At 59.5% G+C, this 106,288-nt stretch overlaps 9 protein-coding genes across 23 annotated transcripts; 4 read left to right on the forward strand and 5 right to left on the reverse strand.

Moving 5' to 3' along the window:
- Nucleotides 1-3,327: 3,327 nt before the first annotated feature.
- Nucleotides 3,328-16,056, forward strand: SAPCD2 (suppressor APC domain containing 2). 7 transcript variants are annotated; one of them, XM_085239475.1, is made up of 10 exons: nucleotides 3,982-5,039; nucleotides 5,452-5,642; nucleotides 6,557-6,713; nucleotides 8,573-8,706; nucleotides 9,596-9,785; nucleotides 12,243-12,389; nucleotides 13,066-13,167; nucleotides 13,710-13,832; nucleotides 14,271-14,345; nucleotides 14,498-16,056. In XM_085239475.1, exons 2-10 carry the CDS (start codon nucleotides 5,605-5,607, stop codon nucleotides 14,576-14,578), a joined length of 1,047 nt encoding a protein of 348 aa, XP_085095601.1. In that variant the 5' UTR covers nucleotides 3,982-5,039; nucleotides 5,452-5,604; the 3' UTR covers nucleotides 14,579-16,056. The 7 variants fall into 7 exon arrangements, with proteins under 7 accessions (XP_085095597.1, XP_085095595.1, XP_085095598.1 ...); XM_085239471.1 differs by lacking the exons at nucleotides 3,982-5,039; nucleotides 5,452-5,642; nucleotides 9,596-9,785 and adding an exon at nucleotides 3,328-3,921 and having other exon boundaries at nucleotides 6,644-6,713; XM_085239469.1 differs by lacking the exons at nucleotides 3,982-5,039; nucleotides 5,452-5,642; nucleotides 6,557-6,713 and adding an exon at nucleotides 3,328-3,921.
- An 11,630-nt stretch (nucleotides 16,057-27,686) lies between these two features.
- ENTPD2 (ectonucleoside triphosphate diphosphohydrolase 2) lies at nucleotides 27,687-35,282 on the forward strand. 3 transcript variants are annotated; one of them, XM_085239476.1, is made up of 9 exons: nucleotides 27,687-27,947; nucleotides 30,884-31,001; nucleotides 31,370-31,520; nucleotides 31,647-31,806; nucleotides 31,897-32,124; nucleotides 32,615-32,881; nucleotides 33,068-33,187; nucleotides 33,470-33,604; nucleotides 34,182-35,282. In XM_085239476.1, exons 1-9 carry the CDS (start codon nucleotides 27,837-27,839, stop codon nucleotides 34,380-34,382), a joined length of 1,491 nt encoding a protein of 496 aa, XP_085095602.1. In that variant the 5' UTR covers nucleotides 27,687-27,836; the 3' UTR covers nucleotides 34,383-35,282. The 3 variants fall into 3 exon arrangements, with proteins under 3 accessions (XP_085095602.1, XP_085095603.1, XP_085095604.1); XM_085239477.1 differs by lacking the exon at nucleotides 27,687-27,947 and adding an exon at nucleotides 30,618-30,686; XM_085239478.1 differs by lacking the exon at nucleotides 27,687-27,947 and adding an exon at nucleotides 30,661-30,803.
- A 1,444-nt stretch (nucleotides 35,283-36,726) lies between these two features.
- TMEM141 (transmembrane protein 141) lies at nucleotides 36,727-38,387 on the reverse strand. Of its 2 annotated transcripts, none has more exons than XM_085239487.1 (5): nucleotides 38,254-38,387; nucleotides 38,111-38,177; nucleotides 37,936-38,019; nucleotides 37,585-37,716; nucleotides 36,727-36,975 (listed from the first exon to the last, which is right to left on the reverse strand). In XM_085239487.1, the coding sequence occupies exons 1-5, from the start codon at nucleotides 38,305-38,307 to the stop codon at nucleotides 36,896-36,898; spliced, it is 417 nt and encodes a 138-aa protein (XP_085095613.1). In that variant the 5' UTR covers nucleotides 38,308-38,387; the 3' UTR covers nucleotides 36,727-36,895. The 2 variants fall into 2 exon arrangements, with proteins under 2 accessions (XP_085095613.1, XP_085095612.1); XM_085239486.1 differs by having other exon boundaries at nucleotides 36,727-37,005.
- On the forward strand, nucleotides 38,330-40,297 carry PAXX (PAXX non-homologous end joining factor). Of its 2 annotated transcripts, none has more exons than XM_085239479.1 (6): nucleotides 38,330-38,465; nucleotides 38,528-38,602; nucleotides 38,698-38,885; nucleotides 39,254-39,319; nucleotides 39,676-39,769; nucleotides 39,868-40,297. In XM_085239479.1, exons 1-6 carry the CDS (start codon nucleotides 38,362-38,364, stop codon nucleotides 39,905-39,907), a joined length of 567 nt encoding a protein of 188 aa, XP_085095605.1. In that variant the 5' UTR covers nucleotides 38,330-38,361; the 3' UTR covers nucleotides 39,908-40,297. The 2 variants fall into 2 exon arrangements, with proteins under 2 accessions (XP_085095605.1, XP_085095606.1); XM_085239480.1 differs by having other exon boundaries at nucleotides 38,701-38,885.
- A 219-nt stretch (nucleotides 40,298-40,516) lies between these two features.
- On the reverse strand, nucleotides 40,517-43,264 carry CLIC3 (CLIC family member 3). The gene is made up of 6 exons (XM_085239485.1): nucleotides 42,973-43,264; nucleotides 42,715-42,824; nucleotides 42,290-42,415; nucleotides 42,063-42,169; nucleotides 41,736-41,911; nucleotides 40,517-41,351 (listed from the first exon to the last, which is right to left on the reverse strand). Exons 1-6 carry the CDS (start codon nucleotides 43,078-43,080, stop codon nucleotides 41,190-41,192), a joined length of 789 nt encoding a protein of 262 aa, XP_085095611.1. The 5' UTR covers nucleotides 43,081-43,264; the 3' UTR covers nucleotides 40,517-41,189.
- Nucleotides 43,265-45,338: 2,074 nt separating this feature from the next.
- On the reverse strand, nucleotides 45,339-76,682 carry ABCA2 (ATP binding cassette subfamily A member 2). Of its 4 annotated transcripts, XM_085239467.1 has the most exons (50): nucleotides 76,426-76,682; nucleotides 70,999-71,092; nucleotides 68,639-68,750; nucleotides 68,068-68,234; nucleotides 67,781-67,908; nucleotides 67,469-67,573; nucleotides 66,831-67,016; nucleotides 66,514-66,732; nucleotides 65,593-65,924; nucleotides 65,184-65,343; nucleotides 64,826-64,954; nucleotides 64,389-64,556; nucleotides 63,985-64,081; nucleotides 63,429-63,602; nucleotides 63,240-63,342; nucleotides 62,411-62,525; nucleotides 61,575-61,765; nucleotides 61,065-61,215; nucleotides 60,558-60,762; nucleotides 59,742-59,906; nucleotides 59,335-59,515; nucleotides 58,845-59,057; nucleotides 58,343-58,539; nucleotides 57,824-58,006; nucleotides 57,181-57,365; nucleotides 56,757-56,877; nucleotides 56,292-56,582; nucleotides 55,999-56,106; nucleotides 54,909-55,127; nucleotides 54,458-54,560; nucleotides 53,777-54,102; nucleotides 52,955-53,168; nucleotides 52,698-52,803; nucleotides 52,239-52,350; nucleotides 51,798-51,858; nucleotides 51,394-51,568; nucleotides 51,199-51,314; nucleotides 50,799-50,946; nucleotides 50,351-50,474; nucleotides 49,309-49,441; nucleotides 48,988-49,105; nucleotides 48,707-48,885; nucleotides 48,365-48,506; nucleotides 47,890-48,024; nucleotides 47,504-47,607; nucleotides 47,129-47,221; nucleotides 46,775-46,877; nucleotides 46,474-46,611; nucleotides 46,067-46,273; nucleotides 45,339-45,854 (listed from the first exon to the last, which is right to left on the reverse strand). In XM_085239467.1, the coding sequence occupies exons 1-50, from the start codon at nucleotides 76,489-76,491 to the stop codon at nucleotides 45,819-45,821; spliced, it is 7,638 nt and encodes a 2,545-aa protein (XP_085095593.1). In that variant the 5' UTR covers nucleotides 76,492-76,682; the 3' UTR covers nucleotides 45,339-45,818. The 4 variants fall into 4 exon arrangements, 3 of the variants coding, with proteins under 3 accessions (XP_085095593.1, XP_085095592.1, XP_085095591.1); XM_085239466.1 differs by lacking the exon at nucleotides 55,999-56,106; XM_085239465.1 differs by lacking the exons at nucleotides 45,339-45,854; nucleotides 46,067-46,273; nucleotides 46,474-46,611; ... (2 more) ...; nucleotides 70,999-71,092; nucleotides 76,426-76,682 and having other exon boundaries at nucleotides 47,125-47,221; nucleotides 68,639-70,056.
- Nucleotides 76,683-76,846: 164 nt separating this feature from the next.
- FUT7 (fucosyltransferase 7) lies at nucleotides 76,847-82,710 on the forward strand. The gene is made up of 2 exons (XM_010720675.4): nucleotides 76,847-79,710; nucleotides 81,412-82,710. The coding sequence occupies exons 1-2, from the start codon at nucleotides 79,122-79,124 to the stop codon at nucleotides 82,479-82,481; spliced, it is 1,659 nt and encodes a 552-aa protein (XP_010718977.1). The 5' UTR covers nucleotides 76,847-79,121; the 3' UTR covers nucleotides 82,482-82,710.
- Nucleotides 82,711-84,307: 1,597 nt separating this feature from the next.
- LOC100544777 (POU domain, class 5, transcription factor 3) lies at nucleotides 84,308-88,097 on the reverse strand. Its single transcript, XM_085239482.1, has 5 exons — nucleotides 87,464-88,097; nucleotides 86,197-86,308; nucleotides 85,898-86,028; nucleotides 85,474-85,638; nucleotides 84,308-85,283 (listed from the first exon to the last, which is right to left on the reverse strand). The coding sequence occupies exons 1-5, from the start codon at nucleotides 87,971-87,973 to the stop codon at nucleotides 85,032-85,034; spliced, it is 1,170 nt and encodes a 389-aa protein (XP_085095608.1). The 5' UTR covers nucleotides 87,974-88,097; the 3' UTR covers nucleotides 84,308-85,031.
- A 3,498-nt stretch (nucleotides 88,098-91,595) lies between these two features.
- Nucleotides 91,596-106,065, reverse strand: NPDC1 (neural proliferation, differentiation and control 1). 2 transcript variants are annotated; one of them, XM_085239483.1, is made up of 9 exons: nucleotides 105,895-106,065; nucleotides 98,405-98,548; nucleotides 95,086-95,193; nucleotides 94,642-94,818; nucleotides 94,483-94,549; nucleotides 93,978-94,062; nucleotides 93,792-93,871; nucleotides 93,518-93,614; nucleotides 91,596-92,907 (listed from the first exon to the last, which is right to left on the reverse strand). In XM_085239483.1, the coding sequence occupies exons 1-9, from the start codon at nucleotides 105,974-105,976 to the stop codon at nucleotides 92,830-92,832; spliced, it is 918 nt and encodes a 305-aa protein (XP_085095609.1). In that variant the 5' UTR covers nucleotides 105,977-106,065; the 3' UTR covers nucleotides 91,596-92,829. The 2 variants fall into 2 exon arrangements, with proteins under 2 accessions (XP_085095609.1, XP_085095610.1); XM_085239484.1 differs by lacking the exon at nucleotides 105,895-106,065 and adding an exon at nucleotides 96,080-96,218.
- Between the last annotated feature and the right edge of the window lie 223 nt (nucleotides 106,066-106,288).

The following is a 106,288-nucleotide window of genomic DNA, read 5'->3' on the forward strand; positions in this document are numbered from 1 at the left end:
CCTGGGAGACACTGGGAGCTATTCCCTACAGCTTCAGGGCTGGGGGAAGGTGTTAACACAAACCGTGCTTCATAGTTCAGCAGCAGAGAGACCCAGAGCCAGACTGCTGTTGGCACGGCTCATGGTGTGGTTTTAAGCAACCAGCAGTTCCAGGGCATTTTTTGGATGTGGCAGTGCTGGAGCTGGCAGCTCCCCCCACCAGAAGGTGCTTTCCAGTACCTTGAAGGAAGGAGAACCGAGTAACTAAGTTGTTCATACTAAAACTTAAAAATAAATAAAAAATATAAGAAAGATATCTCTTGTCAATGAAAAGAAACTTGGCTGGCCCTAAAATAAACTATTTGCTGAGAGAAGGGGGGAAAAAAACCACCAAACCAACCAACCAGACATAGAACATACAAAGTCCTTTCCAAGAATTTTCCAAATCTGCTTCCCTTTGTTCACCCTGCCACTGTGAGGAAGAAAACATGAACATTCTGTGAGTCTCCTGAAGTCACCTTGATATAGAAAACATAGCAAGGCTGCAGTGAGCATTCACGGCTCAGCTTCTTGTTGCCAGAGCAGAAATTTCCACATGGAGGAGAGAGAGAATTTCACCTGTACCCCAATATACGGTCAGTGCCAGGAATAGTTTCTGGTATTTTCCTACTAAGACTTGGCAGGCAGGGAAATTGGACAGGAGTCATTAATGTCATTCAAAATTCAAAATCCCACAGTTTGGGTCAGTTTGAAATACCTCGACTTTGCTGCAACATGTGAGGCTTAAAGCCCTGTGGAGGCACACAGCCTCACCTCTTGCTGTTAGCAGAGCTGAGCAGTGTGACCTTCAGTGATGCACCAGAGACTTCTGCCTGTATGCTCCACAGCAGTGAATGGTTTTGGTCCAACATGGCCAAGCCAGACAGAGATTGCAAAACAAGCAAGAAGGCACAAAAAATTGATGAAAAGAAATGGTTTAAAGAAGATCTGGCTGTGAACAGCCTGGCTGTGATGGGGAGAGCAGAGCCAGCAGGCTGCTGATAGGGAAAGGACTGGCAATGGTCTCCAGAGGCTGTGATGGTTCACTTGGCAGCCTCACAGGGCTGACAAACTCCATCCAGAAGAGGAGTGGCAAGAATAGGCTGAGAAGCCAGCAGGACACAGCTGCTGAAGGTAGCAGACATGTCTGCCCTTAGCAGGGAAGCTAGCAGTGATGGGCGAATAGCAAAGGCCTCCTTGACAGGAAACCACGAGGGCCAAATCTCTACCCCCTTCTTCCTTTCAAACAAACTCAGAGCCACCCTGACAGATGGCACAGGAGGTGTCTGTGACACAGGCAGCCTCACAACATGAGCACCTGCAGTCACTAATCGCCTTTTCTGAATACAGGGTGAATAAGTGCTCTCTGGATCCTCCCAGGTGCTGATGCCCCACTTGCTCCTGACAGTGCTCTGCTGTCTTGTGCTGCCAGCAAAACAGCACCCAAACACGTTCCTGTGCCCACACGAGCCATCCCTGTGCTCCAGGGCACTCACTCGGTGACTCTCAGCAGCACAAACATCAGATGAGGTTGGGGTCCCTGCAGGTGCCCCCCTGAGGCTGCCAGGGTGCCCCAGGCGGTCACTGTGCCAATGGAGGGGGAACAGAGGCAGTGGTGCTCCAACTGTGCTTTGTTGCAGTGCATTGTCTGACAGAGGGATGTTGCAGAGAAGGGTAACGTGTTTCATTAGGGCTAACATGCAGATGTAACTGACATAGCAAATTTCAGGTTATATTAGAGAAACTCTTTCTCTTAATATTGCTGATTCATACTAAGTTCACAAAAAGAGAGGACCCAGACCTTGTTTCTCCCACATTTATCAACCACCAGCACCTTTCTTCACCTTTCTCCATAGCTGTGGTAGCTTTGGGCTCCTCATCTCTCAGCAAGGTTCAGCTCGATGGCAGTCAGTGCTGCTGCATTGCCCACAGCCCCCGGGGCACACACTCAGTTCTGCTGCAGGCACTGTGCCTCTGGGGGCATGAGGCAAGTCAAGCACGTGGCACCTCTCCGTGCCTTCTGCAAAAAGCAGTACTTCTCACTCCTTTGGGGATGCTGCCAAACTGAGAAAGCTGGGCTGAAACACAACTTCTCACCTGCTTCTGCAAAGCTGACAGTGAGAGTCATCTCACATGCTGGACGTTTTGTGCCTGTTCACTAACCTAATTTGCTCTGGACTGGCTGGCAATGCAAGGTCTTCAGGTCTCCCTGCTTCTAAAGAGACACATTTCACTTCCCACAAGGTTACAGTGTCTTTGATGTGGAAGAGGCAGACATTCCAGGCAGGGAGCTGAGAAAGCCTCCCAGGAGAAGAACGTGCACTCACCAACCTCACTAAGGCTGTGCATCCCTGCACCTGTTCAGACGGGTGGGCATCTCGGCTTCAGAAAAGTGCAAAGCCCAGCAGGCACACAGACCTGTCCCTGTCAGAATCTGTCACTGTAAGAAGCAGAAAAAGAACAGAGTTTGAGCACAGGTAGCAGAGTCCTAGTTCTTCCGGGTAATAAGCAGATTTACAGCAACAGGAGCAGCAGATGAAGGCCTGTGCTGTGAGAAAAGAGGATTTGTGCCTGTTAAAATAATAGCGCTGCCCAAGCCAGCATTGCTTTTCATGGGACTCCCTCCTGCTGGGGATGGCTGCAGAGGTCATCAAACCACTCCTTGGGGCCCTTACACCACACAGCATGGAGTCAGCAGCCATGGGATGGGATGGGAGCAGGAAGGGTGAGCCCCATGGGGAGGCGGCCCCCAGGGCATGGAAAAGCAGGGAAGGACTTCCAGAACACCCTGAAGAGGGCTATGAAGATGGAGAAGGGTCTGAGGGTGCCGTGTGTGAGCAGTGGCTGCAGTCCCTTGGTTTGTACGGCCCAGAGAAGGCTGCAGCTCCTCATGGCCCGCAGCTCCTCACAGGGCTGGGCAGCGCCAATTTCTGCTCTCTGGTGACAGCGACACGGCCCGAAGGAACGGCACGGAGCTGCCAGGGGAGGCTGGGGAACAGCTGAGCTCCATAGGGCTGGGCATGGCACAGCTCCCAGGGCAGCGGGCACGGCACAGCTCCCAGGGCAGCGGGCACGGCCCCGAGCCGCCAGAGATCAGGGAGCGCCGGGACACCGCTCTGTCCCGTAGGGCTGGGTAGTGCCGCGCGGGGCCGAGTCGGGCTCGGCGATCCCCCCAGCTCGGGGCAGCCGATGGCGCGCCGACCCCCGGCACCGCGGAGCGCGGGAGGGGCGGGGCCAGCGCGGGCCGCCTCGTGCCGCGCGGAAACTCAAACCGGCGGCCGCCCCTGCAGCCAATGGGTCCGCGGCGCCGCCCGCCGCCAGCCAATGGGAGCGCGCCGCCGGGGCGGGGCGGGGCGGCGCGGCGCTGCCGGGCGGCGGCAACTCTCGGGGCCGCGGCGGCGGCTGCGATGGCCCCGGAGCGCGGCTCCCGTCCGTCCCCCGCCGGGCCGCCCCCCGCCGGCACCGAAGGGCTGCCCAGGGCCTTCCTGCAGAGCCTGCGCACCCTCTTCGACATCCTGGACGACCGGCGGCGGGGGTACGTGCACCTCCGGGAGATCGAGTCCCGCTGGCAGGGCGCGGAGGCCCGCGAGCTGCCCTCCGGCGTGTTGGACGGGCTGCGGCGGGCGGCGCCGCCCAGCGGGTATCTCACCTTCGAGCGCTTCGTCCTGGGGCTGCGAGCCGCGCTGCCTGGCGCCGACGGCGGAGTCCCGGGTAAGGGCAGAGCACCGGGGCGCGGGGAGCCGCGGGACAAGGAGCGGGACAAGGAGCGGGGCCGCGGCCCCGCCGTCAGCGCCTCGCGGAGCCTGGAGAAGCTGCCGAGCCCGCATGGCAACGAGGAGCGGCGCGGGCAGAGCGGCGGACACCGCGAGCCGGAGCCGGGCCAGGGGCAGCCGCGCGGCCGAGGTGAGCGGAGCGGAGCGGGGCGGGGCGGGCGGACCACCGGTCGGGCTGCCGGAGCGGCGGGTTGGGCGGGGCGGGCGGGCCGGTTCCCAGGCGGCACCGACCTGTTCTTCCTTTGGCATTTAAAACAACGGCAAATTCTTCCCCCGGGCCTGGTGTGGAACTCTGAGGAGTCGCCGCTGCTTTTTATTTTGGCTTCTGTGAGCTTTGTTTCGAGCTCTAGATAAACCGGAATGGAGAGCGCGCTGTTTGCAAATCGTGCTGTTTGCAAATCCTGCTCTTTTCCCAGGCTCGTTCTTCCCTTTGCACTTCTCCTCGTGTGGGTGCTTGTCTGTTTATAGTGGTGACAAGAAGAATTAAGGGCTTTGCAGTAACATGTCCGGAGTTGTCCTCTGGCACCGAGTCTGTAGGTGACCTCCCCGTGGGGTGGATCCGATCCTCAGCAGGAGCTGCTGGGCGCTGTGATGGAGAAATGAGCTGCTGCCGGTCGGTGCCAGAGCCCAGCAGCACTCAGCACTGCCCCCGGGCCCTTCCCCAGGATCCGGGTCCACTGTGACAATCTGCTCCTGCTATGGCTCACAGAGCTGTCAACAGGTCGTGCCGTCCGTCCTGTGTGGCTGTAGGCTGGCATAGAACCCCCCACAGGGCATCTGCATCCTTCCTTGCCTTAGCATGGTGGCTGGGAGACTCTGGTGTGAGCCGTTCAGTCAGCTGGACAGCTGGCTGTACGTGTTCCTTGATGGTTTGACAGACCAGTGGGATTTTGGGGCTGACAAAGTCAGGAGAGGGTGAGCACTGCTCCCGGCACCTCCCCTTTCCACTGGGAAGACTGCTTCACCGACCTCTTGCCTTGCTGCTAGTGTGAAGGAAATGCCATAAGGACTACAGGACCTCCTGGCTGCTCTTGTGCAGTGCTTTGAGGTCTCCTGACACGGAGCTCTGTGTGAGAACTTGGTGTTTTGCTGTTTCAACACTTGAGCACAATGCCTTTCTTTACCTCGGAAAGGTGCCCAGGCTGGTTTGCCTTCCCTTCTCCACCCTTTCCTTCCCTGTCCCTTCTGCAGGGTGGAGAAGAAATGTTAAATGTCCCAGAGGTGCTCTGCTTTCCATTTTGCCTCCAGGTAAATCACAGGAATTTCTCCCAGGGGAATATTATTAAGCAGGCTGGGTTTGGGGGTTTTTTTTTTTTTTTTTTTGGTTGGTTGTTTTTGGTGTTTTTTGTTTTTAGCATTAAGAGTCTAAATCTGGAAAAACCTGAGGGGAGAAGTAAAATCCTCCTTGATTAAATAATCATATTGAAAGCTCTCCACTAGCTGAGACAGAGCAGATGAGTACTGCAGAGCATAACTTTCTGATTCCTGAGGATCATTGCATTGTAGGCAGCTGTTTTGTTGATGTCCAGAGGCTGCAGGTCTCAGCCCTTGCTGCCAGTTTCCCTAAAAGCAGGGCAACTTTCTGGCAACAGGCCCAAATTCCAGGTTGATTCAGCAGCTCAGTGACAGTTATAACTCAGAGTTATCTTCTCTCTTTTAGTTCCTGATCCCACGTGCCTGCTCCAGTGATGCTTTGTACCATAGAGGGCTTTCCTAGCATGAAGTGGAGCTTTGGATGCTCTTTCCAGCTGGCTGGGAAGGAGTCAGGCCTCAGCACAGCAAGACCCTGGCTCTCAGCTGACTGAAGAGAGACATGCCTGGTGCTGTTGGTCCGGAGCTGCTGGGGGTCCAGTAAGCCTCAGCTTGGTTAGATTGCAGAGTTTGGGCTCAAGGCTGTTCCAAGGCTCTGGCTGCATGATGTGGCTCTTGGGAGAACTTTGTCCAAGAGTGGGGAGGTGGTGATCAGTGCTCGTAGTCATCAAAGACTTTGAGGGAGTTCTCCCTGTCTGTGCTTCTGGGGGGGGGGAGCTTTTTGCAGCACGCTTCCCACCTCTGCTTCCTGACCCAGGTCACAGCCATAGCCTGGGTGCAGCCACAGCACCTGGGAGCCCCCAGCATCTGTTGGGAAAAGGAGGGAAAATGAGGCTGAAAGCAGAGGAGTCACTGTGACAGCTTCCCACTGCTGGCTCTTAGCTTGCCTCTCACAGCAGTATCCAAGTGTCTCGGTGTTTGGGGTCTTTACCCCTATGGTTTCCAATGGGAAAGCTTTTGTCCCTTCTGGGAGCGGGGGAAATGAAGGTGCTGGATGGTCTGTGCTGTGCCTAGGGTGGTGCTCCTGGGCACTGCCTCCTCCAGCACAGCCAGAGTGGCCTGGCTCTAGAAGCTGCCTGGCACCAGCAGGAAGGAGCAGGATGCTTTGCAGGCAGCAGTTGTTGCCCAGGCCGCTGCCAAGCATGAAGAACAGCTGCCAGGTGTCTGGGAAGTCGCTGTGTGCTGAGGGCTGAGTGTGTGCCCAGCAGGGGTCCCCACTGGGAGGTGGCCCTGTGCCCAAGAGGAGCCGATCCCGAGTTGTTAGCAAGGGTTCAGTTTTACCACTGCATTGATAACTCAGGTGTGTGGAGCTCTGCTCTTTGACCAGGGAGCACCTTCTTATCAGAGGTTCACTCCAAATCTGGGCTCTGTACTTTTATCATACTACACAGGCTCAATAGAGGTGCTTCAGCAAACAACAGCAAAAAGTTTTAACGTATTTTTTCCATTTGCAGCTCTTCCCACAGGTTTCTTCCTGGCTTTGCTTTGGCATTCCGCTTATTGGACTTGGTTTTGAGACTATCCTTCCACTTCCCATTCAGGTTGTGCTGCAGGTTCAGGAGAACATGTGCTCAGTTGTGCTGGTCATGCTGGCTTGGCTGTTCCTCCCAGGTAGATATGGGTGTTTGAAACCAAAGGTATCTGGTAAAACAGATAAGTGAGTAATATCAGACTTTATGTTAAGTGAGATGGTAGAGACCTGTCTGTGCTGGAGCCCTTGATGGCAAGAGAAGTTGGATGCTATGGTGTGCCAGCAGCAGGACTTCTTGTGCGTCACTCTGGTACCTTTCCAAGTAGCAAAGTAATGGTTTAAGTGAGGTGAGCGTGCAGCTGTACCGCTGCTGGGGTGTTGCTGGTTGCTGCTGTGTGCCACTTCCACTCCTGTTGCTGAACTGATAGGTGCTGGCAGCATAGACGTCCTCACAGTTGTGCAGGTCTCCCATCTTGCTGCCTCTCAGCTCCCTCCTGTGAGCTGGCCTCATCTTCCAGGTGAGAGGTGACTCCTGCAGCCTCGGCTCGCTTCTCCTGCCCCATATCCTGTGCCCTTTGCATCTGCATGTCCCGCTGAGAACTGGGCAGACCTCACACCCTGCTTAGTGCTTCTGTTGCTTCTGCCTGCCAGCGCTACAGAGCACACTGCATGTGCGCGGCTGGTCAGAGAGGATTGCAGTGGGTGGGGGTGCCTGGGAGGTATGTGGGCAGCAGGCACAGGGAGTGTCCTGCAGCTGCGTTGCTGCCTGCTTTCCCTTGCCTGCCTCCCTGCTACTATTTTCTGATTCTTGTTTGGATTAACGAAGAAACCCTTCAAGAAAGCAAAAAGCTGTGACCAGAGAACAGAGGGAGCTGCAGGAGTGAGAGGATGAGCACAAGGCAGGCTCTGCTGGACACTTGGCAGGAGCCTGGAGCAAGAAGGGAGAGTAGCACGCCTGCTGCCCAGGCATGTTAGCAGAGGGTGCTGGCTGCACCCCTGGGTGCCTTGGCGCCGTGGTGCTCAGCAGCAGGGTGGTGCTCTGACAGCATGTCCAAAAACACAGAGCTGAGCTGGCTTGGACATGGCTGCAGGGCTGCCTTTCTGGCAGGGTGTGCAGCACAGGGGATGTGCTGACTTGGGCAGCTGCAGGTGCTCAGCCCATACCTGCTTCTGCACACAGTCATCCAGTGCTGACAGGAGGCGTCTGATCCTGCTCAAAACCTGGCAGCCTGAACTTAATCTACAAAAATAGGTTACGTGTGGATTTGGACCAGTGTCGTGTGTTTGTAGTAGATCAGCTTTTTGATAAATAGGATGTTAGGATTTTAATAAAATTTTGGAAACCCCGGAGCCAGATTTTCTGTGTGTTAAGACCATAGGCATGGGGCTTCTGGTCAACAACAAACCTTGGACAAAAAACACATATATGGGTGGGGAAGGAAAGTGTTTGCCCTGTAATGAGCTAGTCTGCTCTTTGTAGCCACTTCCAGAGCAAGCTCCTTGTGAGAGCTGCGATGTGTCCAGAGATGGAGCTGCTCTCTGATGCTGCCAGGCTGCTGCTGCTGCTGGTGCAAATGGCCTGTGGGAGCACCTGTTTGGTGATGGGCTCAGCCACACAGCTGCCTTCAGGAGGAGATGAGTGCCCTGCAGAGCCTGTGCTGCCTGAATGGGAGTCAGGGGTCCTGTGAGGACAGAGCCAGGGCAGGCGGTGTCGCTGGTGGTTTGTTGTGCTGAGACTGAAGCAGCACTGCCTGGAGGCTGCCTGCTTTATTCAGAAGATGACTACAGAGGGCACTTGCATGCCTGGCACAACCAAGTGAGATATTACTGAGGTCTGTCTTGCCTGTACAAAGATTTTTAGCAGATGCCGTGGCTGATGCTTGCTCAGCTGCTCCCTGCCTGGCCGGCTTGCAGGAGTGCCATTCAGACAGCCCCTTGGAGGGGCAGCGGGAGGCTTCTGTTGCAGGCAGCTGGTGCCTTATGCTTTCTTCTGTTACAGGTATTGATGTTAAGTCTGCTGGGCAGTCCCAGGGAGAGGGTGGCCACGCAGGCCCTGGAGACATTCGGAGACATCAGAGGGGACGTGCAGAACACCGGAGACACACTATTGCCAATGGTGTGGACTTTGGCATGGTAAGAGAACAGCCCTGTTGTGGAGTGCTGCCCCAAGTGAGGGTATTGCAGAGGTCCCTCGCTGCTGATATGAGCGCTGTGGGCTATTGCTCTGTCCCACCCACCTTCCACATGGGAGTTGTAGGATCTTTGGATGTCAAGAAGATCCTGGTGTTTCTGTTACAAAGCTTTGTTAGTGTACATGATGTCCTTGCAGTTACTTCCAAGGTATTCTGCTTCTTGAAATGTGCAGGGGAAGGAGGAGGTATGTATTTCCAAGAGCCAGGTCACTCAATGGAGTTGGCACTTGTGCAGTCATACATTCTCCATGGGCAAAAGCTTGGGCTGGGAGAGGCAAAAGTTTACCTTGCAGTGTTAGGAGGGGGCCGCAGTGCTGCAATGGTCTCGGTAGGTCGGTCTCTGGGCCTTTCAAGCACTCCAGCAGAAGTCACGTGTGCGCTGTGCTGGTGACTAGTGGTGCTGAGGCATGCTCTGCTGCAGCCTGAGGACCCTGAGCAGCCAGAGCCAGCACTGCATGCTTCCCTTCCACCAGAATGTGGACAGAGCATGGGGGAAGGGCCTTGCGCTGCGACCTCTGCCAGATGATGTAGGTCAGGGCTCTAGTGTGCTGATCCTCATGGCTCCTGAGAGATTTTTTGCAGACAAATCTGAACTGAATTTGGCTGGGAAGCCTGGAACCAAGAGATCTGCTTCTCTCTCTATTGCTAAGTGGAGAGGCTTAGATCAGGTTACCCAGACCAAGGGATCTGTGCTGCTCCCAAATGGAATGTATAAGCTGACTGGGCATATTGCCCAAAAGCTCAAGCAAAATTTGACTGGGAAGAGAGCCAGGACCTTGTCTGTAGATTGAATGATCGTCCAACTTTCTTTGCTTTGTCTCGTGGCTCAGGAGCTGCTGGCAAGGCTGCATCTCTCACATCTGCACTTCCCCTTTTTGCACCCTGGTGTCACTCGCTGCCTGGTCTGGGCCAGAGGCAGGCTGCATGGACTGTCCTTGTGCGGCATTGACTGCAGCATCGCCTGGCTTTGGGAAATATAACATGCTCTGTTGCCTGGCCTGGCCTGACCTCCCTGGGAAGGTAGGATTACGCACATGTGGGAAGAGGTCTGCTGGACTTACAGCAATGTAAAGGACCAGTTCTCTCCTTCCGTTTCAGCTGAGAGTGTTGCTCTTACCTTTGTTTCACCACACTGCTTAGTTGCCATGGGGGATATGGGAGTCAGGTGTCCCACATTTCTTTCCTCCATCCCCTTTATATCCAAGTGCTGCACTGCCTTTGTGTTCCTCCTCTCAGAGATGAGATGCCTGGCACTCTCCTGTAGGGGTGAGAAGCCTTCCCCAGCACCAGGGCACAAACGTTTGGGTGTCAGTTCCACATTTGAGTATGCAGAGACAGTTGGAGCAGGTTTGAATCTAGCAAGGAGTGAGTCTGTGTGCAGGACAGTGCTCTTGCCTGGCTATGCTTCCATCATCCCTGGTGGAAGATGCTGGGCCCTTCAGATTCAGGGCGCACAGCTAATTTTCTCCGTTTCCAGAGGAGTGGGAGTGGAAGGGACTGATGTCCACTTGGCAGCCCATGAGTACAGTAGGACCTGTTAATCTTGATCAGCAAGGCAGAGGTTTGGGGGCTGTGCTGCAGCCCAGGGATTTAAGATGGACAGCTAATGTTTGCTCAGATGGTGTTTTTTCTTGTTCTTTTTTCAATGAGTCTATTGATTGGCCCCATTTCCCCGTGGCCTTAGGGTAGTTGGGAGGAGGCCTGTGAGAGACTGAGCACTTCAATTTGTGGGCAGCTCAGGGCATGGCTCCCTCTCCCCTCCCCTTCTACCATAGGCAGCACCAACCAAGACCTGCTGTGCCCACTCCACCTCCCTGTTCTGGCTCTGCCCGAGATGCTGTATCCCATCCCACTGCCCCTAGGGAGATGTCATCTGTCCCTGCAGCCAGCTGAACTGCCTGATGTTCCCCAGCTCAGTGGGTTGCTGCCCCTTCCTCCCATCTCCTTGCTGACCAGCAAGTCAGGTGGGATCAGGATGGGACAGGCAGTCACAGGCTGCAGCCAGAGCTGGATGGAGGTCCTTGCCACATACAGCACCTTCTTTGTGCCCCTCAGCAACAGCCTGTGCAGTACCAAGGCTCTGCGGTTCTTCCTATGGGTATGTTCCCCCCATCTGTCTGTCTGATCCTGTGTGTGTGTTGCTGCTGTATTGTCAACAGCATTTCCAGGAGTGGAGGGAGCAAGAACAGCCCTGGTGTTATGGGGAGGCAGGTGTGTGACAGCTGTGGGCCTTCCGGTGTGGAGTTGGGGACAGGGAAGTGCTGCCATCCTTGAGGAATGTTTGGTACATCCTTGTCTGTCTGCTGGAGCTGGGTCTGCCTGGGTCACTTCTAAGCTGAGTCTCCCTCCAGATGGCAGGAGAAGTTCCAGGCTCACCGCTTGACTCTCTTTGGGCATGGGGAGAGCAGCCTGCCCTCCATGGGGGCAGCTCCTGGTGCCCAGTCTGTGCCACAGGCAGTGGAGCTCAGGTGGCATTGTGGCAGAAAGGGCAGGTGGCTGCTTGCTGAGGGGAGGGCTGCGGCTGCTCTTGGCCTCTTTTCCTCTGAGCAGATGCAAGGATGTGAGTGGGAGGCACAGCTCTGGAGGAGGAGGTTGGGGGGGAAGGCACAGGCTTGCTGGGCAAGGGCTGATGGTTTGCTGTGCTGAGGATGCTCTGTTCCAAGGGAAACAGACTCCTCTTGCCAGCTCTGTGACTTCTTGGTGGCAGTGCAGTGCCAAGGGGCCAATGGAGAGGGGGTGCTGGTGGGAGCCTGAGCTGGGCCTGAGGGCAAGAGCTTCAGGTACTCTTGTAGCCTCCCCCTGACACCTGAACACACCTAGTCCCTCTGCAGATGGCTCTGGAGCTCGAACCTGAAGGCTAAGCAGAACCAGTCAGCAGAAAGGCATGCTTTGCTCAGCTCAGAGATGCTTCAGGCAGTGAAGCAAAGGGGAAAGCAGAGGGCTGGGTAAGTAGGTTTTGCCCAGGCTTCTGCTCTGTGCAGGTGACGTGGTTGCTTCCTGACAGCAGTGTGAGTTGCTGCTACTTACAGGAGTGCGCGGCCTGAGGAGTGGCTGCAGGCCCTGTTCTTAGCATGTGCTCAGATAAATGACAAAGCAGAGAAACCTGTTTCTGTAGTGAGAGCTGATGGGGAGCAGGCCTGGTTCCCTGGCCAGGAAAATAGAGATGACCTGATGGCCCTTTGACTGTTGCTGTTGCTCTTCCAAATTGGAGAACGTACCCCAAGTCAGGATCAGCCAGTGGCCGTCACCCAACTCCTCTGCAGCTGCTTGTGGCAAGAGGGGCTGCCACAGCTGCCAGTAACCAAATTTCTTTGTGCCTCATGAAAAAGACAGCTCCTTGGGCTGGGCTGCAGAAAGGGGCCTAGGTTACATTGCTCCTAGGGGCGTTCAGATGGGAACTGACCAGGCAGTGCTTCTCTGAACGTTTGGCTTGGACTGGGTAAGGAGAGAGTAACATGTCTGTGCTCTGTTCTGCAGCTGAAGCATATGAAGGAGCTGGAACAGGAGAAGGATTTCCTTCTTCAGGGTCTGGAGATGGTTGAGCGTGCCCGTGAGTGGTACCACCAGCACATCCACTTCATGCAAGAACGCCAGAGGCTTTTGGGGAAAAACAAAACCAGCACTGTGAGTCTGGGGCTTGTTCTGGTGGTGCGCATCAGCTTGGGAGAATCTGTGGGCTAGAAGAACTGGGCTGGGACATCTTGTTTCACCTGGCATTGGCCTTGCTATGCTGTTTTTGTGTGCCTGCATTTTTGGCCTGGGGATCCCAGATGGGTGGGGGGAATTGGAGCAGCCCCCCCCCAGCAGAAGAGGGGGAGAGGCAGCAAGCATATCCCTCTGTTCTCTGTTTATCCACCCACTTGATGCAGAGCTGAGACATCATTGCAAGGAAGGGATCAGGCCTGGCCACGTGGCAGTTGCTTTCCCAAGTGCAAAAAAAAAAAAAAAAAAAAAAAAAAAGCTGACCCTTTCCCACTGTCTGGGATGTTCTGCTGCACACATGCCAGCCACGGGGCTCTCCCTTGGGCCTGCTGAGAGGGATCTGAGGCAGCATGCACCCTCAGCACAGCTAGCCAGCCCTACTCATGTCCTGCCATGCTGCACACAGGATCAGGATCCCAGCCTGACAGAGCAACCACAGCCTTGGCCCTCATGCTGGCTGTGCTGTGAGGCAATATGCATCCTATGGCATCTAAATGCGTGTGCATCACAAGGCTTGTGTGGGCTCCTCACTGCGCAGCGTGGTTCCCTGGAAGCTGGCACTGAAGTAACACCTGGACCCTTTCTCCCCATCTGCCAGGACTTCCTTCCTGATGGCAGCCAGAGCCACCTGGGACGACTGATCCCAAAGCTGCAGGAGGTGAACCGCTGCCTGGGTGACCTCTTGTCAGCTGTGGGCAAGGTGAGAACAATAAGTTAGCGGCTTGCAGTCCCTTGTGTGAGCCAGCGGCCTGCCCTCATGCTGGCAGCCAAGCTGGCATAGGGGCTGCCAGAGCTTCCCTGGGCTGTGGAGAGGCTGTGGCTCTGTTGCCAAGATGGGTCAAGAGGGAAGTGCATCTTGTCTGGGCTGGAGGATGCTCAAGGCATATGGAAACCTAATCCTGGAGGTGCAGATCTTTGCATGCAAACAGGGAAAGGATCCTGCTGAGGTGCTGAGTCAGTCCTGTCAGAACTGACTGTCCTGGACGCCAGCTGCTGCATGGGCTCCTTGCAGGAGCAGGATGTGCTGCAAGGAGTGCTTCCACTTCTGTCTACACTACTCTGGAATAACCTTGCTAGAGACTCTGCATTGGCCTGTGCTGGTGGATCTTAATCCTGTGCTGGGTTTCTCTCAGCACCCAACCCACTAGTTCCCTTGTGCCACAGAAACCTGGCTTCAGAGGCAGGTTGAGGAGGGCCACCAGAAGGTCGTTGTCTCATTCTTTCCCTTCATCCTCTCCGCAGCCAGGGAACTCCACCTCAGCGCTGAGCAGGCTGACCCCCACTGCCCCTGCAGTGTCCCCAGCCTCAGCAGGCTCCCAGCAAGCCATCAACATGCTGAAGGAGCAAAACCGGCTTCTCACGAAGGTGAGCAGGGATGATGGGGAGGAGAATGCTAAGAGAGGGGACCATTGGAGAAAGCATATGTGGCTGTGGAAAGTGATCCTTCAGCTTGGCCAACTTTGGTCATCGTGGAGATGGGCCACGGGCTGCACTTTGAGCCCTTCCTTCTCACAACTGAATGCCCCTCATGTGATGGGCTTGGGCTGTTTGCTGCGTATGGGACCATGGATGTGGACTTCATTGGCCCTGCGGTAGGGAAAAGACTGTGACAAACGAAGACCACAAGAGGGTGCAGATGCTAAGGATGCCCCTGCCTGGGTAGGCTCTGTGCAGGGTTTATGTTCTGACATCTGCAGATGTCAGAAGTAGTTTGCAGGGGGCATGGAGCAGCTGGGCCTGGCCCAGGTCACGGAGGCCTCAGCACAGCACAGAGCTCTGAGCAGCATTTATCTCCTCTTTCAGGAAGTGACTGACAAGAGTGAACGCATCACCCAGCTGGAACAGGAGAAATCTGCTTTGATCAAGCAGCTCTTTGAGGCACGTGCCCGCAGCAATCACGAAATGAGCCAGCTGGACTCCACCTTCATCTAGCACGTGTCTCCCAGCACTCCTGGCCCCATATTGAGCTTCTCCAGGGGGTTGGTGGGGCTGGGGCTCTTGCCCTAAAACCCTTCTATCCATTGCTCCAGGTGTTCATCTCGAGGCCTGTGGAGGCCTGGAACTGCCCGTGGTGTTTCTGTGGGAAGAAGCTGAGGACAGTGCTTCCCTGATCTGCTTGGGCAGGCCTCGGGAGTCCCCTCCCTGCCATGCTGCTGCACATGACTGGCAGTGCTGCTCACAAGCTGCTCCTGTTCAAAACTGACTGCAGTTGACTGCTCCCCCACCTTCTAACCCCCAGTGTGTCGAGTGGAAACAGTTGCTGCCCTTACTGTGTGAATGGGGAGAGCTGCTGTACCCTAGGCCTCACCTAGGCTGAATTCTGGCTGCTTTTAGAAAAAGATACTGCATCTTTAACATTCCATCTGGCATTCCCAGGCAAGCCTGGCCACTGAAGGGCATCCTGTCTGCTGCTTGTCCCTCTGTCAGAGAACAGGATTGAAAATCTGTAACGGGGGCGTGCCTAGTTCCTCCCTGCTGCCTGTGTTCTGCCCGCTAGTCGAACCAAACTGGGCTAGAGCAATGCCTGAGCTGGTGCTCCTCCTGGGATAACCCTTTCCAGTTTGCTGTAGTGATGCCATAGTCGCTGTTTACACGTTTGCAGGCTCCTGTAGTTATTGAGCCATAGACCTGGATCAGGTAACCTGCACCTCTGAGCTGCTCTCTCAGGCTGTTTGCAGATTGAGGCAGATACCTCTACCTCTCTTTATCTTCCTGAACTGGCAAACATTTCCTTGTGACTGCCAGACCTATATTTTTTCTTGATGACTTTAAAAGGAGAGTTTATGTCTTGCAGCATGAGCCTGATTTCACAGTGGGGCTTTAGGACTCATTTTCTTGTTTAACTGAATGTGGGTGATGGAGAAGAGGCTGATGGTCTCTTTCTTTTGCACATCTCCTAGTGGAGAAATGGCAGCTTTGCGTGGTGGTGTAAGCATGGGTCATGTTAGACTGATGTGTCTCAGGATACCTTCTCCTTTCCATGCAACTCAGTGATGGGGCTTGACCTGAGCAATGTTTTCCAGTGTGGCTTGGTACTTGTTGTTGGTACATTTGTAGGTGATCGGTATGAATCCCCACCTAGCACAGCCCTGGCCTTTCTCCTCAGCATTGTTTCGTGTTCAGACTCCTGGCACAGTGTTGTAGCACAACACACTGGCAAAAAGTGTTGGCCTGCCCTGCTGTGCCAGCTTCAGCTGTGTTAGGCTGGGAACCGTGCAGACCAACTCCTTGCCCACTCCTGAGAAGATCCTTTTACCCATCCAGTGTGGTTTGTCTCACCCAACTTTCTGAGCCTGACCTTGACCTAAAGCTCACTGCATGACGTTCAGTCCCTGCTCTTTTCTTGCACCTGCAGCCAGAGTGGGGATCAGCAGAACGCGAAGGAGAGGGAGGAAGAGCAAGGCCAAGGGAGTCATTGCTTATCTGCAGGAGTAGGGTGTTAGTTATCCCCTGGGCATCAGTGCCTGCCAGCCCTGTCCTGATGCCACCTCTGGTGTCTGGTACCTGTTTTACCTGAGGCTTAACAAAAAGTGACTCTCCTCGTAACATGTCTTTAGGGATAATAAAGTGGGGTGATCTATTTAATTTATCTTTCTGTCTCTGACTGAATCAGTCCATCTATTGCTGCAAGCCTTGCAGTTCCTGCCTGTCTTGTCTGGAGGGATTGCAGGTGAGCAGAGGTTGCACAGCCCTGAGGAGTCCAGTGGGTCTGTGCTCCAGGTCATGTTCCCATGCCCTTTCCCTTCCCATCTGGGCATCTCTGTGCTGTTGGGCTGGGGACACTCCTGGCCTTTCCTCACTGCTGTGCAAAACACCCACACCCTGCAACCCTTGGAGCCTGTGGCTGTTCCTCCAGGAGCTGTGCTGCGGGGCTCCTGCTCCGGTGGTGCTGGTGTAGTTCACAAATCTAATGCTTTTTTGCTTTTTTTTTTTTTTTTTTTTTTTTTTTTTTTTTTTTTTTTTTTTTTTTTTTGAGCAGTGCCCTCCTCCAGCACAGCTGGGATGCTGCTGTACCCTGCAGGGGCTGACCTGCACTTCTGTGCTCTGCAGCTGAGCTGTCTGTGCCTCCATCTCTGGGATGGGAACAGAGCTGTGCAGGAGGGTCTGAGCCAAAGTCCTCCTGTGCTTGGGAGAGTGATCTTTGCAGCAGCTCCTTTCAAGTGGTGAGTGGTGTAGCCACAAGTCCCAGACAGGGCAAGGAGGGAGTGATAATTGCCATAAATGCCTCAGTTTTCGCTAAGATGTGGAGTCCAAAAGGTCTTTCAAAGCAAAGAGGGGATCATTGTCTCTGCTCAATGCCCCTCTGTGTGCAGAGCCAGAGCAGCTCTGCCCCTGCCCTGGTGCTGGGCCTGCCTGGCTGCAGGGGAACATCTTGTCCGCTGTCCAGACAGTGCTGGCCCTGGGCCCACTCAGCGCAGAGAAGTCCTGGGAAACCTGGGAAATAGGAAGCTCCTGTTGGGCGCAAGGCCTCCCTGGGGTTGGGAACCACTGGCACTGGGCTGGCCGTGTTGCTGTGGGCTCCTTGGTGGGGCTGCCATGTGCCTGACCCTCGTCTCCATGCCTGACTGTTCTGTTACTGAGCGTGGTGGTCTGGTGTCAAGAGAGCTGGGTTTGTGGCCAGGGCTGTGAGCAGTGCTGTGCACCTCTTCCCTTCTGTTTGGGCTCTGGTCTCACTGCGTTTGCACAGATCTGTGAACGCACAGCCAGGGGTGCTGCTCACAGCTGGAGGCTGCTGTGCACAGCTGCAGCACAGCAGGTCTTGGCTATGCCCAGTCCAATGAGCTGCACTCAGCCCTGACCCTGAGATGGTCAGAAAGGTGCCATGCCACCTAAGCACTCAAGCCTTAAAGTATCTATCACAGGTCCCAGAACTGCTGGCTTCAGAATGAGACAGCACAGGGGGGTCCCCCAGTACTGGAGTCTGATGTTGGGGCTGTTACTGGGCAAGAGGCAGCCCTACAGGGGTCTGGGCTCAACCAGAAGTCGCATCTGGCCCCCAGCCTGCCCCAGGGCATGCAGGATCTCATCCTCTGTGTCCCCAGTGATGCTGTTTGAGGAGTCCAGTCACCCAGGTCTATTTGAGGTTTCTGTTTTCTCCAGTCTGGTTCCATGCCCTTCTTATGCCCTCTGAGGCTGGGCTGTGCGCCCAGCAACCTCCTTAGAGAAGGGGCTGCTCTCTCAGCAGAGCAGTTATTCCAAATGCCAGCAGGAACAGCCGCTTCTTGGGACCCCAGACCATATGTTCTGTGCCTTTGCTTTTCCTCCCTGTCATACAGAAGCTGCTCTCTGCCTGGCCAGCTTCCCTTCTGCCCTGGGCAGTTTGCAGCAGCCCCCGTACCCAGTGTGCAGTCAGACTGCCCACATCTTGCACTCTTAGGCCCTCTCTTTCCACTGCAAACCACTGGGATGTGAACTGAGGACCTGGAGAAGCCACTGTGTTCTGGGACAGGTGGTCCCCTATGGGACAGGGAGTGGAAGCAGGCAGGGTGTGCAGCTAGTGCCTGTGTTTGCTCTCAGCTGCACTCAGTGCTTGCCTGGTGCTTCTCAGCCCTGTGACCTGGCACCCAGTGCAGTGCTCTTGTTCACCTCCATGGTCTCTCACTGCAAGGTGCTCTCTCCTGCCCCAAATCACCTCTCTGCCTCCCACGTTAGCAGCAGCAACCCACCTGTGCTCAGTGTGCCTCTTCCCCCCATCCCAGCTGAGCCCACAGTCACAGTGCAGCCTGCTGAGTGGTGAAGGACCGGCTCTGCCCTGACCATGGCAGCCTCTGCTGCTCCATCCCAGCCTGTGCCCAGGGGATGGCATTGCCCTGAGGTGTTCATCAGCATAGCACTCCGGGCAGGTCCAGTGTCTCTGCAGCATGACCTCGACCTGGCACATGCGCTCATTGCTGTCTGTACGTCTGAGCCTCTTCCAAGGTACAGATTATTGAAGACAGATGCTCCCTCTGCAGGGAGACCTGGCAGGATGGGGAGGGGGTGGAGGTGGCGCTCCCAAAATTCCTACTTTCTTCCGCAGCTGCGTTCCATGGGGACCGTGACTTTACTCTCCCCATTACATCAAGCACAGCTGCCATGGCGGATATCCGCCCCGCTTCCTCCCTGGGGGAGCAGCAGCCATTGAGGAGCAGTGCGGTGCTGGTGGGGCCTCGAGGTGCACAGCAGCAGTGCCACGTGTCCCTGGGAGTGCAGGGGGAGGGCTGAGGTGTGCTGTGAGTGACTGCACCCCACAGGGCTGCTAATGGGCAGCTCCTGCTCGGTGCTGGCCTGACTGGAAGAGGAATGTGCTTTCTTCTCCTATGGACTAAACAAAGCAACCCCAAAGGCATTGTCTCAGAACCAAAGTTTTCTTGAGCCCAAAATGCTTTGTATTGGTTTGAGTTCACTTTGAACGTTTTAAAATATGCTTTTCTTTTTCTTTCTGTATTTAGGGACAGTTCAAAGAGGCCATTTCTAAGTGACGTGCAGATTTGGTTCCATCTTGGTACCTCTGGCATGATCTCCCTGTGCAGAAAAGCATCAACTGCTTTGGGATGCTTCCGAAGTCTTCATTAGATCTTAATGTCTTCCAAAATCCCCATCAGTGCTCAAGCCAAGGCACTTTGCAGGCGGTTTGGTGTGCTAGGCTGGGAGCTGCCCAGGGTTCAGCAGTGAGCCCAAGGCAGCCTGGAGAGAGTTCAGCCACGAGGGCAGTAACCAAGTAAGTAATAGCAGGACAAGGGAAAATGGTTGTAAGTTGAAGGAGGGAAGATTCAGGTTGGATGTCAGGGGGAAGCTCTTTACTATGAGAGTGTGAGGAGCTGAGGGCAGAGGTAGCTTCCTCCCGATGGCTTCCCCTGCCATCCAGCACATGAGGCAGTGCCTCTTCCCCCTTTGCTTCTCTGCCCAAACACCAAGGGCTGTTTCCGACACCGCCGCTTTGCACGTTTTCCTCTGCTGAGCTGAGTCAGCTGCTGTGCCATAGCCAACTCTTAGAAACCCATAAATCTCCTCAAACCTTCTGAAATCATGAAAGCAGCCAAAGGAAGGGAAAAAAAAAGGAGGGGGGGGAAGGAAAAAGAAAGAAATCTTTGTCAATAATACATTTAGGAAAGGATTTTTTCTTCTCTGGGGGGTTCAGTGTTCATCACTCCCATCTTCAAGATTCTTCCTCCGGCCAGCGGGGCTGGAAATGCTGCAGTCTGCTTCAGTGTGAGCCCAGGCTCATGTAACCAGGAGAGCTGCGAGAATACTGCAAAACTTCAGAGGACAGGTGAAACTGGTGGGTCATTGCAGCCACGTGTTTCCCCACATGCTGCAGCCTGGTGCTCATCATGGCCCCTTCTTCTCCCCTTCCCCACAGGTCTCCGAGCCCACCTGCCCCACACCTTGCTGGGCTGTCCCCCAGCAGTCCTCAGCTCCATGCTGGGGGTGAGTTGCCGTGTCCCCACCTCGTGGCAGTGTCACTGTGTCCCAGCTGTGTGCACAGTGCGTGCCGTCCCAAGCGCACAAGCGCATCTCTGCTACTGGGATGAAGAGATGTGGAGAGTTTGGCAGTTGGACACACACCATCCTGCAGGAGCCTGGGAACGACGAATCAGGCATAAAATTAGCTGCAGCTTCTATTGCTGGATTTTATTTTTAAATGCAGTAGAAAATACTGCTGGAGGGGAAATCAAAGGGGTCTAGTCTTGTGCGTGCAGCCTATGGGATCATGGTACCCCAGTCCTATTGTGTATGCCCTGCTCATCCCCAAGCAGCGTGTGGGGCAGGAGCTGGAGGGGCTGCAAACCCACTATCCTTTATGGTGTATCCCCAGGACATGCAGCCAGGCAGTCTGGAAATATGGGGCTATCATGGAAAGCTCTGGGAGGGGCAGAGCCACCGCCTCTCCTGGTGCAAGAGGAAGGTAAATGTGTAGGAGCATTGCAGCAAGGGGTAACAGGAGCTCAGTCTGAAGGGGGATGCTGATGCCAGCGGTTTGCATGAGCCCAAAGGGAGATTGCTGGCATTCCCAGAGAAGAGGAATCCGGAGGCTGTGAACACAGCCTGCACAGAGTGGTTAGCTTTTAAAGCAGTGCAACCTGTACCTGTAATGATGTCATTTGGAAGCTAACACCATTTCCAAGGGCAGAAAATACCAGAATGCTGGATTTCCAGGTGAGCTTCTCAGCACCAGCTTCCCAGTGCCTCCCAGTGACTCCAGAGACAATATGCATTGCCACTCACATGGACAGCACTGGCTGCAGCTGCAGCTTTTGGTATCATGCTGCCATGTCCCATGGATCAGCAGGAGGGAACACTGGCACGCTGCAGCCTGGACCAGTCTCTGCCTCAGCTCCTATAGCTGTGGCAGCCCAGGCCAGCACCCAGCAGCCACTCGGCTGTGGCATTTGGGTTCTGTTTGTAGAAGTACCTCTGCAGTCAGCCACCCACCCAACCGCAGCAGAACCGAAAGCAGGGATCTTAGGGTTCTCTTCCCAACGAAAGCACTCAGTGGGACGTTTGGAAGGGAAGCTGAGTCATTTAGCCAGCACTCATAGGGCTCCAGGTGGTGCAGGGTGGGGGCAGAATGGTGCAGCTCCCAGCTGCTCCTGGGGACCTTGGCTGGGCACAGAGCTGGGGAAGCATCCCAGGACACCGCTATTCCCCACCGTGTTTTCCCAGTCCATTCCTCTGTCCCCTGCTCCAGCTAAGGAACCCATTTTTAGTGAGCACCACCATGCCCTGCTTTCTCTTCTGCTTTGCATTGCAGAATTACAGGCTCATAGAGTGCCATTATTTCCTCCAATTGCAGCTGTTGGCAATGCGTGGTTCAGCTCAAAACTCCAGCTCCCACTAAAAGACAAAAAAAAACCTCCAGTTTTGCCACTGTGTTCAAAAACTGAAAACTGCAACATTATTCTGCAGCTCGTTAGCTGTCTCTCTCTCTCTCTCTCTTTTTTAATCTATTATTTAATTGTCATGATTTTGGAATATCCAACTCTCATTTTTGAGTTCTGAGTCATTTGAGAAACAAAGCCCAAGAGACACAGGGCAGAGCAGGGAGGCAGGAGCTCTGCAGGCGGACTCCCACCAAAGGTCCTGGCTTGGGCAACCAGGAGGGGTGAATATGGAAAGAAATGGCTTTAATCAGCTGATTAGAGCTGATTTGTCCCTGGCCTGGGTATGGGTCAGGTCAATAACCTGACCTCGGCGATAGGCAGTTTTGCAGCAGCTGCACAAAGCTGCTATTACCCCGCACATCCCTGGGTTTACTGGAGGAGCTGAGCCCAGATGCGGCCCAGAAGGCTGCATGGAGGTGGATGTCAAGGCAGTGGCTTAAGGAGAGTGCATTTCCAGCATTCTTTGCCCAAAGCAGTAGCTGGAGCGATCTCCCACCCAGTGCCCAGATGCCTGCAAGTGTGGAACTGGAATCCTGCAGGTTTTGGGCACAAAGCTGGCTGTGATACAGCCCATGGCAGCCACCAAGCTCGGAGTGCTGAGATGGGGAAAGAGGGACTCACATGGCCAGTCCTAAGCCTGGGGGCTTCACTCTCCCATCCTTGTGCCTCAGGAAGCTCACTGTGCTCTCCCTGCAGTCTGTCCTGTGAGTGTCTTCATCTGCTTTGCCTGCACCATCACACCAACACTGCTCTGCTGAGCACATGGGTTCTGCTGCCAGGAGTGATGACACCTCAAGGCAGGATGAGTGCATGCAGGGATCCGGATGGCCACGGACCGGCTCGGTGGGAAGAGGGTGGGAAAATACAGTTTGCACAAAGAGCTCCTTTCCCCATCACTGGGACATGCCCTAGGGCGACAGCTCCAGCAAAGGAAGCGGCTCTCAGGGGGTTTTCTCCTTGTGTTCTGGGGTGTGGGAAGGACTGGAAACATGCCTGCTGGCTGCAGGCACTCCCCTGGGGCCGTGTGCCTCTACAGACAGACAAAAACCATCTATCGAAAGGAAACTCTGTTGCTAGGGTGAGAAACAACAATGCCAGCACACTTACACTGAGTGACGAGGCCAGTGCTTTCCCTGTGGGACGGGCAGGACGTGGCAAGGAGAGGGCACGGGGTGGGGGGCTGCTCCGGGGAAGCAGGGGCATTCTCTGCTCCATTTTTCTGTAATTATATCTCTATCTTGCATAGTTTTTTTTCCTCTTTATCCTTATTCTGTACGAATATGCCTTCATTCCTGAAAGGCTGTTTGGGACTTACAAAATAAAACCCTACAAACAAATAATCAGAAATAAAAAGCACCTGAATCATGAGGCTTAGGAACTGTGAGCGCCCATCCCTGGAGGTGCCCCAGGCCATGGATGGGCCCTGGGCAGCCTGAGCTGGGGGGCAGCCAGCCCACAGCAGGGGTGGGGCTGGGGGCTACGAGGTCCCTCCAACCCAACCATGCTGTGATTCTGTGATTTTGGCATCCCAGCAGAGCAGCCCCATCCAGGTGGCCCAGGGGCAGCTGACAGTGCCACCTTGCAGAGGCGGCCCTATTTCCTGGCTCTTTGGGCACTGGGAATGCTGCTCCCACAGCCAGGGACCCCTCCGTGAGCCTCTGGGCCAGCGCTGCCCTGGGAAATGAGAGAGGGAAAAGGTTTTAGAAAAGAAGGCAAGAATGGAGACTTGTGCTCGGGTTTGGTCTTCGCTTCCAGGCAAGCAAACCTTGCCAGGAGCAGATTATAGCCTTGGATACGCGGGTACATTACTGGTGAGAGGAAAAGCTTTGGGCTCAGAGCTCAGGCTCAGGGCCATCGGGTTGAGCTCCCACCCGGGGGTGCTGCAGAAATTGGCTCAGCAGGAGCTGTCCTCATTTACGCTTTGTTCCATTGCACCTCTTCATTTCTTCCTATCCCAAGGGAACATGAATCTGCAGCCTCATTGCCCACAGATGGAACCCCAGACAAAGCAGCTTCACATTTGTGTGCTGGTGGCTCGATGCCGGAGCCCAGTGCATGCATTGAGGAGAGGTTCAGCAGTTTGGGCAGCCCAGATGCCTGAGTCGTCGGGCTCATGCAGAATTCAGAGTGCCCACGGGTTCTCGAGGAGGATCCCCGGGCTCTCAGCAGGTCAGCATTTTGCTGTAGCAGCTCTTGAGCATGTCATGGGGCTGTGTGAGCCCTGCTGAGCTGTGCTGGTGGTTCGTCTTATCCCACTCGTCCTTATCTCACAATCACTGGGCGCTCCAAGATACATCTCCCTGCACTCACAGATGGGAGCAGAAAATCCCATCACTAATCCCTCCCTTTGGAACTCATCCCATTGCAGTGACTCCAAGCTCATCCCATCCTTCCTGTTATTTCCCAAACACATGTGGAGCTGCAAAGCCGCCCACCAGAGCCCCCAGATGTCTTCTCTTTCCCATCCAGCGAAGATGTGGAGAAGCCCGCCCTGGGCAGCCGGCAGCCCCCATCCCACACACTCCATTCTTCCCACCAGTAAGTCCTTTTGTTCCTTCCAGTTCCTCCACTTGTCACCCGTTCAGCCCAGGCAGTTCGTGCCCAGGTGGCCCCATGTCACCTGCTTTTGTTGGGACAGGTGGATTAGATAAACCTCTTTCCTTTGCCTGGGAAATGAGCTGTCCTGAGGTTTGGGGTGAGCAAGGCGCCCTTCCTTTCCTCGTCTTTGTTCCTCACCTGTTGCTTTGTCCTCAGCAACTGTTTTGGCTTTGAGTTCCTCAGGGTGGGGACGGGCATTGTAGCACAGCTGGAACAGGGGCACAACACCAGGACTGCTTTTCCTGGAGCCTCACCTCCCAGGCAGGAGCTGTGCCTCCTGTGGTTTCCCTGAGCTTGGCAAAGAGCTGAAGTCAATGCCCATGTCAGCTGCTGGTGATACAGACGCTCAGCCCAAGAGCCTACAGATGTGCTGCACGTGCTTGGTGCCAACTCCTAACTCTCCTAACTCAGATTTATGTGGGACCACCACCCAGTGTTTACCCAGACATGCGGCTAGTAAAGGCACAGCTGGAGCTCTGGCTCTGCCCTGCCTGTGCTTATTGCATCCATCCATCTATTCCTCAGGGCTCTCTGGGAAGCAAAGCTGCCATTTAGTGTCATATTCTGCTCATTCTCTGCCTGGCCCATGTAGTGAAAGTGGGCTGTAAGCATGCAGGATTTGCATTAACTCATGGCAGTGTTATTGTAGGGCAGCACAGCCCTGGCCCTGCCTCTGGCTGATGATACTCAAGGCTACAATAGCAGCAGGGTGGCAGGGTGGCGAGGGGGTAGCGTGGCAAGGCAGGAAGACGACAGGGCATCAGAGTGACGAGGCAGTAGGATGATAAAGGGGCAAGGTGACAAGATGGCAGGGTGACAAGGCAGCGGGGTGGTCAGGCTGCACCAGGCTGGCTCCCTGCTGAGCTGTATACTCATTGAACCTGCTTACTCAGGCAGATCTTTTGCTTCAAAATCTGGGTCCCTGCAGAGGTGACATCTGTGCCACTAGAGTGTTCCTTGCACTGCTGGTGTCCAGAACCCACATGTCCTTGGTTTCCTCAGACAAACAAGGCTGAACTCTCTTCTTCCCATGGCATTAGGAAATCCCCTGCTCTATCCTCTTCTCCCTTTCTTTCCTTTTTTCCTCTGATTTCATTCATGCCTGGAACTTATTATGTACTCCTCAATACGGATTGCCCATCTGATATCACCAATTCACTGCAAGCACTGTGTCCTCCTGGGGCCATAGCTGGAATGTCCCTGTGGGGCTGGTGCTGCCTGCACAGCGTGGGTAGAGGCACAGCTGCCCCACTCTGACCCACAGCCCCAGGGATGGTCAGGATGGGAGCTGCTATTCACCTGGCAGCGGGCCTGGCTCCGGGTGTAGCAGTGTCACTGCACTGCTTGCAGCATCACTGGATATTTCTCTGGTTCGATGTGAGTTTGTGTGTCTGTAATTCCCCTTGCATGGCTGGGACTGCGTCCAGCCCAGGGGAATGTCCCAGTGCTTGATGCTTCCCTGCCTGTGCTGGAAGATGGGTCTCCCGAGATGTCAGCTTTGGCTTGAGGCTCTGCTGAGGCCCTGAGGGCTGTGATGTGAGCAGCACTGCAGTGGAAGGGTGGTGGGTGCACGGCTGTATTGAAGTGCTCCAGAGATTCCTCACTCTGCAGCTCCCTGGAAAGCAGTGCCAGTGCGAGGCACACTGGGAATCACAGCAGCTAATGGCCAGGGCTGGCCATGGGCTCCCTCAGAGCTCAGTTTGAGCTATTCCAGACATTCCTCATTCAACACTGGTCAGAAGAAAGCTTAGTTCCTCTTCAAACAGCCTCTGAAGACCTCTCCTCACTGCTGATTCAGCCAGGAAGAGAAATGCCAAGTTTGGCAGCCATCGGGGGAAGAGTTACGAGTGATCCAGAGGAGATCCTTCTGCCTCTGTGTTCATCCCCAGCGTGCTGTGCCTATGGCAGCTGCAGGAGTGCACCTCAGGAGTGCTATGGGGTGAGGAGAGCAGTGGGAAGCAGCAGGAGCAGTCCAGACAGTTGAGACGGAAAACTGAGTGGAGCCTACAATGCCATCAGTGGGGCAGGAAGGTGGAGGTAACTGCACTCTGCTAATCCTTGCACCCAGCGCTTCTGGTATTAGCAGCAGTAGACTTAAAGGAAAGGGGAACACATAATTCTTTTTTTCCTACATAAATCTGTACATGAATGTCTTGAAGTTCATTGGCATAGGTTTTCCAGCAGCTAAATACTGAAAGTGAGGAGTTATCCTCATCTGCACAGACAGATGAGGTAATGGTGGAGAATCACAGACTCGTAGAATCCTAGAATGGCCTGGGTCAAAAAGGCCCACAGTGCTCATCCAGTTCCAACCCCCTGCTGTGTGCAGGTCGCCAACCAGCAGCCCAGGCTGCCCAGAGCCACATCCAGCCTGGCCCTGAATGCCTGCAGGGATGGGGCATCCACAGCCTCCTTGGGCAACCTGTTCCACTGCCTCACCACCCTCTGCATGAAAAACTTCCTCCTCATATCCAACCCAAACCTCCCCTGGCTCACTTTAAAACCATTCCCCTTGTCCTATCACCATCCACCCTCACAAACAGCTGTTTATCCTCTCCCTTCAAGTACTGGAAGGCCACAATGAGGTATCCCTGCAGCCTTCTCTTCTCCAAGCTAAACAAGCCCAGTTCCTAGGCACACTGCCCTCACTGTGTCCCTGTAGCAGCTTTCCCTTCCCCAGCCCTGCTCCAGGCACTGCTGCAGCCCCAAGCAGAACAGAGGGGTGCTGGGGTTCCTGCTCTGCAGCCAAAAGGCCGAAACAAATCATAGAACGGCCTGGGTTGAAAAGGAGCACAATGATCATCTAGTTTCAACCCCCCAAAACAAAGCCCGTGTGGGTCTGGTGAGCCTCCCTCCCACTGCCTCTCCTGCATAGGGATGGTTTCCCCCTCAGCAGTGGCACATGGCGGTGGGAGCACTTCCTCCTTCCCCATCACGCAGCGGCTCACCAGCGCCATAGAGCCCCACAGGCTGTGAGCAGGAGCCGGGTGCTCTGCTGGTTCTCCTGCAGAGAGAAGCTCAGGAAGGAGTGGTGCTCGGGGGTACAGCGCTGGGGCTGCCCCGGTGGATTCCCTTCCAGCAGTGGAGCTGCCACGATGTGCAATGAGCATCTTGCTTCAGAAACAAGCACTGCGAGGAAGCCTGCAGGGAGCTGAAGGAGCCCTCCTGCACAAAGCCCAGCTGGGGCTGGAAGCTGCTTTCACTCCTCTCCTTGGTGATATCTCCTTGTTTATTATTTTGCTCACTGTTTGATCCCTCCTTGTAAGCAAGCTCAAAATGTCCTTCTCAGGCAGGGCCCCAGCCTTGCTTGGCTTGCTGCTCCATTTGGAAACGCGTTACATTATTCACTTGTGACCATATTAAAAACAATCCCAATATATATCTGAGCTCCTTAGGGCTGTCATAAACTTGCAATGATTAAAAGCAGAAACACGTTGGTAACACTTAATCTTGGTAGGCGAGACTCTTCAGAGCTTTCCATAGCATTCCATAGCTATGGAATTGCACGCACTGAAACCCTCGGGGTGTTGGGGACGAGAGGGTCCCCCTTTTCCCAGAGCCCAACTGGGGATGGGGGCGCGGGGGGCTGAACCCACGGGAGCGTGATGCCCGGGGGCCAGGCGGGGGCTGCGCCCTGGGACAGGGACAACGCCCGGGGCGGGGGGAGATGGAGCTGAGTCCCGTGAGGGGGCGTAGGGCTGCGGGGGGCCGAGAGCCCGGGGCGGGGGTCGGCGCGGGGCCGAGCGGCACGGCAGAGCCCGGTGTCCCGCCCGGGTGGGCCGGGGCGGCGGTGACTCAGCCGGGAGAGGCGGGCGAGGAGGAGGAGGAGGAGGAGCGGCGGCCGCCGCAGAGCCGCTCACCTGCCCCCACCGAGCAGCGGCAGCGGCAGCGCCCGCCCGGCCCCGCCATGGCCCGCCGGGCCGCCGCCGTGCTGCTGCTGCTCGCTCTCGGCTGCCTCCTGGGCATCCTCCTGCTCTGCCTCGGCTCCGGGGACACGCGCGGCCCGCCGAGCTTCAAGGTGAGCCGGGGGGGACCGCGCTGCGGGGCGGGGGTCCCGGGAGTGCCCCGAGAGCCGGGCGGCCCCTGCGAGGGGGGGCGGCTCCGCGATGCGCCGCTCCCGCTGCGGTCCTCGAGCCGCTGCCGCTGCTGCTGCCGCGGGGTCGGGGCGGGGGGGCGGCGCGCCGGGCGCCTCCAGCTGCACTGCGGGGCGAGGAGCGCTCTTGTCTGTGAGAACGAGCTGCTCTTTTTTCTTTTTTTTTCATTGTAAATTCAGGCACTGAAGGAAGTTCCAACCAACTCCTTGCTGCGGAAGTGCTCCAATTCACTCTTTTGCTGCCCGGATCTTTTGTTTTAAAAAAAATCCCGTGTCCTCCAGGGACAGACAGCTAGTGCAGGAGGAGCAGGCTCCTGTCCTGGAAAGTGGTTCACCCAAACCTCTTTCTCACCCCGAGCTTTCTGAGCCAGCCTGGATGCCAGCTGTGTGTCTTCTCTCTGGGTTTGACCGATGCAGTAAAGATTAGGTTGAGAAAATGAGCTGGTTTAGCTGGGGTGATAGTCCCCAGTTGTCAGTAGACTTTAATAATTAACTCTTTCCCTGTGACACATTGCTCTGCTGTGTGCTGTGGCATTTAGGACTGGGTTTATAGCTGTTTTCCAGATGGATTTCGCCCCTTGGGACAGAGGGGAAACAGATGGACCCCTGCTGAGTCCCACCTGTGTTTGCAGCGCTTTGGTTGCTGTGCAAAGCCTGTTCTCCTGCAGTGGAAGCTCAAAGCCAGCTGTGCTCAGGGGATCCCTTTCCACTCCCTGCAGGTTGGGGCTGCACACAGGTTCCCGAGGTTGAGCCCAGGGACCCGGGCTTTGCCCTGTTTCTGGATGGAGCAAGCATAGACGTGATCCAGCACAGTGACCACAGTGGGGCCATTGTCACCGCAACACTGCCCCACAGCCACCCTGGAAGCCAGCAGCTGTGTCCCCAGCCCCACTTGGGGCAGGAGGAGGCTGAGGCAGTGAATCAGGGGGTGCCAGCCCCACAGCCAGCCAGCAGCTCCCCAGGCTGTGTCACACTGCTGTGAGACGAAGGTGCCCTTGGGGGAGGTGGGATGTGAGTGCCTGCTGGCCTCGGGATCAGCGCTGGGATCAGGCTTTGGGCAGTGGCAGGAGTTGTGCCATGGCCCTGCTCTGTCGTGGCTGTGAGTGCGGGCTGCAGGCCCATCCTGCCGCCGTACTTGGTGGCTTGGTTGTCTCATTAGCAGCAACTGGTGGATGGTAGCTCGGCTCACTGGCGAGCTAAGGTTAACCCATAGCTCCACTTCTCCTTCCAGCTCCTTTGCTTGGAATATAGCCCTAAAAATACCCCAGATTATTTATTCTGCTGCCAGAGGGACTGATCTTGGGAGTGTGCTCTTCTCCTTCCCTTCTGGGTACACAGCTGAACTTACAGCATCGCAGCCTCACAGCTCCAAGCTGTTTTCTTTCCTTCTGTGGGATCAGCGGATCCCGTGGGTACACAGCTCAGCTGTCACGGTGCCACCAGATGCTGGCGTTGTGGGACTGTCCCACGCCCTGGGGCCAGGTCTGTGGACATGTCTGCAAAGCCATGCCAGGGTGCTTGTGGCCAGGGCAGGGCACAGGAGCTGGCACCATGGCAGGACTTGTCCCCAAGTGCCATGCAGAAGCTGTTGGTACATGTGTATCCCAGGTCTAGAGGGCTCTGCCCAGTCTGAGAGGAGAGGGTCTGCCCTCAGAAGCTTTTGGAGCAGAGGGCACAGGGACAGCCCCATTGGGAGCAGTGGGTTCTGCAAACCACACAGATGCAACCCCATGCAGCAGCTCCAGGCTGCAGCTGAGCACAGAAATGGGGGTTCAGTGCATGTCACCAGATAGACATACCTCTCTCCAGCTCCTGCTCAGGGTGAGCACAGAGGAAGCGAAAGGATGAAATGTGGTTAAGAGGAGGGTGTGGGTGAGATGCAGCCTCTGTCTCCCTCACCCTCACAGAGCTCAGGTCTTGCTCTTGGTGTGGGCTGCTTGGTCCGGTTTGCCTTGCATGGCAGTTGGGCCACAGCATCTTGCAGAGTGTGCCCTGCTCTCTGCAGGCCCCAGCAGGCAGAGCAGCTGTCCCAGACATGCACATGCTCACCATGGGGCACACACATGCCTATGCACATACATACATGCAAGCACATATTCACAGGCACTTAAATGCACGTGCACATATCCACACAGGCACCTGCATGCACAGACACAAGCCTGCACGCTTGCATGCATTTTCTCACCCCTACATCTATATCTACAGTAAACGTGCCCACACATCTATGTGTACACATGCACATACCCTCCTGGGGACCCTCACCTGCAGGGCCCTGTCCCCACCAGCAGCCCGCAGGCAGGGCCGGGACAGAAGCAGCCTGTCTGGGGGCCACATGGGTGGTGGAGGGCTTCATGGCATGCAGGTAAAGCCCTTCTCCATCTCCAGGTTTAGGATGGAGGTGGTCTCACCCTGGGGAAATGCTCAGCTGGGGCAGCAGCACAGCCCCAGCCAGTGCAGGAACCCTAGCGATCCCACGCCCTCAGAGGGGTTTGGGGGCTGTGGCTGGGTGGGACGGGGTGGCTCCTCCTGGAGCCGTGTAACCGTGCTTGGCAGGAGGAGAGGGGTTATTTATAGCCGGAGAATGGCCGAGCCTTACAAGGGCAGGCAGGGATGAGGTGGCGGACTGCCCTTCTTTGGAGCGTGGGGTCCCGGAGCAGCTCCCAGGTGTCCTCCCGCCCGGCGGGGAAGCACTCGGCCAGCGGAGCGCTTCTCCGCGTCCCCCCGCCCTGAGCAGCGCCTGTTCCGCTGCCCGCGGTGCCCCGGGCCGGGAGGGAGCGCGGTGTGCGTGGCGGGGCCGTGCTGGGCGCAGCGCTGCTCGCCTGCGGGAAGCGCCCGGCTGACCCCCACCTCTCCGCCTGCAGTACGGCATCGTGCTGGACGCCGGGTCCTCCCACACGGCCGTGTTCATCTACAAGTGGCCCGCGGACAAGGAGAACGACACTGGGGTGGTCAGCGAGCACAGCATGTGCGATGTGGAGGGTAAGGGCTGTCTCGGCAGCGGCGGTGGCACGTCCCTCGCCGGCCCCGCTGCCTCCCCGTGCTCCCAGCAGGAGCAAGGAGGTCCTAGCAGGGGTCCTGCTCTGCTCCCTAAACCACCCCCGTTCCCAGGGAAGATGTGCTCGGAACACGCCAACGGTTTCTCTCCAAACCCAGGGTGGTTGACTGCCCAGCAGAGAGTGAGCTGTGGGCAGGGAAGTGTAGCTGAGCCCCATTTCGCTGTCGTTGTGTCCATCCACAGCAACCCTCATCCTTTCTGAGCATCCGGGAAGGGGGGAGGCAAAGCCACTCCCCGAGCATCCTCCGCCCATCACCATGGCTGCAGGGCGATGCAGTTTCCCTCTCCGCAGGTCCTGGCATCTCCAGCTACAGCTCCAAACCTCCGGCTGCTGGGAAAAGCTTAGAACACTGCCTGAGCCAGGCTATGAGAGACGTGCCCAAGGAGAAGCATGCAGGCACTCCGCTCTACCTGGGTGCCACGGCTGGCATGCGCCTGCTCAGGTGAGTGTTAACCCTGCTGTGCTGCCAGGGGGTCTGGGGACGCCCCTGAAGGGATGTGGCCCTTCCCCACCTGCCTGCAGCTCTCTCTCTGTCCCTTGCACTGCTGTGTCTCTGTCTCTCCTGCAGAATTGCAGACCCAAAGTCCTCAGACGCCGTCCTCAGTGAAGTGATGGCCACACTGAAGTCGTACCCCTTTGATTTCCGGGGAGCAAAGATCCTGTCAGGGGAAGAGGAGGGGGTGTTTGGCTGGGTCACAGCAAACTACCTCCTGGAGAACTTCATCAAGGTGGGCAGGGGCACACAGTGGGGCCAGCAGGGCAGTCAGGCTGTCCTGCAGCTCATCACGTCCCACACCCACCGCTGTCTCCTTGCCTAGCGTGGTTGGCTTGGGGAATGGATCCAATCCAAGAAGAGGACCCTGGGGGCCATGGACTTCGGAGGCGCTTCCACACAGATCACCTTTGAAACCAGTGATGCCATTGAAGATCCCAGAAATGAGGTGATGCTGAAGCTGTATGGCCAGCCATACAAGGTGTACACCCACAGCTTCCTCTGCTATGGAAGGGACCAGGTCCTCAAGAGGCTGCTCTCAAAGGTCCTCAAGGTACTGGCATGTGCTCGCCTGTCACCACCCCAGCATTCATACAGAGTGGCAGGCACCAGACCTGGCTCCTTTCAAGCACCTTGCTTTGGACTCGTGGCTGACCCTGGGTTCAGCAGTGGGGGCTGGGGAGGGATGATTTGCAGAAACCCAAGGGTTGCCAGGCATCCCACTTCCCCTGCAAGCATCTCTTAGCCCTGTTCACTAGGACGGGCCAGCTGCACACATTTCCCAGCCAACTCAATGCAGCTCAACTCAAAAGCCAATACTGGCTTTTGCCCCTTAAGCCTCTCCCACAGTTCCAGGGCTTCCTCCTCTCTCCTTAAGTCTGTGTCAATCATCTCCAGACACTGGTGGCAACTGCTGGCTTCTGTGCTCCTCTGAGTCCCGCTGCCCAGGCTCATCAGAACCTCCCCAGCAGGAACCGGAGGCAATGCAGCACTGGGGCTGCGGCACAGGGGAGCTGGGATGACGTGTGTTGCTCCTCCGGCAGGCTGAGAACTACCAAGAAACTGTCGCCAATCCTTGCTGGCCCACGGGCTACCACAAGAGTCTGTCACTGAGCAGCATTTATGACAGCCCCTGCACGGAGAAAGAGCGGCCCGGCCTTCCCCTCAGCACCACCGTCGTCGTGTCTGGCACCGGGAATGGGAACCTCTGTGCTGTGCACGTCAGCAAGCTCTTTGACTTCACCAACTGCTCCTTCTCCCGCTGCTCCTTCGATGGCGTTTTCCAGCCTGAGGTTTCAGGAAACTTCATTGTAAGTCCCAGCACAGCGCAGGGTGGTGGGCTGGCCGTGTGGAGGGCCCAGGTGTCACACGGCAGCAAAGCCGGACTGCAGCTCTGCAAGGATGGTTGCTTGTGCCCACCACGCTGGTTACAGCAGCTCTCTGTGGTGCAGGTTTGCTCCCAGCTTGTTCTACAGCTGCTTCCATTCCTCCATTAGGCCTTCTCTGCCTTCTTCTACACGGTGGACTTCATCCAGACAGTGATGGAGAGACCTGTGCACTTGCCCAGTGACCTGAAGGACGCTGCTGAGACCATCTGTGCCACCAGCTGGAATGAGGTGGGCTCCCAGGCACATGGGGGAGGAGAGGGCTGCTTTGCATGGCGCATCCCCCAGGCTCTGAGAGCAGCCCTCAGAGGGGCCTGGGTGTCCTTGCACCCTCCCATCCCATGCAGGATGGAGAGGGTTGGTGATGGTTCCCACATGGGACCAAAAGAGGCTCAAGAGGGTATGAGCAGAACCTTGGCCAGCCAGCTGCAATCACCCAGCTTCTGACTACAGAAACTTCCTGGATCCTACTGGCTTGATCTCTTTTCTCTGTCCCTCCATGGTCCTATTCAGCTGTACCAGAAAGCTCCCAGGCTGGAGAAGAGGCTGCCTGACTACTGTGCTACCAGCATGTTTGTTTATCTGCTCATCACAAAGGGCTACAACTTCAACAACCGCTCCTTCCCCAGTATTGCCTTCCAGAAAAAGGTGGGTAACACCAGGGCACATAGCTATCCCATGGTATTCATTCAACACTGGGACAAAAAGTAAGAGATGAACCCACAGCAAGAGCTGAGCCATGTGTGAGGGAAGGTCCTCGGGAACAGGAGCAGGGTGGGACTCCCAGTTTTGGGGCATATATTTTGGGAACAAATGAACTGAGTTAACCATAGGGTGGTTAGGAGTCAGGAATTTCAAGGTCCACCAGTTCCTCTTTGGCCCTCCAAACAGCGGAGATCTCTAACAACCCAGGCTTGTTGGGAAGTGAGCTCAGGGCAGGATCCCAACTTCGCCAAGTCCAACCACATACATAGGGTGTGGGGTGGGGAGCAAGGCCAGGACTGTCCCAAGCAGATAAGATCCTCCTCCCATCAGATGAGACCACTTAAGCACATGGACACTGACCCACCTGGGCACTCTTTGTGCCCAGGCTGGCCAGACCCACAGGTGAGCAAGGACTCAGGCTGCTGTGAGCTGCCCTCCATTAGGCTGACAATGGAAAGTCCCCCGAGACTCGCAGAGCTGGGCTGACCAGAGCGGTGACCGTGCTGTGCTGTTTCCACAGGCAGGAGAAACCTCCATCGGTTGGGCCCTTGGCTACATGCTGAACCTCACCAACATGATCCCGGCAGAGGAGCCTGCTTCCCACAGAAGCATGCTGTACAACTACTGGGTCATCCTCATCCTGCTCTTTGTGATCACCACCCTGACAGCTCTGCTGACTGCTGTCTACCTGCTCCGGCACAGCAAGTCCAGCACAATCTAACCATGGGACAGGACAGGCCTTCTCTGCAGCACCCAACACCATCCTTCCTGCTGGAGTCTCTGTGGTCTGAGTACTTGGGATTCAGCAAGTGCTCGGAGACACTCTCCCTGACACCTGATGCTGTATGCCCCAGAAGGAAAGCTGCCCCTTTTTGCCCTCCCTTTGCTTTCAAGCTGCAGAAAGAGGGGGATAAAAGAGGAGGAGAATGTCTTAAGGGATTCCCAGTGCTACTCAGGGACAGATGCTGGAGCAGTCTTGAGGTCTGGACATTCATATCTGGGGTATCTGTCTGCCTCTTGACTCGGGCTGGTCTGGGCCAGTGAGCCCACACAACTGTATTCCCACATACATGGGGAGGGTGGGGAGTATTACTCTAGTCCTAATAGCCAACTCACTACCTGTCCCTGGAGAACATGGGCTGGGAGTCCCCAGCCATTCCGGGGAGCTCTGGGCGTCACCCAGAACTTAACTGTCTTTCTGGTGGATGCACAAACCCCACTGAACAAATCCTGGCCTGGACTTCCACCTGTCTCTGCTCAGGGCCATCAGGTAGAGGCTTAGCAACAAGCAGAGCAGGCAGCTTCTTGTGCCCCCCAGCAATCAGATGCAGTGCCTTCCTCATTCCTGCAGTCCCTATGCCAGTCTCAGCTCTGCCACAAGTGCTGCCTTGGGCTCCCAGCTGCTGCAGCAGGGGCACAAACTTGCTGCAGGCTTTGTGCAGCTTGAGGGTTCAAGCCCTGCATCACCCCAAGGCAGACATCTGGGAGGATGTGCCTTTATTTCTGAATGAGTGAAGAAAAAAAAAAGGGACATGGGAACATGCAGGAAGGCTTGTGGGCTTTGTTTTCTTTTGTTTTGTTCGTTCTTTTTTTATAATCAGAAATAAACCTTTGTAACCACTCCTGTGGCTTTGTTGGTATGACAGCAGTGGGCTGACAAGGGCTGGCTGTGCTGCAGGCGTGGGGGCACAGGTGGGCTCCACTGGGACACAGCTGCATGCCCAGCTTTACCTGAAGGACTCACTCTCTTCAAGCCTGCCCAGTGCTCAGACACAGCCGTAGCTTTGTAGCCTGCAGAATCCCCAAAGAGAGCCCAGGCTGGGCTTATAGTCCAGGATCACACTCACCTGGAAATGGAAGTTTCAGGCAGCCTAGCTGAGAAGTTCAGGCTTCCCAAACACGGCCATCCCAAAGGTGCACACAGGCAGCTCCGCTCTGCGCAGTCCCTGAGCTCCAGGGCACACAGGAAAGGCTCTGATGGCCACACAGGGCAGAACAGCAGCCAGCAGAAATTCAGTTTGTCAGGGCAGGCTGCTCTGAGCTGCCAGGCCCACAGAGCCACCTGGACAACTGCACAGAGGCCATCCCAGCTCCTCAACCCCACCTGCTCACAGCCTGCTGCCCGGCCACGTTCCTCAGGAGCCCTCCCTGTTCTCACTGCACCATTTCTCCTCACCGACTGACATCCTGCCCTGCTCTCATCGCGTTCCTGTAGCACCGTGCTCTGCTTAATGAGCCCTTTTCTCATTTCAGCTGTTCTGACAGCTGCTTCCCACCTCCCCGGAGGAGCAAACGGGATTCTCACTCACGATGCTCCAACGTTTCCTCCCGCCTCCTCCTTTCCCAGCGCAGGCGCTCCCTCCCGCGGCTCTGCTCAGTGACTGCGCCCGGCTCTCCGGCGGAAGGAAGCGCTTCTGTTCCCCTCGGAAGACGAACTGTTGCCGCCCCGCTGGAAGAAAGCGGCTTGCTGCAGCACCGGGGCTGGGTTTTCCCATCTGAGAAATTCAGCTGCAACCGATTCAGAGCTGCACATCCACACAGAGCTGCCGGCTTAACCTACGGGCTTCATTCGAGGGTTGCAATTAGGGGAGAAAAAAAGACTTAAAATTCCAGATCTTCCCGGGTGCCTCTCTGGGCGTTTGAGCATTCCCTTCCCCGTGGGTACAGCATCCAGAGGCAGAGCCCGAGGCCAGCAGGGTGTCACAGCCTGGCTCTGGGCACGTACACCCTGCTCCCCCCCTTGGGACAGACAGCAAGGCTGAAGATTCAGGGCAGCAGCGTTTGGGCGAGCAAACAAGTCGTGCTGTTATGAGCACAGGGAGACTGTGATCAGCAATGCTCAATGACCAGAGAGTGTGGCAGCAGCTCTGCCTCCTCACCGTTCTGTCTGGACACGTCCACGTCTAGAGATGTTTTGCAGCCCAGCAAACTTGGACTGTGACTCTTGTGGTCTCAGAGAGACCAGATTTTTCTGCTTCAACATACAGCAGAGGGGATGTGTCCATGTGACGTTTGCCACCAGCTCCTTCCATCCCACTGCCAGACATGACTTCCTTCACAGTGTGTGCATTCAGCTCGGGACTTTTATTGGGTGCTCACACAGAATTGCTGGGGACCCCTCTGAGCTCCCCTGCAGCACTGCAGATGTCTCCCACACTGCAGGGGCACAGCAAGCAAACAGAAGGGTTGAGGGCAGCAGCTGCAGGATGTGGGCATAGCACACTGTGCTCCTGGCTACTCCACGACGTCCCCATATTTGTTCCTCCTCACGGGTGGTGGCACTCTCTCTGCATCCTCCAGGCCAAGCAGGTTGTCTGCAACACGCAAGAACAAGCTCCTTGGACCTAGATGATCCCAGCATGTTTGGCAGGGGCAAGAAGAGAAGCACAGAGCCCCAGGAAAGTGCTTAATATCTCTTCAGCTTTACTGAGCTCCAGCAGCACGATGTCAACGGGGACAGCAGGAGGCAGCCACAGGAAGCCCCAGCGTGTCCGCTCCAGCCCGGCCTTTCCCACTGAGCAGTGGCTCAAGCACAAGCACGGTTTGCTAGCTCATCCCCAGCCCTATTCCTTCTCCAGCAAACAAAAAGTCTCGGCTCTTGTGAATGCACAAAATGGGCAGGCCAGCAGGCAGTGGCTGTGCCAGGTTGCTGCTTAGCAGGCAATGGGCACAGAGCACTGCAGGGCACCGGGTCAGGGCAGGCAGGGCAGGGAGCACTGACAGCCCTGAACTGCTGCAATCCCGGGGATCTGCTGCTGCTGCCCTGCAGAAGGGGGGTCCTCAACTGGAGGGTGTCACTATGGGACATGAGGACAAGGATGCAGCCAGCAGCCAGCTTAGTTACGAGGCAGGAATGGCCAAGAGCCGCAGCAGGGAAGAACCAAGCCAAGCCCAGGGAGAGCCGTGGGAGAAACAAAACCCACCTGCAGGCTGCGGCACTCTGTCAGCCATGCGGTGCTCCTGCGGGGACGTGCCCGTCTCCAAATAAATCCAGAAGTCCGAGCATTTCTGCGTCTCCGCTCTGGTCACCATATAGCTGGCCAAGGACCCCGCCACTGGACAGACCGGCACGCGGGTGTCCTCCCTCTAACGCAGGCTATGCAGCTGCCCGTGAGCAGCGCCCGATCCCCCCCGGGCACTGGGGAGCAGAAGGGCGCTCGGCCGACAACCGCAAACGCGGCTCCGCTCCCGCAGGCCGGGCTGCGCTCCCCGCGGGGCCCCGCGCCGTCACCGGGCAGGGAGCGAGGCCGGGGGGGTCGGCGCGGGGCACTCACCCACAGACAGCAGCAGGTTCCACTGCAGCGCGTACGGCAGCCTCTTGTTCACCAGCTTCTGCACGGCAAACGCAGCGCCGCTGCCTGCCCAAACAGCGAGCCAGGCGGTCCCGTCAGGGCCGGGGGGCAGTTAGCACCGGGCAGCCCCGCCCGCCGCGTCCCTCCGCGGCCGTACCTGCCAGGAAGGTGCCGATGCCCTTCATGAAGGCGTGGGCCTGGCACGCCGCGTACTGCTGCAGCGCCTGCGGGGACACCGTCAGCGCGGGGACACCGGCCCCGTCCGCCCCGCTCCCCCCGGCCTCGCCGCCCCGCACGCACCGGGTGTTTGGCAGCCACGCCGTCCTCCACCCGCCGCAGCCCGAGGTGCACCATCACGGGGCCGGCCGTTCCCGCAGCGCCGCCCGCACCGCCCCTTCCGGCACTGCCATGGCGGAGCTCTCGGGGCCGTTCGGAGTTCTGCGGGACGGCCCGGACCGCTACCTCTGCTACTGCCGACCCGCGTCCGGCCCCGGCTCGGCCGCCACCGTCTAGTGAGTGCCGGGCGGGACGGGGCGGGGGCCGATGGGGCCCGGCCTGAACCTCTGCTCCGCAGTGTGACCGACGCGCTGGAAATGTGGGCCGCGCGGCTCGGCGGGGATTCGCCGGAGGACGGCGTCGCGGAGCTCAGGTGGGCGCCCGGCGAGTGAGGGGGACCCGGGACTTCCGTTCGTCCGTCCTTCCCCCGCCGGGCTGCGGGCCCCGGCTCACCGCGCTCCATCCCAGCAGGGCAGCGCTGGGCCGCGGGGCCGTCTCGCTGGGGCTGCGGGACGGGGCGGTCACGCTGCGGCTGCGGGAGCGGCACGAGGCGCTGCTGCTTCCCCGGCTGCCCGCTGCCGAGGCGCGGCCGCAGCTCCAAGCGCTGCTGTTCGCCATGGCCGCTCGCGTCCGGGACCTGGAGGAGCGCTTGGAAGGTGCGGCCGCTGGACGGGGCGGGGGGAGAGAGGCGGGCGGCTCGCAGCCGTCGGAGGGGCACCGCGGGAGGGGGGGATCTTTACAGCATCCACCTCTCCTGCTGCGGCTGCCGTGTGCCCACGGGCGGGGCCATCCGGAGCACCTCGGGCAGGAGATCCCCCGCGTGAAGCCGCGCTCCACGTGCAGTAGCACAGCCGTGTTCTCAGGGCACCTCCGTGCGCAGAAGTGCCCTTCCTGGTGGGGAGGTCCCTGCGTGGAGGTGGACGGGAGGAGGGAGCCGTATGGACGTGCAGGGCAGGGAATTGCCGGGCAGGGAAGTGCTGGGCAGGCGCTGGCGTGAGCTGTGACCACTGCTCCTGTCACACAGTGCTGGGCACGCTGAGCTACAGCCCCGAGAAGAACACCCTCCAGAGCCAGCAGCCCATCCTGCCAGGTGAGCGATTCTGGGGGCTGTGCTGCACATTCATTTGCTTTCTCATCCCCCAGGAGGCTGCGGGGGCTGGGAGCCCCCCAGAGTCCTGAGCCTCCTCTGCCGTGGCTGCTGCCCGCACTGCTGTCGGTGCCCTCCCTGGCACGGGAGGAGCGGGCAGGCAGTGTGCCCAGCTGCAGGGGAGGGCCGGCACTGATGCTCTCCCAGACTGAAGGCCCTGGCAGCTCCCTCAGGCCTTCCTCACCCACTGTGGCTGCCATAGGTGCTCTCAGGGCTCAGAAGGGCCTGCAGAGCTGCCAGAGCCCCCCACTGACCTCTTGCTTTCCCTGTCCCTCCTTCCCCCCCCCCGTCTGAGGCAGACCCCAGCCCCAGAAAGAACAGGGCTGCTGGCTCCGCTTTGCCGGCAAAGAGAAAGATCCCGGGAGAGTCCCTCATTAACCCTGGCTTCAAAAGGTACGTGCTGCTCCACAGCCCGGTGCTGGACCTGGGATCTGCTGGGCCGTGCTCTGCGGGGTGCACAGCTCGGTGTGACTCCCTGTATCCTTTTCTAGCAAGTCTGTTCCATCTGGAGTGGACTTTGAAGACTCATGACCTGCGCTGTTCCATCCTCCCAACAGCAGCCTTGTCATCCACGTGTGGCCACTGAGGTCTGCCTGCACCATGCTGCTCTGCAGGTGCAATGTGTGCAGGGCTGGGTTGCGTGGGGCAGGCAGCACCAGGTAGACCCAGTGGGCAGTGGCTCCTTGGCTGTGCTGGGGCACAGCTCTGGGGACAGGCGAGGCAGCGGTGACAAAGTGGTAGCTTTTTGCCATGCAGCTTTTCCCTGCTGACAGGTGCCACCCCTCTGCCCCACTTGCTATGAGTTGCTGGGGTTTTTAAAAGAGCATCAAAAGATATTTTTTAAAGGTTGTTTGTGCTTAACTTATTGCCAGTAAAGCTGGTTTCTGGTTTTGGCCAGCAGGTCTGGGTACCCAGCCAGCATGACGGTGTGTGTGTGTCATTTCATTCTACACTTCTATTGCTCAGCAGCCAATTTCAGCTCAATCTGGAAGCTCAAAGGCTCCAAGGAGTGCACTTTCTCACCAGTTTTGTGCCAATGGACGGGTGGGTGACTGGTGAGAGCCTCTCCACCCTCCCAAAGAGCAAAGCCATGCGCAGGGGGCAGCTACAGCGGCAGATCACTCCAGACACACTCCTGTCTCACTTGCAAAGCCTTTATTGATTTCCAAGTGCTCTGATACATGGCTTGGACTTTCCCCATTTCATCCCCATCCCTGTCCCAAATCTGCTCCAGAGCTTCCTAGCAGCAAGTTCTGGTGGGACGTTGCCCTCTGCTCCCCTTGCCAGGGCTGTGGTGACAGGGCAGGGTGCTGCAGTGTCCCCCCCCAGCTCCATTCCCAGGGCTTTGCCACAGCTGTGCCTGTTCCCCTCACCCTCTGCTGCTGCTCAGACACCCTGCAATGCCTGCTGTCCTGGCCACAGCCCTGCTTAGGGCAGCTCGCGTGGTGGGAGGCTGCAGGGATTCCCACTGCAGTGCACTGCCCTCCAGGCAGCTTTTCTTCCCCAGCCCCCACTCTTTCCTCAGCATTGCCCAGTTCTGTTACAAGCAGTGCCCATGGCTGTACCCATCCTTAATGCTTGAGGGACCGCAGGGTGGGTCAAGGGTGTCCCGGCCAGGCAGGGAGGGTGACACGAGAAGCAAGAAAGCGTTGGCAGGCTCAGTGTGAGGCACCTCGGGTGCCAGCTGGGGAAATTTGGGTGCTGATGCTCTGCCCTCCCAAGCGCATACAGGCAGGATGGCGGTGGGAGCAGCAGGACCAGGCAGGTGCTGAGCTGGTGCCCGGCCCTGTGCCCGCCTGGGCGTCTGCCCGGCTCACTGCGGGGACCGGACGACGGAGCGGTAGGCCTGCACGATCTCCTCACTGCTGGGACAGGTGTATTTGAACTCCTTGGTTTCAGCAGCGTTGTTAAGGTAGCGCCACACCGCCTGCAGGTCCTTGGGGATGCCGAAGTGGCGGTAATGCTGGCAGACAATCTGCGAGCAGAAACAGCCCATTGCTGTGTGCTGCTGTGAGCCGGGGGGGCTGCAGCTGGGAGCTGGTGATGCTCACTGGTGGGAGCCAGGGAAGGTGGCAAGGGGCCAGAGGACATTGCTGGCATAGCACAGAACGGAGGAGGGGCATTCGGTGCAGGATGCAGAGGGAGTGGGGTCTGGGAAAGTGCTTGTGCTGGGCCGGAGCTGTGGGGTGCCAGGCATTTGGGGGGCACAGTGAGCCAGGGGATGGCACATGGGAAAGGAAAGTTGCTGCAGGCAGGTGGCAGGTGAGTACTCAGGAGAAGGTGAGAGCATGGGGCAGGCGGCACCAAGGAGGCAAGGCAAGGAAAGGAAAGAAGGTGTATAGCAGGGACAGCCACGCACCTGCACGATGTTGAGCTTGGGCAGCAGGTTGCAGTCAGCCAACGTGAGCTGGTCGCCGTCGAGGAAGCGACGCAGGGAGGTGCGGAGGTGGGGCTCTCGGGCCAGCTCATGCTCCAGGGGTGTGCTCAGGTACTCATCCAGCTTCAGCAGAGCCTTCAGCAGGTTCCGCTGCAGCGCTGTGGGGTGGCAGCAGTGTGCAGTCAAGGCAGCAGGGAGCCTCCAGCCCCTGCTCTGCCGGCACTGCGCCTGCACCGTTCTAGCCTGGCCCAGGCTGGCGTTGCCGCTGTCCCTGCACGGCACGGCACGGCCTGCCCCCCAGCTCCTCACCCTCATCCTGAGCAGGCACTGGGTTCTTGATGAAGGTGGAGAACTTGTGGAAGATGTCGTTTCCAGCCAGCCTTGACTCCTTGTACCGCGGGACCAGGCTGGGGAACCTGCGGGGACACGGGCACAGCTGGGGAAAGAGGCAGAAGGACTGGAAGCTGCCACCCCCGCCCCTTCCTCAGCTTCTCCACCCCTCCTTAGCCCTTCTTTGGGCAGTGCCAGCCACTGACGCGGGGGGGGCCAGCCTGGCCTCCAGGAAGTCCTCGATGGTGACCGTATCGGTCTTGGAGTCTCCGTTGTAGAGCAGAACGGGCAGCTGAGCGCCGGGCGCAAAGTCCTTCAGCACATCGAGTGCCCTGCAGGAGAGAGGAAGCTGCTGACGCCCGCTGCAGCGCATCGGGACCTGTCCCGGGCAAAAGGATGAGGCGTTCCCCGGGGGCTGCTCCTGCCCCGGGTGTGCCCGTGGCAGATCCCCCCAAGAAGCGTCCGCCGCCCTCCCTTAGGGCAACGGTGGGCAGCCAGGGGGTACAACAGGTGTCCTCAGCCCCTTCCCCACGTGGTGAGACCTCCCTGCACCCCCCGGGCCGGTGCGCGGAGCAGGGCTGTCCCACCCCACGCCCCCAAGGCCGGCAGCGCGTCGCGGAGCACCGCTCACCTCTTCGTGTCCACGGTGGTGAGGGTGAAGGGCGCTCCTTTGAGCAGCAGCACCATGAAGAGCCGCTGGCAGAAGGGGCAGTGCCCCACGCTCTCCCCGTCCTCGCTCGCCTGCGGGCAAACGCAGAGCTCAGCCGCCGCGCCCCGATGCAGCCCCCGGGGCGACCGTGGCAGCGGTCGGACGCTGACGGCAATGCCGGCGACCCCGGCACCCGCAGGCAGCGGCAGCCGCGACCCCCGGCCCCGTGCGGATCCTCACCTTGACGAAGAGCTGGATCTGGGGCTTCTCGTCCATGCTGGGCGGTGGCTGAGCGGTGACTGTGCCGTAAGTGCCCGTGCCGGAGCTGCGGCCCCTCCCAACCCACATTCCTCCCCGGGGTGCTCCCGCTCCCACCCACGCGTGGCCCCACGGCACAGAGGGGCCGCCCCGTCCCGGGGCCCCACGACCGCGGCGGAGCGGCAAAGGGCGGCTCTGCCTGGGGGCTGCTGTGCCCGCGGCGCTCCGTGCCCCCCCGCCAGCCCCGCACCGGCTCCGGGCGATGCCCCCAGCGCCGTGCCCCTGCACCCCCCGCCCTGCCCAGGGCACTGAGCTGCTCCTCACCCCCTGCCCGACCCCGACCCCGTCCCTTCCCGTCCCGTAGCGCTGACATTTTCACCCCTGTCCGGCCTCACCTGCTCGTTACCCAGCCTTGCTGGCTCCAGTTATTTTTTATTTAAAACAATCATTATATTCACATTTCTTTTTTTTTTTTTCCTTTTTTTTCCTTTTTTTTTTTTTTTGCTAGCAATGTACAGGCTCCTCCGGAGCACCCCCACCCACCGGGGTGCCCCACGCTCGGGGCCGTGCATGGCACAGGAGCTGCTCCTGCGGCGGTGCGGGGTGAGGCGAGCTAGGAAGAGGGGCCGAACTCAAGAAAGCAAACAGTGTTAAGGCAGCGGGCACCCCGCCCTGGGCAACGCGCTGCTCCAGTCCCGCTGCCGTGGGGCACCTTTCTGCACGGTCCTCCCGCACCAGGAGCAGGCTGGACACGCGACCTCCAGGCTCTGCTGGGCACAACGGCTTTGCTGAGCACCCAAGGACAGCGGGACAGCACCGGGTGGGAGTGCTGGGCTGGGGGGTGGGAGTGTCTCCTTGCACGAGTAGCCCCAGAGGTGCAACAGCAGGGAAGAGTAGTACACAGCCCTGCAACAGGGCAGGGCACCGTGCCCACCCTTGGGTGCCCGGAGGGGGCTGAGCTGTCCCCCCTCCCAGGTCACACCTGGATGCCTGCAGGCGACACGGTCCCTCCTTTTTCCTGTCGGCAAGGACGAACTCACAGTTCGCTGCTTCCCCAGCCCTTGCCCCCTGCACCACCCAGGGACCGGCCAGTTTCCAGTATGCCGTAAAAAATATATGGTCTGAAAAATCTGAAAATAGAGCTTATCTCCCCCCCCCCCCCCAGTTTTTCCCCTATTGAAAATACTGTATATTGTATCACAATCTCTAGTAATGGCACACTGGACTGGCGGGCTGCGGGCGCAGCAGAGGGCAAAGAGGCACCGCTCCCACCTCGCGTCCGTCCTTGAGCAGAGGCAGCAGCAGCCCCGTCCCATACCCCCACAGCACTGCCCACACCGCAGCGAGCCCGGGCTGCCGGAGCTGCCTCACTGCACGCCGGGCAGGAGGCGGGCACAGGCAGCACAGCGTGGGCAGCTGGGCATGGCCGCCTCGGGAGGCTGGGAGCCTTGGGGTGCAGAGCGACGGCCAGGTTAGCAGTACAGGCTCAGCAGTCACCCCTGCTTTGGGCACGGCTGTGGGCCGCTGAAAAGCTGCAGTCTGGGGGTGCCGGGCAGAGCCCCCCGTGGGTGAGGAGGTGGCAGGACCCTCTGCAGAAAGGAGGGGTGCTGCCGCCCTCAGGGTGCCTGCTCCAGCCCCGGGTGACGCTGCACATGGATGGGCACAGCGCTGCTGCCAGCTGCCGTCCTTCCCTGCCCAACAGCTCGATTACCACTGCCAGGCTGACCAGTGCCCAGGTGGGCTCCCCCTGCCTTCACCCCCTCGAGGTTGCTTCCAGGCTCAGAAACCATCTTGGGTGCGGCAGCTCCTTCTCAGTACCCCCAGTGAACGAACACTCCTGCACTGGGCCGTGGCCACAGAGAACAGGATGGGTGATGGCAGATTGGTGGCACAGCTGAAGCACTGCCCCGTGCCTGCTGTGGGGCACGGGAAGCAGGGGCTAGCAGCAGGCAGAGGGGCTGGAGGATACGGCTGGGGGCAGAGGGGAGAAACAGCTGGTGCCAGCATGTGAAATACCCTGTGAAATACCCCTCTGCACCACCACCTGCCTCTTGGTGTGGGTGGCGATGCCCTGCCCCAGGGATGGCACCGAGTGCACAGAGCAAGCCAGGGAAGGCAAGGCAGAGTGGACCCAGCACCAGCCCCAGGCAGGAGCAGCCTGGGACACGGCAGTGAGCTGGGGGCTAATGGGGGTGAGGGCACAGCAAGGTCCTGGCAGCAGCACTGGCAACAGTGATCAAACGAGGGTGAAGCACCAGAGCTCCGGCCCCTGCCATGCTGTGCTGAGCCACTGAGCCCCTGCGATGCCATGGCTGGCACCAAGCCCAGCAAGCAGTGGCAAAAAGGAGAAAGCAGCAGTCCTTCCTCTGATCACACCAGGGCCAGGCCTGGACTGGGACAGAACAGGGGCATTCCCATAATCAGGGGTCCCTGGGGAGGGTGCAACGTGGCTGTCCGAAGGCACCATTTTCACCAGCCTCCTCCCCGCCCTGGGATGTGTGGGACTGGTGGCACCGGCATCACATCCTTCTCTTCAGTCTGTTCATGGCATGCACCAGCCTGGCGAGCTGGCGAGGACGGAAGCCACAGGTGTGGCATGGGGACACGGCCCTGGAACTGAATGGGACAAGGAGGGCTGGGGTGGTGGCTTGCAGGGTCCATCAGGGCTGGTGCTGCACCCGCCACGTCCTCTCCAGCAGCAGGGCAGGAGGAGGCAGCCATCCACATCCCCTTGCCAGCTGCATCCGCACGACAGGGGCGAAGGGAGGAGAAAGGCGAAAAGTGTTCAATGGCATCACAGCCCGGGGATGTGGCTCCTCCTCAGCTCCTCAGCACAGTGTGTCCGTGTTAAACGACAGCTGAGCCTGGGGACACACAGATTTCAGGGCTCAGGGGGAGGCACTCTGCCCAAGAGGTGGGGGAGCCCCCAGACTCCTCCTCCCCTGATAAGCACCCTCAGGTCTCGCCCCTGTCTGGCCTCGATTTCCCAGGATGAGGGCCCAGGCGTGATGCTGGAGCCTCATGACAAGGATAGAATGGAGAACGGGGACACTGAGATGCTGGGGCTGCCTCTCACCCTCTCCTCCTCAAAGCTGATGAGGCCTTCATCATCTGTCTCCAGGTCCTCCTGCTCCTCCACTACCAGGGCCCGCAGCTCTGTGGGCGCAGCCCGCGGGCGCAGCAGGCTCAGCACTCGCTCCCAGGGGGACTGCAGGGCACAGCTGGGGCTCGTCTCTTGCTGCTCCAGGTTGTCGCTTTGCTTCTTGGCAAAATTCACAAACACCTGGAAGGAAAAAGGGGTGAGAGCCCTGCCCCGGGGCTGCCCCTCACCTGACACCTCTACTGCTGTGACCCAGCCTCCGTGTGCCCCCACATTCCCAGCCCAGCACTTGCTCCTGTCCTGAAGGCTTCTGGCAGGCACATGGACACTGCCACCCTCCCTCAGCGTGAGCACCCGGCTGCTCGTGCCATCCCCAGCCTCACGTTGTCCAGCGTGGTCTGGCTGACGGAGTAGTCCTCAATGCCCAGCACATCCACCACCTGCTCCATCTTGCTGAAGACCTGTGCCAGCGAGATCTGGTCCGATTTGAGCTGATACTGGGCCTTAGTGTGGTGCCTCTCCTGCAAAGTCACTGAGGTTACAATGGAGCACTCACTCCCCACACTGCGTCACATCACCCACATTCCCCTAGCTGAAGGGAAGATGAAGTCCCTTGGGGGATGAAGGCTGCTTCCACCACAGCATGGGCTGGCAGAGGCAGCACTGCCACTGCTGGGACATTACCTTGAGGATGGCCTCAGGGAAGTTGCGGTTGAAGAACCTCACCACCTCCTTGACGTTGAGGCTGGACTTTGTGCGCACTGTGATCATGTAGCCATCACCAAACCTGCAAAGGGATGGGGCTTCCATGAGGCCCTACCACCTCACCTGCATCTCCATGGGGAAAGACCAACTCCATGGACACTGCCTGCTGGGGATGCAGTGACTGCTCTCACCAGGACCGCCCCGCTCCCCCTGCCCACCCTCTAAAGCACCTGCACAAAAAGCTGTAAACTTGGGGTGGATGTCATGCCATCATCCTGCCATTTGGCAATTGGCACCTCCTGGCAGGTTGCTGGACCCCCCCCAGGCTCTTACCTGTTCTTCAGGTGCTGGATGCTGCCAAGACATTTCAGCCGCCCATTCACCATGATGGCCAGACGGGTACAGAGCGCCTCGCATTCCTCCATGCTGGGGAGAGAGGGCAGGCCTGAGCCTGGAGACATGTGGCATAGGCAGCCAGCAAGGAGCTGCAGGCTGTGGCACACAGGGAGCTGAGCTTCTTAGGCCTTCACCTGATGCACCAGGGCCACCACCACCAGTGCTGGAAGGCAGCAGCAGGCTCCCTCCACTGCTGTGCCTTTTGCCATATGCTGTCCCCCAGAGGCCAAAGAGCCTCTCTCCCCCCCACCATTCGTCCACAGTGCATGAGATGCCTGGAGGCACTGCAGGTGTAGCCTAAAGCCCTCGGACCTGTGGGATGTGAGCACGACGGAGCGGCCTGTCTTGATGACATCCAAGATGAGGTTCCAGAGGAAGCGCCGTGCCTTGGGGTCCATCCCTGTAGTAGGCTCATCCTGCGGGACACATGGCACCCTCAGACAAGCCAGCTCTCAGGGGAAACCCTACAACTCCCTTCCCATTACAGGGGCACAGCTCTACCTCCCTGCTCCCCAGCTTGGAATGCTCGTGGCAAAGCCCATGGGGCAGGAAGCCCCTTCCCAGGGCACTGTTTCACCCAGGATAGCTGCACGCTAGCCTGGTCCACACCCAGGGATATGGAACCGAGTGGGAGAGTGGGGCTTTTGGGAGTGGGATGAAGACCCCATGTCACAGGGTGCCAGGGGGCCGGGGCACACCAGAAAGATGAAGGCTGGGTATCCAATCAAAGCGATGGCTGTGGACAGCTTCCTCTTGTTGCCTCCGCTGTAGGTGCTGGCAGGCTTGTCAGCGTACTTGGTCAATTCAAGCTTCTTCAGCGCCCACTTTACCACCTGCAAGGTGCAGAGGGCTGTGATCACCCTTCTGGGGCCCCAAACACCCCTGAGCAAAGGATGTGAAGAGCTGGCAGAGGGCAATGGGCAAATAACCCCATGACAGCCCCTCACACAGCTCTGAGCACCAACAGGGCCTCCCTGCACCTATGTCCAGCCCTGGACATGCAGCAGGAGCACTGCTGGAGCAGCACTATCCTAGGGCAGCAGCAGGCAGAGTCATGAGAGGGGCTGCACCCACTGTGGTGCCCACCAGTGATAGCTGAGATGCTGTTCCCAGAGCAGACTGTGGCACAGCACCAGCCCTCAGGCACTGCCAAACACCCGACCAAAACCCTACCCTCTCCTCATCCTTCCAGGGGATGCCGCGCAGGCGCGTGTAGAGCTCCAGGTGCTCCTGGGCTGTCAGCTCATCAAAGAGCGCGTCAAACTGGGGGCAGTAGCCCAAGCTTTGCTGGACCTGCAGGAGCTCCTTCAGAATGCTGTGAGAAGGGACAGAGAGGCCAAAGGGAAAAGGAATGCTGGGATTACAGACAGTGCACAGACAAGTGCCCGGCAGGATGCGGGGCTGCAACACCGAGCCCCGGGGCAGGCTCGTGCTGCTTCTTCATGGGAAGCTCCAAAGCAGTCCTCATCCCAACCACAAACAAGAAGACAGCCCCCGCCAGCCTGTGCCCCATACCTGTGCCCGTTAACAAAGGCCTCTCCTCCCGTCGTGCTCTCATCCCCTGTCAGCATCTTGAAGGTGGTCGTCTTCCCCGCACCATTGACGCCCAGCAGCCCGAAGCACTCCCCCGGCCGCACACCCACACACAGCCGGTCCACAGCCAGGATGCGCCCGATCTTGCGGGACTTGTACACCTGGCAGGGCAGGGCAGGGTGCTCAGTCCGGCACCCCAGCCCAGCCTGCATCCCTTGAATGCCCCACAGCACCCTTGTGCCACACCCCCGGGGCACCTGTACCTTGGTGAGGTTCTCAATCTTCAGCATGTCATTGTCAGCATCGCCGCGCAGGACGCGGTGCCGCTCGTTGGCCACATCGATGTCATCTTCGATGGGTTTGGTGGAGACTGGGAGCCGCCTGCGGAAGGGAGCGAGGGGCGGGGTGGAGGGGCAAGCTGCGTTCCCGCACCCCTCCAGGGGGCAGAGGCTCGGGACGGGTGGCAGAGGCCATGCCGAGCTGAGGGTCCCGCAGCAAAGCTCTGTCCCATTGCAAAGGGCTGGGGAGGTGCAGCCAGCAGAGGCACGGCCCTGCACAGCTCTGCACAGCCCTCCCACACTCACTGGGGCTTCCGGAAGAAGTTGTATTGGCACATGATGGTGATGAAGAAGCCGACGAAGCCTTCGATTGTCATGGCAACGAGCCCTCGTGTCACGATGTCCCATTCGAAGGGTGATTTCATTTTATCAAATTGCCCTGAGTGGGATGAAGAGCACAGAGCAGCTGGGGGCACCTTCCTGGGAAGACAGCCAGCCCATGTGTGACAGCTCCAGGGGACCGGACCACCACCACAACAGACCGGAGGTAATGTGGGTGATGCCCCTGCCCTGAGGGTCAGCAGCAAAACAATCAGGTAGCAGCAGCTGCTATCTCACCTCCATGCTCACTGTAAGTCTTAAACTAGGCTGAATGTGATACTGCCCTGCTTCTGCATCCCTTCCCTGGCCATGTTCCTGCATCTTCCCAGGCTGGCTGGCATTGCTGGCACCACTGCTGGTTACAACAAAGCTTTCCCATTCACAACACATCTGTTGTTGAAATCACTATGCAACTTTTCAACCGCACTGGGGTGGATCAATCTAACTGAGAATGGATACTGACTGGATATGTCAGATTCTGCTCTTAAATACTTCCCGTGATACCAGCAGCACCAAAACTTTCTGACACCAACTTGAAGCTGCAGTTAGCAAAAGGGTCATTTTGCTAGGGCAATGTAGCCATGCAAACAAGATATTACATCTGGAACAAAGCAGTCCCTGCATTCTCATCTCTCAGATCACTGCGCAGTGCCCACACCACGGGCAGTGTGTGATGGCAGCAGAAATATGCAGTTCTGCCAGGGCTCAAAACCTCTGCTCTCTGCAGGGCTGATATATGGAATGGCCTGACGAACTGTGCTCAGCATCACTGGCACCACAACATGACTCTCAATGGGCCCTCAACTGTGTCTGCTCCCAAGACTTCTCATTCACATCCCCCAGCTCTTTGCTCTAGGTTGCTCTAGACCCTTGGAGAGTCCCACAGGGTGGTAGGAAGGGATGTGCAGCACAGTGGTCTCCCCTGGCCCACCATGGAGCAAGGGAGGGTGGGAGGAAGAGGCCATACCGATCTTGGCATAGTATTCATTGATGTATTCATTGTAGGCCATCTCCATCAAGCCATGGCCCAGGTTGTAGTTAGGGAATACAAGGAAGCAGCTCTTCAGGTAGCTGTTCACCAACTTCAAATCCTGTGGAGATGGGCAGAGAGAATACAGCCATCAGAAACATCCGTGGGGACTGCGAGCACCTGGTAGGATCAGGATGGCCACCGAGATGCAGTCTGAGCTCACAGCTGACCCTGCTGTGAGCAGTTTTCAGTAGAGACCTCCTGAGGTCCCATCCTGCCTGGCACTATCCTGGCAGCACCACCACCAGTTGCTGTGTGGGAGCCACAGGCTTTGTCACAGCGTCCTGGTTCCTTGTACCGTGCCAGGGACATCAGCCCTCTCATCAAGTTGAGCAAGCATCTCCTCCCTTCCTGATAGCCCCAGTCAGAGCTGTGAAGCTCATACCTTGTCATGCTCAAAGAGCTGCAGCAGGAACGTGGCAACGGTGGCCGTGATGCCAATGAAGAGGTTGATGACGATGAGGAAGACATAGGCAGAACTGGGCACCTCAAACCAGAAGGAGGCAGGGTACATGATGGGGGTGATGGACCAGCTGGGGAGGCAAGTAACAGGACTGCACATGAGCAGGGCAGGAAAGGGACCACGGCAACAACCAGTGAGTTGTGGGATCTCCCAGAGCCCATCTCCCAGCACCATCCTCCCTGGGGTCTCCCACTCCATGAAACTGCAGAACAGCCACACAGGCAGCCCCAGAGCTGAATCCTGGTGCAGACACAGTGCGGATGGATGCACTGATGCACCATGGTTCACCCCCTGCCCTGCTCATCCCATCTCAGCAACATACCCGTACAGCAGGAAGAGTGAGAGGACGGCAGGGAAGTTGGTGGGAGAGGTGTATGCCGGGAGGTCAAACACAAACAGGATAATGATGCAGCATGTGGCTGGCACCAGGTAGTTCAGCTGGAGAGACAGAACCTTCAGTGACTGCCTGCCCATTCAGCCCAGGGGAATCAACAATGAGGCCATGTGCCCCGCTCACCATATCCCACACATAGTTGGCCAGCCAGTAGATGACAGGGTCGCAGCCACTCACAAACTGCAGGTGTTTGGCCTTGGTGGCCTTCTCAGCCACCAGGAACACCACAAAGCTGGCTGGCACAAAGGACATGGCCACGATGATGAAGATGGCAATCACCACATCCGTGCCTTGCAGGCTGCATCAGGAGCAAGGAAAGAGCAGAGAGATCATCATCCTCAGCTGCCCACCCTAGTGTGAGACAGCCTCTGTACACAGAACAGGGACTCCCATGTCACAGCCTCCCACCCCCTCCCCATGGTGCATGCACAGCAGAACCCTCAACTTTCCCCTGCAAACCACAGCGAGAAGCTCCTTCCCATTCTACATCATGGCCACCCCCCCATGAACCAGCTCCCCACACGTACAGGTAATCCAGGGACAGGCTGGCACTGGTCTTGTTCATGGGATGGTTGGTGACTGTGATGCCTGCAGGAAAAAGAAATGTCAGGGTGTGAAAGCTTGCTTGGGAGAGAAAATGTTGCCACAGCTCCAGCCTGTGTGGTCCTGGCTCTCAGCAGGATGTTTCCTTCCTTGCAGCCCAGAAGCAATGCAGCACTTTGGGGCTGAACCCTCCCTCTCACCAGCTGGCAGACAGCATCCTTCAGACAAGTCCACAAGCCTGGGAGGCATTGCCCCAGCCAGAACCTGCCAAGCCCAGGCCTCAAGCCGCACATAACCAAGGAGAGTGAGCCCCCTGCCCCAGCTGGGCAAGGAGGAACACTGCACTTTAGATCAGGCCCTTTTTGGGTCATGTCCTCAAGCTGTTCCTGATGTACTTCTGACTTAAAAACCCTTCAGGCTCTCACCATAGGCAGCAGGGTTGCCTTTGCTCTTGGGCAGGTTGGCTCGCAGGATGGCGTTGTTGAGAGCGTTGAGGTAGGTGGGCATGCTGTGGTAGCCCTTGTTGTTGTAGAAGACCTGGAGGAGCAGAGAAGAGCGGTGGGAAGCAGCAGAAGCTGGGCAAGACCAGATATGCAGGATGGGATGGGGTGGGGTGGGATGGCCACAGGGTACTCCTGTATTCGTGGCTGTGAGGAAAGCAGACCACTGCTGACCCAGTGGGTCTGATCCAATGTGGTGGGAGTGCTGCGAAGCGCTCCATGGAGAGAGATCCCTGACAGACCCCTCGGTGGAAAGCATGGCTGGAGAGCAGCTGATGAGCTGGCCCTGCTGTGCAGGTGGTGCTGTCCTCCTCCTTCCCATCACGCTGGGGCTGCTGCCACCCACCCACCGACTAGCTGCCTCGGGTCTCAGCGTGCTCCTACCTGGGCTGTTCTTCGGACTGCAATCTTGCGCACCATGGCAGGAGCTCTGGCCCCAAAGGAAGCTGGGATGGATTTCTGGACATTGCCAAAGGTGAGTGCTCCATACCTATAGGACAAAGCATGCCCAAAGAGTGACTGTTGTCCCCTGTGCTGAGGAGCAGGGCCACACTTGACTGCATCCCTGGCTCCTGTCAGCGCCCATGAGGGCCCTGCTCCCATGCCACGGTGCTGGGTGGGACCCCCATCCTCTCTCTTGCCTGTGCAGCCGGAAGCGGTCCGAGGTGTAGAGCAGATACTCCGAAACATTGCGCCCTGTGATGTCTGCCAGGATGTCCCCCGTCACCACCTTCATCTGCGGCGGGTGGCCCCCCACGCCACTGGGGCAGGAGAAGCCAGTCCCCTGCATGGAGCACGTGCACTTGATGGGCTCATGGATGATGCGAGGCAGGGAAGGGGCAGAGGTGATGGTCTCTGTGGAGTAGAGGACGCAGCTTGCAGCCAGGCTTCCGGCAGCTGCAGCTGTGGGGGTGGCACAGGGCAGCCAGGATGAGAGGGGCACACAGAGTGACGCCCTGCAGGCTCAGCCAAGGGGTCCAGCCAGGCAGGAAGGGATATTTCTGCTCCCCTCACACTGGCTCCCACACTGGCCAGAGCCCAGTCTTTGAGTGGTCTCCTGCTCCCCAGGATAGAGATGTCAGGGGATGGACATGGAAAAAAAAATTTGGAGCAGACAGATTACAGAAATGGTTCAGAGACAGTGTGAAGTGTGTCTGGAATAAGCAGTGCAACCATTTTGCTAGTTGGGGACAAAGCACCCAGCCCAGCAATCCCAGCCACAAGACTCTCAATGGTGTCACCAGCCCTGTAAGCTCCACCAGCACTGCTGGAGCTGACAGGGAGCAGTGCTGTGGGGCCAGCACCAGCCCCGAACCAGAAGTGTAGCCAAGCAATGCTCTACCATGGCCAGGGCAAGCTGCACTTGACCGGCACTTGGAGCTGCTCCTGCAGGAAGACACATTGCCCCACCTGGAGATGTATTTCCTGCCTAGACAGACCCACACACCAGATGCAGATGATACCTTTGATGGTAGAGAAGGTTGTGGAGTTCCAGGCACGCAGCAGGTCCTCATCCATTGAGACAGGGTAGTCGGAAGGTGCAGGGGATGGAGGTGGGGGCACGAAGTTGGAGAGTGGCAGGCCCTGGGTGAAGGAGTCAATGCACATAGCATCAAAGTACTTGGCTGCCAGCATTTTGGACTCGTTGCTGTTGAGGTTCAGGGTCTGCATGGGCTGGTCCAGTGTGTTGTTGAAGGCGGTCTTGAGCACACAGGTGGCCCCCACACCAGAGGGCAGGTGGAAGGTGTTCACCAGCTGCTGTGGGCTAGCATCAGGAGACAGCCTGAGGCTGCAGGGAAAGGAGTACATTAGGAGGAACGAGAAACAGAAAATGGGGGAATTCCCACCTCAGCCATCTTTTTCTGGGCAAGTCCCAGCAGTGGCTGAAGGGGCACAGGCACCATGACTGTACAGCCCTGGGTACCCACTCAGCCCAGGCCTGGCAAGAGCCAAGCTGCTGCTCACCATCAGCATCAGGGCTGGCTCCTCTCCCTAGGGGAGGATGGAGGACAATGTGCATGGGGACACTGTGTTGGCCTGTGTTGCTCTGAGCCCAATCCAGCTCCAGCACCAGACCTACTGTGAGCTGCCCTCCCCTCACCCCATGGAGGTTCTGGGAACAAGGTAGAGGATGCCGCTCTCACCGGTACTCACGCCGTTCCTCGTTGGCATAAGGAATGAAATTGCCCTTGGGCTGGGTGTAGTTGTGGTACTGTGATGGGGAGAGGATGAGGGGTGGCAGGTCACCTGTGGAGATAAGGACAGGAATCTGCTTGTGGCCTCTGCACCCCGCCATGTGGCCCCACACTCACAGGCCTGCTGGCCAAACACCCTCAGGCCTTGTCCTTGTCCCTTCTCTTCCCCCTCAGCATCATTGCTGGCCACAGTGGGCAGGCAGGAGAGGGAAGGTCAGTGAGAACCAGCTGCTGTGGAGGCAGCAGAGTGGGATGCATACTCTCCCTCCAAGCTGCTGCCAATGCAGAGGAGGGTGAACACCCAGCCTGGGGCTGAGGCATGAGCCTGGACCCTGGAAAGGGAGCAGGACAAACACCACCATGTCCTCCCAAACCCACTGGGATGAGGGCTTGCAGGTACCTATTTCAGGCACAGAGAGTGCCACAGTCATGGCCACGCAGACAAAGAAGGCAGGCAGGAGGATCTGAGAGAAGAGGGCCTTGGTGTTGCGCTTGGCACAGTGGAAGCGTTTGACGATCAGCCCGTGGAACTGGCGCAGTTTCAGCCATGAGCCCTCCAGCTTGAAGCTCCCCTGCCCAGCCAGGTCGTGGTCCTCCGCCTCCACATCAGCCTCTTGGTCTGCAATGAAGGGACAGCAAAGTGGAGGGTGTGAGCCCAGGGGTCCCGCACCTGCTCTGGCTGGCAGTTGCCCTTGGCACTGAAGTGGGTGCAGCCAACCTGATGGGCCACTGAGCCACGGCACGAGCATGGCATGAAGCAAGGTGGCTGGCTGGCACGTTTTTCTTGGCCCAAAATGGGAAACTGTGACAACAGTTTTTAAAAAACAAAAGTGGTGCTTTTTGGCAGTACCCCTCCATCTTCGCACTGGCTGCAGCCAGTCCAGAGTGGTTTAGCACCGATGAGGAAGAATGGCAACAGGTCACATATAGGGACCCAGCGAGCACAGAGCTGGGACCCGAAGAGCCCAGCTGCAGTGCCACACTGCTGCTGCTCTACCTCCCGCTGACCCAAATTCAGCAATGCTCAGAGCAATCTGCAGCCCTGGCAGGGGAGGGAGAGTGTCACAGCAATAAATTAATCATGACAAGAACTGGTGGGATAACCCAGAAAAGGATTCGTAAATAAAACAGTCGCCTTCAGGCTTCTGTCTCTGTGCTTGTGCAATTTGAGCATCTGGGCAGGGATGGCCTTGAACCTGTGCCTGGGGCTGGTGAACAAAGCCGCTCTCTGGAAGACAACACCACACCGGAAGGCCAAAAGATGAAACTCAGCAGCTCAGCCACGGGGTCAGCGTGTTGTCCTATGCCAGACAGTGCTGCTCCCCAGCAGCCATGAGTGCAAGCAGCATGTTAGTGAGTGAGTGTGCAGGTCAGCAGGTCAGGATTCGAGAGAGACAAAGGGAAGGGCTAATGCCAGCCTGCCTCCACCTGCCCGTGCGCCTGCCAGCGCCATGCCTCAGCATAGGGCCCATCAGCTCAAGGGCACAAACTCTGTCTAGAAGCATCAGCCTCCAGCCATCCCCCCTGGCACTCCCCCCAGGCCGCAGGTTCTGCACCTCCCCTTCTCTTTCTCTGCTCAGGCTCCCCGGATACATCATCTGTTGGAACACAAGCTCAGCACCATGGGGCTCAGCTGAGCCAGCATGGTCTCAATCTCCAGAGCACCAGGCACCACATCCCTCAAAGAGCCAGCTCCGCTCCTGCCTGGAAGCAGCCATCCTCCCCATGCCAGAGCACCTCATCACAGTGCACAGGCAGCACACTGCTGCACGGTACTACGAACCTTGCAGACTGATGTTATCAGGGTCCTGACGATTGTCAAACAACGGAGAGTAATCCCCAAAGAATTCGGAATAAGCCCCACCTTCGTCACCCCGTACTGAGCCCACTGAGGAGGCCGAGCGTAGGGATGCCTGTGACTGCGCTAGCTTGGAGCAGGTCACCAGGTTGCTGAGCTCCACCTCGGGCTTCTCAGGCACATCCACCTCCGCCAGGGGCTCCCTGTTGGCCTCTGGCTTTGGGCCCAGCTCAGGGACGGGCGGTTGCAGGGCATCCTTCTTGGACTCCTTCATGTCTGGAAGAAGAGGAGCTGCTGCTGGCTGTGGCAGCCTTTGCTATGCCTCACCCAGCAGATCTGCTTCGCAAATGGAAGGCTGTCCCAGCTAAGGGATCCCAGCACACGATGCCTTCATCTCACCCCCACGTCCCCCTGCCAGAAGCACCACCACAAGCTTCCCGCAGGCCGTACCCACATCACTATTCTCCAGGGACTGGTCTTCCTCAGATACTTTCAGAAAGACCTCCTCAAGTGTGGTATCCATCAGCCCAAAACTGGTGAGGTCCAGCTCCTCCAAGCTCTGCTCCAAGTGCTGTGGAAAGGAAAATGAGGAAGGCAGAAGGCTCCAGCACCACCACCACAACTCCCCATGAATGCCAGTGCCAGGTGGGATCCCTGCCCCACACCAGCTGCTGTTGGCATGTACAGGCAATGCTCTTTGACAGAGCTGGAACAGACCCAGTGCCATGTCCTGCCCCTCACATGTGCTCACATGCACATTTTCCCCATGTCTCACGGGGTGCTGTGCCCACTGGGCTCATCCCGCCCCTCAACACTGACCCCATCCTTGCGCTGCCAGCAAGGTGAGCAGTGAAGCTGTGTGTGGCTCAGGTACCTGGAAGAGCCTCTCGAAGCAGCCCTTCTTGACGGCCTCACTGGGCAGGATGTAGGAGAGCTCGGTGTTGGTATCTGAGATGAGGAGGCAGGAGGCCACGTACTTCTTGATGAACTGAGAGACACGGGGCTCAGAGCAGGGGCTGACGGAGGAGTGGCCTGGAGGACTGTGGGGCTGGCTGGATTCTGTGGCAGAGGGGTAGCACTGGTCACTCCTCATCTCGCCTTCTACCAGGACCACCTCTCCCTGCCCATGCTATCCCCAGTGCCTTGAGGGATCCTTCTGCACTGATCACAGGGTGCTGGTGGCTTTCTGGCTGCTCTGGCTGTGCCATCTGGTCCTGCGCCCCACAGTGCACCACTGCCCAGTATGGCATCAGCAGGCAGCCCCTAGTCTGAACAAGGACCAGAACTGGGGGCAAGGCCTCCATGCAGGGTTTAACTGGGGACCCAGAAGGATAAACCAGGGCTGGGCAGTACCACCTCCTGCATCACTGTCTTGTCCCACTGTGCTCTCCATGTGGCCTATGGAGACTTGGGGTGGGAGCATTTGGGTTTTGACCTCTTGCTCCTTTCCTGGGCACAAAAAGGGCTGATCCGATCTACTGATGCTCCAAATCATAGGCCCTGCTGGGCCCACAGACCTGTACTGTTCCTGGTGTCCGACTGCCTCTTTACCACCGTCAGCTTGTAGCCGTCGCCATAGGTGCTCTTGAGGAAGAGTGGGGAGCCACAGCACTTGAGCTTGCCATGGGAGATGATAGCGATGCGGTCGCCCAGCAAATCAGCCTCATCCATGTGATGGGTGGACAGCAGGATGGTCCTCCCTGTGGCACAGAGTGTTAGGAGAGGGTGTGGGGTTGTGCCAGGGCTGCCGCAGCCTCCGCCTGCCCTACCAGGCACTGCTTTGGCATGGCATGCTGTCTTGGATGTGTGAGGAATGAGGGCATGGAGCTGGCTGATTCCCCAAGGGTCTCACAGGGACCCCTGGGTCAGTCACCACATAGAGACAGATGTAGGGAGAAGCCATGCCACAGCTTGGGCTGGGAGCCAGGAGAAGCACATCTGGTCCCTCTTAAGAGGACAGTGAGGGGTTTTCCCACCGCTCTTAAGCCCAGGCTCAGTTTTCTGCCCCATGCATGACTCTGCCCTTCCCTGCTCACCTGGCTTGTACTTGAGGATGAGGTCCCAGATGGCTCTGCGTGCATATGGGTCAACTCCAGCCGTGGGCTCATCCAGGATCACAGCCCGCGACCCACCCACAAAGGCGATGGCCACTGACAATTTTCTCTTCATGCCCCCTGAGAGGGTCTGCACTAAGGAATGGCGTTTGTTGGAGAGCTCCAGGTCCTCAATCATCCTGGGGACAGGGATAGAAGCAGCAGGCTGCTGGGGCTGGCCTGTGTGTGTGGGGAGTACGTCACCTCTCTTTCCCACCCAGCACCTGTGGCTCTTGGCAGTCAGGGCAGCCCGGCTACGAAATGAACTTAAGCCAGCCCAATACCCCAACTTTCTAAAAACACTTGTTGGTGCTGCAGCAGGGGTGATCCCTGCTCCCAGACAACTCCCCACAGGATCAGCCAGAAGAGCAGGACCTGCTTTCACAGAAGGACCTGGTCTGGGCAAAAGGAGCTGCTCTGGGCAAAAGGAGCTGGGGGTGCCTACTTGTCCATCTCCTTGCGGATCTCCTCCTCTGCCATGCTCTTGAGCTGTGAGTAGAACCAGAGGTGTTCTTCCACTGTCAGTCTGTCAAAGAGCACGTTGTGCTGGGGACACATGCCCAAGTTTTTTCGGATCTCATCCATCTCTGTCCGGATATCATGACCATAGATGGTAGCTGAGCCTGAGGTCGGTGGGAATAAGCCAGTCAGGATGGACCTGGATGGACGGAGAAAGGAACACAGTGAGGAACCTTGCCTGCCTTCCTCTGTCTTCAATCTGAATCACCACTTCCCAGAGTATCTGCTGGGCCCTGGCAGAGCAGTATCAGTGCAGGGCTTTGCGTTGGCCACCTGCTCCCCTTCCGCACCACTCTCACACCCACACTACCTCCTCCTGGGCACAGCATCAGCCACAGAGCCCAGTGAGGATGGCCATGTGGCACCTTCCCAACTCATCACTGACCAGAAGGACACAGCCCATGGTTGGAACTCACATGGTGGTGGTTTTGCCTGCACCGTTGTGCCCCAGGAAGGACACCACCTGGTTCTCATAGAGGTTGAGGCTCAGCTTGTTCAGTGCCAGCTTCTTGTCAGTTTTGTAGACCTTGGTGAGCTTGTCAATGCAGACAACCAAGGGGAGGTGGGTCGGCTCCTCCTCAATGCCCCGTGTCTCCTCTGTTGTGAAAGCAGGGCGGTGAGGAGTCGGAGCTGCACAGTGCACAGGGCTCCTGAGGGCTCCACCCTGGAGCCACCCTGGAGTGGCTGTGCCAGCTCCTGGCCCTTCCTGCTCTGAGGTGTGGGCAGCAGCCTCCAGCTATGCAGACGTGGGATGCACAGACTGCGTGCCCACAACAGGGGCCAAGCCCCAGAGCCCGGCCACCACCTCCGCCTGCCAGCTCACCCAGCCTCCTGCTCTCCATGGCGCAGGCCTGATCCTCCTCCATGATGCTGAGGCGTGTGGTGCGGGACCAGGGCCACGTCCACTCCCAGGTCTCCACTCGCCCGTTGCCCAGCCAGTAAGACTTCTGGAAGGGGAAGTACCAGGGCCGCGGCAGGCCAAACATGCCTGCAAGCAAAACCCTGTGCAGTCAGGGCCACCCCTGCAGCATGTCCAAGCAGGAGCTGGCCGGGGGATGGAGCAGAGAGTCACGGGGATGAGCAGGGGCATCTCCCTGGCTCAGGAACAGCACTGCAGGACAGTCTGCCAGCGCTCAGGGAAGTGCTGCTGGGCTGTGCAGTGAAACAAAGTAAAACTGGGCCTGCCTAATGCTTCAGTTTTACTAGAAAACCAGGACTCCTTCTCAAACAGGCACTGAGAGGGAGTAATGCTCCAGCTATGCAGGGAGCATAGGGTATCTGAGGCAAAGTCTGGGCCAGGCACCTCCTGTATGCCATATTTTGCTCCAGTTGGACAGTAAACTGAGACACATAGAATCACAGACTATCCTGAATTGTAAGAGACTCACAAGGACCATCGAGTCCAACGCCTGATTGCACTCAGAACCACCCAAAACATGACTGAAGATCTCCCAGCAAACTGTCAGGGACAGGGGAGTTCCCAGTGGGTGCATGTGTGCAGGTGCCCCCAAGAGGACACAGGCAGGCTACCACAGAGGCACATCGGGCTGAATCTGGTTGTATCAGGGCTGAGCACAGGCAGGAAATGACAGCATCCTCAGTGAGGAAGTGCTCCAATGCTGCCTCTGACTGCACGTACCTGGGTGCACAGCCTCTATGTACCACGTAAGCACTCCATACACCACAGCATCAATGATCAGCATCATCATGGACAGCAGGAGGTTGAAGTCATCTCCTTCCACAGGAGACTGGCTGAAGGTGTGCCACTGGATGCCCACACCAGCCACCTCGTACAGTGCAAAGTACTTGGAGCCCAGTCCAAATGCCGTGGTAGACATGAGAGACTGCAGGGAGGAGGATGGGGCTCATCAGCAGGAACCACATGTCAACTCTGGGGTAAATTCCCATCTAGCTCTGCCCCACCCAAACCCATGAAGATGCTTCCCACCCTGGGAGGCACCAGACCTGGAGATGCCTCCAAAGTTCCATGGAGAGCCAGTTCACATGGGCACAGATTTGCCTACAGTTTGATGGCCCGTCTGTGAGATGTGGGGTGCCTAAGACTTGGTGGTAGCTATGCAGGGAGCATAGGGTATCTGAGGCAAAGTCTGGGCCAGGCACCTCCTGACAGCTGCACCCAACTCACCGCAATGCACTTCTCAAATGCTGTGATCTTGTCATGAGCCACCTCCTCCCGGATGGCCACATACATGTAGGGCACGTAGCTGAGGAAATAGATGATGCCACCACAGGCAGAAGCCAGCTTGGCTTTGGAGTAGAGCACCGATACCAGGAAACTGCAGAGAGAACAGTGTCACCTTGCCAGCGCCACTGCAGAACAGAGGTGACCCTGCAACCCCGAGGAGCTGATTGGACCCAGCAACACCCTCTGACTGGGGATGAGAGGGTTGAGCTGCCCCTGCCAAGGATGGAGGAACCCTCCAGCACCCATCCCAGGATCCTGCCCCACCAGGGTATTCCCCACACTGATTCTGTTGGTGTTGAGGTGATAAAGGCACCCCTCAGATCGCCTGGTTGGGGCGTCCCTCCACCAGCCCTTACCACGGCACCCTCACCCCATGGCACAAGGACATTCTGCCAGGCACATGGCACTGCTGGTGGCCCCTGAGCCCACTGAGGGAGCCTGGCAGCTCACCAGAACATGATGGTTGCCACAGCGTAGATGGCAAGAAAGAGCCAGATGATGAGGACGTCGCTGTGCATCAGGACCTTGCCATACTTCAGGATGGCGGTGAGTGCTGTGACTGAGATGGAGAGCTGGACAAAGCCGGTGATGAACCAAGCCACCCAATGCACTGCATTGTTCAAGCCCATCATCTTCATCACCTGCAAGGCTGACACTGCTTAGTGAGTCTGTCCCCTGTCCCACACATCCCCCAGCCCTTCACTCACTGGGGTTAGGAGGGCTAAGGGCATCACTGAGGAGCCAAGGTCTGGCTGCCTACAGGCTTAATTCCCTGCAGTGCTGCCCAGGGCTTGCCCCAGGGACGCTCAGGAGAATCAGTTCTGCACAGAGATAGCTGCAGCAGAGCCCTGGGAGGTAAGGTCTGTGCCTGGGGCACCAGGGGTACAGAGAGAGCCAAGGGTCCTGCAGTGGGTATCCCTATCTCAGCAGCACCAGGCTGAGTGCCTCAGCACATGGCAGGATGCGCCTCAATGGGGCGCTGGGCTGAGCTGGGGTCAGTGCTCTCCTGCAGGCTGCCCTGGTTGCTGAGGGTGGTTCCCTGAGATACTGGCCAGCTCAGCCTGGCACTGTGCCTAGCAGCTGGAACACACTCTTGATGGCTGTAGAGCTCTCCCCTTATCAGGCAGGACTCTAGGCTGCTGCTGTCTAGGATCTGCCATGGTGACACAGGGGGCAACTTGGCAACAGGGCACAACTTGGCACAAGTTTCTGCGCCTGGGCTGCCCTGGGCAGGCAGGCATGGAAAATACTAGCTCATCCCCAGGGATTTCCTCCACCATCCCCACCTCTTTCAGGCGATGCTCCTTCTCTGTCACAATATGCTGGATCATCATGGCCACTGAGTAGACCCAGGAGATCACCATGCACAGGGGCATCATATGCTCAATGACGAAGAGAAAGCTGATGGAATACAAGAAGAGAAGAGAGAACTGGAGCCTGGGAAGACCCTGAGAACAAGCCACCAGGCAGTGGAGGGGCTCTACTGCCACCCAGGGACTACTACAGCCCTCAGCAGCTCTTCAGTGACCTGCTAGCTACTGCTCCCATCTCCATTTGATAATTGAGGAAACTGAGACACAGGAGAAGAAAACATTTCTCAGAGCTCCTCTAATGTGGAACACCTTCTGTGCAGGCCTTAGGTTCCAGCAGCCAGGCCTGCAGCACTGTGCACACTATCCCAGTGCCCTGCTTACCCTGGTGTGGACAGGGACCCTAACACCTTCCTGCCCTGCAGGTCTGGGACTTCTCAGCGCTTCATTTAGGGCTCACTGTGTTCAGTAACCACTGACAGATCCACATGTCACCCATTTACCACACTTCTCTTTGTTCCTCATGAGTATTGCAACCTCCGATATGCCCTGCAGCCATGAACTACTGAAGTACAAAATCATTTGAACTATGAGCTGGGGAAAAAAATCTTTACCCATTTGCTTGGCAAGGGAGTTCAAGACACAGCGTAACTGGTTGCCCATCATTCCCAATGTCAGCAGCTTCTCTCGGGCCCCCAGACTTGTATCTGTTTCCCAGCTGAATGTCCTGATCAATTTGGACTGCTTGATGAAATGAGGGAAGGTCATGCTCCTGACCTTCCTCGCCCAGAGAAATGTTACTCACTCATCCCGGGTGTAACATGGATATGGGAACATCTGCACGTAGTTTCCAGGTTCCACCACATCATGGCCAACAAACGTGTTGATGAGAGCACGCTCCATCATGTCTGGGGGGGAGGGTAGGCCAGGCTGAGTGGGTGGCACAGGCAGGGGCTGAGAGGCACAGGCAGCTGGTCAGGCAGCTGGCACTCACCCTGAATCCAGACAAAGCCATAGAGGAAATAGAAACGGCCACCAGTGTTGGGACCAGGCCGCCAGTATGCCCGCCGGATCTCGTTGGTCTTCTCAGTGAAGCTGGAATTCTGCCGGATCTTATACATGACATGTGGGGGCAGTGAGCCATCCTTGTTGGTCTGGAAGATCACACCTGTGGGCAGCAGAAAGGCAGAGAGCCTGATGGCACCAGCCAGCCTGTAGTAGGGGAGGGACATAGTGGGGACCAAGATCCAGGGCTCAGCACTTCTCTGCCCAGAGCAAGACAAGGGCTATGATGGCCGAGGATGGCCCTGGCATGGGATGTGGGGCCACTCTGACTGCAGGCACCCATGGTGAGCCAGGACAGTGGCCAGGATCAAGGCACAGCACAGAGGGACAGGTAAGTGAAGAGAGCTGGCATGCTTGAGTCATACATTCACCCAACACACAGACTGAGGCAGCCAACATCCCAGAGCCAGTGGCCCCAGGCCTGGGGCACAGCTTTGGACATGGTTTTGGAGACCCTGTATAGGAGCTGGTTCCCAGGGACATACTGGCAAAGACTGTGACATTGTCCTGGTAGGCCTGGTTCAGCGTGTAGTTGACGATGCTCTCCTCATCTGGGAAGCCCTTGAAGATGTCCACGCTGACCTGGAGGGATGGGAAGGCCAGTAAGATCCCGCTGCACCTCATAGGTCTGGTCGTAGACCCCATACATACGCTACAGCATGTGCCATCATCAGTGGCTGCACAAGCTCCTCAACCCAAAAGGATGGGCACCTGCCTTTGAAATCTCCACCTCAAGCTCCTGGCCACCATCCCCTCCTCCAGTTCTCCCAGCCTGTAGCCTGAGGGACATCTGAGCAGACTTGAGCCCTCATGGGCTCTGCAGAGTACAGCCAGGGGTGACAGGTGCTGCTCCAAGCGCCTGTGTGCCCGCAGATGGGTGCAGCCTCACCTTGGCCATGAAGTGAACCCAGCCGCAGGCAGCATTATCAATGGTGTCCAGCTGCTGGAGCAGGACGCTGGCATTGGGCAGGGAGAAGTTGCCATTGAGAAAGCTGTGCAGAAGGTCACTGTCGGAGATGTTCAGGATCTCTGGGTGCTTGTGGAGGTCAGCAGTGAACTGGAACAGTGTGAAAGAGATGGGAGAGGGACGTTGGAGTACCCCCTGCCCCTGTTGTGGACACAGATGGGACCAAGACTTCTCAGTGTTCCTTCTGAGGATGGCAGGACAGCACTCAATCTGAGCAGGGAGACAGCCTGGTCCTTGCCAAGGCAGGCTGGGCACCCAGGAGCACCTCACATACAGAAGCAGAAGGTGCCTGAGGGCATGACATCCCCTTTCTGCCCCTGAGGCAAAACAAGGCAGGCTCAGTCCCAGCACCACCCTACCTGCTGCAGCCAGCGGATGCGTCTCTGCAGTCTGCCCTCCTCCAGGTAGGCTCGGATCTCGGGGGAGATGTTCAGCCACACCTTGGCATAATGGGTGACGTTGCCCACAAAGGCAAAGGTCTCATTGGCCTGCGGGAGGGAAGTGATGCAGCTGGAGGAGGCAAGGCAGCCCACTGCCCAGGCTGCTGCTGCAGCATACCCAGCAGCCATGAGGTCCCTGCCCACCCTGCAGGCACTGACTGGCAGCTGCCAGCCTCCTCCTGCTCAGCACTACCATCGCACAGTGCCCGTCTCACAAAGCCCATCCAGCAGGGCTGGCACATGGGGATGGACAGGCACCCAGCCTCTGCACACTCACCTTCAGGATGACCTTGTCCACTTCAGTACCTACGGGCGCATACAGGATTTTGGGATTGCTGGTCATAAGGTGCACGAGAAGGCCCAGGTTTCGCTGCTCTTTGCTGGTGAATCCCAGAGAGCTCATGTTGCCCTGCTTCAGTGCCTCAGGTTCAATGGTCCTGCAAACACAGCCCAGGCTGCAAACCCCGCACCAGTCCCACACCCTCACCGAGGGCAGTCCCTGCCCAGGGCTCCCCGAGAACTTCCCCCAGCCATAGCACAAGGACATGGTGCAGCACCAGCTCCTGCATGCTGTGAGGTCCCTTCACTCTCGGCAGGGGCAGAAGGGGCTTCCCCCACCGAGCCCCATGGCAGGAGCACCTGGCCTAGGCTGTCCCCTGATCCCATTCTCCTCCCAGGCCTCCTACCGGTTGTTGCCGCAGAGGATGGGCTGCAGCCCAGCCCAGAGCTGCACAAAGGCTGAGAATTGCCCCTGGGGGTTGTCGCTGCCCGCCGGGTCCCCCCCAGCTCCCTCCTCCTCCGTCGTGGTGTTGCTGGCAGTGGTGTTTGTGCTGGCCCACCCAGTGCTGTTGGCTGTGGGCAGCGGAGCCTTGGCGGCACAGGCTCCCCTGGGCAGGAGTCTGGCCAGCGCTGAGAGGATGTCCATGTCACGGAGAACCTTCTCCATCTCCATGAGGTCCTCCAGGAGGGCGCGGAGTCGGTGCTGGGCTGCTGTGCTGTTCACCTCATCCAGCTGCAGCTGTGAAGACAAGCAGACAAGGGGTTACATGTGGCCGGGGCAAGTGGCCCTGCTTGCCTGCTGCCAAGTGATGCCACGTCCCCTTTCTTGGTTAGAAGGATGGAGCTGTGTCCAGGACTCATCACAGCGCATCTGCAGCAATCAAGGCAGCAGGAAAATGGCCAAATGCTGGCAGGATCTTGGTGGGGACATACGAGATATCCATCAGACAAGGATGGATGAGGAGGAGGACCTCAGAGACAGCTTTAAGGAGTGCACAGCTCACTGATGGCACTGCCATTCCCAGGGAATCCTGGGTAGACCCTGCAGGAGGGACAATCAGGGAGGATGCTGGGGACACCACATCCAACAAACAGTGCCGAATTAAGTGCCCGGAGGAGGACATCGGCTGCGGTGCCCCTGGAGCCAGCAGGCCTTGGGACTGGGCAGGGGGACGGTCCCTGCAGGCCAAGACATGTACTGAAGTACCTCCCAGAAATTTGGGCTGGCCAAGGGTCCCCGCACAGCCCCTGGTGGTTGGAGAAAAGTAGTCTGGGACAGCCCTGCCCCACCATTCACCCCGTGTCCCCAGGCCCGGCCCCGCACTCACCCTGCTGACAATCTTGGGGGTGTCCATCTGGTCCCGCAGCTCGGCAGCCAGCTGAGCAAAGCGCTGCTTGCGGGCTGCTTGGCTGCCGTTGCACGCCAGCACGCGGTACGCCTGCAGCAGCGGCTGCTGGCTGGGAGCCACACGCAGGAGGCGGCGCAGCGTCCCTGAGCTCTGCTCACACGTCAGCTGCTCCAGAACCGGTGCCGTGAAGAGGATGCGCTGCAGAGAGGGGAGCGTGGCTGAGCTGTCCGGGGGGGTGGGAGCACCACGGCTGTGCCCACACCACAGAGCGTGGCTCGCCGTGGCTGGCTGCTCACCTCCATCTCAGCAACAAAGGCCTGAGGACTGTAGGAGCCAGTGGGGGCTGCGGCGGCACTGGCGAGGCCCAGGGCCTGGGACAGCAGGCGGAGCAGTGCCGGCCGCTGCAGGGCTGCAGATGGGTCACGCAGGGCCCTGTGGACCAGTCCCTCCTGCAGGCTCTTCCAGCCACTGGGAAAGCTCTTCTGCAAGAGGACCGACGGGGGTAGATAGGAGTGTGCGGGCTCCCCGGGTGCATGGGAGCTCCCCGGTGCCCCCTCCATCCCAAGCACACATGAATGCCACTATAGCACCCATGTCCACAGTGGAACAGTGGACAGGAACACGCAGACCATCCTTGGCATGTCACAGGTCTCTGTCCCCACAGCCAAGGGCACCTGGGGCTACAGGGGTAATGATTTTCTCCTCCTCTCCTGGCAGTGCCATCACCCTTTGACACAGGAAATTGAGGCACTGGCATCAGCCTGCCTTGAGGGATCAGTGGCAGCACCAGAATGAAACCCTGGTGGCCCTACTGCCACTCTGGCCACATAATGGTGTCCCTACTAAGACAGATAAATTCAGACAACCCTGCATGCATAGCAGAGGGGATGTGGAGGATGAGCTTGGCTCTGCCACATCCCTGCATGCTTCTCACCTCCAGCTGTGCCATCTTCTCACCGTGTCCAAACCGATCCCACATGTCTCGCTCACGGGTGTCATCAGGTGCCAAAGGAGAGGCCCCAAACAGCAGGCGGTACACCTGTACCAACGACAGGAACAGGGTTGCTGAGCATGCTGACAGCAGAGGGACCCCACTGCCAGCAGTGCCCCAGTGTCAGATGAATGGGACCACAGGGCAGGACAGCAGGAGTCCCACATAGTCTGGCGGCCAGAGCTCAATCTGGGCCAGGATGCGCCCACCAGATGCTGCAGCACTGAGCGCAGCAAACACCACACTGTCACCCACCTCCCGCAGGTCAACGCTGGAGCCCAGGAGGAGCTCGGCTGTGCCATTGGGGAGGGACAAGTTCTGTGTGAGGAAGCGGTGCAGTTCCCCCCGGTCCTTAGCTGCCCACCCCAGTGTGAAACTAGATCCTGTTAAGAAGCAAAGCAGGGGGCTGAGAGCAGCCCATGAGCGGCCAGGACGTGGCCCAGCCCCACAAAGGGACATCTCAGAGCTAGCCCTGCCACAAAGGCCTGTGGATGGGCACTGCCATGTCGCTGGCTGCCCACTGCAGGGACCCCCCTACTGACCTGCCTGGCTACTGAAGTGGGTCTCCATGGAGCTGGGCTCGCTGTTGCTGAGGGCCTCCAGGCGCCGACGCAGGGACTCCAGCTCCTCCTCCAGGCCTGGGTGCTCCGGGTCAAACAAGTTGCTCTGCTCCACCACCTCACTGAGGTGCTCCAGGAGCTGTGTCACCCTGCAGGGAGCAGAGTACTGTGCAGCATCAAGTGTGGGGCACACGCAGCCTGTGGTGCTTGTAGTCCCTCAGGTGCATCGTGCAGCTGCACGTCAAACCCATGCATGTGCCTGGGATGCAGGGGACAGAGCCAGTAATCCTAGGTGTCGCCAGGGCCACCTCCTTCCTCCTCCCTAAATGCTGTCACTTCAAATGCAGGGAAATGAACGGGCTAAGATGCCTCCCGCCCCATGGGGACAAGGGACTCTGCACCCCAAATGCTTCTGAGGATGTGCGCTGCTGCAACTTCTGGTGCAGAAAGCAGTCAGATGTCACCAATGTGAGAACGGATAAGCCGTGCACAGGTGTGTGTTCGTGCATGAGCACGTATGGGACCAAGAAGAGCACGGGAAGGCACGACTCACGTGGAGTTGGAGTACTGCAGGAATCCAAACTCATCACGCTGGCCGTCAGGACACAGGGACTGCATGACAGGCAGGATCCCGGCCGAGGTGAGCGGGGCCGCCGTGTAGAAAGCTGGAGCCAGTTAAGAGTGTAGAAGAGGCAAGGGAAGGCAGGGGCAGGAAGGAGGAGAGGCAAGGGCAGGCAGGGGCCACCAGGGAGACAGACACTCAGTTTAGAAAGAAGCACACACCGCGTCTAGTGAGGCCTAGGGGAAGGTTGGGCAGCAAAGCTCAGAAGTCTGCAGCCCACCGAGGCTGTCCCACCAGCAGCTCCCTGGGGCTGGGGGCAGCTCCTGCCCGCCAACAGAGCCATTCAGCTCCCACCCGATAGCCCATGCCTGCTCCCCTCTGGGTGGCAGTGGCCACCCGGCCCCAGGACAATGCTGACTTCTGATGCTTGCCCACCGGCGTGCTGCCAACCTCCCCCGGCCTCTCAGCTGCTCTTGTTAGTAACCTCAGAGGCACCGCTGGATTTCCAGAGGAAGAGAAAGAGGAAGAATACAACAGGAAAGAATTGGCTCCCAGAGCTTCCCAGGACCCCTAGGCCCTCTTGAGAACCATCCTCCTCCCCACCCGGCTGCCTTGATGTGCGGCTGCTGGAGGTGAGAAATGGAGACATGGTAAGGGGGGAGATGGAGAAAACAAGGAGCAGCAAGGAGACGGCAAACACCCACCCTGACCAGGGCTGAGCCCTCACCAGCCATAGCCTTCCCCAGCTCTTTCTGGGCAGGGGAAGCCCAGCAACCCCTCACTGGGCAGCGCCTGGCAGGGACAAGGGTCCTGCAAGAGGAGCAAGCCCCACCCCCAGTGCCCCAGGTCAGTGCAGTTAGCACAGCCATGACAGGAGGGCTGGTGAAGATGGGCTTGTGTGCACAGACAGGGCCAGTACAGGGCAGATAGGGCCAGGCAGAGCATGAAGCCATAGGCTGGATAGGCCCCATGCTGGCAGCCATGCCACAGAGAGGTGACAAGATCATCACTCAGGTGGCATCTCACTGTCCTTCTGGCTCCTTCCAACAGCGCCATGTCCCAGCTCCACCCCAGAGCTCAGAGGCTGGGACAGGTGGCAGGGGACCAGAACTGCCTGCAGCCTGGCTGATTCAGGGGTGAGCACAGGCACAGCTTGGCAACTACAAGCTGCATTGGAGTCTGCAGGCAGCAGGGTTTGCCAAAGGAGAGATGGGGGAGGGATCTGCCTGGCCCTGGAATGTGTGAAGCCCTGCACAGCCCAAACTGCCAGGGTCACAGCTGCCAGTGGCCCCAAGTGTGCTCTGAACCCAGCCTCAGTCTGGGCTAGTAACAAAAACCTACTGCAGGCAGCAGCAGAGGGGCCCTGAGCACAACAGCTCAAGTTCATCTTCACCAGCCAGGGAGGAAGGCGACAGGTTACAGAGGTGCTGATTAAACCACAGTAAGCTGATCCCGATCAGGCCCTGTCTCCCCAAAACTCCTGGCTGGCAAAGGCAGGGGAGGGGGAGAGGCACCCACCCATCCAACCAACTTACAGACTGGAGCATGCAGTAGAGGCATGGAGGGCAGGCAGGCAGGGATAATGGTGGGAAAGAAAAAGAAAACATGAGAGAAAAGAAAGAAAAAAACAACCAAAAAACACAACACAGAGTGCACATCAGCACTGGGGCAGGAACCAAGGCATCACCCATCACTGCCCTCCACTGGGCTTTCCCTCGCTGGCATGTGCTGAAACAAAGGCTCAGGCTTCATCATGCAGGAACACAGCTGCCCACTCCCAGCATCTCTGCCTGGCCCTGCTCCAGGCATCCTGCTGCCATGCAGTCCTCCTCCTGCTGGCATGGCCCCACGACCTCCAGCTGCACACCTCCAGGGCACCTCAAATTCCTGCCCCATCCATCGCTGGCTTTGCCCCAGCCCTGCAAGCCTTTGAGCCTCCACAGCCATGTGCAGGGCTACACGCAGAGCACAGCCCTTGTCTCTCCCCAGAGTCCCCCCAGCTGCTCCCTAGGAGCTCAGGGTACCACAGCTGTCCTGGCACCACCCAGCTCCACCACCCCTCTGCCTGCAGAAGTGCCTCCAGGCAGAGACAAAAATGCCCTGCTCATGGCACCTGGAAGCTTGGCTGGTCCCAGGGGAGCTCCCCGGGTTGGGAACCCTCTGGCTCTCTAACTCCATCATTCTGGTATGCAGGCCCTCTCTACTGCCCCTTCCAAAGACTCCAAGGGATCCCTGCCAGCTGTCAGCATCCTCCTCAGCCCCAGGCTGTCCCAGGGGGTTGGAACAGCTCCCCAGTGTCCCCATCCTTCTCCCAGGTGTGGATGCCCTGGGCACCACCCGCTCACACGCACCTTCCTTCACAGGGATGGTCGGCTTCTTCTGCCTCAGCCCCAGGAGGATGAAGAATAGCACCAGCGGGATGAAGATCTCGAAGGCCAGCACCCACTGCGAATGACACAAGGCAGATGGACTGTGATGCTCATGGCCAGGACCCCATCGCCAGGGAGGAGCATGGGCATCACCAGGACGGAGGTCCTGGAGTACCCCTGCTTGCATCCCAGTGCAGCACAGCACTATGCCCACATCCTGCACCACAGCTCTGCCAGAAACAAACAGTGCCACACACATCCACACTTCTCCAACTGCCCACCCCATCCTGCCAGGGCCACAGCAGGGTAGGAGCACATCGGGCTGGTGGGTCCCTGGTAGATGGGTGCCAGGGCACCAGCACAGACCCCGATGGGCCATCACAACTGGGGAGACAGCTCAGTGCCTGTGAAGAGCCACAGACACCTTCCCAGCCAGCAGCTGGCATGACATGGCATCCTCATTTTCCTGCTGGGTCCCCATGGATGACCTGGTGTGTCCAAAGTGCCCCTGCCCCATGTGACAGCTCTACCCACGGCCAGCTCTACCGTGGTCCCAGAGAGCCCCCAGCCCCATCCCAGCAGCAGGGCCAAGGCAGGCAGCAGGCCTCAATGCTGTTGGGGTGAGGAGGCACCCAGTCAGGAGCTGCAACCATCTCCAGGTGTGACTGGGGCAGTGTGGGGGGTCCCTTCTGTGCCCTCCCAGAAGGCAACAGCTGGACAGGATTTCCACCAGCAGCATATGGTGAATCACAGCAAATCCCCAGGAATCCCTGACCCCAATAGCACGAGCAGCCCAGGCTGGGCTCTGTGCCCAGAGGCCCTGGGGAAGGGCACCAACACCTTCAGCCATCTGCAGATGCAGACACAGCTACTGCTGGTTTGCACCAGAAATGCTGAGACCACACCACAGCCCCACTGGTGTCCTGCACAGCAAGCACAACGGGAAACATATTGGGGAAACTGAGGCACAGTGAGAAGTGAGCCAACCTCCAGCTGCTCCAAGGCCAGACCAGACCCCAGGTAATCTAAGCAGAGAGGACAACCTCGCATCATGACTTAGGGCTGGGGTCAGATATGCTGGAGAGCAGCAAAGCCCTGCCATGCTCAGTCCTGGTGCTGCCTGGCCATGCTGGCTGGGTCACAGGGCACCTGGGCTGGGCTGTCCTCCCGCTCTCTTGGCCTTATCCCAGTGTGTGGCCATGGCTACTTCCGTGGGTGCTGCCCACCACATTCCCAGCCCACCCTGTGAAGCCTCTCCACCGCCCACTCCACATTGGGAACCAGATCGGGGAGAAAGAGGACAATGGAAAAACAAGGTCTGGAGCAGATGGGAATGGAAGTTGCCCCAGGAAGGAGGCCAGGCTGCCTGGGAGCGGCGCCAGGGATGGGGGATCCCTGCTTGTGCCCTGGTCCTACATACCATTCCTGCTGTCACCATCCCTGTGCTGGAGCCTGGCAGGGGGCATCCCGACCTGCCCTGCCTCTGCTCCAGCTGCCATGGGCTGCCTGCACCCCTCCTTGCCTGCTGCCTGTTTACCAGGCACACAATGGCATCTCTGTGTGCAGATGGGTGCGGGTCCGTCCCTGCACCAGCACTGCTCCAGCACCCAGCACTGGGACCGTACCAGGCAGGGCTCCTCTGGAGACTGTTTGGTCCTTGTTGGCAAAAGGAGGGGCCTGTTTGTTGTTGTGTGTTTTAAAGCAGGTCATTGACCTCCTGCTCAGCTCCTTCCCTGGATCAAACCAGAAATGGGGCTGGGCTGCAAAACCCTCCCTCATCCCCGTCCCAGCACCAGGCACTTACTTGGGGGGCAGGCAGGTGGGGCCTGCTGATAAGAAGGGCATTGCCCCAGCACAGCCTCAGCCTGTGCTAAGGGGAGGCAGCCAGCAGGACCACCTGCCACCGGTGGTCATCACCTATGGGCACGGAACACTGGGGGGCAGAGGGCGAGCGTATGGTATTGGGACTGCCCAGGGCAGGGCACCAGGGCAAGGGTTTGCATGACCTCTGCCTGTGAGAGGTGGGAGTCAGAAATGCCTGCTGCCCAACTTTTAAGGCTGAAGAAAACGTTTTGATGGCACCAAACTTTAATCACAGCTTTGCCAAACGTCTGCTTACTGCAAACACGGTATTACAGCTGACGTCAAGATGCAGAGAAGAGTATCACAGAGCTCAGCACCCCAGGGCAGCACTCGAAGCTGAGCAAACCCACAGCCCCTGAGAGGGGGTGGTGACCCAAGGGATGCTGCCTGGCACTGCTGCGCCTCCCCAGCTGCAAACAAAGAGGGGGCAAAGAGCACCCTGCGTCAGTGCAGGGCCCAGCCCAGTGATCCCTGGCCAGGGCTGATGTCAGCTCCCACCCAGTGCTGGGACAGCTTCTGGGAGCTTGTGGTAGGAGCAGGATGCCATAGCATGATGCCTGAGCATTGATTCTAGGGGCATCGGGGTCATCCTACTCAGTCACTCACAGAAAGACTTTTCAGGATAATTCCCCTGTGCAGTGGGACACTTCCCAGCCTTTCAGCAATGAACTAGGAAGCACACAAGCCTTTTGCAGCATGAAGTAGCCATGCTGCTGCCCGGCTCCCCAGGTCAGCTCTGCCCTGCACCCTGGGGACCCGCTGACACTGGAGACAAGCTGTGGCACCCAGAGCCTCACCTTCTGTTCACCACTCCTCCAGGAGTCCTATGCAAACTGCACTTTCAAAAAAGATGTCAAATAAAATCCAACAGTGCCCTTCCATCGCCGGCACTTCAAAGCCAGTTACTCTTGTGGCAGCTGCCTTCCTGTCCCAACCACAGTTGCACAGAAACCAGGCAGGAAAGGCTGCCAAACACCCTCAGCTTTACCCTCAGTGTCCAGGTAACTTGAGTTCACCTATTCATTTTACATCCCACGTAGGTTTAATTAACTATTGAGAGTTATCTGAGAGCCCATCCCTCAACAAGATGCACACAGCTCTGCTCCCCATCCCAGCAGAGTTGAGGCACCCCTCCAGCCCTCACCGCCTGGGGCTGCTGAACCACCCCCTGCACTGCAGAATGGTGCCCTCACTCCACTCTGCCCGCTGGCCATGCAGTTCTGTGCACTCACCATAGCACATCTTGAATTCTGTCCCAGGAAGAATAAAACCACAATCACCACAGACTGGGCTTCAAGCACAAAGCAAATGTCCCCCTGGGGAGGCTTGGGAAACAGAGGGCCGCAGAAGGTGACATGGCACAGAAGGTCAGGTGCCTCTCCAGGCCACCCTGCTCAAGGCTGGCACCTGCCACTGCTGCACCACAGGTCGACAAACCAAGCCTTTGCCAAGGGCAGAGGCTGAGGAAAAGTCTGCCCTGAAAGCACTACCCTGGGCACAGCCGGCCACAGAGTGATGTGCCGTGGATAATGGTGACTTCCCCACAGCCACCAGTGGCAGAACAAGGGACTGGCCCCAGCCCTCCTGAGCTCTGCCAAGCATGAGGCATCTGCTTGAGAGAGAAACCCTCTCCCATACCGTGCCCTGCTGCCCCCGAGCCTGTGGCTCAGATGTTAGCAGGAAGGAGCAGGCGCTGTACTTCGAGGCACACACAGCAGGGCAGGGCAGTGCCGCGCTCCAGCTGCCGGCAGGGCAAAGCCACTGGCACCACGCTGCCTCCATGAGAGGGGTGGGAGCCTGGCCGCTCCCCGCTTTGCAGCCAGGGAGGGGTTCCATTCTCAGCCCCATCCTCCTCCAACACCCTGCTGGGGCTGCTCATCTCCGCAGGGTCAGTGCAGGGCACTGAGGGCTGGCAGCACTCCGTGAATGTTCATGTCTGGACAGGGCCCGGACCCAGGCAGGGCAACTCAGCTGGGCGCAGGCTGCAGGCACCCGCAGGGCAGTCGAGGCTGGGTTTTGGCACAGGCCCTACCACTGCTCCGGCCAGCCAGCATCGGGCAGCTCTGTTCAGCACTGCACTCTTGCACTGCCAGCCGAGTCGGAGGGCTGCAGGGGCACAGGATGCCCACAGGGTGCACCTATCCTCAGAACGTAAAACCATCAGGCTCAGTGCTGGTACAGGGCAGCACGCCGGGGCAGCCACTGAGAGTTGAGAGTGCCGTCCCAGCCCTGCGGGCCGGGCTGTAGAGCACGGGAACCGGGCAGCCCCCAGCTGTGCAGGGCAGGGAGAAGGATGACTCAGCCGCAGGACATCGCCCTCAGCCACGCACAGGGCTGCCCAGGCAGACACCTGCCCGCAGCACGGCCTCACCCGGCCCTGCCCAACCGCGCAGCCCTGCGGGTATCGGGATGCTTAAGGAGAGCCCGCAAGATCGGCCTGCACGGCGTTCGGAAGGGAAGAGGAGTGAGCATTACCAGTTCGAGAGCAGCGGTTCGCTACCCTCCCCCAGCCTCTAAAAATAACCGGCTCCCCGCACCCATCCCCGGCCAGCCCTGCATGCGCGCCGGGCCGCGGGGACCTCCGTGCCGTGGGGACCGAGCAGGGCTGGGGGAGCGGGGCGGGGAGGGCCGTCCGCCGGGCTCGCGCCTCCCGCACACAGAGCCCGACGCCCCCCCTCCTCCCATCACACCCCTCCACCGCATGCCGCAGGCCGACGAGGCCACGGAAGGGTTAATCCGGTTCCCGGCGCGTTGCGCGCACCGCAACGGGTGGATGGACAGACGGACGTCTGGCAGCGCGGTGCCGGTGCCCCCCGGGGGCGGATAGCGGGGAACCGGCACCTCCCGGGGAGCCGAGAAGGGCCCGAGGAGATCCGCAGAGCCCCGCGTCCCCCCGCCTGCTGAGCGAGGAGCCCGGCGCGCGGGGAAGCCGCAGCCCCGACCCACGTACGATTTGGAATCCTATTTATAGCGAGCGCTCGGGGAGGCGCTCAGCCCCGAGACGCGGCCTGGAGGCACAGCCCGCGGCAGCCAGCGGGCCGAAGGGGGGCAGAGGCTGCGCACGGTGGGACCCGGGGGGGCCGAGAGCCAATTGTTGCTGCTGAGCCGCGTGCCCGGGCCGCGGGGTGCGAGCCTCGGCCGCACCGTTTGTACGCGGATGGCATCCGCGCTCCTTTTTCTCCGGCTCCCGAGGCGAGCAGACGTCGCTACATCTCCGCATCCGGCGCTCCATGAATTATTCATCCCCTGAGCCCGGCCAAGAAACAGAGAAGGTACCCCGAGGCGTCAAAGGGAGCGGCGAACCTAGGACGGCCTCGCCCGGCGCACGGCGATGCGGAGCGCCCCGCGGCACCGGGAGGAGATCGTCCGCCGGCGATGGGCCGCGCTCACCCCGCGCTCGGCCCGCACAGTGCCGCGGCCTCGAGCCGGCCCGACGGGCGGATCCGCGGGGAGACCCTCCGGGCCGGGGGCCGCGGTTCACCCCGCGCCGCTCCCGCAGCGGGCCCCGCCGCGCCGCACGGCCCCCGGCGCACCGCCGGCGCTCACCGGGCTGCGCCGCTTCAGCGTCACGTTCTTCCAGAGCAGGAGATGGAGCTGGTGCAGGAATCCCATGGCCGCGCCGGCCCCAGCGCGGGGGCAGCCCCGCTCCGCTCCGCTCGGCGCCGCGGCTCAGCCACCTCCCACCGCCATGCCCGGCACGGGCCGCCGCCTTTGTCCGCAGCAGGCTCGGCTCGGCTCGGATCGGCTCGGCTCGGATCGGCGGGGCTGGCAGCAGGCGGCCGTCCCCGCCGTCCCCGGCCCGGCCCTGCGCAGCACCGCCCCCGACCTGCGGCTGCCGCCCCTTAAAGGCACCGCGGGATTCCGCTGCGGCGGCCGTGGGGCGCGGGGCAGAGCTGTGCAGTGACGCACCTCGCGGCCGCGCTGCGGGATGCACCGCACGGTACCCTCGTCCGCCCCGGAGGCGTGCGGGGCACCGGCAGCCTCTGCTGCTCTCTCCATCAGGGAGCACAGCTACAGCGCGGGTGCGTTGGAGGGACCTTAAAGCCCCCAATCCCACCCCTGCCGTGGGCTGGCTGCCTCCCAGCTCAGGCTGCCCAGGGCCCGTCCACGGCTTTGGACACCTCCAGGGAGGAGCGCCCACAGCTCTGGGCGGCAGTGGCTGTGGACCCGCGGCACCGCAGACCCTGCTGAGCCCGTGGCAGTCATGGCGCACATCGTCACCCCGAGGAGTGCCCAGGACAGTGCTCTTCCTTGGTGTAGCCCGGGGAACCCGTTATTGGCAGGTTTACGTGGACCCATCTCCTCCTGGTGGTTGCTTTTGTCACACGGCAGCGACCCTCGACCCTCCTCCCTCCTGGACGTGGCATGCAGTGTCACGGACCCGCTGTGCCCACCCCTTGCGGCAAGGCTTGCATGGAGAATCACACTGGGGACGAGCCTTTGGGGGTGCCCCCTCTGTTGCTCACGTTCACAGAAGTTCAGAGGCAGCTCTGGGGCCAGGCTTGTGACCCTCAGCTGCACTGCTGCCCTTCTGTATCCCGCTGCCCTTCCTCTCTTGCCGTATCTTCTACCATCCTGACCCCACACTGCTGCCAGGGCCAAGGGCAGCACAGTGAGTGCCTCGCCTGCCCGCCTCCGAGTTGTGTTGCTAAGGGCGACGGCGTTGCAGGCTTTGCTCCGGAGCAGCTGCCTGGGCACCACAAAAACTTCCCTTGTCCTGTCACAAAGTGCCATTATTCAAAAAACTTCTGGGTGAAACCTTGCGTGGCATCTCTGCCAGGCAAGTGCCACCTCCCAGGGTCAGTGTGCAGTGGCTGAGGGCAGGGGATGCCCGTGCAGCATTCCTCCTGCTCTGAAACCCTGACAGTATTTGCTCTCAGCAGCACCAAGGGAAGCTGGGCTGTAGCACTGCTCTTTGTGCAGTCTGTGATAGAAACCCCAAGGCCACCTGTGCTGGGGTCAGGGACAGCACTGGGCAGGGAGCGCTGCCAGCGGTGCTCAGGTTGGAGCGGCCTCGGGAGTGCGATGCCTGGTATATGGGCTGGAAATGTGGGAGGAGAAGAGACACAGAAAGGAGGGGTGACAAAGGTAACAGGAAACAGAGCACAAGAGAGAAAAACACCAAACCGCAGTGCTGCAGTTGGCATCAGAGGTCTCTGAGAGCAGCACTGAAACCACAGAGCCCTGCTACGCCCCAGCACGGTGGCACAGCGCTGTGCCCAGCCTGGTGCCAGCTGTTGTCTGTGGTGCCTCTGGTGCTCCACCAGCACTGTGGGTCCAGAGGGCAGTGCCACCAGCCCAGGGCTGGAAAGGAACAAGGGTACGATGGGGGCATCCCCCAGAGCTGCTCGAACATCCCAAGGATCCCCATGGAGTGGTTTAGGGGCACAGAGCATGGTGGGACTTCACTCTCTACTCTGTGCACACTGTGCAATGAAAGTGCCAGCCCACACAGGACAACACTGTGTGCCCAGAGCTCTCCTCCCTGCCTCTCCTTCAATTCCCCCCCCCCTTTACCCTGCCAGGGCTGTGGGGGAAGGTGATGCCCAGACAGTGATGCCAGTGAAGATACAACCAGGTGGGAAGATGCATGAGAACAGTGGCATGGATGGACCTGGGCACAGGAGCAGCTCTCTGTGCAGGTGCCGTGGGAGCACACACATGCCAGCTTTCCCTTTTGGCCTCAGCTGCCATGCCTGGAAGCAGAGAGGAGCTGCTGGTGCCACTTTAGCTGACGGTTTCAAGATGAGCCAGTGTGAGCCAAAATCAGGCTGGCATCCTGTTTTCAACCCAACTGCAGGGTGGCACGCTGGGTTGGCTGAGGGCTGGGCCACATCCGTCTGAGCACAGGCACAGACCCAGCATGCACACCTGGGCTCCTTCCCAGTGCTCGCCAGGAGGGCATCAACCCCAGCCTAACCAAGGCCCGGTGGTCCTGCTGGCAGTGCCAGGCTGAGACGCTGGGCTCCTTTGTGCCCCTCTCAGCTCTGCAATAGGCTGAAGCAAACACAAACGCTGCAGCAGGTTTCAGTCCAAGCTGAAGGAGCATCTTGTTGTTTTCTCAGACCAGGCTGAGTGTGTATCCCTGCTGTCACTTCCCCAGTGTCACCTATGCCCCCTCTCTGTCGCCTGCTGTGGGGTGGGGGTAGAAGGCATGCAAAGGGTGGGAGAGCTGGAGACTGCAGACTGTAGGCATGCAGCTCATCCCCGTCTGCTTGTGAGAGCACCCCTGGTGCAAGGACATGGGGACACTGTGCAAACCCCAAACCAGGGGCAGGTACAAGGGAAAGCTGCAGCTAATTGTGGGTCTGGCTAGCAGCAGGTGGGAAAGGTGCTCAACAGAAGGGAGGTATTCTTTGTTATTAGTTTCAAAGCCGACTCATCAGAAACCACTTCGCAGAATGAAACCCTACAAAGGGTCAAATGGCTCTTCTGCAAAGATCCCTCAGAGCCACCACCATGCCAAGGAGCCGAGGGGAAGCGGGAGGGTGGTTGGCAGGACACCCAGGGACAAGGAGCTGTGGGGGTGGGGTCTGCTGGGCTGCCAGCACGCTGCGTGGGGCAGCAGGATCCCATCTGGCACAGGCACACATCTGGCCATGGGCATTCACCCATCCAAGGTTGACATCACCACCCATTCTGCACAGGGGAAGTGCTCAGAGAGTTCTGATACCAGGAAGGATCCTCCTGAGAGGCAGTTGCACAGCAAAACCACAGAAAAGAGGAAGTCCTTGAGTACTTCAGGCCAGAGCCAGCAGCTGCCCGTGGCCCCAGACAGCCGTCACCTTCCCTGGCTGCACCGTCCCACGCCGTGCCGCGGTCCCTTCCATGGTAAGTCTGCGGGCTGAGCCCATGCACCAGCACTGCCACGCACCAGGGCTGGGGCTGAGCAGTGCATTGGCTCCTGGCACTGCCAGCCTGGCGGCAGTCCCCCAGAGCGTCCCTCCAAAGGGGGGACAGGCAGGTGGGGGGCCATGCCCTGCATGCAGTGTGGGGAGCGTACAGAGCTTTCCCAGCCCTCCCCTCTGCAGATGATGATTTTCTTCTGAAGCCTAAACTTAGCTCATGTATTTTAGCATGACAGACCGAGCAGGCCAAAGCAGGGAAGGGATTTTCAAAAGCAAATCTGCTGCAGCTCAGCTGAGAAAGTGGAGCCACCTCTTCCACAGCCCTCCGAAATTAGAGGGGCCAGCACCCCTGGCTAGCAGCGGATCAGAGGCATCCAGTGAACTTTGGGGGTTCCCCAGAAAGGAAACAGTCTTTGTGCTGAATGCAGTGGGCAGCCTGCAGGCTCCGAGCCCTGCCAGGAATGTGGCTGCAGCACAAGCAGAAGTGCAGGCTTCTGAACGGTGGGGGAACAGAACTGGGGAACTGTGCTCTGCAGCTTGCCCCATGGCTCTGCCACCAGGCATCAACCCAACATGGCAAAAACAGGCAGTCCTGCTGTACAGCACCTGGGACTGACACTTGTGGGGGTTTTGAGCAATCCCCTCGCAGCCCCGCAGCCACCCCTGCCCTGTGCCTGTGGGCTGAGCTCTGCTCGCTGCAGCCCTATGGAGCTGAAGGGCCCTCTGCCTGCAGCCCCCACTGCCCTGCTGGCTGGGGACCTGGGACACACTGGAAATAGAGGATGGATGTTGAGGTGCCCATGGCAAGCTCTCAGCCTGGATGGCTTGGGGTCTGGGGAGACACCTGAGGCCAGCAAGAGGTTGTGGGGTGAGGGGGACAAGTTTTGAGAAGGACACTACACCCTGGCCTTGAGGTTTGGGACTTCCCAGTTGCTCCCAGGAACATCTTGAGGGCAAATCTATCTGTGTGCTCAGAGCTGGGGCCTTGCCATAGGGTATGGGCATTTCCTGCAGTTCCCTTCCCCTAGCAGTGGGGCAGGACCCAGAGCACCCCCTTACCCCTGGTGCATATCTCCATTCTGCAGCCCCCCAGCACCACATTCCTCTTGGGCTCTGCTGCAGCAAACCTGGCTGCATCCCAGTCTCAACTCCCCCCAGACAAAACGAGAAGTGTGGAGAGGGACTGTGTCCATTCATTAGATGGGGAAACTGAGGCGGGAGGCAAGTGGCAAGGCAAACATGCCTTGTGTGTGTCACTGAGAGTGGTGCACATCAGCTGTGACCAGAGAACAGGTGGCTGCTGCTCTGTGTGCCCTTCAGTAGCATCACTGCTTGCTCCAGAGACGGGGGCACTGGAGGGGCATGTGGAGGTGATGTGACAGTGCTGGGTGTGATGGGGACAGGATGGCTCCTGCCTCTTCATGCCCTGCCAGGTAGCCTTGGGCACAGTCTTTTCATCTTTTGCACGTGGGACTTTTCCCTGGTGTCGGTGCTGTGGGCACACAGGGGTCAGTGTCACAGGATTCCCAATGTTCTCTGCTATGCTTGAACCCCATAGGGTTTGGGTGGAGGAAGCACAGAGAAGTCCTCCTCCAAGCCCACCAACCCCACGTCTCCCCTCTGCCCTGTGCCCCCCAGCTGGGTGGTTGAGCTGACGGCCCTCATGGGCCTCTTCTCTGTCCAGGGAGCTGCCAGCAGACCCCAGGCACCATGTCCAGGGCACTGCTGCTGCTGCGGTGGTTGTGGGGCCGGCCCAGTGCGAAGGCAGCGGTAACTGCAGGGCTGTTGGTCATCGTGCTCTGGAACCTGAAGTGCTTCATCCGCTCATCCAACAGCTCTGATGAAGCCCTCAAGCACACGAAGGTGCTGACGGTCCTGGTGTGGGAATGGCCCTCGAGGCAGGTCCCAGACTTCAGCGGGGATGTCTGTTATGAGCAGTACGGCATTGCAGGCTGCCGGCTCAGCACGGAGCGGTGGCTCCTGAGCCAGGCTGACGTGGTGGTGTTCCTTCACACCACCCTCCCGCATGGCAGGGACAAGCTGCCCCAGGACAGACCGCATGGGCAGGGCTGGGTCTGGGTGTCCTTGGAGTCCCCCACCAACACGAGAGCGTTAGCAGGATGGAACCAGACCTTCAATTGGGTGATGACCTACAGACGGGACTCGGACATCTTCATGCCCTATGGCAAGCTGGTGCCCAACCGGTCAGCCACTGTGAGCATCCCCACAAAGACCAACTTGGTGTCCTGGGTTATCAGCAACTATCACAGGACTCAGAAAAGAGCTGAAGTCTATAAGAACCTCTCCAAGTATCTCCACGTGAACATCTATGGGAAAGCAGCCAAGAAGCCGCTTTGCAAGGATTGCCTTTTGCCCATGACATCCAAATCCAAGTTCTACCTGGCCTTTGAGAACTCCATCCACCAGGACTACATCACTGAGAAGCTCTGGAGGAATTCTCTGCTGGCTGGCACCGTGCCGGTGGTGCTGGGTCCCCCCCGGGCCAACTATGAGCAGTTCATCCCCGCAGACTCATTCATTCATGTTGATGACTTCAGTTCCCTGGAGGATTTGGCCACCTTCCTGAAGACCATGAACTCCAGTCGCTACCAGCAGTTCTTTGCGTGGCAGAAGAGGTACAGTGTGAAGCTCTATGCAGATTGGAGGGAGCGCATCTGCACCATCTGTGCCGTGTACCCCCACCTGTCCCAGGGCCACCTCTATCCTGACCTGCAGAGCTGGTTCAACACCTAGTGCAGGGCTGGCACCTCCAGAGACATCATGGGTGCATTAGGGTGGCAGAGAGTGGTCTTTGAGAACAGGATGTCAGGCAGGGAGGATGTAGGACTTCATCTTGGCCCCACTGTTGCCACACTGTGACCTTGTGCAATGCCATGTGACAGAACTTCCTGCACACCACGACCAACCCATACTGACCTCCCTCTCCGTGCAACCACCGTGAAATAAACAGCAGATTTCCTGAGGCTCTGCTCATCTCTCGAGGGCTGGGCAGGTCCGAGGGCAGGCAGGGGCACTAGGAGTCCCCAGCCTCCCTCTCCCCCTATGCCCTACAATTGCTCTGTGCTCCCTATCTGAGCAATGACTCCACGTGGCAGAGGCTCCCTCCGCAGTGGCATCTCTAGCTTGGTGGGGGAGCCGACCCCTCCTGTACCTCGAGGCAAGAAGCCACATCCTGCTGGGGGCCCAGCACCCTGCAGCCGAGGAGGGGACTTTGTTACTGTGCCCCAAATTCTGCACTAGCATAGCCTTGCAGCACCCATTTCTCCCACCCCACTCTCACCACACATGTCACGGTGCCAGCAGGACGACGGATGCACTTGAGAGCAATCACAGTCTGCTCAGTGCAAGGCAACTCAGGACAGAATGGCTGTGGTTTCTCACTCCCCTGCCAGCATGCTGTGACAGGAAGCTGCTGAGATGGGCTGTCCTGAGCTGTACAGCAAGCCGAGAGCAAACCCTGCCCTGCTGGCATCCTTGGCACCAACACCCTGCGCCCAGCACCCTGGCACCACCAGCCCCCTGCACACCATGCACTCTGGGCACCCTGCATCGCACACACCCTGTATCACACACACCCTGCACCACAGACACCCTGCATCACCTACACCATCTGCTGTGCACACCCAGCACCCAGCCCGCTTGGCACTGCCTGCTCCTGTGCCTGCACCCTGAGCCTGCTCTGTGGGCACCCTGGGCAGCCCCCACGCACATCGAGAAGCACCTGTCTGGGTCCAGCAGCAGATGTTGAGGCTGGGTGATGGCAGGATGGCAGGACAGGGCTGGGATAATCGTGCTCTGTCCCTGTCTTGCTCTGCGCATCCCCCAGCCCTCACCGTGCATCCCCTCAGTTCTTTACCCACAAGGGTGAGCCAACAGGGTGCTGGCCTGTGGGGCTGGCATGCAGCCTGGAATTTCATTCCTCCCCTTTTCAGGATACCCCGGTACCCCAAGCAGCAGCCTGCACCAACTGTGCTGCACAGCACAAAGGAGCAAGGGTATAAACCAGCTCCAAAGGGCAAAGAGCATCATTTACTGGCACCAACTGAACTACATAAGGGGCTTTTCAGAGAAGGTTTCACCAGAGCTCTGGTCACTTCATTGCTTGAGGCGTCAGCTCCTGGTTTGGGCACCACTTGCACACCAGCACCAATGTCCCTCACCAGGCTGAGCTTCCACGTTTCCTAAGAGCAGCTATGGAAAAAACAGCAGCCCTGTAAGTGTGGAAAGTGACCCCCTCCCACTCCATACACACACGTTTGCTTTTGCAGAGAAAAAGAACTAGGCAGTGTGCTCCCACTGATCTGCAACCCAGCCCTGGAGCTGTGCACGGGTTGTTGGTCCCTCAGCACAGAGCCGGACCCAGGGCAGGGCAGCCCCAGGGTCAGCACCCACCGACCCAAGCAGCCTGGGGCAGCACGAAGCAGCAGCTCTGCTGCAATCTGGAATGCTGCTGTTCAGCAGAGCTCCTGCCAGGACACAGACATCAGCTCACCCGCACAGCTGGACCGGCCTGGCACCTGGTGCAAGGCAGGCAAAGAAAGGAAGGGGCTGACTAGCTCTTGTGCCCCAAAAAACTGAGATTTATTTAATTGCCAGAGGGAATATGATTAAGGGGAAAAAAAAAAATCATCAACTACAGCAGGCTCAAAGGCACGGGGTGCTAGCAGCATGGACAGGATGGTGTCAGCCCCACTGGCTCCATGGTGACACTTGGGCTCACGGCCCTCCCTGCCCCCTACTCGCCCACAGCGGGTGCAACACAACCCTTTCTCCTGTGCTGTGGGCAGGGGGGTGGGGACTGCCGGGCTCCCCCAGCACCATCACGGCCCTCGGCTCCCCCCGGCTGCCTGGACAGGCACAGAGCCTGCAGGAGACCCCCACCCCGCAGCACCCCAGCCCTGCTCTACATGGCAGGGAGGAGGCAGCTGGGAAACTAGCCATCACTACAAAGATATTTTCACTTTTTAAAAACTAGAAATACAATCAAAACCATTAAAAAAAAAGCAAAACACCAAAACCAAAAACAACAAATCCCCCTCCCCCAACCCCTACAACAATTTAAGAAATGCTTTTTTCTGGTTCTCACAGGAGAGCAGCTCAGCTGGGGCCTGGCACAGGCAGCTCCCCCTGGCCCCGGGCAGGTAACAGGGAGGGGGGGCCCAGGAGGAGCTGACCCCACACAGGGCTGCTGCTGGGACAGCGCTCACATGGCGGGGAAGGGCTGGGGGGGGGACGCTGCCTCTGGATGGGTGCACCGCTCGCTGCCTGCCCCCCTGCTGCTGTTCAGTGGCTGCTGTTGTTCATGGAGATCCCGGGCTGCAGAGGCGGGGGGAACATCTCAGCCTTGTGGAAAGGTGGCATGTAGACGGGGGGGGACGGTGCCAGGCTGTAGCCCTGGGATGTCACTGGGATGGGCAGACCAGGGGGCACCAGGGACTGGTTCATGTCGTACATCACCCCCTCTGACTCGTTGCCAAAGGGCAGCAGCAGCCGCTTGCCTTTCTGACGCCGGTTGCAGAACCAGACCCGGACAACCTGCGAGGGAGGGAGATGGGAGGAGAGGAAAGGATGAGTGGGGCTCTGTGGCACTATGCAGTGTGAGCGCCTGGGGGGGCACCTAGTGCAGCCACCCTCCCACCTCCTGGCACCAAACTGGCCCCACGGGGTGCCCAGGAGCTGAAGGTGTTTGGGACACCCCTCGCCATCCCCGTCCTGCCAAACCTACGTCTTTGTCCAGGTTGAGGTCCTCAGCAATCTGGGAGATCTCCTGAGGACTGGGCTTCACGCATTTGCGGAAGAAGCTCTCCAGTGTTCCCTTCACGTTGGTCTCAATGCTGGTCCTACGTTTTCTCTTCCGGGCTTGGGCCAGCACTTGCTCTGCATTGCACATCTGGAAGTAAGAGACACCACACTTGGTCATAGAGTGACCCAGAGCTGCCCATGTCCCCCCACTCTAGACACGCACAGCTGGCTGCAGGGCTCTGTGAGAGAAAGGCTTTCTCCCTGTAACTGTGCCAGCACAGCCTCAGAGATTAAATAAAATCTCAGAGTGCTGCTTCATCCCGTGCAGCCGACCCCACTCCCAGCATCCCACCACTGACTCCCCACCTGCAGACACAGGGGAGACAGATGCATTTTCCGCCCTGTACCTCCTGCATGTTGTCCGTGTTCTCTGCCTCGTTGAGCCAACGCTGCAACAGCGGCTTCAGCTTGCACATGTTCTTAAAGCTGAGCTGGAGAGCTTCGAAGCGGCAGATGGTGGTCTGGCTGAACATCTTCCCTGCGTGGGGAGGTCGCACATCACGCACAGCTCCCCCCCAACCGTGGGCCCCGAGCTGTGCCTCCCCCCAGGAGCAGCGCAGAGCCCGCAGCCCCCAGGATCCCCTTCTTCGGGGACCCGATTCCAGCACGGTGCTCTCTCAGCTGGGTCACCGGGTTCCCCTCTTACCATAGAGCGTGCCCAGAGCCAGCCCCACGTCAGCCTGCGTGAAGCCCAGCATGATGCGCTTGTGCTTGAGGTCCTTGGCGAACTGTTCCAGTTCCTCTGAGGTCGGCGCATCCTGGCAGGAGCAAAGCAGACACATGGTTTGTGGCCCGAGATACCGCGGGTGAAACAGCCGCGCGGTTCGCGTGGTTCCCCCAGCCAGGATCCGCACTTCGGGACGGCTGCTCATCCGGGCGCATCGGCTTCCCATCGTGACAGCCTCAAGGGCTGCCGTGGGCATTTCGCAACCCTTTTACCCAGTTACACATTCACAGCAGGTTTTTGGCTTTTACATACATGCCTCCTGCCGGCAAGCGTCAGCCTTAACCGCTCGCGTTCACCGACCCCGGGGAGCCCGGCGCATCCGTGACTCCTTCCACCGGGCTCGGGAGCCCCGCCGTGCCAAGGCCGCTCACACAAAAGCGGCCGGCCCACGCAGAGAAAACACGCAGAAACTTTGAAACGATCGCCATCCATCCCCGCCGCTGCTGACCCCGGCGCACATCTGCCTGGAATGGACGTTCTACGCGATGCCGAGAAAAAATTTCAAACTAAAACCCCCCAAATACAACTGCCGATCAACCACCGTGGGTGTCGCGCGTGGGGGCACACGCGGTGTCCGTCCCCAATGCGATGCTCGGAGGCGGAGCGGGGCAAAGCGCAGAACCCCCCCCAAAGTCCGCAGGGGCCGAACGCTCCGAAGACATCCGAAGATCTCCCTTCCTCCCCGGCAGAGAAATGCCCCACTACTCTGCGGGGACAGCGGACGAAGGGCCCCTCGGGGTCTTCTCAGAGTACAGGCACGGGGACTCCCACCGCAGCCTCGAGGGCTGCAGCCGGGCATGTCGCACGGCCACCCGGAGCCTTTATAGTTCTCCTTTCCTCCGAACGTTAAAAAACACAAAAGTCCCGCAGACCGCGAAGCTGCACACGTGCGCACGCCTCGACGACGGAGGCAACCGCGCCGCGCAGGGAACGCCGCTGGGGCGAGGAAGCGCTGCCCGAGTCGCAGCCGCGGGGCCCCGACGGCCGCGAAAGCCGGAGCACCCCGACCCCACCGCGGGCAGCGCTCACCGCGGCCTCGCGCAGAGTCGGACGGCTGCGGCGGGACCGACACGCGACGTTCCCGGGGTCGGGAAGCTTCGGCGGGACCAGATCAGCTGTCGGGGGGAGCGGCGGCCGCTTCCCGGCGAAGTCGGCCGCGCGGGGCTAGGGGCGGGGGAGAGCTCACCTCGTCTCCGCTGTCGCTGGAGTGGCCGCCCTCGCTGGCGGCTCCGCTGGAGCTGCCGCTGCTGCCCAGGTTGGCGAGGCCGCCGGAGCCCGGCTGCAGGGCGGCGGGGCACAGCGCGTGTCCGGGCGCGCCCGGGAAGGCGGCGGCCGCGGGGCCGGGAAAGGGCGGGCCGGGCACGGCGGTGGCCGCGGGGGGCGCGGGCCCGGGCCAGGGCGGCGCGGCCCACGCGGGGCCGCAGCAGGGCGTGGCGGGCGGCGCGGCGCGGGGCTCGGGGGAGCCTTGGCGGCAGGGCCGGGCCGGACGCGCCTCCGCCTTGGCGGGCGGCCCCGCGGGAGGGGGCAGCCAGGCGCGGGCCGACGCGGCGTCGCGGGCGCCGTCGGGCTCGGAGGCGAAGGGGAAGAAGAGCTGCTGCGCGGCCGCGCCGTCGTAGCCTCCGCGCGGGAAGGGCGGGCCGCCGTCGGACAGAAGGCCGAATGGGGCGGCCGGCAGCCCCCCGTCCGGGCTGAACATCGTGGCCGCGGCCTAGGGCTCCATGCGGCGCCGACGGGGTTGCGGCTCGTCCCGGCCGCCGCGCTCAAGCCGGGCGCGGAGCGCCGAGAGGTGCCTCCATGCTGCCGCGCCGCCGGTGCCACTGAGCGCCGCGGGGTCGGGCCGGGCCGGGCCGGACCGTATGGAAATGGGCCCCCGCCCCATTGGCCCCGTCGGCGCGGCCCCGCCGGTGGGTCGGGCGTGAACTTGATCCCCTTTCTCTGGGGGGTGAGGGGGCCGGGTTCGCGTCGCCCTGGCCCCTGGGCAGTTGGGCGAAGGAGCGGGGGGGCACCGTCCTGCCCGCCTGCGGAGCTCTGCACGCAGCATCTCCCGCCCGGGGCGGCGATGGGACGTTGCACGGGGATGGCACGGGCGCAGCGGGAGCGGCCCCGACGCCTGGGAACGGTGGCGCCGTCTGTGTCTGCACGGCCTTAGCGCGCTCCTCCGTCCGCCCATCGGGGCGGCCCCCGGTCGGCGCGCAGTGTCTCGCACGGCGCTCCCCTGGCACAGCCCGGCCCCGCAGGGCTGCGCTCCTCTCCTTCGTCCCGCAGGGCAGTGCTGCGGTGCGCTGTGCTGACCTCCCCCCGCACCGATCGGCCCCGCGATGGAGCGCGCTTGAGATTTGCTCCGAAGAGCTCTCCTGTCGCGCTGCCCCGGCACAGTGCAGCTGTCAGGCCGCGGGTCGCGGCGTTTCCCCCGTCATTCCTTCCTTCCCAGCGCTGCTCGGGGCCGGCCCTCGGATCCGCGGCCAGAAGCGGGCCGGGGCGTTGGACCGCACCTTCTCCTGTTTATTAACCCGGATTACCGGGAGCCGCCGTTTGGCCTCCGCAGTCTCACACCTGAGATATGCCGAGGAGATAGGCTCGGCAGGACGGCACTGCTGCTGCTCCCGCAGCTGTCGGTGTGCGCCGCGGTAGAGCAGGAGGGGTGCGAGAGGGAGTGGAAGTGCCTCTTGTATTGGACGTCATATAGGGGAAAAGTGGCGGGGCGAAAGGGGTTGAGGCCAACTCTGTCGTCCTGCTGCCCTCGGTGGGTCTTCACCCCGACCCCGTGGCTCTGAGGACAGAGAGCAGCAGGACGGCCTGGGAAGGATGCGAAAAGCCGGTGGGACGTGGGCAGTCCGAGCAGAACCCCAAGTCTGTGTGAACCGCCTGGGATGGGAACTGCTTGGTGGCGGCCCTTCGCTCCACGGCCCCGGGTACGGACACAGGTGCCGGTATCAGCCAGGCCTGGGGCAGCATCGGGCAGAGAGATGCAGCACCGCACCCCGCAGCAGCAGCTCCCCAAGGCTGCCCCGCAGCTTGCCCTGCGCCATCGCATCCCCGCAGCGGAAGTGTCGCCGTGGGGCTCCAATCGCAGCCATCAGCCCCGGCTCCTCCCGGGCTCCAGCTGCGGCCCCGAGGTTTCAGAAGATGCCTCGGCTGGGCAGTAACCCCTTCCCCTTTGATTTATTGTTCTGGGCCGGGCCCCCTCCTCCTGCCAACCTGCTCTTTCTCTCCATCCCCCCAGGAAGCGGGACATGCCGGCCGCCAGGGCCTCAAACGCATTCCTGCTCCCTTTCATATACAGGCAGAGGGGAAGGGAGACGTTGACTTTGAACTGTCCCTTTGTAGGAGCAGGGCCCATTGTGGCGGTGATGGTTTTAGCTGGGGGATGTGGAGCGAGTCAGTGGGGTTCCTCGACGTCCCCTGTACATTTCAATGGGGCGATCTCTGGGCCTGTACGAGGTGCCTGGCTGTTCTGGGGGTCACTGTGCAGCACTGGCTGGGGCTTACATCTCCTCTCCCTTTGGGGCGGACGTCCCTGGAGCTGTGTGCCTGGGGCAGGAGGGATGCTGCAGGCAGAATGCCTTAGGCTCTCTGTACTCAGTCTCCAGCTGCAGTCTCTGCTGGCAGCCCAAGCCCTGTAACCCGCCAGAGATCAGTGGGATCCTGCTGGAAAAAGCTTAGTGGAGTGAACTGTATGTGCTCCCCAGCTCGGTAGGAAGGCAGCAAGCTGGGACAGCAGAAATGTGCAAACATTTGTCTCTTCCCTTTGCCAAGTGTTCTGGCTTGCTCTCCCTTGGGGAAAAAATGTATTAGGAGTGTGTGCTCAAAGGTGATGTTTTATTCACCGCCAGTCAGTGACACAGACATCACTGCTGGATGTGACAGTTTCAGTTGGTGCTGCCCAGGCAGAGCTGTGTGGTGGGCTGCAGACTTGCACATGATAGGGATGGGGCCTGACTGGACCTCATGTCCCCATCTTCACCTCAGGCTCATCTGAGGAGCATGAGCACTGGGTTCAGCACCAAAGTCCCATCCCCAGGGGGATAACTGCCACTCCTCCATGGCACCATGGTTTGCTTGGCTGCACTGGCAGAGCTGCTGGGGCTGAGCGTGCCTTCCTGAGCCGTGGCTGTGCTCCCATGTCCCTCTGCTCAGCCTGGGTCCCCCTGCTCTCAGGGCTCTGAGAGCTGCTGCGGTGCTGAGGATGATGCAGGGGCTGAAGAGGGCTGGCAGGAGCTGAGCATCCTGGAGGGTGGCTGTGCCCAGAGTGCTGTTCTTCCTGGAAAGGCCTCCCCAGTACAGATCCTGGGGTGTCATTTGGGTATCACCCACACCACCGCCACACCTGAACCTGGCAGCTCTTCCTTCTCTGCTGCCTTATGGGTGGGGAAAGCCAAAAAACCTGGGTGCGCTTTGAGAGGCCGTTGGGCTCCAGGAGTAAAGGAAAGCCAGAACTGGGAACTTTGGGGGCAGTGATTGTGTGAAAGCTGCATTTCTGCTGGTCAGCGCATAGTACAGCCCTGGTGACGCGAGGTGCGATGCTGCCTGCTCCAGCTGCGGCTGCAGCTGGAGACCGCAGGGTTCCCCATAGAAAGAAACACCAGGCGGTGTCATGGGGAGCCCGGCACAGTGTCAGGGTGCAGGCAATGCCAGACATGCCCCAGGTGTGGGGCAGCCCGGAGCAGGGGTGAGCCAAGCACCCCCCGATGGTACTCGGGTGCTTTGGAGATGAGTCAGCGAAGACCCTCCGGGGCTGCACAATAGCACCCGACCCTGCAGCGCCGAAACCCGGAGGAGACAAGATGGTATCAGCGTGAGGGGGCTGCCGTGATCAAAGGGCCGGGAGAGGAGCTCCAACGGCTACACAATGGCTGGCGGGAGAGGGCACCGATAGCCCTTATCTGCCAGCCCCGCCGAGGTGCGAAGGGCCCGGCCTCGGGGGGCGAGAGATTAGCGGGGTGGGAGGGACCGCCCCGGGTGATTTAGGGCCGGGTGGGTGCGGGCAGAGGCAGCCGGGGGCTCCCATCCAGCGCCTATGCAAGGAAACCTGCCCCAACCCGGGGGATGTTTTGGCAAACACCCCCATCTGAGACGCAAGAAATGAAGCTGTCTCTCGCTGTGTCTGGGACGAGCGCTGCCTGAGAGCTCTGCCGCTGGAGCAGGAGGGCGGGAGGCCACCCTCGCTTTCTCCTGGGGAAGGTTTTGGAACAGGGGAGCAGCAGCAGCCCCCCTGACCCCTCACACCCCCAGCCCCCCCGGCCCGAGGGCCCCAGCCTGCTACCTATAAACTGCCACAGAGCAAAGCTGCGGCGGGGCATTGCACACACTCGCATGGGTCTCAAACATGGTCGTTTAATAAAATCTCCTTTTAAAATAACTACAATCCATAGAATAACAACGGTCTCAGGGAGAGGGGCAGCGACCCACGTGTAACAGCACGGCAAAGAGAAAGGATCTGTGCAGTGACGACCGCTGCCCCCCAGCACTGCCACGGGGCCATGCTGCCATCCCCGCTGTGCTGCGCCTGCAAGGGGCCTCCTGCATGCAGCAGGGACACCTGCAGCTGCAATGCCTGTGCCGGGCTCTGGAGATGAAACCACATCTGTGAAAAGCAACCCCGAACTCATCCCAGGCCCTGTGCCAATGAGATTGCGGGGTTGAGGCCAATGCAGTGCAGACTTCGGCTTAGAGCATCAGGGATGTGTCGGCAGCAGCTGGCAAGGACACAAAGCCCTAGGCTCCTGCATGCTCTACACGGACACAGACACGGGCAGAGGGTGCAGGTGGGGGGTGGGAGCCCGGGGTAGACGGAGGAGGCTGTCCCATCTCACAGAGAGATGCTTGGGGCAGCTCCACAGGGAGGCTGTGAAAGGTGTGGGTCTGCCAGGCAGGGCCGTGGACACAGAAGAGCAGGTGTTGGGGGAGATGGCATGCAGGGGGTGCCCCTGCTCGGCACTGGGCTCAGCCACGCTCACCTTGTGGGCACCGTGGGGCTCAGGGAGCAGCGCAGCACTGCAGAACAGCGAGTGCCCCTGGCCTGCAGCTCCTGCGCTCCTCTCCTTCCTCCCCCATCGGTTTAAAACTGAAATGCTGAACCCCTTCGGACCGTTCATCGCACCGAGGCCTGGGGTGAGATCCCAGCGAGCTGCAAGGACCTCGAGGACGACCCCCGCCTGCAGTGAGCCCAAAGGATCCCCCCACCCCGGGGCTCGGCGGCTCCGGGACTGCTCTCAGCTCCGGCCCCACGGGTTGGACGGGGCAGCTCAGGGCCACCTCACAGCGGGTCGCTGCCGCGCTGAGGATGCAGCATCGGGACACGAACCGCCGCCCCCCCCAAAGCACAGCACAGCGGGGATCCCCGGCCCCCTCGGCCCTCGGGGTGCCCCGGAGCAGCGGGCGGCTGCAGGGACGCGATCACAGCGGCAAAGAGGACAAGGACGCTTGAAGCAGGGCAGCCCCCATCCCACGGCTGTTAGTGGGTGTTTATTGGGCAGGCGTCGAGCAGTCCGGCGGGGGGGGGCCGTGCCCTGCCCGGGTCGTGCGGTCCGCAGAGAGCTCGGGCGCGGGGTGTTACGGGTGCACCTTGGGGTTCGGGGGGTGCAGGGAGGAGTCGTCGAACAGCGGGTTCCTCACTTCCATTTCTCCGGTCTGCAGAGCGAGATGGAGGCGAGAAGCGGCCGGTCAGGGCCTGCGGCGGAGCGGGTCAACCCCCCGTGCACAGCGCTGGGCCCGGAGCCCTCGGGGGGCACAGAACTCCGTCCGGGAGGCCCGGAGCCGCGTTGGCAGCAGTGGGGTTCATCGCCCAGACTGCGCCAACTGTCCCTTAATGGGCCTGTAAAGACGTAATGATGACCCTTAATCTGAGCCCTGATGGTCGGGCTCCGCACCATTACCATGTGAAAGGCGGCTCCGAGACCGCTTTGTGCTCTTTGTACCCAGGGCTGTCAGGAGCTGCCCTGCCTCGGGGTCCCTTCAAGCGGCAGGGCCAGAAGTGGCCCCTCCGGCCCCGGGAGGCGAGGAGCCGCGACTCTCCGTGCTCGGGGCCAACGGGACGGGACGAGACACCAGCCCCGCGCCCACGTCCCGGCCCCACAGAGGGGCACCTCTCGGGACACAGCGCAGCAGCCGTCGGGGCAGAGGGCACAGCGTGAAGGCAGACGGGGTCGGCCGCCTCGGGGTTTGGTGAAGCCGCCTCGCCTTCTTGTGGGTGCGGGGACCCGCAACCCCCGCAGCCGCAGCCGCCCTGCAGCCGCCTTACCGGAGCCAGCCCGGGGCACTCGTACACCGTGAAGTCTCCGTCCTCGTTCTCCTCATCGGATGAGGCGGAGTCCGGCACCTTGGGCTCTTCTTTATGCCTGTGGGGAGAGGTTGGCGAGAGGGGAGTCAACGGGATCCCAGTTCATGGGACGGCCACCCAGATGGTGCTGCCCGAGGACAGAGCTGGGGTGGGGGGGTTCTGGAAGGACAAGCTGTACTCGTGAGCTTTTGGGATGCTCAGCCGTGGCAGCTCTGGCAAAGGCGAGGCTGCTTACTTCTCCATGGAGAGCATCTGCTGCTTTTGGTGCTGGTAGTGGTACATCTGGGCGCTCTGAGCCAGCGTCTTGTCCCCAGGCTGGAGAGAGCAGCGGCAGCGTGAGGGCAGCGCTCCAGAGAGCAGAGTGCCCAGCCAGCAGGGCCCCGTAGGGAACACATCCCAGCCCACCGCGACAGCTCCTTACCGAGATCTTGTCGTAGGGCAGAGGACTGGCCACTCTCTGTGCTGAGTAGTCTGCTTTCTGTGCCAGCCTGACCTCCTTCTGCAGCCTGACAGGAGGAGAGGACAGTGCTGGCAGGAGCAGCTCCAGAGAGGAGCAAGTGCCCTCCCACCCTGATCCCTGTTCTGTGCCACGGCACAGGAAAAGTTACAGCCACTTCCATCCCACAGGCCATGGCACACAGGGAGCTGGAGATGAGCCACCAATGTGTGGTGTTGGCACCCAGTGCTGCAGTGATGCCACAGCAGGTGCCACCGCTCCCAGGAGCCTGGGGTGTCCTACCACTGTCCTCCAGCCCCAACTTCAAGGGACACGAACACTATTGTATCTGCATTGGGACCATCGAGGACAGCTCTTGCCTTTCCTCCAAGCTCTCCCCAAGCCCTGGAGAAGAGCATGAGAAAAGCTCCCTGCACGGGGACACTGAGGGACACCGAGGGATTTACTGTTACCAGCAGACCCAGCTCACCTGCACCAGCAGACTGCGGCCACAATCAGAGCGGAGATCCCAGCCAGTGTGCACACCACAATCAGCCCTGCAGAGGGAAACTGTGCTGAGCCCCAGGGCGCGGCAGCACCCCCAGCACTGCAGAGCCAGCCCAGGCACCGCCCGTGTCATCGGCCTTACCGAGCACCACATCGTCATTCGAAGGGACGGGGGCTGCCTCCACAGGGTGCTTCGGTGCAGTGGCAGTGGTAGAGGTGGGGAGGGTGGCAGCCGCCTTGCTGCCGGACGGGCCACTCTGCAGAAGCTCCTGTCTCAGCCTGCTGGGCGCTCGCTGTCTCCCGATGGGGGCCGGGGTGGCTGCAGGACAAAGCCAGGTGTGAGCAGAGCGGTGTGAGCAGAGCGGTGTGCCCGGTGTGTGGCCATACAGTGGGGGCTGTCGCAGCCCAAACCGCTTGGGCGAGCAGGGGACACCTCAGCACTAGGGCAGGGCCGTGTGGCCGTGAGCCTCTGCCACTGCCACCCATCCCATTCAGGAGCTGACAGAAGCCCTGGTGTAGTCCCCTGCCTCATCAGCTCCCCACAAGAGGCCTGAGAGGGACTTCACCAAGCGCAAGCAGCACTTACTCCTGGGCTTGCCATCTCGCAGGGCGTGGGGACGGGTAGCATCTTGCCTGGCCAGCACTTCTGCCAGAAAGTCGATTTCTTCCTCTAAGCTGGGAACAGACGTCCTCCCTGCACCAAGAGAAACACGGGCGTGAGGTGGGCACGCGGGCCGGCCGCCAGGGGAGAACCCCGCCTGGGGTCAGAGCCAGCATCACCCCCGATGGGGCTCAGGCGGTGCTGCAGAGCTCAGCCCTGGGGTGGGGTGCCCTCCTGTGGGGCTGCAGCGCAGAGCGACACTGAGCTGGAGGGGAAGCACCGAGCCTCGCTCGCAGCGCCTGCTGCTCACATATGCGGCTTTTAACAGGATTAAACTCAACTTCAAAGCCAGAAGTCCTCCGTGCTCCCTCTCATTGCTGCATTAAGGCTGTCCCCAGTGGGAAGCCCTGGAGGGTAAATCAAGACATACAAAGGCAAGGTGGTGCGGGCAGCTCGGTTCCCGGAAAATTCAAGGTTATAACAATCGCAGCTCCTCTGGAATTTGTCATCACTTGGAGTGTTTGGAAATAAACACCGATCCCTCCCAGCTGGGCACAGAGCCCCTCGGCCGCCCCCGCCTGTCCTTGTGACTCACAGCCACTGCCTTCTGCCTGAGCCAAGCATCAGCCTGAAACGGGGACACCCGTGGGCTGGCCCAGGAACCCACGGCCAGGCTGGAGTGCAGCAGGACAGCGAGGTCACAGCTCAGCACCTATGTGACCCGTTCCACCTTAGCTCAGCAGAGGGAGGCACAGCCCTCGTGTTCCCAGAACTGCTCCTCGTGCTTCCCTGACTGCTGCCTTCTAGGATCACAGGCTCGGCTGAGAATCTCAGCCCCTGGTTTGAAATGTGTGCACACAAGGCTCCAAGATGAGCATGAAGAGCCATCACCATAACCCTAACCGTAAGCCTAACCCCAAACTTAACTTAACCCTAACCCTAATCCCAAATTTAAGCTCAATCCCAATCTCAACCCTACCCAGAATCCCTGGGAGAACTGGGCTGTGTTTGTGCCTGTAGTACTGTGGTGCAGGGCCCATGTCACAGCCATGCTTTGGGCAGCTGCTGCCGTAACTGCTGACGTTTCCGGACCATTGATGTGATGTGCCTAAAAAAATCTAAAAAATGCAAAAAAACACTCAAACACTGAGCAGACAGAAAGGGCCACTCACAGGGTTCTGTGGGACACAGAGCCCAGAGCTCTCCCAGCATTTAAAGCGGCGTTAGAACATTACAGCCATGCGCTCGCTTTCAGCAGAACACAGGCAAGTGACTCACCTGCATTAACCAGTTCTTATTTCCACATTCCCTTTCAGCTGCTAAAAGTCCCCACACCTCAATTTCACTCGGTTTGAAACAAGCACTCACCTCTTCATTCTTGTCCATTACATTTTTTAAAGCATTTAATTTTAACATCAGCAGAGAAATAACTTCCCCAGCGACCACCACGTCTGTCTCCCTGCAATGCAGGCAGGGGCACCGAGGAGGGAGCAGTGAAGCACCGGCGCACAAAGTGCAGCCCTGCCCCAGGACGTGTGAGGGTGAAGGGCAGTGCGGGGGCACAGGGGGTGGCTGGCCTGCTGGGGGCAGCGGGATGGCAGGGCGTGGGTGCCTTCTGATGGCAGGCACCAGCTCCCAGCCTCGGCACTCCCTGCCCACGGTCTCCTGAGGAAGGCAGAAGGAGGAGGGATGCGTGTGGGCTGCGGTCCCAGGTGCACTGAAAGCAGGAATGCCCAAATGCTGCAGGCAGGCACAGCAGCCTTGCTACAAATCCCCTTATCCACACCATCCTGCCTCGAGACTGCAGATCCCTCCTGAGTGCTGGGAAGTGCAGCTAAAGGGAGTGGGCCGGCCCAGTAGCCCCCTTCCTTCTCCCTCACGCTCTGTAGGATCACCCCCAGCTCCACCAGCCCCAGCTGTGCTGCGAGCTCCATGCCACGGGGACCGAGCAGCAGCAGCAGCAGTGACGCTGAGCACAAACTCACTGTCATTTCAGTCCCGCTCCTCCCAAAGCACGGGGGGCTCAGACCCCGCCACAAACCCAAGGTGGGCTCGCAGCATGCAGGCAGAGTCCCGCACAGCCCATCTCACCTCTGTGCTGGTGCTGCGCAGGGTACGCCGAGACCCCCATGCACGCCGTCACCAACGGGAGGAACACGCGGCTCACGTGCATCATCTGCTCCAGACCCAAAGCAGCACTTCTTGCCCCGCACAGCCGAGCCGGCAGCGCACAGCTCTGTGCCCACACCAGGGAGAGGAGCCCTGGCTCCTGCCCACGCTGCTGCCGGGAGCCAATCGCAGGAGCAGCACTGCAGTGAGCAGCTGGGATCCCGGGATCGGTGTCACTGGCAGTCGCAAGCATATGAAGGATGCCTGACGCTTTAAAGGGGCTGCGTGGGCAGCACGGCTGTGTGGGCAGCACCGTTAAAGGGTTAGGCATCCTTGAGGGCATGGCAACCACTGTTTCCAAGCTGGCAGTGCATCTTCCCCCCCCCACCACCACAATGCAGCTATCGCAGCTCCTCTGCACCCCTGCAGAACCCTGCAGATGCACTGATGCAGTCAGGAGCCAGGCACTGCCTGAGCAAAACGCAGGATCAGCACTTAGGATGCAAAAGCACCCAGAGAGGAGTCAGTGCCTCCCTGCAAAGGGCACTGGGCAGCCTCAGAATGCTGCTGGACTCCAGCATGCTAAAACAGAGGATTCAGGAACCTCTGTTTTCTCCTACATAGACAGGGGCTGAAGGAGAGCCAGCTGCCGGCATGCTGCCTGAAGCCACAGCTGGGATGATGGTGGCTGTAGGGATGGGAGGGGCAGAGGTGGGGGCACCCCCAGCAGAGGATGCTGCTTGAGGCCCCGCATCTCCCTGCCACACCGACACAGAGCTGGGTTGCTATGGAGATGCAGCACTTCCAAGAGGAAAATTTGCTCCCAAGACTTCACAGAATAAACTCAACCCCCCCCAGCAGAGCCCACAACCAGGACACCCACCCCTGCTTGCTGCTGAATGCCATGAACAGATCCTACCCCGGCACGCATCCATCACCCCCTTTCCAGCACCCATCCCCTCTGACTGACAGCGCCTAGCTGCTTCGCTCTGTGGTTCTCCTCTCCCATTTAGAGGTGCCCATCCAGCAGGAAGGGCCGGCCCCAGGCACACCCAGCACAGGCTCCTTGTTCCCAGGGATGGGTATGAGGGTGGGAGAGGGGCTGTGCCAGGACCGGTGCCGCTGTGCTCCCAGCTTGGGGCAAAGACTCAGGACCCCCTCCCATGGGGTGCAAGGCTGAAGTACGGGCACGTACCGCTGGGTGAGCGCTTCTCCTGCAGGCAGTGTCCATGGCTGTCCTCCAGGAAGTTGGGCAGGCAGGGGCCGCAGGTGCTCGATCCCAGCGGGCAGAACTTCCGTCGCTGCAGGGCGCAGTCCAGGCGCCGCGGACACGGCTCCGCTGCGGACAGGAGGAGAGGTGTCAGGTGGAGCAGTGGGGCTGGGCGCTGCCTGGGACCCCGAGCCCCAGGGCCCCACCTCCCCTCGGTGCCTCCTGCACATCCCTGTCCCGTGCTGAGGGCTCAGCCCCTGCCCACAGCACCCACACAGCACCGAGTGGCTGCAGCCAGAACCAAATCAACACGCAGCCGATACTCGCGTGGGAGCCATCATCAAAAATGGCAAAAAAGCAAAAGCCCACTCCTGGGCCTCAGCGCTGCTGCTTGTCACCATCACGAACAACTTCAGTTCTTGTCCCTCCAAGAACAGGAAAAGGAAACTCGTGAGACTGAGACTCGGGTGTCGGGGTGTTGGGGAGTCAAAGTGTTGGGGTGTTGGGATGTCAGGGTGTCAGTGTTAAGATGTTGGGATGTCAAGGTGTTGGGGTGTCAGATTGCCAGGGTGTTGGAATGTCAGGGTGTTGGGATGTCAGGGTGTTGGGATGTCAGAGCCGAGCCCAAGGCCATCTAGTTGGAGCCAGTGCAGGGCTCAGCTGTGCAGAGCGTTTGAGAGGTGAATTAATGCACAATGGGAAAATAGTTGGGGGGTTAGGCACGGGAGCTGGACTTCCTCTACTTGCCACTCACCCACCCTCGTCTCTCACTCAAGGCCATGCTGATTTCGTTTAAAACCACACCAAAACTTCAAACATTAGCTTCAGTGCGGAGAAGGCTCCATGGGGACGCCCATGGCCCCACAGGAGGCAGTGACGGACACACAGCCCTGGCGTGCTCAGCCAGCACCCAGCAACCAGTTAAATAAAGCAGCCTGCAATATATAATAGGTCGTTATCTCTGTTTGAGGAACGAGCTGTGCTTGTGCAGCTGTCACGGGTTGGGATTAGGAGCGAGACAGACGGGCACTGATCTAATTAAGCTCCCGATGTTTAATCAATTGGTGTTTAGCGAGCAGATATCACCACAGGGTGTGCTGCTGGGGCTCCATGTTTTGCCATGCTGGCTCTGGAGCCTCTGGAGCCCTCCAAAGCCCTGCCCTATGCCCCAGCAGCCAGGCCGTGGGGCCCAGCACCCAACTGGGAGCAGGATGCTCCACTAAACCTCCCGCAGGTGGCAGCGATAGCCAGTGCAGGCAAAGGCAACCTGGCACCAGGTTCTGTGGGGACCCATGGAGGAAGGCTCAGCGCCCCAAGGCCAGGCCCCAACAGGAGGGCTGAGAGAGCTCAACACCTCGCAGCCAGCGTGGAAAAACAAACAGCACGGTGAGCCTGAGCCAAGGGCATGTGGGAATGGATCCAGGCCTGAGCACAGGAGCTGCTCAGTGAGCTGCTGGGTGCACGCACACACACGCACACACATCCCAAAATGGGTGACTCTGGGTCAGAGAGCTCCCCAGAGCACTCCCCATCCCCACGGACCTACGTGGGGACAGCTGGCACCAAGGCCACATGCCTGCCAGGGCACTCTGACGGCACGTGGAGCTGCTGGCATTCACAGCCCCAGGGAAAGGGTTTTGTTTTTTTTTTCACATACTTGCCAAAACACACAGGTGAAAATGAAATAAATTCTAGGAGGACATCCGGGTATTAATGGAACACAGGAAACTCCCCTGGTGCATAAATGCAGCAGGTGAAAAGGTAAAAGTTAACGTAAGAGGGAAATTAATCAGTGATATGAGTGCTGCACACAGGTAACACCCAGCCTCCGGGCTAACACGGCCCTGCTGCCAATGGAACAGGCACACAGCACACCCAGTGGGGCACTCAGGAGCTCAGCAGCGCTCCCAGCAGTGCAGCAATGCATCCAGCAGGGCACTCAGCAGGGCAGCAGTGCACCCAGTGGTACCCAGCAGTGCACCCAGCGATGCAGCAGTGCACCCAAGAGGCTGCTGGGGAGCCTCCAGCACCGCTGTGGGCACGGCCCGACAGCACTCAGCAGCACAGCTAACGACAGCAGAGGGCACGGCAGAGTGCAACGCACCGGCACAGCTGGTGGGAGCCCGCAGCGGTGCTCCAAGGTTGCTCCTCCTCCGTCCCGGTGACGTGGGAGCCGCTCATTGCCTGCCTGCTTGCCTGCCTGCTCCCGAGCCTTTCCTGTGAGCAGGCAGCAGCCGGGGCTTTCCTCCCAGCCTCACTCCAGGTGCTGTGCAGCAGCTGTGTTCCCTTGCACGGCCATGTGCTGCTTGACCTCAGCTCGCAGCCCCTTGGCAGTGCCACGCTGCTCACATCACTGCTGTGCTCCTGTCACCGAAATGCAGCACAGTGACCCCTCTTGCCCCCGGTGCTCCACAAGCAGTTTCCCTAAGTGCAAACCCCAGCGACTGGATTCTGGGACAGGCACAAAGAGCTGACACGTTGGCCCTTGCTCTTGCACTTAGAAGCAGGCAGAAAACCTGCACCAGCCACACTGCACTGCTGCTCCTGGGAGCTGAGCACACGGCCATGGCCACGCAGCCCACACCCCGTGCCGCTGCCCTGCCACCACCAGCCTCCCACACAGCCTGCATCGGCGTTCCTGCCGTGCCACGCCAAAGGCTGCAAATAAATCACCCCGCAGCTTCGCTCACCTCCCGGTTTGGCAGCTTTGGTTGAGCAACACCAGCGCCTTCCCCAGCCCGTGCCTCGCGGCACTCGTCTTGTTTGGATGTTGTGCTCGCCAGCCAGGGTGCAGAGATCTGGCACAGGCCGTCCCCAACGCGCCCCGTGCCACAGTCACGGGTAGGATCCGTGCCAGGGTCAGTGACAAGGGGCAGGGCTGGGTCTGCCTGCCCCCAGGTGGCACAGAGCAGGGGACGCGCACAGGGATGAGGTCACCACCACCTGCCTCACTGCTGGGAAGAACGCACAGGGGCCTCACTGCAGAAGAAACCCCTCCCAGAAGTGCCCTCTCCTGTGCAAGTTGTAGGAACAGGACTTCACTTAATTGCTCCTAGAAGCCCTTACTGGGCAGAAAAATTACAATTCACCGCCTTGGCAATTTGCAGGGCACATTAAGGAAACAGGAGTGGGATTAATGGGCACTGCAGGAATGGGAGGTGGCAGTGGGAGGGATGGAAATGGCTCCTGAGTGCTGCAAGAGCAGGCAAGCTGCTGGCATGCTCAGAACCACAAGAGAGCCGGGGGGCATCAGGGAACAGGGACAGGGACCCACAGGTGGGTCGGTGGTCACTGTGGTCACACTGTGCTCCTCCTGGGACCAGCTCTTGCTCAGCTCCAGAGGGAGGTTTTGGTGTCAGCTCTGCAGCAGCCGGGCAAGCCTCCAGCCACAAGTCATTAGCTTCACATAATCAGGAAGAAATTAAAGAAAAAAAAAAAAGAGAAAGAAAGAGGAGGAGAAACAGATGCTGCACACAATTTCCTTGGTGCAAACCAAGCAGCACGTAGGCTTCTCCCGGGGCAGGCTGATGGGGCACAATGGGACGTGGATGGAGCAGGGGAGAGCTGAAGTGCCCCCCTGGGGACCGCGGGCTGTCAGCGGTGCCACAAAGCACCTTGCTGTCCTTGCAGCCTAACATACCACCAACCTTCCTTCTGGTGACCCGACAGCTGCTGGCTGCAGCAGGCAGAGACAGCTCACGGCAGAGACCCACGGCCTCAGAGCAGCAGTGCTGCGCCCACTGGGGCCAGATGCTCCCACAGCCACTGCCCTCCCGCACCTAGCTGGTGGCCCACACCTCCAGGAGACATTTGGAAGCCTTTAGTGAAGACAGGTCAGGCACGATTTTGCTAACAAAATCCTCTCTAGCAGTTTGGAGGCAGCGGCAGCAGCACAGTGAGCTGCGGGGGGGTCTGCCTGACCTGCCCGCGCCACTCGACCACATGCTGCCCCCAGCCCCAGTGCAGCCCCCAGCCCCCAGCGTGCCCAGGGATGTGGACAGTGCCTGCAGCTCCAGGCACAGAGGGCACATACCCCTCACAGGGGGCCTTGCAACCCTCACTGGGTGTATGGTGCCTTCCCACAGCACGGCCACGTCCAGGGCCCCGGGGAAGGGCTGCAGGTGAAACAGCTGAGCAACTGCCCAGAAATTTTTTGTTTTTTTTTTTTTATCCCCCGCGAGAAAGAAGCTGGCTCCAGCAAATCTTCTCGTTTCCAGCCAGAAAGCCAAGAATTAGCGCTGCCGGCAGCGCACCGCAGCCCAGCGCCAGGTCACATTACCGGCAGATTATCGGGGTCTCTCTCTGCCAGCTTAGCGGGCGGCTCGCAGATAATCCCCGGCAGCCACACAGCGCCGCAGCATCCCCAGCAGCGGGACCGTCACCGTGCACAGAGCTGGACTCTGTCCCCACGCTGTGCCACCTCCGCCTCCTTCCCCAGAAGGGAAACCAAGGGCAGGAGCCACGCTGGGCTCTGTCTGAAAGCCAGAAAGGCGCTGCTCGGGGCAGCACGGTGCTGGACACAAAACGGAGCAGCCGTGATTGCGGTGCTCCACGGACGGGAGGCTGGAATGAAGGCGTCCCGCTCTGCCTGCGTTTTCTTCCTTGAATTCAAAACACACAATGGGAGGAAACGGAAAATGCCCATATGGGAACAGGAGTCGGTGCAGCGCGCTCCAGCAGCCCACACAAAGCGCTCAGAGTGGGGGGAACAAAATGCTTCGATCTGAAGCTGCCCGAGCCCTGGCCTGCTGCAGCACCGGCACTGCCATCCCGCCCACCCAAGGGCTGCTACCCAGCTCCAGGCACTTAACGGCCACTTTCTTCCCCTTGCAATTATCCTTAGTTCATGAAACGGCTAATTATAGGCCTGCTGCCTCCATTCGGTGCTCTTATTACCCTCGCAACAGCTGCTGTAGATAAAGCATGCAGAGCACAGGCTGGGAGAGGCGATGTGGCCCCGGGGCCGGGCAGGTGGGGAGCAGAGCCCCACAAAAACACCCGGCTGTGGCACCACGGGAGCAGAGCCCAGGCCCAGAGCAGGCACACAGCACCACATGCATGGCCCAGGCTGGGGTTAATGCACAGGACAGGAGCGATTGCTGCCCCCCGTCCCCAGGGGAAGGGCCACCCCTCCCATCTCCATCAGCCCCAACCCCGTGACCCGTCTGTCCCCATCAGCCCCCACCCTGTGACACCCCTATCCCCAGCCACCCCCTAAGCACGGAGCCGGTATTAAGCCGATTACGTCCCTTAATACTCCCATGGCCCAGAAGGACTGTTTCAGGCAAATGTCTCAAACTCATCTGGGTGTGCCGGGGGGGGTCAGCTCTGAAGGGGCCACGACAGCACCAGAGTCTCCTGTGGCAGAACAGCTGTGGGGGTAACCCCTGGAAAAAAGGCAGCTGCAACCCTGGGTGGCAAAGCTCAGCACAGTGGCCCTGGCCAGCAGGGATGGTCAGCAGCCTCCTCTGCAGCAGGGGTTTGGGTGACATCCATCTGTCACACAGGCATGGAGAAGAATATTGACCATCGTGACCACGATGACTCAGACGATGCTCTGCGTCTCAAGAAAAAGCAGAGAAGCCTGGAAGCACAGCAGACTGAAACAGCAACGCCACAACCTGCGTGGCATGGGGCTCCAAGACCACTCCCCGCTGCCATCTCATGTGGGAAATCTTTTCATTTATAATAACAGATCAAATTTGGTGACCAAATTTCTCAAGAAGCGGTGAGAAGTCTTGACTCTCACTGATGCTCTGGAAAATCCAGCCAGGAAACACGAGTGCTGCTGGGAACCGTGCACACTGGGCAGACACGTGGGGAACACCAAAGCTCCAGCATCAGCTGCACCACCTCCAGCAACAGCTGTCGCTCTCCTCCATCCCAGAACAAGGTGAAGACGTCCCCGTGCCACACACCATCTGTGTCCCAGGGGACTGCTGGACCTCCTGGAAAGGAGAACCAGTGCTTCCCTTCCTGGCTGTGCAGCAGTGCCCCAGTGGACAGCAGCCGGGCACAGAGGGACAGGGCAGGGCAGTCCCAAAAGGCTCATGGAGACAGAGCCCGTGAGTCCCTGCGTGCCCTGCAAAGCCAAGCTCCCAGGCACAGGATGCTGCTGCCGTCGGCACTTCCAAACTGCAGCACATCCCCAGCCTCCGCCTTGGGGAAAGCCGACAGCAGCCTGAGCCATGCTGCTGTGGACAAACCAGGCCCTACAGCACAGGGCAGCCCCTGAGGACCCCCCAGCCCAGTGCAGGAATGGTTCCTCAAGGAGAAGCGCTGCCCTGAGCTCACAGTTCCAGGTGAACCACCCTAGCTCTGCGGCGGCCTTAAATTCAGAGCCAGAAAGAGGCTACGCTGGAGGGCTGGTGGCTGCCCAGCACATCTGCAGTGTGCGTCACAGTCCCTGGGTGGCTCTGATGGCTGCCATGGCCCCAGCGGGGTGACAGTGGGCTTCACCCTCACTGCGTGTGACCATGCAGAAACCTGCCTGCAGCCCCCTGGGGAGATGGCCAAACCTGTCTGCAGCCAGCACAGCACCAGGCAGGCTGGGCAAACAATGCCTGCCTGCAAACAATGCTGGGAGCAGAGGGCAGCCCCGGCCCTGAGCAGCCAGTGGGGCAGAAAGCACTGCCAAGAGGTGTGCAGGAACACCATCTCTGCAGCAGCACCCAGCAGGGCACAGGATCACAGCCCTGGGCACGCACCGGGCCCTGCAGAGCTGCACGCTGACAACCGGGCCTTCAAAACAAAGCGAAATCCCCTGAAGAAAAGAGAAAGCAGGCCACGCATAGAGCTGCTGGGAAGGGAAGAAGAAGGAAAAAGGAAAGCAGGAGCAGCTCCCGCTAACGCGTCGCCCGACGAGCGCCCCGCAGCACAGCGCGCAGCAGCGGGGGGTGCAGCGCCCTGCCCGGACTGACGCATCCCCCGGCGCTCGGGCGGCACAGCAGCTCCATTTGTTTGTTCTCCCAGCGCAGCCATCGGAGCGCAGCGCACAGCCCCGCGGCGTTCGCTCCCGGCGCCGTTCCGGGGCCGTCCCCTCTCCCGGGCCGCTCGGCACCTCCCCGGGACGCGGTGCGGGACGCCCCGGACCCCTCCGCCCTCGGACCCGTCCCGGAGCGAAGGACGAGCGCCGCGGGACAGCGGGCGGCAGCGCGGGGAGCGCCGCACCGAGGGACGCCTCCCATCCCGCTCTCGGTCCACCGCCGCGTGCCGCACCCCGGACCCCCCCACCCGCCGGGGAACCCCTTCACCGGAGGGAAGCGGAGCCGCTCCCTCGGCTCCATCCCCCGCGAGCCCCCAGCCCCGGCCCCGGGCAGCCCCTCCCGCCGCACGGCCCGGCCCCGAGCCCGGCGCGGCGGCACGGGGGAGGGCCCTACGGTGCCTCCCGGCCTCGAGGGGCGCCGGGCCCCGGGGCGAGCCGCGGGTCCCCGGGGCGGGGCGGGGCGGGGGCCGAGGCCGCGGCGCGCACTCACCGGTGCGGGCGGCGCGCGGGCGGCAGGCCCCGAGGGCGGCGAGCAGCAGCAGCAGCGCTCCGCGGCGGGCGGCCGCCACCATCCTCCAGCGGCGCGGGCGGGCGCGGGGCCGCGGGGCTGCGGGCGGCGGCGCCGGGCTCGGCGGGGCGGGGCGGAGGCGGCCGCCCCCTGGCGGGGCGGTGCTCGCTGCGGGGCCGGAGCCGCGGGGCCGCCGCCGCACCTGAGCGCGGTTTGCTTTTGCGCCGCCGCCGCTTTGCGTGCGGTCGTTTCTGCGTGCGCCGGCGGGCGGATAACGTCACGTCCCGCAACCAGAAACGCGGTCCTCGCCCCGGGAGAGAGCGGCGAGGGGCGGAGATGCTGCTGCGGAGCTCCGGGAGCGGAGCTGAGGGAAGAA

This window comes from Meleagris gallopavo, chromosome 19 (genome assembly GCF_905368555.1).
Source record: "Meleagris gallopavo chromosome 19, MGAL_WU_HG_1.1, whole genome shotgun sequence".
NCBI lineage: Eukaryota > Metazoa > Chordata > Aves > Galliformes > Phasianidae > Meleagris > Meleagris gallopavo.

Coding starts and splice junctions, on each gene's coding strand:
- SAPCD2 (XM_085239469.1), top strand. CDS start 3,343: ATGGGAGCGCGCCGCCGGGGCGGGGCGGGGCGGCGCGGCGCTGCCGGG. Junction 8,707..9,595: donor ATGGTGTGGACTTTGGCATG/GTAAGAGAACAG, acceptor CTCGTGGCTCAG/GAGCTGCTGGCAAGGCTGCA. Junction 13,168..13,709: donor TCTTGTCAGCTGTGGGCAAG/GTGAGAACAATA, acceptor TCCTCTCCGCAG/CCAGGGAACTCCACCTCAGC.
- ENTPD2 (XM_085239476.1), top strand. CDS start 27,837: ATGGCCCGCCGGGCCGCCGCCGTGCTGCTGCTGCTCGCTCTCGGCTGC. Junction 31,807..31,896: donor TCCTGGAGAACTTCATCAAG/GTGGGCAGGGGC, acceptor CTCCTTGCCTAG/CGTGGTTGGCTTGGGGAATG. Junction 32,125..32,614: donor TGCTCTCAAAGGTCCTCAAG/GTACTGGCATGT, acceptor CTCCTCCGGCAG/GCTGAGAACTACCAAGAAAC.
- TMEM141 (XM_085239486.1), bottom strand. CDS start 38,307: ATGGTGCACCTCGGGCTGCGGCGGGTGGAGGACGGCGTGGCTGCCAAA. Junction 38,178..38,253: donor GCGTGGCTGCCAAACACCCG/GTGCGTGCGGGG, acceptor GTGTCCCCGCAG/GCGCTGCAGCAGTACGCGGC. Junction 38,020..38,110: donor CATCGGCACCTTCCTGGCAG/GTACGGCCGCGG, acceptor CTGTTTGGGCAG/GCAGCGGCGCTGCGTTTGCC.
- PAXX (XM_085239479.1), top strand. CDS start 38,362: ATGGCGGAGCTCTCGGGGCCGTTCGGAGTTCTGCGGGACGGCCCGGAC. Junction 38,886..39,253: donor CCTGGAGGAGCGCTTGGAAG/GTGCGGCCGCTG, acceptor CCTGTCACACAG/TGCTGGGCACGCTGAGCTAC. Junction 39,770..39,867: donor ATTAACCCTGGCTTCAAAAG/GTACGTGCTGCT, acceptor ATCCTTTTCTAG/CAAGTCTGTTCCATCTGGAG.
- CLIC3 (XM_085239485.1), bottom strand. CDS start 43,080: ATGTGGGTTGGGAGGGGCCGCAGCTCCGGCACGGGCACTTACGGCACA. Junction 42,825..42,972: donor AGATCCAGCTCTTCGTCAAG/GTGAGGATCCGC, acceptor GTTTGCCCGCAG/GCGAGCGAGGACGGGGAGAG. Junction 41,352..41,735: donor CCAAGCTCAACATCGTGCAG/GTGCGTGGCTGT, acceptor TTCTGCTCGCAG/ATTGTCTGCCAGCATTACCG.
- ABCA2 (XM_085239467.1), bottom strand. CDS start 76,491: ATGGGATTCCTGCACCAGCTCCATCTCCTGCTCTGGAAGAACGTGACG. Junction 48,025..48,364: donor CCTGGAAGGATGAGGAGAGG/GTAGGGTTTTGG, acceptor TGCACCTTGCAG/GTGGTAAAGTGGGCGCTGAA. Junction 47,608..47,889: donor ACCCAGCCTTCATCTTTCTG/GTGTGCCCCGGC, acceptor TGTGTCCCGCAG/GATGAGCCTACTACAGGGAT.
- FUT7 (XM_010720675.4), top strand. CDS start 79,122: ATGGGGACACTGTGCAAACCCCAAACCAGGGGCAGGTACAAGGGAAAG. Junction 79,711..81,411: donor GTGCCGCGGTCCCTTCCATG/GTAAGTCTGCGG, acceptor TTCTCTGTCCAG/GGAGCTGCCAGCAGACCCCA.
- LOC100544777 (XM_085239482.1), bottom strand. CDS start 87,973: ATGTTCAGCCCGGACGGGGGGCTGCCGGCCGCCCCATTCGGCCTTCTG. Junction 86,029..86,196: donor GGCTCTGGGCACGCTCTATG/GTAAGAGGGGAA, acceptor CTCCCCACGCAG/GGAAGATGTTCAGCCAGACC. Junction 85,284..85,473: donor ACCTCAACCTGGACAAAGAC/GTAGGTTTGGCA, acceptor CCTCCCTCGCAG/GTTGTCCGGGTCTGGTTCTG.
- NPDC1 (XM_085239483.1), bottom strand. CDS start 105,976: ATGGTGGCGGCCGCCCGCCGCGGAGCGCTGCTGCTGCTGCTCGCCGCC. Junction 95,194..98,404: donor GGAGAAGCGCTCACCCAGCG/GTACGTGCCCGT, acceptor CTCTTGGTGCAG/GGAGGACGTCTGTTCCCAGC. Junction 94,550..94,641: donor GAATGACGATGTGGTGCTCG/GTAAGGCCGATG, acceptor TTCCCTCTGCAG/GGCTGATTGTGGTGTGCACA.